At 46.8% G+C, this 142,594-nt stretch overlaps 4 protein-coding genes and 1 long non-coding RNA gene across 14 annotated transcripts in view; all 5 read right to left on the bottom strand.

Moving 5' to 3' along the window:
* Window positions 1-27,342: 27,342 nt before the first annotated feature.
* LOC100987970 (annexin A8) lies at window positions 27,343-43,277 on the bottom strand. Its single transcript, XM_063607196.1, has 12 exons — window positions 43,257-43,277; window positions 39,159-39,249; window positions 37,894-38,102; window positions 36,442-36,555; window positions 35,588-35,678; window positions 34,849-34,928; window positions 34,301-34,360; window positions 33,663-33,756; window positions 33,328-33,423; window positions 31,488-31,546; window positions 30,614-30,736; window positions 27,343-28,256 (listed from the first exon to the last, which is right to left on the bottom strand). Exons 1-12 carry the CDS (start codon window positions 43,275-43,277, stop codon window positions 28,197-28,199), a joined length of 1,098 nt encoding a protein of 365 aa, XP_063463266.1. The 3' UTR covers window positions 27,343-28,196.
* A 1,746-nt stretch (window positions 43,278-45,023) lies between these two features.
* LOC100989837 (protein FAM25A) lies at window positions 45,024-51,088 on the bottom strand. The gene is made up of 3 exons (XM_034931746.3): window positions 51,016-51,088; window positions 48,932-48,994; window positions 45,024-46,762 (listed from the first exon to the last, which is right to left on the bottom strand). Exons 1-3 carry the CDS (start codon window positions 51,086-51,088, stop codon window positions 46,629-46,631), a joined length of 270 nt encoding a protein of 89 aa, XP_034787637.1. The 3' UTR covers window positions 45,024-46,628.
* A 6,997-nt stretch (window positions 51,089-58,085) lies between these two features.
* LOC117974576 (arf-GAP with GTPase, ANK repeat and PH domain-containing protein 5) lies at window positions 58,086-113,274 on the bottom strand. 8 transcript variants are annotated; one of them, XR_008619920.2, is made up of 15 exons: window positions 112,935-113,072; window positions 111,350-111,558; window positions 110,263-110,452; window positions 108,908-108,990; window positions 105,065-105,253; window positions 101,811-101,950; window positions 82,769-82,956; window positions 82,331-82,399; window positions 79,967-80,035; window positions 77,288-77,322; window positions 69,588-69,688; window positions 66,959-66,994; window positions 63,614-63,665; window positions 63,050-63,183; window positions 62,838-62,972 (listed from the first exon to the last, which is right to left on the bottom strand). XR_008619920.2 is itself a non-coding variant. In XM_055092725.2 (15 exons), exons 4-14 carry the CDS (start codon window positions 108,941-108,943, stop codon window positions 63,133-63,135), a joined length of 966 nt encoding a protein of 321 aa, XP_054948700.2. In that variant the 5' UTR covers window positions 108,944-108,990; window positions 110,263-110,452; window positions 111,350-111,558; window positions 112,935-113,072; the 3' UTR covers window positions 62,859-62,972; window positions 63,095-63,132. The 8 variants fall into 8 exon arrangements, 7 of the variants coding, with proteins under 7 accessions (XP_063463739.1, XP_063463738.1, XP_063463741.1 ...); XM_055092725.2 differs by having other exon boundaries at window positions 62,859-62,972; window positions 63,095-63,183; XM_063607669.1 differs by lacking the exons at window positions 63,050-63,183; window positions 112,935-113,072 and adding an exon at window positions 113,080-113,274 and having other exon boundaries at window positions 58,086-62,972; window positions 111,350-111,553.
* On the bottom strand, window positions 84,382-100,787 carry LOC134731131 (uncharacterized). Of its 3 annotated transcripts, none has more exons than XR_010113246.1 (3): window positions 100,658-100,787; window positions 90,425-90,517; window positions 84,382-90,109 (listed from the first exon to the last, which is right to left on the bottom strand). It is a non-coding gene; the product is annotated as an uncharacterized LOC134731131 (long non-coding RNA). The 3 variants fall into 3 exon arrangements; XR_010113245.1 differs by lacking the exon at window positions 100,658-100,787 and adding an exon at window positions 98,646-100,647; XR_010113244.1 differs by lacking the exon at window positions 100,658-100,787 and having other exon boundaries at window positions 90,425-95,574.
* An 11,893-nt stretch (window positions 113,275-125,167) lies between the features above and the next one.
* The window catches only part of LOC100969124 (anthrax toxin receptor-like), a 748,177-nt gene continuing 730,750 nt past the window's right edge, over window positions 125,168-142,594 (bottom strand). Inside the window, 5 exon segments of the mRNA XM_057298862.1 lie at window positions 125,168-125,357; window positions 125,359-125,517; window positions 127,841-127,858; window positions 140,099-140,166; window positions 141,727-141,867. Coding sequence (XP_057154845.1) covers window positions 125,168-125,357; window positions 125,359-125,517; window positions 127,841-127,858; window positions 140,099-140,166; window positions 141,727-141,867 — 576 coding nt within the window.

The raw sequence follows: 142,594 nt of genomic DNA, 5'->3' as shown, positions 1-142,594 counted from the left end.
GGGTAGTTCAACAAGCAAGCTGCAACCTTAGAGAAAAGTAAAAATCACAAATCCATGAACAGTAGAATTTTTAATATATATGGATATATTCTAATATATATATTCTAATGTTGTGTGTGTGTGAAACTCCTACCTTAAAATCAGAGCTTCAATTCTAGCTCCAACAAATGTGGAACTGGATCACTAAAATAATGTCTGAATCTCAAACCAAAATTAGAGAGATTCGAAACCCAAGAGGAGCCATGGCAGAGATTCCTGTCAGTCCTGGCAAGTTGGGCGAATGAAAAGACATTCATCTTGGCACCAATGCCTTGGTCGATGACATAACAGGAGGGATCACTTGAGGCGCACTTTGAGTCCCTTCAAGGTGGCCAAATGTCAATCTAAAATAATCAAAGGGTCAAAATACAATTTAAAGAGAGTTTATTCAAGCAAAAGTGTAAGGATAGGCTGAACAGAAAGCACAGAGTCCAAAGAATGGAGGTCAGTATTCCAAAGTGTAGAAGTTTGGGATCATTCATATAGACAAATTTCAGGGACGTTTAACAGAATCTTAAAAAGGTATACTGCATATTTACAATGGTCTGATTAGTTGAGGTGGTCTTTCTTTCTGGGAAAGGTAGATTTAACATTCCACACTGAAGATGTAAATATCAAGGGATTTTGGTTACCGTCTGGTCTCAGAAACAGGACAATAAAGGAGGCAGGTAATTGATAACAAAGATCAGTGATTGGACAGAGGGATGTCTGATCTCTGGTCTCTCCTAGTCATTTATAGAACTAGAACAATGAGGAAGAGAGTTAAGCTATAATCTAAGAAGCAGAATTGCAAGCATGCTACATGACTCAGTTTCCAGGGCTTAGCGTCCCCTTTGGCATAATATATTTAGAAAGCCCTAAAATTTTATTTTATTTTTTTACAAAAACAAAAAGGACCAGTCATGAGCCACGTTCTTACCACCATGAAAACTCTGGAGAAATGCTGGTGGCACCTGAAGCCCTGGAAGCAAGCTCTTTGGGCAGAATGACGAAAAGAGCTCACCAAGTGGGCCTTGTAGCTGAGATGAGCTTACAAGAGCTGCAGAGAGCAGGGGCTGAGATGGAGATCTGAAAGCAGAAGCTCCAGGCACCCACATCCCCAGCCCCTAGAAGACCCGACCATGTCTCAGGCACCCTCCCTCACCCCTCTGCTTTGAGGGCTCTTCTCTACATCTACTAATTTTGCACGCCAAGGCTCAGCTGTCTTCTAAGCCTGAGCCTCAGCTCTGATCTTGCCTCTGATAAGCTGCCTTCCCTGAAGCTCTGAGGGAGGGAGCACCCTGGTCTCAAAGCCCCAGAGCACGAGCACTTGGCTGAGTCTCTTTCCCCAGCACTAAAGATAGACATTTTCTGTCTCTTTCTGTCTCTCTCCTCTTCTGACACAGGTTTGGGAGCTCTTTCACCTCACAAAACCATTGTCTTCCCTTCCCCAGGTCACACCAAGCTCAGAACTGAATTCAAAGCAAGAATAACCAGAATGTCTACAGGTTTGGCCCAGACTTCAGCCTGGAGGTACAACAACAGCCTCTCTCTACCTCTTCTCAGGGCTCAGGACGGCTCAAAAGCACATTCCACCTTCACCGCCACTCCTAACTACGAGCCAGCTGGGCCCAGAGCCCAGAACATACCACCAGGATGTACCAGGACAGTCTATGCCTTCCTGGAGTGGCTCAATCATGGGGAGCCTGAAGCCCCTTCTTCACACCCTAGAGACGGCACCCAGACTCCAACCTAGGCCCAAGGAGGGCCTTCCTTCCTGGTCAGTGATCTCCTCTGTTCCTTATTGGGCTGATCCAGGGAATGTGTCCAGTGCAGCCCTCACCACAGACCCTGGGGATCAGATCATCCCTCAGGCTCCTGGCTCAGTCTGGGCCAAGGATCTGACCACGGGAAGCACAGGAAGATGAGCTCCAGGCAAACCCAGGAGCCAGGGCCCGAGCAGGGAAGCTCTCCAGTGGTTTGGGAGTAACCATCACCAGGTCTTGAATGCTGGTCCAAAGAGGGGCAGGGCAGTGTGAAGAGCAGGAGCCAGGCCCAGTTCACATCCAGCTTTATGACTCTCCTGCTTTATAACCTGGAACAAGTAACTCAACCTCTCTGTGCTTCAGTTCCCTTCAGTAAACTGGGATAATAGTAGCATTTACTTGTATAGTTACTGGGAGGATTAAAATAGTGAAAATGTGGAAAGTTCTTAGTCTAGCAACTGGCCCACAGGAAGACTCAATACGTATTAGTCCTCGTTATGTTACAAGGAGGAGGACAATCTTAACAATTTGCTTACTCATGGTTCCAAGGTGATGACCAAGGAGGGTATCTTTACTCCCTGTTAGAACAAGTCAGGGTTGCCCACACAACCTTGTCAAACACACCCAGCAGCATTCCTGGCCTCAAGTGACCAGCAAAGGAAATGAATGGGTTCCATGTCCAGACACAGTCTGGGGGGCCCATGGGCACCATTTCGATGTGCCTTGTGCAGCCCTCCTCAGCAGATGCCTGACATGGCTCTCTGAAGAGCCATGATCCCAGAGGGCAATTGTCAAGGGCAAAAGCCATGGCCTTCAGCCCACTGGGAAGGTCTCTGTGCCCCAGCTCACCCAGCCCCTGCACTGGCACCATATCAATGGCACCTGGTTGCAGCTTGGTGAATAAGGTTGCACAAAGTATCCTGACTGCCCTGAAAAGCAATGTGGTCAGGAGGAAGCAATGCAGCTTAGACACTGCCTCCAGAAGGCATCAGGACCCTTCAGCTCACCTCAGCTCTGTCCCCAGAAACACACCCAGATAAGACTTCAGTCTCCTCCCGGGGGAGGAGTCCTGGCAGCCTTATGGGTTAGGAGATGGCCACTGTGGGCCACTGAGAGTTTGGAATCTGGAAATAAAATGGTATTTTTGGTGTAGGAGGAGGAGAAGCCAGGGATAGTTTTAGAGGAAAAGTACAAAAGTTGGAAGGACATGTGCTGGCTGAGTACAGGTCCTGAATTGAAACATGGGGTGGGAATGGGGCCTGGGCAGGAGCTGGTGGAATGGGAAAGGAGCCCTGCTTTAGGGGGGCACACAAGGGTAAGGCAGGTGAGAGGACCATGCTCTGCTCATTGGGGGAAGGTGCCTGAGACCAGGGAATAGAGAAGAGGAAGGCAAGAACAGGCCAGAAAGCAGCCCAGGACCCATGGTGGACATCCCTTGGCCACTTGGGGCTGCAGTCAGGCCCTTCTGGGCCCTGGTGGGGATGGGATGAGGGCCGTGTGTTGCAAGGCAGTGCAGGCTGCTGGCAGGTGACTTCCTCCCCCTGGATGCTGCGTTTTGGCTTCTCTGTGCCCCACACTCTGGAGAGACACAGGCCTGGCTTCCCCAGATGCCCACTGAGGCTGCATATGAGCCTGACACTCCCAGGAGGAAGCAAGAGATCTGACCACAGACAGAGCCAGGACCAAGGAGGGGGAGGGCAGCACCAGGCAGGAACTCTGGGATCTTCTTCCCCTCAACACTGGCCACTCAAGCACGCCCTTCATCCCTGTGCTGAAGCCCCCTGCTGCTTCCTGGTTGGGCATGGGGACTGGATCCTGCAGGCAGTGGGGAAGCATTTCTAAAGGGTGTGAACTGAGTAGAGTGACCTCTGGAGATGGGTAGCTGGTGTATCTGGAACCATCTATCTCCCCTTCCTCCACCCTTTTTGATACTGTCTTTCCCACAAACCTCTTTTATGTTATGTAAATGGTTTGCCCTGCAGCCTGTATTGGGTAGAAAACAAGGCCCTTGCCATCAGGTTTCATCATCACACTTATCCGGTACGTTAGTCACCTTAATGGTGTGGACAAGTTTGGAACCAGCACTGGGGGAAAAAAATTTCATATAATGCCATCCATTTAGACATATGCCCCCAGAGCAAGGTAGAGCATCCCCCATCAAATCTAGTACAGGATAGATTCATCTTATAAATGCACAGAGCTGCATGCACCAGCAGCCCTGTGGTCCTAACACCTCAGGACCCACCTCAGTCCTGGGGGACCTTCCAGATTTGGGACAACATCAGCTATACAAGTCCTGTTTTTTGACTTGGCTTCCCATTCCAGTCTTTTTTATAGACACTGTACTATATACTTTATTTTTTAACCAAATGATATAGTTTGGATATGTGTCCCCACACAAATCTCATGGTGAATTGGAATCTCCAGTATTGGAGGTGAGGCCTAGTAGGAGGTGATTGGATCATGGGGGTGGATTTCTCATGAATGGTTTAGTACCATCCTCTTGGCATTGTCCTCACAATTATGAGTGACTTCTCACAAGATCTGGCTGTTTAAAAGTGTATGTCACCTTGCTGTCTCTCTCTTGCTCCTGCTTGTGCCATATGACATGCCTCCTTCCCCTTCATCTTCTGCCATGAATGGAAGCTTCCTGAAGTCTCCACAGAAGCCAGGTAGACATCAGCACCATGCTTCCTCTAAAGCATACAGAACCATGAGTCAATTAACCTTCTTTTCTTTATAAATTACCCAGTCTCAGACATTCCTTTATGGCAATGCAAGAATGGCCTAATACACTGACAAATAGTACTGTTACATATTCATAGGATACACACAACAAAGAATGAAAGAGATTAACAAAGATCTACAGGATGTATAGGACACCATTAGGTGAACAAATATTAATATTATGAGAATTCCAGAAGAAAAGCAGAAGGGGAAAGATGAGGAAAATACATCTAGTGAAATATTATTAGAAGACTTCCAAAGTCTTAGGAGAGAGATACATCCAGGTCCAGGAAGTTCAAAGAACCCCAAACAGATTCGACTCAAACAGATCCTCTCCAAGGCACATTATTGTCAAAATGTCAATAGTAAAGACAAAGAAAGAATTCTAAAAGCAGCAAGAGAATAGTCAAGTCATATATAAGGAAATACCCAGTAGACTAACAGCAGATTTCTCAGCAGAAACCTTACAGGCCAGGAGAGATTGGGATGATAAATTCAAAGTACTGAAAGAAAACCACTAACAACCAAGAATATACCCAGCAAAATTACTCTTTAGGAATGAAGGAGAAATAAAATCTTTCACAGACAAGCAAAAACTAGGAAATTTATCACAACTACACCTGACTTCCAAGAAATGCTCAGGGAAGTCTTGTATCTGGAAATGAACAGATAATAACCACCATGATGAAAAAATGCAAAACTATAAAACTCACTGGTATAACTTATACACAAAGGAGAAAGAGAAAGGAAAATCATTAGATAAAACAACCCAATCACAAATATAAACAATAAGAAGGGAAATAAGGAACAAAGTCCTTTGGTCTTTTTGTTTCAGGGGCACAGGAAGTCAAGGAGCCCTGGCACTCTAATTGAGCTGGTTTGCTGCTTCCTATAGCAAAGGGACAAGGGGAGACTGAGTCAGGGTCAGGGGTATGGAGCTGTGGGGGCTGGGTTTTCCTGAACTCAGCCCTGCCTGTTGAAGGATAGAGTGCCCAATACAAGAGAGCCCACAGGGCTACGGTTAGGAAGGCCTGTCCTATTGCCTGTCCCTGACCTCAGCTGCACATCCCTGTGTTGCAGTTAAGCTTAGGGCTAGGAATGCTGGTCCACTGTTAGAGCCTGAGTTGCCTTTGCACATCCATGGGAAGCTTCCTCTCTCACCGTCAATGGTCCAGGTGGGGCCCTTGGTGAGGTCACTTAGGCCTGTGTTCCCTGAGACTGGGATGAGCTCAGAAGGCCTTGAAATCTCTAGTCAACATCACAATGAGGAATGAGCAGGACAGAGACCTTGCCTGGCCCCCTCCTCCATCCAGGAAGCCCTGCACAATGAACAGTGGCTCCTGGAGAGCTTGGAAGCTGATTTTTAACAGTCAACTCCACTCCATCTCAACCCTCTTTTTACTTTTTTTTTTCAAAAGGAAATATGTAGGGCTCTTTGTACATGTTGCCAGCAGGAGAAATGTTCATACTGAGAGGATTTGAAAGGGCACAGACCACTAGAGCACAGATAATATATTCAAGTTTCTTAAGTTCTTAGAACATTGCTGGGGTCATCTCACTGTCCAGGCTCAATATTTCTTCATTCCTTTGAAGGCAATTCAGAAGACGGAATATTTCAACTCTGGATGTAAGCACCTGCTGTCCCCATGGTGGTCATGTAGGGTGAATACAAGAGTCTCTGGGTGATTTAAACTCAGCACCTTCTTTCTCCTGGGCTGATAAATCTCAGCCTGGGGGCCACCATTTACATCGTGGGTATGAGCCAATGTGAGTAGGAGCGGGTGACTCAGAACAGGTGGCAGGCGTCACTCTGGAGCCTACTGGGGAAAGGTGTCCCAAGTGGCTCTCCCAGGGCCACCCCATCGTCTAACCTGCCACAAGTGAGTTGGGCCGACCCATGGCCACTGCAGAACTGATTGACCAGCAGATCGTATAAATCCCACCACACCAGAGGGGAGGGCTGAAGAGCTCCTCCGCTCCCCAAGAGTGGGCTGCTGGCTGGAGAAGCCTGTGGCCCTCAGAGCCTGACATTCTGCTGCCCCCAAAGCAGACAGACATTGTCCCCTGAGCCTGGGATCTGCTGCATCCTCACCCCATGGCCGGGAGTCCAAGCCACCTCCCATCTCTGTAGATAACAACAATTGCAGACAGCCCGGACCATGTGTTTGCGGTGGAGAATGGCTTCAAGGCCCTGAGAAGCACCATTGACACCATGAGTGGGCTGATGTGAGGGGCTGAGGTGCCTGGCTCCTATGGCCGGAGGCTCACTCTCCCTGCCCTGCTCCACCCCTCCTGTGTTCCAGCTCACATCAAAGGCCTGCACTGCAGTTAGGTCTGCGGAGCCCCCACTGTGTGTGCAGGAGGTAAGAGCTGAGGAGGCCCTGCTGAGGGCAGAAATGTCTGTGCCTATCTCTGGGGGTGAGGAAAAGGCTGCGGTTTGTGTGTGTTGCCTGTGTATGGGGTTATGTGTGTTTGTGGTGTGTGGGTGTGTGTGTACTACATGTGTGTGGTATGTGATGGGCATATGTGTGTGCATTTTCTGTGTGGTGTGGCACATGTGTAAGTAGTGTGTGTTTGTGGTGTGTAGTATGTGTGTGTTGTGAGGGTGTGCATGTGCTGCGTATGATGTGTGTGTGTGTGGTGTGTGTGGTATGTGACATGTATGTAGTATGGGTAGCTGTCTGTGTGTGTATAGGGGTGTGCAGTGTGTGAATTTGGTGTATTTGTTGTGTGGTGTGTGTGAGGGTTCAATGTGTATGTGTTTTGTGTCTAGTGTGTGTTTTTCTGTGGTGTGTGGTGCATTGTGTGTGCTATTTTTGTATAATGTGTTGTGTGTTTGTGGTCATGTGTGTGTTGGGGGTGTGTGATAGGTGGTATGTGTGTAGTATATATACATGGTTTGTAGTGTGTATGGTGGCTCTGTGCGTGTAGAGGGTCATGTGTGATGTGTGGGTGTTTTGTGTGTGGTATGTGTGTGGCATTGCATGTGTGTGTGTGTGTAGTGGGTGCGTGTGATAGGTAATGTGCATGTGGTATGTGTGCATAGTGTGTGGTGAGTGTGGTGCTTGTGTACATGTATAGGGCTATGTGTGATGTGTGTGTATTTGCTGTGTATGTGATATGTGGTATGTGTGGCAGTGTCACTGTGTATGTGTATCTTGTGGTGTGTTGTGTGTGGTGTGTGGTATGTTCTGTGTGTATCAAGTATGTGTGTCTATGGTGTGTGAGTATGTGTATGTGCTGGGTGTGTAGTGTGTGTGGGGGGTGTGTGTGTGTGCTGTGTATGGTGTTGGGTGCGTGCTGGGTGTGTGTGTTGTGTGGCAGAGTGGGGAATGTGTGCCCTTTGTGTGGTGCGTGTATGATGTGTGATGTGTGTGGTGTGTGTATGGGATGTGTGGTGTGTCTTTGGTATTTTTGGTGTATGTGTGTTTGCTATTTATGTGTGTGTGTGCTTTGGGTATGTGTGTGTGGTGTGATGTGTGTGGTATGGGGTGGGTTGAGTGTGTTTGTGGTGCAATCTGCATGGGTGGGTGGGAGTGGACATGTGGCCCACATGGGTGTGAATGTGAGTGTCTATTGCTGTGGGGGGAATATGCGGCGGTGGTGGTGTGAGTACCTGTGTACAATTCTTGTGTTGTTACCTCACAACAATAAGTTTAACCCTAAAGCAAGAAAAGACATGTGTGAGAAGCTCTCAGGGAAACACCAGCAAATGGCATGGAGCAGCAGCTAACCCAGACCACAGGCCAGGAGCAGCCAGGGCTCCTCTCAGGAAGGCCAGGCAGGTGCAGGAGCTGAAATATCTGTGTAATTTACCACATCAACAAAACAAGAAACAGGAACCAGGCGGTTATCTCAGGGGATGAAGAACAAGAAGTGGGGGCGTCAACATCCCACAGCATCCTGTGAGCAGAAGGAAACCTCCATAGCCCAACAAAGGCGTCCACACAAACACCCTCAGCTCACCTTGGCCCCACAGGATAAATCACAGCATCTGTCTCTGCTGTCTGGGACATGGTGAGGATGCCCTCTTACCATCCAGGGTCCTGGCATGAGTGGTGATAGCCCTGTGTGGTCCTCTGTGATGACCTCATCTGTCCTGACCTCTGCCTGTGTGTGCTGGGGCTCTGCTTGACCAGCATTTACACAGCTGCAGCTGCTGGAGAGGAAGGGAGCCCTGGGCATCCTCCCTCCATGGGGACAGCATGAGGCTGGGTGCCACTGGCCCCAGACCAGCAGCTGGGCTCTAGCCTCCCTGTTTCTCACTGCAGGGTGCCCTGGCAGTAGGCTGTGGGGACAGACACACCGTACATGTCTGAGCTCTGCTCCCCATGGGCACACTACCAGGAGCAAATTGTCCAATGTCAGCAAGCTCCAGCAGTGCCTCCCATGAACAGAAAGGACGCTGTTAGGCCTGTCTTGAGTCCCAGGGCACTGGGCTCTGCGGGGACTGGCACAGGGCTGGGAGCTGGTAGGTCCCAGAAACAGGAGCTGTGCTGACACTTCCATGATTGGTCCTGGGCTCTGTCCTCGACCCTGCCTCTCCCCGATGCAGAGCTGAGGATGGGGGTGGAGTAGAGAGTTCCCCTCCCCCTCGGGGTCTCTTTCTGTTGCTCCTGATTTAAAGCTGCTCAGTCGTGCAGCCAGTGTGACAGCTGCGCTCCTCTGATGATGTCCCCTGGACATGCACAGGCTGTGGCGTCTGAGCAGCCATGGCAACCCCAGGTGAGGATGTGAGTCGTCACTCCTCCCTGGAGGCAGCTGAGTCAAGGTGACAGGTGCCCTCTGCCCACCAGCTCGGCCCTCTGCCTCTGCTCACGTGGCCCGGCAGTCACAGCCCTGACCTGTCAGTTGGCCGACTTGTGCAAAGCTGCCCCACATGGAGGGTGACAGTCACAGCAGGGAAAGGCCAAGGCAGAAGCTTGAACCCCAAATGCAAAAGAATGAGCCCTCTCAGCAGGCTGCCACCAAGAAGCCAGGAGGGTTCTAGGGAGCCCAGGAAGGAGGCCAGGGACAGAGGCAGAATGTAACTTGGAACCACCCGTTCCATGAAGGTCCAGAGCAGCCCCTAGCCCTGCTCAGGGTAGTCGAGTTGGGCTGGCCAAGGTGTGCACCACCCAGGCTCAGATGTACCTTCCAGTGTCCAGCTGGCAGAGGCCCTTTAGAAACCTGAGCAGGGAGATGTTGAGAGTGCAGCCTGGGAGCATCACATTTGGAAGCAGCTGCTGTTGGCCTCAGTGGTGGGAGAGGACCCAATGCTTGCACTGAGGGGACCCAGGCCTGGGAGCTCAGCACAGGGCACCAAGCTGGCCTTTCCTGCTCTCTCTCTCACAGTCTCAGTGCCCCCACAAGTTTCTTCCTAAGGAAGCATCATGGCCATTGGATGGGTGACCTCAGAGGCCAAACAGGAGATACCATGAGGAGGAGCAGGCCAGGACGAGCCAGCTGAAGTCGGCAGTTGGAAGGCCTTGGAATGAAGGTGGGCCCTGCAGCTCCCCATGTGAGGAGGGTGAAGCCCCAGGCCCCAGCCAGGGGCCGACATGGAGGGACACCCACTATTCCTGCCATTCCCATTTTACAAAAAATCTAGAAATTTGCATTTTTAGAAAGAATGTTCAGGTTTGAGACAGGGTCTCACTCTGTTGCCCAGGCTGGCATGCAGTGGCATGATCATGGCTCACTGCAGCTAAATTTTAAAAATTTTCGTAGAGACAGGGTCTCATTATGTTGCCCAGGCTGGTTTTGAACTCCTGGGCTAAAGCGATCTCCCCACCTCAGCCTCCCAATGTTCTGGGATTATAGGCATGAGCCACTGTGCCTGTCAAAGTTGGGCTTTTAACTGTGGGCTCCCATTTTTGAAAATCCTTGAAAGCCTCAGAAAGCATGTCGGCAGGCCAGCTTCACCCACAGCCCGCCTTGAAGGTGTGACACTGCAGAAAGACAGGAAGCAGGGTTCAGAGGAAGCTTTCCTTGGGTGCATAGACCAGGGGCACCCCAGGCGTCAGCAGGGATTGGAATGCACAGGGCCAGGGCCAGGAGGCGGGGTGGAGGCCAATGCCCTTGGCAGCTGCAGACCTGTGGGAACCCCAGCTGGCTCCTGGGGCCAGCCCCACCTGCCCTGTGTCCCCTATGGTGTTTGTCTCAGGGCAGGAGCCACAGTGGTGGAAGGACACACTCCCTGAGCCTCAGAGTGGGTGACCGGTGGTCCTTGCTGGATCAGGAAGAGCAGGAGATGGGGAATCACCTGTAGGTCTCTGGAATCGCAGCTAAAATAGGGCTTCTGTGATGGATTGCCCTGAGCAGGGTCCTAAGTGGCTCGCCTGCCACACCCGTGTCCTGGCCCTGCCGCTGTGGGTATCCTGCCTGCCAAAGGCACACAGAAGGACAGGGAGGAGAGACCCCGAGTGTTCAGCAGCCCTGAAGAAGGCATCGAGGCCTGGGTGCTCAGCTGAGGCATGAGACATGGTATCTTCAGGCAGCCTTGTGGCTCCACTTACACCTGACATCAGGGAGGGCCTGGCTGAGTGCACAGCCTGTACCCCTGGGGCCTGAGAGAGCACCACAGAGTTCAGGGCGGGAACATCACGCTAAGCCCACCCTGTGCAGGGGCCAAGTGAGACCTTTCCTGGGCTCCTTGCTTCAGGCATGGTGGGGAGAGGGCCCTTGAGTACTCAAGGCCCAGCCGCCTCCTCTTGGACCCTCAGTGACACCAGGTGAAGATTTGGCCCAGTGGACACACAGACATTGGTTGAGACACAGCCGCTTCCTCACAGCAGCCTCTGGGAATTCAGTTTGGGGGAGGACCCCCCAGGAACAGGGAGGTTGGAGGGGAGGCAGCCACCCATTCTTCCTCACTCAGCCTTTGAAGGGCCCTGCCCCCACTGCCTCTCTGCATCTCCCACCACAGTCCTCCCCCATAGACTTGCTTTCTTCCCCCTCATGCCCACTTCAGTCTCTCTCTCCCAAACCCACAGCACAGGAGGCACACACCCAAGCCTCCCCATCTCCCACAGAGGGGAAGCCTCCTCCCTGCTCCCCGTCAAAGCTGCAAGAGGGGCCCAGGCCCCCCCCCGTCCTCAGTGTCCTCACCTCTCCTCTGTGCTTCGTTCCCTCTGGGCTCAGTTCCAGGCATCTGCATTGGAAGTGTCCTCACCTCCCCGCCTATCAGCTCTGCAGTGCCCTAGGGCTGTGCCACCTCCAGCACCATGGACACTTGTTCCTCCTGCCTCCCTCCAGCTTCCCAGCCTGGCCTGGAACTCAGGACTCCACCCAGTGGCTCCCCTGTCTGGGCCCACCAACTTCCCTGCGCTAAAGCCTCAGCACTCCCCGTGGCTTTGACCCTGTCTCCCTCCCCCACTGGCCAGGGCGGAGAGGGACACACAGAAAGCAGCTGCCAGCATAGGCAGGTGTTCACAGGATACACACACTTGCCCCACCAGCCCCTGCACCCAAGGAATCCTCACAGCCACCTCCCAGGGAAGGAGGCAGGGCAGAGGGAGGGCAGGGGAGGGAGAAGATCAGGGAGGCCGAGAACTTTCGGAGCACAAGGACCTGCAGTAGCAGTGCAGCCAGGGGCCGGAGCGTTCAGGGGAACAGTCATTGAGATCAGGATGGGCACTGAGTGGTGTCCTGACCAGCCTGCCATGTGTGCTGTCAGACTCCCAACCAAGGTCTCAGGGAGCCCCTCAGCTCCCTGGAGCTCCCTCTGGCCCAGCCCCTCAGGCCTCCCTTGGGGGCTCAAAGCAGCACTCCCCTGCCTAGTGTGAGTGTGAGCTGCAGGACGATGCTGTCCTCCATGCAGTAGGTGATGAAGGACAGCTGTGTTCTCGGGCTGGAGAGGAAGCATGTGGCCCTGAGAAGCCAGAGAAACAGCCAGGGCGGGTGACACCCGTTCCCCACCTCCCACCTCAACTCTTCTGCTTTGGGGCCCCTTGGTAGATATAGGGAGGTGAGATAAATGTAGTAAAGCACTCTGAGGCCTGTGGAGACGAGGGGCCCACAAAGGAGAGTCAGGATGGCAACTCGCTGCATCCCCACAATCCCAGCACCCCCAAAGACACTTGCACTCACCACACACACATGCACACACACACCACACACATGCACCACCACACACACACACACATCACACAGACACACATATGCACATCACACAGACACACATATGCACATATGCACACACACACCACATGCACACACAAGCACACACATGCACACACACCACATACACCCCGCACACACATATGCACACACATGTGCACTCACACACTCCATGCTGAGCATGCAGGAAGACAGACACGCAGCTCTCACAGCTGGTCTCCCTCTACTGGAAAATTCTTTGCCTCTTCACCCCATTCCCCTCTCCTCTCCCTCATCCCTCCTCCACCTCAGAAACCCAGCAAACAAGGCAGAGCAGAGGGAACACAATTCAGGCCAGACCCACAGCTTCCCCACACCATCTTCCCATCACCTGCATTTACTGAGGTCAGACCACAAAAGCCCTCTGGGGCCACCATGCAGCTAGAGGGTCCAGTGAGCTGCTGGGGTCCTGAGTAGTTTGAGGAGAGGCCCCTAGAGTCCCGTAAGCAGCAACTTCTGGTGCAAGGGCAGCCTGGGGCAGGCCGATGTGTGGGGCAGCCTGCCAGCACCTGCCACCCAGTGCTGGAGGCCGGGAGCACTGGAGAATGGAAGGACAGCAGGGCTCAGCCAGGACCCAGGGGCCCATCCAGTCCTGACCCTGTGCACAGGCTGGAATGCTCTGTGCCTTCCCTCCTAGCCTGTAAGCATGGTTAGGTCCTGGGGGTTTGGATGTGCTCAGCATCCTGCTTGGCACATGGCAAGTGCTGAATTCATGTTATTTCACATTCCCCATCCAGTCCTGACCCTGTGCACAGGCTGGAATGCTCTGTGCCTTCCCTCCTAGCCTGTAAGCATGGTTAGGTCCTGGGGGTTTGGATGTGCTCAGCATCCTGCTTGGCACATGGCAAGTGCTGAATTCATGTTATTTCACATTCTCCACCTGTGCCCAGAGACCTTCCCCATCCTTCCCAGGCTTGAGCTTTGCCCCCACTGGGGTCCCCAGCAGAACCCTAGGAGAGTGGGCAGGGGCATGTAGCAGGAGGCGGCTGAGAGGACCCTTTGGACCCTCACTCCCACTCTCTGAAAGAACAGGCTCAACAAGGCTGCCAGCCCTCAGCGAAGCCCATCCATTGTCCAACCAGATGCCAAAGGGGGAAATCACCACCCTCTGGGCTGTGCTAAAGATCAAGGGGGAAAGACCTATCCAGCGCATCTTGGAAGTCCCTAGGCTGGGCAGGGAGGATGGACTCCCCTTCCCTTCCAGCAAGCAGGGAGCTCCTCTCTTTGCTGGCTTTGCTTAGAAGTTGGTGGGCTGGGGTCTGCATTCCCTAAGCATCAGCATCCAGAGGGAATGAGAAAAATCAGAGGGAGTTCAATGGTTGCCTCCCCAACGGGGTGAGCTGAGGATGGTGGAGTGAGCTGAGGATGCTGGAGTGAGCTGAGGTTGGTGGAGTGGGCTGAGGATGCTGGAGTGAGCTGAGGATGGTGGAGTGGGCTGAGGATGCTGGAGTGAGCTGAGGATGGTGGAGTGGGCTGAGGATGGTGGAGTGAGCTGAGGATGGTGGAGTGAGCTGAGGATGCTGGAGTGGGCTGAGGATGGTGGAGTGAGCTGAGGATGCTGGGGTGAGCTGAGGATGCTGGAGTGACCTGTCCTGCTAGACACTCCTCATGTGCTCCTTGTGCACAATGTCCTGTTTCTGGTTTCTGTCTCGGTCAGCAGTGCTGCAGGGCAGATGCTGCTCAGGTCTGTCTTTGAAGTTATTCCACCTTTTGTCTTAAACTCTCTGTTGTGTTTCATTTCTCATTGATGAATTTTAGAACTTTGGTCCTTTTAAAACTGCATTTGTATTAATTAGCTGTTCTTGTCATATAATTTTATTCCTTTATCTTGTTTAAACATTTCACACTCCCTCATTTAAATATTCCTTTTAGATCACTCCATTCTCTTTACTTTCTGGGACTTGAATCTCCTTGTTTCTTGTATTTGCTGCCTCTCTTTGGGATACCTGGGAGTTTTTCCTCTGCGCTCCTCTTCAGTAGGAAATGACGTTCCATGAGAATCCTGGTTTCCCTGGATGAGGACGGTGTCTCCCGGGGAGAGTTTCCCGTTTGGCTTTGTTGGAGCCTGGCAGGTTCTCTCAGTTGCAGATGGGTATAATGTTAGCTCCTCAGCTCAGAGTTTCTGCACTAGCTCACCGCAGACTTGGGGCCCTGGTTTCCCACAGATGCCCAGGGCAGGGGGCCTTCCTCTGTGCTAGGTGCTGCTCCGTGGTATTTGTTCCATGACTCTGCAAGCATTGTTTTAAAAATCAGTTTGTAACATCGGCCTAGTAAACAAATGTAACATTTGTGTCTCCTGGAACAATGGACTGTCACCACCCCCTTCTCATCTTCATGCCAGTCCTCAGGGAGGCCCCTGCGCCACTGATGTCTGAGGCCACCAAGGCAGGAAGACCCTGGGGGGAGGGTAAATGGGAGATGCCTCTCAGCCCCTGTGCCTGCTGTCCCCTGGGCCCCAGGGTAGAGCTTCTGCAGACTTTGTTCCTTCCCATTTCTGAGACAGCCTGAGCTGGAGCCACCCTTCCCTTCATGGAGTCCCAGCTGTCAAACAAACACCTCCAGGGCCATCTGCTCTCTGAGCAAGAGTTTTCCTCCTGGGATGCCCCCACCCACCCACAGAAGCAGGGATATAGGGAAGAAAGGACCAGGATTTCTGGTTGCAATAATTGTATCCATGAGTTTGAGACTCCCAGATTACCTTTGGACTCATGAGCTGAACTGCTGGGCATTCTGGCCTGGATGTCCCTGGAGCCCAGAACCTCCACAGGGATCATGAGCAGGGGGTCACTGCCCCAGAACAATGAGGGCACCCACATGGTCTACCCTGGCTCCTCACTCATCAGAGGAAATGACGAGATTCCAAGGTCCCCTCCGGTATTGCAGGCTGGCCTGAGCCACAGGGTCCTGACCCAGCATGGCATCAAATGCCTGGAGCTCATCCTGCAGGAGCAGCCATAGAGGTGCCCCCGGGTGTGCTGGGCAGGGGGTACATATTGAATCTCATTCACTCTGGACAGCTGTGGTCTCTGCAGAGGCCAGGAGGCCTGTGGCCCCCAAACTACCCATAACGATGCTGTCCAGCTGGAACTGGGGCCTTTTGGCTTCAAAACATGTTGGAGTCTTTCCCCAGAGCCCCATTGTCTTTTAGAAATTACCACTTAGAGGGTAGTGCTGCTGATAAAGCTTGGCATGCACTGAATTGTGTCCTCCCCAAATTTATGTACTAAAGTCCTAACCCAGATTCCTCAGAATGCAGCTGTACTGTGTTTGGAGAGGATTTGTAAAGGTTAAATTAAACAAGGTCATTAGGGTGGGCCCTGATCCAGTACGACTGTTGTCCTTATAGAACAGTTTAAGAAACAGACATGCACAGAGGGAAAAGCATGGGAGGACACAGGAGGAAGGCGGCCATCAGCAAAACCTGGCTCCATGAGATTCAGAGGAAAACAACCCTCCCCACACCTTGACCTTGGACTTGCAGCCTGCAGAATTCTGAGGAAAAAAAAAATGTCTGTTTTTTTGTCACTCAGTGCGTGGGACTTTGTTCTGGCTGCCTAGTGGACAAATACAATGGCTTTGCTGTTAACAGCCCAGACCCATGCTTCCTGCACATAAGGCATGGGACTCCCTCTGCCCAGGCCCAGCCCTGGTCTCTGAGCTGGCATGAGCTCACCAGGTAGGCTGCAGGCAGCAGGCAGGAGTGGGATCTGATGGAAGGGGCGGTGCCAAGGCAGTGCCAAGGCAGTGCCAAAGCAAGCAAGGCAGAGGGATGCTTGCTTTCCCATGTGGCTCAGCTTCGTGGAAGCATCTGGAGCAGGAGTAAAGGAAGCAAGGTGACAGGGGCCACTCATGGGGAGACAGATGAACAGGCTCCTCCACTTGCTGGAGACAACTTTGGGGACACCTGCTCTGCCCACAGCCACACCCTCAAACTTCTCCATACCCCGTGCTGGGTCCAGCAGCAGCCCTGATTGTATGGTATGACCTTGGTGGTCAGATCAGGCATGGACAGCTTGACCCAGACTATGGGATCAGAATCTCTCCCCAGCAAAGTGGCCATGGGGTCATCTGAACAGAGGATGAGCAACCGCAGACTGCAGGGCTACTAGCAGCCAAGTACACAGAGAGGCAGAGGTGGGGAGAAGACAGCAGAGCTGAGGCCGCATGGCCCAGGGAGCAGGGAAACCTGAAGGAGACCCCAAGCAGGGGTCCTGTGGGCTTTCCAATGTCTGGTCCTGCTGAGGCCTGGCTGCCCCTGTGATCATGAGCCAGCAACCTATAGTCACTACAGTCCTGTCCTTCTGGTCTCCTCTTGGGTCCTGCCTCTGCACAGCCTGTAGCCAGGCTCAGGCTGGGATCTCCCATATGGACTCTAAGGCAGGCTTTCCTATACTTTCCATGGAAATTCTCCAGCTGATAGAGGAAGTGAACACTCCAAGCTGGGGCCACATTCTCAAGTGGTCTGTGAAATTTTTGCAAGGTTTGTGGTTCATCTCAAAGATTCATAATTTCAAAATGGAATTCTTGATAGTTAGAGAGATTTTTCACATACCCCTGAAGGGCTCCTCCTTCTCCAGGGTTGGGTCAAAGTCTTGTGTCCAGAAGCCCCCTGGTCAGCAGTCCACTTGGTTTCCCCAATCACCCACTGTCCAGCCTGCATGGGTCCTTCAGCCCGCGGCCATGGTGAGGCTGGGTCCCTGGGCCTGGCACCATCTAGACACCCCTTGGGGGTCCAGTGACGTGCAAGCTACATCTCTAACCCCCTGACCTCTGCCTTCTCTACCTCCCTGCCCACTCCCTCATTCAGAGACACTGAGCATCACCTCTCAGGAGTTTCCATGTTAACACAAGATGGAAGAGAATTTCACTTCAGGCCACTGTTCCCACTGTGTCTTAGTCCATTTGGTCTGCTCTAAAGAAACTACTGCAAACTGTATAATTTTTAAACAACAGGAATTTATTTTAAACAGTTCTGGAGGCTGGGAAGTCCATATCAAGGCAGATTGAGTTTCTGGTGAGAGTCAGCTCTCTGGTTCGTTGTTAGCCTCTTTTGGCCAATAATGTCTTCTGTGTCCTCCCATGGTGGAAGGGCTGAGGCAGCCCTCTGGGACCTCTTTTATAAAGGCACTAATTCCATCCATGAGGCTCCACCCTCGTGACCTAATCATCTCCCCATACCCGCACTTTCTCATACCATCCCTTGGGGGTTAAGATTTCAACATATGACTCTTTAGGGGACACTAACTTTCAGGTCATAGCATTTGGACTTTCACCATTGCCCCACCCCCCAGCCCTGTAATTCTTGGGCCTTCAGACTCAGACTGAGTCACACCATTGACATTCTTGTTTCTCTAGCTTGCAGATAGCAAACCGTGGGACTTCTCAGTCTCCATAACCACATGAGCCAATTCCTATAATAAATCTCCTCTTGCATATACCTGTATATAGCCTGTTGGTTCTATTTCTCTGGATAACCCTGGCTAATACACACTGCAAGCACCTGTGCAATACCAAGGGCCTGGCCATCTGCTTGAAATGTAAAATAGAAAACATACGTGCACACACACACACACACACACACACACACAGAAAGAGAGAGAGAGAGAGAGGCCCTGCCCAGAGCCTTTAGACTTCTAAATTTTCAAATAATCGTAGATTGACAAGAATTTGTGAAGGGGTCCCAATATCCTTCACCCAGTTTCTCCACTGTTTACATTTTACATTCTACAGAACAATATCAAAACAAGGAAATTGACATTAGCACAATGTGTGTTCTTCTATTACATTGTATCACATGTGTATATTCCCGTAACCACCAAGACACAAAACTATCCCATCATCCCAAGATCTCTCCTGCTACCTCTTTGTAGTCACACTTCTCCACCACCGCCTCTAACGCCTGCCAACCACTAATCTGTTTTCACTGTTTATAATTTTGCCCCTGGAAGAACGTTATACAAGTGAAATCGTACAGTATGTGACTTTTTGAGATTGGTTTTTTTCACTTAGCCTAATGCTCTTGAGATCCATCCATTTAGTTATTTGCATGAATAATTTGTTTCTTTTTATTGCTGAATATTGGCATAGATGTGTCACTTAATTTAAGCATTCACTTAGTGAGGGACATTTTGGTTCTTTTCTAGTTTCTGGCTATGATAGGAAGACACAGGAGAAAATCATCTGGACCTAGGAGTTGAGGATGAGTTCATAGGCATGGCACCCAAGTACGATTCATTAAAGAAAGAATTGATAAATTGGACTTCATCAACATTGAAAACTTTGCCTCTGCAAAATATTCTGTTAAGATGATGAAAGGACAAGCTATGGAGGGGAGAAAATATTTGCAAACTGCGTATCTGACAAAGGACTCACATTTACAATGCATAAAGAGCTCTCAAAACTCAACAGTAAAAAAAAAATCTAATAAGAAATTGGGCAATACACATGAAGAGACATTTCATGGCCGAGTCAAATCAGCATGTGGAAATATATTTAACATCATTAGCCTTTGGGGAAATGCAAATTGAGATCATGAGAAATCACTGCACACTTATTTGAGCAGTTGAAATAAAAATATAATGATAAAACCAAATGCTAGCAAGGATGCAGAGAAACCAAATTTCTCATCCCTTGCTTGTGGGAATATAACATGATACACACAGCCACTCCCAAAAATAGATTGACAGTTTCTCAAAAAACATGCACTTACCATATTACTCAACAATCACATTCCTGGGCTTTTATCAGAGAAATTATAATTTAAGTTTGCACAAAAACCTACACACAAATGCTCATAACTGCTCTATTCATCATGTTTTTATTGGCAGGTAATTTACATACAAAGAAATTCAAAAATCTTAAATTTCACAATTCACTGTGTTTTGTCAAATGCCTGCACTCCTGTCCCTCCCCCACTGTAAGATTTACAACACTCTAGCACCCCCAAAAAGTTATTTCATGCCCCCTTCAGCTAACCTCTACCATGCCACTCCATCCATAAACCCCAAAGCAACTATTAAAAAAAAAAAAAAAGGCAAAAACCGCAATTACTTTTGCACCAACCTAATACTAGTCTGATTTTTAAATCACAGATTCATTTTCATATAAATGGAATCATACAATGTTTATTCTTTCATACCTGACTTCTTTCATTCAGGAACACGATTCAGAGCTTCTGCTGTGCAGTAGGGGGCATCAATAGTTCATTTTCTTTTTATTGTCTGCTAACATTCCATTGTATGGATTCAACCTAGTCTGTTTATTCATTCTCCTGTGAATGAATATTTGGGTTATTTCTAGTTTTTGTCTTTTATGAATAAAGCTTCTATTTTCATCTTTTTATAAGTCTATTTGTTAGATATGAGTTTTCACCTCTTTATCCTTGGATAAAAACCTAAGGATGGACTCGCTGGATAATATAATAGGGTATTTGTTTAAATTTACAAGAAACAACCAAACAATTTTCAAAAGTGTTTGCGTTCTTTTCCTTACTCGCTAGAAATACATGAGGTGGGCTTGTTTGAAGTTTGTGGATGTGTATGCGCTTCTCATGTGTGTACTGGCATTTGTCTACGTTCCTTTGTGAATAGTTTACCCAAGCCTTTTGCTCATTTTAAAAAACTGAACTTCTTGTTGAGTTATAGGAATTCCTAAATACTCCAGAATCAGGAATCAAGTCACTTTTTTATGTTTTATGCATATTTTCTCCTAGTCTTTTACTTGTCTATTGACATGTTTCTTACTGATGAAGTTTTTTTTTCTCACGGCTTAAGTCCAAGGTGTGTCTTTTTCGTCCAGCCAGGTGGCCCCGGCAGGTCGCTCCTCAGGGACCCACATGGGCCAGGGCGGTGCAGCAGTGACCCACAGGGGCCAGTGCAGTTGAAGTGGCTTTGAAACCTGATTGGAGAAACAGACTGCTCAGCTGTGAGAACACACAGCGCTCCAGAAAACTGGTGTTCAACACAACGCGTCACTCCGGCTTCCACTGCTGCTGCGGAGAGTCAGGTTCTCCGGCAAGGCCCCGCGCGCCCGCCCCCGCGCGCCCGCCCCCGCGCGCCCGCCCCCGCGCGCCCGCCCCCGCGCGCCCGCCCCCGCGCGCCCGCCCCCGCGCGCCCGCCCCCGCGCGCCCGCTTCTCTGTCCAGGGAACGCCTTTCTGCGGGCGGAGGCGGCTACGAGGGGGCGCTGCGAAAGCGGATTTCCAAGCACGCCTGGCGCCACTAAGCGGCGCTGAGACGGCGCTGCCTCCTGACTGCCGGTTGGAGGCTACAGGGGCTCTGGTGCAAGGGCCGCTTTTAGGAGTTTGCTGGTCACGAGGGGGGACGCGACCTCGTCCAAGATCTGTCTGCAAGGGACCCTTCCCAGCCGATGTGAACACAGCCCGGGGAAAGGGGCCGTCTGGGGAGCAAAGGCAGCCCGGGAAGAGGAGTAGGGGCTGAAACCAAAGGCAGCCTGGGTACCCAGGTTTTCCCAGGGGACAAGTCCCCCGGTTAGCTGGGCACAGGGAGGCATGGAGGGCGGCAGCAACTGCGTTGGGATGGGGCGGCTGCCCCCAGGTTGGGGCGGTGACCCATGTTCCACCAGGCCAGGCGCAGGGCTGAGGTGGCTGACTCCTGTTTCACAAGTGAAGACCTGGTCACCCCAGCAGCAAGGCATTCCGGAGTGGGAGAATTCCTGAGTCCTGGGGAGGAAGCCGTGGTTACAGGGCTGTGGCCCTGAGCAGGAGCTGGCTGGCCCAGCAGGGTGGGCCGAGCACTTCAGTCAAGGCTGAGCGCCAGGCACCAGGGACTCAGGTCTGAGAGACCTGATGTACATCCTGCTCCAGAGCAGATCACAGAGATGCGCCCGCATGAATCCCCAGGCTAAGCCCAGAATTCCGTGGAAGATGCCCATGGGCCAGGAACACGGGTAGTCACCACGCTAGGGCATCACACAGGGCCCCCCTTGGCCAAATACCACGAGGGAACTTGGACACCTGCATGGGGCCATGGAAGTGCCTGCAACCTCACACTCAGGCCTAGGGCTTACCGAGGTATTGCAGATATTTGTGTTCTCAGAGTAGGAGCTTAGGAATCAGTATCTTCTCTTCACTACAGGGACAGAGATGCAGTGGCCTAGGACACATCACAAATATTTAAAACGATGTCCTTGGTCAAGGACAGAGGTAGCCAAGGCCAGCCTTCTCCCAGGAAACTAACCCAGGACCCCAAAGCACAGAGCTGTTAGGTGGGAGGGAATTGGTCTGTATGTCTCCCTATAGTGTTGCAACACTTCGGCGCTGGGCTCCCTGTCCCAGACTCACCTTCCATACTCAAGCCAGAGGCTTACGAAAGCCGGGTTAAGATCCTCCCCTGCCTGTCCCTGTAAAGCTTCCCCACTGTCTCTGGAAATCGTTTGAGTTTCTTAGCCCCACAGCATGAGCCCGCTCTGACTCAGGCCCTGACAAGCTCTTTCTCTTCTGTCTCTCCCTCCTCTGTTGATATGGACACACCATTCCTTTGGCATGTCTAGTACAGACCAGATCCCCTGCTGTTGTTAGCATTCCTCCCTCTCCCTGGAATGTTCTTCCTTGTCTGTCTACCTGATAAGCACTGAGTCATCCTGCAAAACTCTGCACAGCTTTCACCTTCCCTGAGGAGCCTCCCCTGGCCAGCCCCACCCCGTTGCAGGCAGAATGCTTGGCGGTGGTAACTATGTGGGTTGCTGACCACTCCCCCTTTATTCCTTGCCAAGGGAATGCTGATTTTGCCCAGGTTGTCAACCCTCAGGGAGGTGACCCTAAACATGTCAAGTCCAACACACTAGCTCTACCCCCTGAGAGCATGAGAACAACACGGGTGGGCATGTGCCCGGATCTGGCCTTGCCCTCATGGACTGCAGGTCAGGGGTGGGAAGCTCTTATAGAGCAGCCCCAGGAGCCTTAGGGGCCATCCTGCTGGCCATGCCATGGCAGTGTCAGAACCCCAAACAGCACCTGGGGTGAAGGAGCTACTGAAAGAGTGGAGAGACTCCACTGTCCTGTTAGATCTGTCTCAGAAGTATTTTTATTAGGATTGACTGGGTAAGCTTTCTTCCACAGGGAGCCTAAGGGGGCCCAGAGAGTCTTCTCAGAATTGGAGGCCATCAAGGATTGGCTCAGGCTCGCTGGCTAGTAGGCTCTCCTGTTCCCAAAGTCCATAATCTTGTTTGCTGTTATTCAAAAATATTCATTGAAAGCCTATCTACTAGGCCCTGAATGTTTAAAAACAAATAAAGTTCCTGCCTTCAAGGGGCTCACAGCTTTTCTGAGAGGACACGTAAACAGATAAAATGTCATTAGGGTGTAGTTCTGTGTAATAGAGAGTGTTCTTAGGTGCTGACAAGAGCATCTACTCTGTAGTTTAAGCAGAAAACAAATGTATGAAAGGCTATTGGACGGCTCACAGAATTCTGTGCGGCACGAACACTGTGTCTCAAATCATGCTGCAGGACAAACTTGGGGCTCAGTATGCTGGACCATGTTGTGCCTTCTCTCCCAGCCAGTGCTGCAATGGAAGAAAAGGAATTCAGCTCCTAGGAAATGCAAAACATTGATCTGAGGATAGAGAGGGAGTATATGTAGATATCATCTCTTGGAGGGAATTAAAAAGCAACGATGATAGAGCTATGGCAAGGCTACAGGTAGGGAATACCTATGGCAAAGAAAAACCAGAGCTAGACGATAAAGTAATAAAACCAGATTTTATTCAGGACTATTGCAATAAGCGAAAAGAGACCTCAGTATACAGTCAGGCTCATTCTAAAAACAGCATGAGAAGTTGAGACTTGGAGCCATGGAGCAGGTAGGAGTTGAAAGATGGAAAATTACCAAGAGGAAATGCCAGGGGTGAGGGTGATGCTGGCTAAACTGACCTAACAGGAGACTTGCTGAAGAAAGGCCAGGGTGACCAGACATCACCTGGGAAGGTGGAGGATGAGGACCCTGATCAGATATTGGGAGTGGTCAGATACGAACAAGGGGAGTTCTTGCTGAATTGACTTAGGGGGGGTTCTTGCTCAAATTGGATTTTACAAGAAAGTACACAGATGAGCCTAGAAGGTTCAGGAGCCTGACTCAAGTTTGCTCAAGCAAAGAAACTTTGTCACTATTCCCTTATTTTTCCCCTATGCTGAAATTAAACTAGGCAGACTCCAAATTATCTTTAAAAACAGGTGTGTTTTTAACAAATTCCAAAGAGCAATTGCAACAGCACCTGTGGAGTGTGTCGGCTTTACCAGAAGTGCCCAAAAGATTACTCCAGCAAAAATGATTAGCAGGTGCTGTGGGTGCTGCTGGTGTCCTGGCCAGGGCCCCTTTGCTTCCTTCCCCAGGTGCCATGGGGGTCACCTGGTGGGAGTCAGCACATGGGGCCGTGACCCCTTACACCCATGCTGCTCCAGCTCTGACCCCAGGCAGAGAGAGCTTCCCCTCTAATCTGAGGAGACCTCTTGCTTCCAGGCCTGTCCCACATTTCTCTGCTGGCAGGGAGGCAGCGGGGGTGATGTCCATTCTGCCCCATCAGGGGAGATGATCAACTTCATGACTCTGCTTAAGCAGATCCCCTTGCTGGGCACGTACTTGGACTTGACCAAATTTCCTTGGCCGCAGCTCTTCTCAAGGCTCCTGTTTCGCCACATGAGGCCTGTTTTGGGGTGGGCTGCAAAAGAACCCATCGAACCAGTGGTCAGGGGAGCTTGCAGGGCAGAGAGATCCTCTAAGTCCTTCCTTCCTTCCTTCCTTTCTTTCGTCTTTCTTTTTTCTTTTTTTTTTTTTTGACAGAGTCTTGCTCTGTCACCCAGGCTGGAGTGCAGTGGCACTATCTCTGCTCACTGCAATCTCTGTCTCCCAGGTTCACGCCATTCTCCTGCCTCAGCCTCCCGAGTAAGCTGGGACTACAGGGGCCCGCCACCATGCCCAGCTGATTTTTTTGTATTTTTTAGTAGAGACAGGGTTTCACCGTGTTAGCCAGGATGGCCTCGATCTCCTGACCTCGTGATCTGCCCGCCTCGTTCTCCCAAAGTGCTGGGATTACAGACTGAGCCACCACGCCTGGCCCCTCTAAGTCCTTTCTAAAGAGCTTTGGCAGAAAGCAGCTAGGCAATGGCTCAGAACTGAAAGCAAGTCTGCACACAGAGCAGGACTTGAACTGAAAGAAAAGGAATAAGAATTCTCACCCAGGGCTGGGATCCAAGAGACGCACACTGATACAACTACTAAAAGGTTGTTAAACTCCCGAAGGGCCCCTGCCTTGCTGTGTTATAGTCTGATTGTGTATTGTTGAAGCCCTTACCCCCAGTTTGCTGGTGTTTGGAGATGAGCCTTTGGAAGCTAATTAGGGTTAGATGAGGTTATGAGGGCGGGGCCCTCATGATGGTATAGTGATCTTATGAAAAGAGCAGGAGAGAGAGAGAGCTCTTCCCCCCGTGACCACGTGTAAGCACAGAGGAAAGGTCATGGGAGGACGTGTCAAAAAGGCAGCCGTCCGCAAGCCAGGAAGAGGCCCTCCCCAGGAACTGAATTGATCTTAGACTTCCCAGCCTCCAGAACTGTGCAAAATAAGTGTCTGTTATTTAAGCCACCTATTTATGGTATTTCGTATGTCAGTCTGAAAAGACTAAGACATGTTGGTGAATAGCTGCTGCACCCCCAACACCCAGGAGCCTCCCCTGGGGCCCCACAGACACCCCGCCATCCAGCACTAAGGGTTGAGGCCTGGCCCTGCAGGGGCCGCTACTCGAGCTCTGCTCCACCCCTGCAGACAGCAGCCATTCAGGTGAGTGGGTTGTGCCGCACCAGTTGTTAAATATTCTGAGCACCACTTGTGGTGGATTTAAAAACAGCCCCCAGATTCGTTGACACTCTTCTCATTGACAGATTGGGTCTGTGTCCCCTTTCCTTGAAGCTAGGGTGGCTTGTGGTGTCTTCAACTGATAGGGCACCGGGGAAGTGATGCCATGTGACTCCTGACGCTAACTCACAGAAGGCAATGTGGTGTCCTTCTTGTCCACTGGGAGATGGTGGAGCCCTACCACTTGCTACCCTGAGGCCACCATGCTGGAGAAGCTACGTGTAGGAGCGCAGGGGACAGTCCCAGTTGAGCCTGGCCTTCCAGCCATCTCACCAGGGGCCCAACATGTGAGTGAAGAGGCATCCAGATGGTTGCAACCCTCTGCCCTAGAGTCACTCAACCTTCAGGTCTTCCCAACTGAGACTGAGTCCCCTTACTTGTTGGGTCAGAGACAAGCACCTTGCTGTGCCCTCCAGAACTGCTGACCCACAGAATCTGTGAACATTATACATGAGGATTTTATGCTACTGGCTCTGGGGTGGTTCGAAAGGTGGCAGTTGTAACTGGGAGCCCACCCTGTATAGAAATGTGAGGAAACTGAGGCTTAGAGAGAGAGTAAGTGACTCAGTCACTGATATAGTTTGGATATCCCCTCCAAATTTCATGTTGAAATGTGATCCCCAGTGTTGGAGGTGGGGCCTGGTGGGAGGTGTTTAGGTCAGGGGGCGGATCCCTCATGGCCTGATGCTGTCCTCACCATCTTGAGCTCTGACAGGATCTGGCTGTTTAAAAGTGTGTGGCACCTCCCCCCACCTCTCTTGCTCCCACTCTCGCTACGTGATGTTGGCTCCCCCTTCACCTTCTGCCATGACTGTTAGGTCCCTCCAGAGGCCTTCCCAGAAGCTGAGCAGATGCCGGCACCATGCTTCCTATATAGCCTGCAGGACTGTGAGCCAATTAAACCCCCTTTTTAAATAAATTACCCAGACTCAGGTATTGCTTTATGGCATCGAATAGCCTAACACAGTCAAAGTCATGGAGCTGGTGCAGGGCAGAGACAGAATCTGCCTCCCATCCAAGTGAATTCAGAGCCCACGCTATTCCCATCTCCCTGATCAGGCTGGTTCCTGGGCACACGCTTACCCCTCAGGGCCACTTGAGGGGAAGTTTGCAAACTGGAGCATGTTCAGGGGTGATGGCCCCAAACAGGCTCCAGGAGGGACCCCTGAAGGGACTGGGGACACTGGGCTTTGACAGAAGTCATCGCAGAATTTGTGGGCCTTCTTCAGATATCCAAAATGTTGTTACTGGGAGGGAATAAGTGTTGTGGCCCTAGATGGCAGAGGTGTGGGCTTGATGCGGCTGATTTTGGTTCAGGTAAAGCAAGAACTTTGCTGGTCACATCCATTGGAAAAAGATTAGGCTGTCAAAGGACGCAGTGAGTCCCATCTTTGGAGGCAGCCAAGTGCACCCGGAGTACTCAACTGCACCCTGAGTACCGCCAGTACACCCTGAGTACCCAAGTGCACCCCAAGCACACCAAGGACCACCCCTGGGTGGATGCCAAGGGGGTAGTCAGGCCACAGGTTGGAACAGGACCAGCTGACTTTAAATCCCTCTCTAACCCTGAGATACGAGGATGTAGCCTACACATCAGAAGGTGAATAGAATCTACCCTCATTTGCAAGAGTTGTCCCCAGGGCAGCGGTGGGTGCAGCCCATCCAGTGTTCCCACTGGGAGATGCCCATGAGGTGCTCAGGTACAGCCCATCCAGTGTTCCCACTGGGAGATGCCCACGAGGCGCTCAGGCTTCATGGCTCCCCAAAGCTCTGTTTCTGACAAATTAAATTGGTCCTACACTGGTCCCTGCTAAACATCCAAAGATACTTTGAGTTGAATACAAATCTTTATTATTTTGAAAATCATAGCAAAGGCACTTCAGAATCTCCAGGTACCCAGTCTCAGTTGCCGTTCAGTGGGGACAAGAGTGGTGCTGAGGGCATGGTCACACCCTTCTGTGCTGCATGCAGAGGGGTGCAAGGCCAAGGCAGCTGACCTGGTCAGCCACCAGGGGAGCCCACGCCTCTTATAACACAGTGTCCTTGGGTCAGGAATTTGTAGTTTATTTTGTTATTAAGATGGCGAGAGAATTTTTCGTCCATTTAGAGCCTAACATTTTTAGATGAATGTTAATGGCATCTCGGTTGGGAAGGATTCGTGTTCGTTTCTCAGCTGCTGAAGGATGTGTGTTCTAAAACAAAAGGGCTCCCAGCCAGCTCTCCGGCTGCATGATAGAGAAGTGTTTCGTAAGACGCTTGTTAAAAACCCATATTCCCTGGCCCCTCTTGTGGAGACCCTGTTTCAGTAGATGGGAATGGGGCTGGGGTCTGTATAACCTGTGCCCAGGAGACTCTGTGACCAGCTTGGGAAGCTCCTGCAGGGAGGAAGGAACGACTCACAAGTCCCCAAGCCCTTCATGCTGAGGCATCTGTCTGGCTGGAGAAACACTAAGGTTGGCACTGTGCTCACACTGGGAAATGACCTGGAGGAAGTTGGGAAGAGGAGCCCAGGCCGGTTCCATCCTCTGGGTCAGAAACCCGGCTGGAAAGCACTGGAAATAGGGAAATAGAAGACTGAAAGGCTGGGACCCCCCTCACACCCAACCTGCGTCCACGGCCGAGGTTGAGTGAGGAGCCCTGGAGACTCTGGCTTCATGGTCTTTGCTCTTGTTCTTCTGTGCCTCAGGGGTCGCTGCCCACCAGGCTCAGCAGGGCGTTCTTGTAGTCGCCGCTGGTGTCTTCCTGTGGGCAGGAGGCGCATAAGCGTGAGAAGGGGTTTGTTTGTGCCTGGCTCGGCAGTGGCGGCTGTGTTATTATGACCAAGAGTTGTGCCCCTGGCCTGCACCTGGCCCGGCCCTCCAGGGTTCCTAGCCGCAGGGGTTGTGCCATCACCCCTCTTTCCTTATTTTTAATTTCAGGCTATTCCTTTACATTTCCTTTTGATTCTCTTACCAACTACATGCAGGATTGATGTGGAAAATGAATCAGAGACAGTTCCACTCCTAAACAAGGAAGGGGTCAGCTGTCCCAGGGTTCTTCTATTCAGGAGCCAGGGTGCCCAGCCATTCATTTACACAACACGATGCATCATTATTCAACACCTGCTGTGGCAGCTTGGGAATCAAGGCTGAGAGTGAGGCATCAGCACACACCTGGGGGCAGGGCCGGGGGTGGAGGGAGCCTGGACCATCGCACCCTGACGGTGTGGCCGAGGCAAGCCCCTTCACCTCTGTGGGACTCATCTATGAAATGAGATTGATGCTGTGCTGCTGTGCATCTTGCTGAGACGTGGTGAGGGTACAGCAGGAGGAAGGCGAGCTGGTCTGCCCTGCATCTGGCTCACATCAGGTCCACAGTGTTTGTCTCCTGATGAGACTGACCTTGTGGTCCGATGACTGAGGAGCCCTGTTTCTTAGATACTGGTAGGTCCTGATGGGACTGGCTAGTCCGGGGTCTGCATACAGAGCTGGGAAATGGGCCAGGTCAGATCACCCAGATTCTTCTTCATGCAGTTGAGGACAGCGGGGCCAAGAGAGGGGAGTGAATTCATTCACGACGGCATGGTGAGTAAGGGGTAGACTGGGGCTAGACCCACTTTCCACACTCTGGACCAGTTTAGGTCTCATGGTTATTGTCTACTTTTCACCATTTAGTAAAATTTGCCTGTTTTGAGCCTGAAATCTCATTACAGGTTTCAAACTACAATGAAATTTTTTTTAACTTTTTCCTTTCTAGACACGGTCTCACTCTGTCACCCAGGCTGGAGTGCAGTGATGCAGTCCTAGCTCACGGCAGCCTTGGACTCCTGGGCTCAAGCGATCCTCCTGTGTTGGCCTCCCAAAGCACTGGGATTACAGGTGTGGGCCACTACGCCTGGTGATTTTTATTATTCTGAAGACAATTTTTGTAATAGTTTTTAGAAAGAAAAGCATTAATTTTGTTTACTTTTTCAAATACATGACTTATACTTGGAGTGTTTATACATTTGCCTCTTAATTTCAATGCAGGAGTTTTTAACTCATATTAGTGTTGAAAACCATTTTTGCTTTAATGACATCTGTGGTCTACACTAAAAGGAAAATGTTTGGTCAATGTATTCATGATTCTAACTGAATTTTCTTAAGTAACAACATTAGATAAAATTTGAAGAGGGTGGCTTCATGTATCTGTAGAAATCTCTCTGATGTCGTAAGTTACCATGTGTGGTTAAAAGGGTTAATGACAATCAGCTCAGACTGTCTGCAGGTGACAGCACAGTCCAGGCTGCTGTGTGCCTTGCCCTCCTGTCTCCCGACAAGATTGGCTGGGGAGCCTCAAGTGAAACCAAGAATAATTCCAATCCTCTCTTGCCCCTGCCCACCTGTTTCAAGATGTTGCCATCTTGAAACATCTGGAAACAGAAATGTCTTTTCCACCTATTGTCAGCTATGTGTTTCTTGAAAAGGGCACTTAACAACGACATTTGCAGAAGAGCTAGAGACTTGACTTAGTAGCCAAAGAAAACTTGGGCATACATTTGTCCTAATGTGACTTCTGCTAATGAAATCATGAAGACCTCAATTTGCAGACACCCCCAGAAGAGCTGTTTCTCCCAATTATCGCAGCGTGATAATCAGTCTGTGTTTTGCAGGCTCCAGAACTTTTGCTAATTGGAATCTGGTTAGATAGTCTATTGGCGCTCATCTGACTTATCTCCTTAGAAGTTGGCCACCAGGACTACTTAAATCTGGATTTGAGCGGTGGGCCCGATTCCTACTGGACTAGTTCATCTCATTGACTATTCAGAGGTGGCTTCTTCTGCAAGGATTTGGTGTCTTTTCCAAGGAGCAACCATAACTTAAATGTGAAACCAACTTTCTGAGTGGGACACAGGGGAGCCTCTGTGCCCTGGTCTCTGCATCTCCCCTCTGCCCCCCCATTCCCCTTGGGATCCAGCCACACTGACCTCTGCTGTTCCCTGCACACACCACATGGTCATGAATGCAAGCACATGGTGCCCACTGGGAAGGGAGGGGCTCACGTAGTGTTGGCCACAGCCTCCAGGTTTCCCTGAATGTCTAGGTTTCAGGCTGGCCTCAGCATTGGGAATGCCCGCTTACCATGATCATGCTGCTGAGGGTCTTGCCGTACATCTTCTTGAAGTGACACTTGATAAGATTTAAGTCAATCTCGCTCCTTGAAACGATGTTTCTTATCAGGGTCCCATCACGCGTCCCTGCTCCCTGGGCAAGACAGCAGCCATCAACAATCCTGCCTCACCTTTCCTGTCCATCTCTGAGTGATGGATGGATCTGTGTGGTTGGGTTCTGGGGCTTATAGAGGGATGGAGATGTGGGAAGGAGCCTGTGCTTCAGCCAGGGAAGCATTAGGAGGGAAGCTTTGGTGGCTTAGGGTGTCCATTCCCTTAATTCCTTCTCACCCACTGACCAGAACTCTTCCTTTATGATGCCAAGTGCTCCAAACTGCAGTATGTTTGGTTTGCCACATCAGATTCTAGACACAAAATACTCACTGCTCCAGGAACAAGACTTCCTACTAGAGCAATGGCAGCAGTCAGCTCAGCCAGGAATTTCACAGGCAGGGCCTTCCTGCTCACCTTCATCCCTGACCAGTCTCATGTCAGCTGGGGCCACATGGCCAAGGGAATTGCATGCCCTCTCTCATTTCCTGGGCAGAAGTGGCCAGAGGGCTTGGGTTTCGGGTGTGGAACTAACTTCAGGGGATATCGGCAACCATCAATCAGAGAAAATGGGCAATGGTTTTAGTTTCAGGGAATTATTCACCTCTGGAGATGCAGCGTCCCTTTCCCAGACTCAATTTCACCTCCGAGAACTAAAACCTTTCTGATCCACAACAGGTTTGGGTAAGATGACTCCCCCATGTGGAGGATTGTGGTGGTGGCTTTGAGCTCCTTGGCTTTGCACTTGGTGCTATGTAGGGTGAGCGTCAGGAAGAAGAAGACAGGACAGTTACCTTCATGGCATAGTAGAGTCTCTCTGCAAAGTAGCTGTGGAGATTTTGGGTGCATTTCACTGGCAAACAAGAAAGCTGTGTTAATGCCTGGAGCTGGTAGGTGGCACTACCTACAACTTTATGTCTTGCCTTAGGTCTTAAGAGTCAGTGTTGTGCAAGGCTTGGCATATTTCTTTGTTCCCTGCCTTTCCCAATGTGAGAGGCTTTGTGTCAGGTGGCGTGGGACAGGGAAGGTAGCCCGGGGCACTGGGCACAGCTCCAAAGGCCCAAGCAGGCAGGCAAAAGGGTAAGATGTGAAATGCACCAGACTGTGGGGCTCATCTGAAGACACCAGCTCAAGCCCATCCAAGGGCAGCTCAGACTCAGGACAGGCCCTGGGCTCTCAACCCAGAGACACCTCCACCAAAAATCCAGCCTCTCAGCTCCACAGAAGCACCATGGGATGGTGGCTGCTGGCCTCAGAGTGCCCTCTCTCTCACACTTATCAGCAGGAACCCTGCATTTTGAATTCCCATGTGACAAGTGGAGTTTGGCCCCACAGGACTAAGGCACCTGGGGGCATCTGGTTCAGAGACTGGGCCCATGCTTGCTCCCATGGGTACTGCTCAGAGACTTGGCATCTGGGTGGGGAAGGTTGGTATTTTCACTTAGGGCTGCAGAAGGAGCATGGGCTTTGAGTGAGGTAGGCATGTGTTCACTTCCTGCCTTGATGGTGCAGTATGGCTTTATTACTCAACCTCCCTGACTCATCTGGGAAGTGAGACTGATGCGAGGCTTCAAGGTGAAGTGAATAGGAAGGCCCAGCATGACGGAGCACTGCATGGCTTCACTATTCCCTGCTGGCAGACTTCATTCTTGGTGGGTTCAGGCCAGATCCAGGGGTGGAAGCTGAGATTGGAGCAGGGGTGTGATTAGATGCCCTGACATAGACCGGATTGTATCACAGCATCCAAGGCCAGCTGGGGTGTCTCAGATGGCCCTGTCCACCCAGAGAGGCTAGGAAACAGCAGGGAGCCTGCTGGCTGCTGGGCTTTGCACGGAGGCAGCCTGGTGTGGAGGTGAGAGCTGCAGGCCAGGAGTCCGGACCTGGGCTCTGTGTGTAAGTGGGAGAAGAGATGTCCCTCTGCCCTAGGCCTCAGCTCTCTACTCTGCAGTGACTCTTCCCATTGTGATCTCAGCCCTGGAACCCATGAGAGCTCTGGAGTGGGTCCTCCTGAGTGGCCCTGACTTCCTGCTGTGGGGAAGATCCCCAGTGTTTCTCAGCATCAGACCATCCGTCACTCAGTTTGGACTCAAGCCACACATCACTGTTTCTTCAACTGGCAATGAAGGCAGGGGCCAGGCCCCTGGTTCATGTCCAGAAAGATGACTTTGTGCTGGCCAGGGCTTCACAACCACAGCCAGAGTGCTCCCTGCATGGCTGCCACGAGTACACACAGGGTTGGGGCTGGCATAATCACTGGCGTATGCATTTGTGTGCGCACACACACACACTGTCTGTCTCACACACACACACTCACATTCCACCCACAGTCATGCACACACACCCTCAGGCACACACACTCTCATGCACACACACACACTCATGCAGACACACCCACACAGCACTGGGCACCACGTGGGCAGCACAGAGAACAATCCTTGGCAGCACACACTGGGACTCTAGGGGTGGAGCAGTCCCTGGGTGAGGGAGACAGGCAGAGTGTGAGTCGGGGGGACATCCCGTGAAGGTGACACAGGGATTCTTTCTCTTGTGGTCACATCCCTAGGCCCTTTGTTGTTTGGTGCTGCCCCACGGTGAGCCCTGTGGCCTGAAAAACGTGCAAGTCTGAGCTCTTACCCACAGTGAGCATGGCCTCCTCCAGCGAGCCATGGGTCTCACTCTTGATGCTGTCCTCAATGCTCTTGTTGGCAATTTTCTCATACTCTTCAAACACTGTGGAGAGGGCTCTGCTCAGGGGATGGTCAGACCTCCTCGTGATGCCCCTCAGTGTCTCAGATCAGAGATTGCACTTCAATTTGCCGCCCTGACCTCCCACTGGTGGCTGGGGAAACAGTCCTGGGCTCCCTGGCTCTCTCCCTAACTCTAGACTTGACAAGGCAGAAGCACGAGGGAGAGGCTCATGGCCAGGACACCCCCTGTGGCCCCGGCCCCAGCCCCTCCCTCCCTGGTACCTCTCAGCAGGTGAGTGGCACTGCGCGTGCACAGGATGGTGATGAATTTCATCTCATCAGTCCCACGAATCTTCTCGCCTGCCGCATACAGATCCTAGCATTGGGAAACCCACAATAAGCCAGTGAGGGAGACCAGGGAGGTGAGGGACTGAGCCCCAGAGTCCCAGAGCTGTGGCCATGGCCCGGCCCTGTCCACTCTGCCAGGCCAGCATGCTCCCCTGCTTGGTCGTCTCTGACAGGGAGCTCCCCTTTCTCTAGCAGCTTTGGCTTAGAATATTTTCTCTATCCTGGGCCGCAAGCTGCTCTAGGAACTGCCTGGTCCCCAGACTTCCCTCTGCCAGCAGGCAGACCTACAGAGACCCGGACACCTGTGTCCAGCACTGGGGCCTAGTGCCCCCAGGTTCATGGGCTGTTCCTGCCAGGACAGAGCTTTAGTGCTCCCCCACCCCCAAGTCACACTCCTTCCTCCCGAGTCTCCCAACACCCTCATTCTCCTCCCCAGACACCACAGGACAAAGGCCTATAGGGAGCTGAGCTGGGTGGGTCCCAGCCCAGTGTCAGAGAAAGACCCGTGGGCAGAGGAGCCGGAGTCCAGATGGCGGGGGTGGGGCCACATGGCCGGCTGGGCGCAGCCTCACCTGTGCGTCTTGGAGGGCCAGTCCCGGGTCCACAAAGCTGCTCACATCATCCCTGCTGCCCTAGGAACAGAGGAGGTGGCTCTGTAAGGCAGGCCAGCTGACCAGAGCATTAAGGGCACAGGGGGGATCCTGGGCTTGGAGGGTAGGCATGGCTCTGCTGCTCTTTGGCTGTGGAAACTTCGACAAGCCAGTTAATCTCTTCAGCCCTTGGTTTCCTCATTTGTACAGTGGGGGTGGTAAGGACTGCCTCATAAGGCTTGGGGGATTCAGTGAGCTAAGGTAAGCAAAGTGCCTGGCATGAGGCCTGCACGAAGGACCTGCTCTCCTCCCACTTCCAGGATGCTCTCACATGGCTGAGTAAGGACAGGTGTGGGGGCTCTGCAGTTGGGACCCTCTAACCATGCTGAGACACACCCAATGAGCCCTGGCTGCTGGGCTATCCCATGCCCCTACCCTGACTCTTGTGGTGCTATTCAAGGGCTGCTCCCTGGGGTGGAGCTGTTGGGACTCCCAAACCAAGGCACTCCCAAGAGCCTAGGCTGTGACACCTGCAGGAGGCACACCAGGATCCTCTCCAGGTAGCCACTTGTGTCTGCTTGGATGTCCTCCTCCAGGCTGGACCCATAGTCTGCAGGGAAACAGGACCATGAGGCACAAGCAGAGGCCCACAGCCTACCCGGGGCCTGCTTTCCTCCTTCCAGCCCTGTTCCCCATACTTCTCCTTATTAAAGCCTTCTAGGAAAGAAAGTCCTTGGCACAGGGCATGGATGCAATGCCCGGGTGTCCAAGTGGCTGTCGCCTGGGTGGTGGTTCACAACTAGAAGCAACATGCATACCCAACCAAGCTCAAAGCACGAGATGGACCAGGTCAGAGAGCCAGGCTAGGGGCTGCCAACCAAGCTCCATTTCATCTCAAGGCTTGGCAAAGCCAAAGCCTCCAGGAAAACTCCCCACTAGGTACATGATGTGGAGGACTGACTGGCCTCTGCTAGCCTGGGGTCCACACTCCCTACTACCACAGTCCTCAAGGGCAGAGATTTTAGTTGGTCACAGGCCTCTCTCCCCTGTAAGAGGAGCTGGTGAGCTTACAGATCAAGTCTGAGTCATGTTCAGTGTCACCATCAGGCACAGATCTTGGCATACGGTAGGTGCTCAGCACCTGTGGGTAAAAAAGTCCCCAAAGGGTCCTTTCTAGTGTGGCCCAGGTTAATTCTTGATCCTTGTTCCCTGCCAGGCTGCCAAAGCTTGTGGCCACTCCTGAGCCCCTCCATCTGTGCCACCCCTTACCTTCCTCATACGCCTTCATTATCTCCCGCAGCTGGTTCTTGGTCCGAGAGGCCAGGATCTCAATGATGACACCCTCCTTGGTTCCTAAGCCCTGTGGACAGAAACCTCTGCCTGCTGGAGTGCTGGGCCATGACCTTCTGCTCTGTCCACACCTTCTTTTCTCAAGATGCCTGAGCCTCAGGAAGGACCTCACTGCCCTGCCCCACTTGAAGTGGGAGGATGTGATGAGAAAATCACATGCTTGTCTTCAGTGATGAACATTGAGGGCAAGTGCTGTGACGGGGAAGCCCTGTCTCAGCTCTCCCTCCTTAGCTGGGTGGTCTCAGACAGGCTGCTCCATGTCCTGGAGCCGAAGCATCCCGATCCATAAACAGGAATAAGAAGCCTCCCCTGCGCCAAAGGTAGATTAGGGAGCGTGGGTGTAAAATGCCTGGCAGTGCCCATGCAGCAAGTGTCTTTCCAAACAAAATGACTATAGTTACTGGGTCCCCATCCTTATTAATCTGCAAAAGCAAAGAGTAGTGAGAGGTAAAGGGAAACCCAAGGGGCTGTGCCTGGGACTGTAGAGGTGGGTTTCCAATACCACTGTACACCTGAGCTCGTGAGGTTCTGAGAAGTACTGATTTTGGCTTCATCACGGCCACTCAACGTGTCAATCAGGCACCAGTGACTCCAGGTGTTGGGTGCAGTCTGAGCAGCAGGCTGCCTGCTCACTGGGCCCAGCTATGGCCCATATGGCCATTCCAAACAGTGGCTCAAGGGGAGCTCTGGGCTGTAGGTTCCCGGTCCCCGCATTGCCCCTACCCAGTCATGTGAGCACCCCTGCCACTCCCCTGCCCTGTCTGCCTGGTTACCTTCATGGCGTCATGCAGCTCCTTGGCTTCGTATCTGTATGGCGGGTACATAAGGGCCACAATGAGCCTCTCAAACTTGCCACTGAGCTCCGACTTCAAGGTCTCAGTGAGGTCCTAATGCGGGAACAGGGAAAGGTGATATTTGTCATAAGCCAGGCCCACCTGAGTGCAGGCAGCGGAGTGGTGGCTGGGTCCAGGGGCTTGGGCTGGATTCTGCGTGGGCCTTGCCACGTGCTGGCTGGGTTTCTTGGGCCAGCTCCTTAGCTTCTCTTAGCATCAGTATCTTTACCGGTTACACGGAGAGAAACGTGCTCCTGCTTCATCCCGTTGCTTAGGGGGTGGTGTGTGACTCAATTCAGCATTCAGTGCAGTGCTGGGCACATCATAAGCTCTCAGTAAAATGAAATTGGTATTGCTAGCTAGACTGCAAGCTCTGAGTATGGCATCACCATAAAATACCTGTCACTTGGCACTCAATGAATGAATGCATGCCTGAATTAAAGACTTCGTCTCACATGTGCCTCCTTCTAAGGTCACATGTTGCTACGAGGAGCCACCAGGCTACATCAGCTGATCTACAGAGCAGCAGAGAGATCAAGGGCTTTGTCAGACCTGAATTTTAATCCCCACCTTGTTGATTACAGGCTCTGGGACCTTGGGCAACTTAAAACCTCTCTGGGTGCCAGTTTCCCCAAATGTTTGAATACAAAGAATGTATCACTGTGAGGACTAAGAGAGGGAAACTGTAAAAATGCATACTGGGTTCTCCAAGAGAATATTTGAGCTGATCTTCCTTCGTTACATCTCCAAACTAATGATATGAGTCACTAGAGGCTTGAGGCAACCATGGCTGTGCACATATTTAATCCTGTGTTTACTGTGTACCCCCAAATGTCAGGCTTTGTCCCAGGGGTGGAGTGCAGGTGGGAGGAGAAACAAAGGGCCTGGCATGCTTACTCCAGGCTCTTAGAATTCCCAGGTGGCAGAAGGGATGAGGTGTGGGTGCAAGCAGCTCGACTGAGGAAAGCGTGCCCACGCCCCAGAACAGAGCAAAGCCAGGCCTGCATGCCTGGGGCATGGAAAAGAGAAGGTGGTCTGGGCTCAGAGGGCAGGGCGAGATAGCCTGGGGGCAGGGAGACAGACCTCCAGTGGGGCCTGTTGGGTGCATGAGAAGGAATGCTGTGAGAGAGGAGGCAGGAAAGGAAGCAGGGAAGGCCAGCCCCTGGCCGGGGCTCTGACACCTAAAAGTAGATCTGCCAGATAAAACACAGGGCAGCCAGTTACATTTGAATTTCAATAAAGAACAATTGTTTTCCTGCAAACAGGTTCCATGTGCCCATGCTGCCAGTGGGCTGGCTGTAGGGGAAAGTCGTCCAGAATGGAGCTGCCTCCCAGGCTGTACCCCCAACCCCAAGGCTCACCTATCCCCACCCCCACCAGCCTTCCCCTTGCCTTGCCGAACTGAGCCTTGAAGGACTTGGCGATCTGCTGCCGCTGCGTGTTGCTTCTCTTGGTGAGCACATCGATGATAGCCTGCTCGTTGGTCCCTGCAGGGATACAGCACAAGTGACCCTGCTGCCCCCAGGGTGACACACTGGTGAGGGCGGAGGAGGGGAAGGTGAAGGCAGCTGCTTGGTGGCTGAGCAGTTGGGACCCGACACCTGGATAGTTCCAAACCCCCGGACCATTTTCGTGGTGTAAACAAGACCCTTAGGAAATCTGCCTCCCCATTTCCCACCCCACACCCCCACAATATTGGGGCGTGCCCAAGGCCAGCCTCATAAGATGGAATCTGAGGTCTGGGTGGCTCTGGACATCAGCCCGGGCCTTTGGAGCTTGGCCGAGTGAGATCTCTGGCCCTGCCCTCCTTTGTGTTGGTCGCAGTAGGGGAAGGTCAAGACTAAGAGTCCAACCCCTGAATCCGAGGCCTGGCCCAGCAACTGCGTGGCATTGGGCAGCCAGCCTCATTTCCCTGGTCCTCCGTTTTCTCATTTGGGAAGTGGAGATAACTTTCTGCTTCACAGAAAGCAGAGGGCATGAGAACGTTTTCTGGGCTTGTCAGGAGCGGCAGTTCTCATTAATGCCCCTGATCCTCAGGCAGAGCCGGCTAACGGGTCAGTCCCACCTGGGGTGAGGTCAGGGTACATGCTCTGCTCTCAGGTCAGGAGGGCTTTCTGGGCAAGCTGTTTAAATCTGGCCTCAGGCCAGCCCTTGCCCACTCACGGTAGTGCTGAGGGCAGCACTGGGCAAGTGCAGGAGATGGGAAGGGAGCCGGCTCCATGGCCATTGACATGGGGCAAGGGGGCCTTGAATCAGCCCCACAAACTCCCAACACCTCACAGCCCCAGCAGCTCTGTGCCTGGCATCATAAAGCACCACCCCCTTCACACTTCATGTGACACATGAGGCCAAGAATTCTTGGGGCCATTTTACAAGTGAGAAAGCTGAGACTGATGGGAAGTCACTCACAGAGACACACAGCTCACCTCCCCACCCCCATTACCCAGGGAAGAGCAGCACCCTCCTGTCCAGTCTTGCAGGGTGGGTGCTGACCTCACTGCAGAAACAGAGGACTGTGTGATTCTCTGGGTAGTGGAGTCAGTTTCAGAGTATCATGGGACACCCCAGCTCCCCAGATGTCCCCTGGCACCCGCTTTCCAGGGCTGTGAGGGGAGGGGTCTTGAGCAGAGGTGGCAAGGCTGCCAACACCCACTCACCGATCCCCTTCATGGCTTTGTAGAGGGTCTCTGCATCAGGGTCTGGGTTGAAGTGGGAGCTGCTCTTCACTGTGACACCCTCCTGTTCAATCTGCAAGAGAACCAGGCCTGCTCAAAGCAGGCAGGGACAGGGAGGGCAGAGCAGGCTCCCAGCCCATCTTGTAGCCTGCCCTGACAGGGTGAGCCCCTTCCCTGGGCACGGAGATCTGCCCAGCCCTTGCAGGCCAGTGCTCCACCCTTCAGCCCCTTGGCCAACAGGGTGGAGTAGCCAGAGCCAGAGCTTGTGGGGAGAAGCCACAAAACCTTTCCTGTCCCTGTCTGTGCCATCTGACTGCAGACAGCAGCCCCAGCCACACCCAGCTCCTTCCAGCATCACCCACCAGCAGCAGGAAGGGACAAACTCACCCAAAGTTAGGAGGGGAAAGAACACTTAAGCAAAGGCTTCCTGGAGCTGCATGCACCACCTTCAGAGTGTGCAGATGAGGTTGGAAGGCTGAGCATGGTTCTGCCTTTCTGAGGAATTGTTTGAGCTCAGTCTGCCCTCTTCCTGGGGAGTTGGGACTTACAGGAACTTAGAGGGCAGGGGCCCAGCTGAGCATATTGATAGTTCAGGGTGTTTGCAAGTCCACAGGCCCATGGGGCTCAGAGCGTCAGGTTTAGAAAAACCCGCACGATGCTCTGCAGATTGTGAAATAAACCAGATAACCAAGTGCCTGAGCCCTTGATTTCCAAGCCTCCAGTTCAGGGCTTGCTTGAGGGCTCTTTAAACTTGTGCCCTGCAGAATTTCTCAGATGATTAACACGGACATAAGTATCTTTTGGGTGGAGGAATGGTAGAGAATGGAGGGATATTGGAGATAGGTATTGAATTAGAGGGAGACTCAGAGATCCTCCAGGATGAAAAAGAGTTTAGTCCCATCCAGTCTTGTCTTCCATTTACCTGTTCACTTATTCCTTCCATCACCTCCATCATCTGCCCATCTACTTTCCCACCTACGCACTTACCCATTTGACTACCACATCCATCCATCCATCCACCCACCCATCCATCTATGCACCCGCCCATCCATCCATCCATCCATCCATCCATCCATCCATCCAAGCCCTGGGTTAGATTGTGAAAATACAGAGATTCCCATGGATGGTATATCTGTAAGTATCTTTCCTTTGAGTAAGAGGTAAGGCATCTTTCTGAACTCTTTGCTTTAATTTCAAATGTCTGGTGACAGATCTTTGTGAGTCATTTCTTAGCACCATGTTTCACAGCAGAAATTGTTAGAAATAATTCCTATGGAAATTCCATCCAGAGAGAGCCAGTGTGGTCCCAGATATTGCTCATCGGTGTCCACACACACGATATCCCTTGCTTGTGGAATAATGCTCTGCTATTACTCCTGTTAGCACTTCAAGCCCCTTGTGTGTGCCAGACCTGGGCCAGGTGCTTTAGAAGCAATGCTTATGTCATGGCTTCCTCAACAGTTGTGCTAGGTGAGTACTGATGCCTCACTTTACAGAAAGGGAGCTGGACTCCCTTACACAGCTAGTAAGCGATGCTGTTGGGACTCCCCAGCCTGACTCAGAAGCTGAGCTCTATCTACCTCCCCTGCCCTACTGATGACTCCACCTTTCCCAGGCAATGAGTGTTCCTGGAACGTTCCACTGAAGGAAGCTTCACCCGCAGGAACGCAGGTCGTCTGGGAATGTGGGAGGCATCTCGTCTCTCAGTGCCTGCCGGCTTCTCTCTGCCCCAGCACTCGGGGGCTGTGGTGCACCAGTGAGTGGCCAGGCTGTGTAACCGCATCCCTGAGGAGCATGCAGTCCCGCAGGGGTGCGGTAGGTCTCAGGTGCAGCATTTGTAAGCAGCTCCCGGGCTGGTTCTGATTTTGCTGCATTGAGAAGCCTCTGTCTCACTTCCCACTCTAAGGTTTTAGAAAATAAGTGTTCTGGGAATCGGAGCCCTGGCTATCAGTGTGGAGTCCTGGAGCTCCAGACCTCCTGCTGAGAAGAAGGGTCAGCCTCAGGTTCCTGCAGGGTCTTGCCCAGGGCCGTGCTAGTCCAGACAGGCACATTTTCACTGAAAAGGTGACTCAGACCAGCATGTGACTACATCTATTAATATAACTTGTTCTGTGACAGGCACAGGGGAGCTGCCACGCCTTGGCCTTCCCCTGCTATGTGGCTGCCCAGAGGCCTGGGAGATGGGTTTGTCTCTATGAGAGACACAGAGGAAAAGGCAACACCAAAAAGAGAGGTGCAGATGGGCCCTGCCTACAGACAGATCTCTCTCCAGTGGCTCCCTCATCTCCTCCCATCCCGTTCCTGGCCCAGCTTTGTGCCTAGAGGACACTGGGTCCTCGCTAGGAGCTCAGCTGTTGCAGGTGGGGTCTACCTGTGAACTTGCTACCCCGAGCCAGCTCTCACATGGGGTATGGACGACCAGGGTATGGTTTTGGCCCTGGAGTCAGGCTGTTCAGATTCTCACCTAGACTCTGACACTAGTGAGTTCGGGCACCTGCCTAGCCTACTTGTGCCTCAGTTTCCTCATCTGTGGATAAGGATACTGGTGTCTACTTCATAGACTCCTTGTGAGGTTCAAGGGAGATATTGAATGTGAGGTGCTTAGAGAAGGATCCGGCCACACAGTAGGGACTTAGTGAGTGTCACAGTGATCCTGTCAATTTGGCAGGTCCCTACATGGACAGCCCTTTGTCCTGCTGCACTGGGTGCAAGGCCCAGTGCCAGACTGCCTTGGCCAGCAACTGACTTTGGAAACCACCCAGCACTGGGCTCTCCCTGCCATGTCCACCTCCTCAAAGGCAGGTTCCCAGCAGTCTGGTTGAAGCTGCAGGCCTCCATGGCCCCTTGTCCTGGAAGAAGGCTGCTTCCCTGGGGGCCAGGACAGCTGCCCCACCTCACCCTGGCTTCCTCTTTGTCCCACCTGTCCAGAACCTAGCATGTCTGACCCTGAGGACACTTGCTTGGGTTGCGACATCTATGATCCAGAGACTCCCTGAAGCTGGACAAGCCTGGGTATCCCACAAAAGCTCACAGAGAACCTGGGGCTGGGCAGAGAGACCCAACTGCTCTCTGACTGGAGCCTGCTGGCCATTGGACCCTAGCAAGTCACTCAGTGTCTCTGAGCCTTCATTTTGTCATCTGCAAAACAGAAAGTGCAGCCCTGACATCCTGAGGCTGCCTGGGAGGAAAGGAAAAGGGTGTGCAGAGCCGGCAGCCGGGAGAAGTCACCTCTGTCCCCTTCTGGATATTCAACTCCTTAGCACAGCGATGGCCTCAGGCTCAACCACAGACGGAAAGCTCCCGAGAACCCATCAGTTCTGCTGGGGATGGGCTGCCCTGAGCCCCGGGTTCCTCCAGGCTCTAGCAGGCCAGGTCCTCCTGCTTCCCCTCTTCCCTCTCCAGTCTTGACAAATGAACATCATTGATCCCTGAGGTGAAGGCATTGATGGGTCCCCAACAGCAGGTTCAGGTTACTCTCATGCTCAAAGCCCTTCAGTGCCTTCCCACTTCTCTTAAGGTAAAGCCTAACTCCTCAGCCTGCCAGGCAAGGCCTTTCAGGACCTGGCCCTGCCTGCTTCCCCAGGTCCATCTCCTCTGGTACCAGGACCCTTGAGCTGTGCTGAGCAGCTTCCCTCAAAGCCAAGCTCCCCACCCTCTGACCCTCTGCACACAGTTCCCTCTGCCAGGAGCAGTATGCCTGATTCTCCCCAAATGCACACGTGTGTGCACCCCATACACATTTACACACAAGGCTCAACCATGATACCCCCTCCTTTGAGTGGCCCCACCCCTGCAAGGGTCCCTCCCCTGGACTCTTCTCAAACCTCAGCTTCCCCCTTGCATTTCTAGATTTCTTCATCAGCCTGTCTCCCGGCCCAGGTCCCATCCCTGCCGTGGGCACTCTAGGCCTGGGACTGTTTCTTCTCGGCCCCTTCCCACCCTCCATGCTTGGCCCAGGAGGCAGCCAAATGTAGACTGAGCCACTCCCAGCCAAGGGCGACTTTACATTTCTCAGGACTCCCTGGTGACCAGCACCCAACACCATGCAGGAACCCAAATCTCCTGCCAGCTCCCACTTACCCAGGCTTTCCACCAGGCCATCTCTTTCACTTCGGGGGCACCTTTCCCACGGAGATGAAGAGACACAGGTTGGCCTCTGCTGGGACTCCACACGTCTGGCTCCTGCAGCTGAGGAGTGAGCAGGCCGCTCACTTGGGTGTGGGGGTGCAAGCCCGCCCAGGGCAGCGCCACACCTGCCTGCCGCCCCCTCGCCCCCGGGCTCTGCCTGGCTTTGGGTGTCTCCTGTGGCTCCCAGGCCCCACCCAGACACTGCCCAGGCCTGCTCTGGGGAATTACACAACTCACTGTCAGATATTTGGGCTGTGGCTGTTACGCATACTGGAAATTCTTAGCTCCAGCCTGCGAAAGCCCCACTCAGTAAACACAGCTCCATGTTGATTAGGCTGGTCTCAAACTCCCGACCTCAGGTGATCTGCCCACCTTGGCCTACCAAAGTGCTGGGATTACAGGTGTGAGCCACCGCACCCAGCCCATTTTCATCATTCCTAATAGCCATGGAGTATGCCATTTAATCAACTGCATATGCAATATTATTTTTTTTTTCTGGGGGCAAGGGGCTCATATTCACCACAGATGGGAGGCCAGTTGGTGAGAAGGTGGCAGGCGGCATAGCCACCTTATACAGCATGCCATACTGGTCCACTGTCAGACCGGTGATGGCCACAGCTCCATCACCCCCCATGCTGACTCTGGCTCCTGCCTGGCTCTGCCCAGCCACCATAACCCCTCGGGACCATTCAGAGGCATCACTGGAGGGTGTGTGGTTAGTGGAGTAGCTGGTCATGGGGAGGTCTCGTTTCTTTGGTGGAAGGCATTCCTGGTTCCTCTCATGAACAGGTTTCATATTACTTTGTGGTGTTCCTGGAGCCTGGAAGGAGTTGGCTTGCTCCCTGGGGCATCAGGAGGGGCTTCTCTGTAGCTTCTCTGAACCCCTCTCTGCTTCTGGCTGGGGCACCTACATCTGAGCTTCCAGTGGTGCTTCTGAGCAGCTGTAGTAAGCGTCCTCCCGGCTGGCTCGGGAGCCAGCCCATTTCACCACGCTTCCCGGGATCCACCCGCTCATCCTGGAGCCGCTGCAAACCTGGCCGCCGCCATCCCCAGCCCCGGAGCCGCCCCATACCCCTGTATATGCAATATTTGTTAACCATTCCCTTTTGGTGCCCATCTAGGTACAGGTATCATTTTTGGAGCTAAAGTATCTATAATACACTGGAAGTAACAGATGTCACCTCCATATTGTACGCCAAACCTAATAAGCAGAGCAAAACTTTTCATCCAAGCGATTTGGTTAACATTTTAGGATGTTTCTAATCTCTCAGTAATACAAATATGCTACATAGATCTATGTGTTTATCCTTTGGGCACCTGTGTGTGCCTGTGCATACCTGGAGAATAAAGTCCTGTGAGAGGAACCGCCATCCAAAGAGGGTGTTTCAGTCTGTACTGCCACCAACAATGTGCTTGTGCTTCTGAGCTTGCGTTTGGGTCACGAGAATTTGAAAGTCATCAGGAACCAAACCAGGATATAAGGTTCAGCTGTAGCTGGAAAGTGGCAAGCGTTCCAAAGCTAAGACATTGGCTATACCTGGGCTGTTCACAAACTGTGAGTCCAATTCTGGATGAGATCCAGAAGTATGGTGAGCAACTCACTTATTTTTTAAGCAAAACACCTTTCTTCTCATTTCTGCTAAGAACAAATAGCTTCCAGCAAGAGAAATAGGGGATGCAATATTTTTACAAATTACTTCTCTTTTTTTTAATTAAAAAAAGTTAAGTTAAATGCTATTTAAAGATATGTTTAACCTCTATGATACTGACTTGCTCATGAGAAGAAAGAGAGAGGGCCAGGCATCTTGCCCACTACTACCCACTATCAACACTTAGGCCTGACATCAGTCTCTAAATAAATATTCTGGGCCAGGTGTGGTGGCTCACGCCTGTAATCCCAGCACTTTGGGAGGCCAAGACAGGTGGATCATGAGGTCAGGAGATCGAGACCATCCTGGCTAACATGGTGAAACCCCGTCTCTACTAAAAATACAAAAAATTAGCCAGGAGTGGTGGCAGGCACCTGTAGTCCCAGCTACTGGGGAGGCTGAGGCAGGAGAATTGTTTGAACCCAGGAGGCAGAGGTTACAGTGAGCCAAGAACATGCCACTGCACTCCTGCCTGGGCAACAGAGTGAAACTCCATCTTTAAAAAAAAAAAAAAAAAAAAAAAATCAACAGCAGCTTCTAGGATGATGAGCAGTGACTCAGTCTCTCCTTGACCAGATTCTGTAACCGTCCAGCAGAAATGCTTATCTGATCTCTGCGAGAACAGGAAGCAGCTCAGTGGGGGCCTTCCTTGCTAAATTCTTCATCAAGCTGGTCTGTTATCTGCCCTGAGTCCTGCAAGAACATCTCAAGAAAAATCCCAAAAACATGCAAGACAAATGAGGGCCCTCCCTTAGCATGTCTTGAAGCACTGAGGCACCTGAAAGTTGTATATAGTTTCTGGGGAAACAGTTTTTTAGGAAATGTAGCACAGACACTAACTATTCTTCCAGAAGAGCCCCTTCCTGACATGAAAGATCTTACTTAGCATGACAGAGAAGCATCTGATTCATCATGAGGACCTATCCAACCAGCAGCAGGGGCCCCAGTGCCAGTGTCCACCTCAGCAGAGGAGACACGGGGGACATGCAAAGTGTTTCTGTTGAAAAATACTTCACCTAGGGTGACTATAGTTAGCAGCAATGTATTGTATATTTCAAAGTAGCTAGAAGGCTAGGTACAGTATCCCATGCCTATAATCCCAGCATTTTGGGAGGCCCAGGCAGGCAGATTACCTGAGGTCAGGAGTTCGAGACCAGCCTGGCTAACATGGTGAAACCCCATCTCTACTAAAAATAAAAACAATAAAAAATAATAATAATAAAAATTAGCCGGACGTGGTGGCCTGCGCTTGTAGTCCAAGCTACTTGGGAGGCTGAGGCAGGAGAATTGCTTGAACCTGGGAGGCAGAGGTTGCAGTGAGCCGAGATCACACCATTGCCCTCCAGCCTGGGCGACAGAGCAAGACTCTGTCTCAAACAAAAACAAAAACAAAAACAAAAAAACAAAGTAGCTAGAAGAAGGGACTCGAAATGTACCCAACACATAGTAATACCAAATATTCAAGGTGATAGACACCCGAAACACCCTGATTGATCACTATTCTGTGCATGTAATAAATACTTAAATGTACTCCATAAATATGTAAAATATGTTATATCAACAAGAAAATACTTTGCCTAGTGTTTCCATCCAAATGGGAATAAATCCAGCGCTCAATGTACACATGTCATGGCTTTTTATTGAGACTGGGGAAGGGCCATGGTAGCAGGTGCACTCACTGTCCAAGTTTGTCCAGACTTTCTGCTGCATGGGTGATGGCATTTGTGACTGTGTTGGTCACTGTCTCGGTGATTTCCTTCATCTTTTTGTCCCCTGACTCTTGGGCTTTCTTTATGGCTTCAGCAATGGCTGTTGGAAAGAAAGAGGAAGAATGTCCTAGTGATCCACCCACTGAACTTGCGTCCCCTTGAGTGGCCTGTGGGATGTGGCCATCTTAATGGATTAGTCTCTGGAGTGGCCCGATGGGACCAAGGGCAGCAGGATTACTGCAGAATGAATTTGAATTTGGTTTTAATTTCCCCAACAACTTGCATTTCTTCAACTGTGAGTGAGACTGAGCATCTACTCATGGGTACATTGCCTGCTTATCCTTTTTCTGGAAAATGCCTGCTTATGTCTTTTGACCATTTTTATATTGGGTTGTTATATTGGATTATCATTTTTATGAAAAATATTTTTCATCAGTGTGTAATTTTTCTTTTGGCTTGGTTTATAGTGTTTTTTTTTTGGCTATAGAAAATTTCAGTTTTGGATTGTCAAATTTACTTAATATTTCCTTTATGGCACTGATTTTTTTGTCATAGTTCTAAAGATTCTCCCCTCTCCAAGATTAGGCCAAAGTCTCTGATGTTATTACTATGTCTAAATGTTTATGATGTCTTCCCCCTCAAAACTCATATGCTGAAATCCTCAGTCTTAATGTAATGATATTAAGGGGTGGGGCCTTTGGGAGGTTGAAATTAGCATCCACATAAAAGAGACCACAGAGAGCTAGCTCCTTCCACCATGTGAGGACAGAGCTGGGCCCATCCATGAACCAGAAAGACTCCCTCACCAGATGCCAAATCTGCCAGTGCCTTCCTTGATCTTGGACTTCCCATCCTCCAGGAGTGTGAGAAATAAATTTCTGTTGTTTCTAAGTCACCCAGTTTATGGTTTGTTTTTGTTTTTGAGACAGAGTCTTGCTCTGTCACCCAGGCTGGAGTGCAGTGGTGCAATCTCAGCTCACTACAACCTCTGCCTCCCAGGTTCAAGGGAGTCTCCTGCCTCAGACTCCTGAGTAGCTGGGATTACAGGCATGTGCCACCATGCCCAGCTGGTCTTTGTATTTTTAGTAGCAATGGGGTTTCACCATATTGGTCAGGCTGGTCTCGAACTCCTGACCTCAGGTGGCCCACCCGCCTTGGCCTCCCGAAGGGCTAGGATTACAGGCGTGAGCCACTGCACCTGGCCTATGGTATTTTATAATAGCAGCCTGAGCTAAGATGGTTATCTCCTATTAAGTTAATAAATTCATTTATGTAAATTTAAGTCCTTCATCTACCTGGAATCTATTTTGTTGAAAAGGAATGAGATATACACATGCTTTGTACATAGTTCTACTCATAGCTCACACACATCAATTTAACATTTAACATAGAATTTTACATGTTAAATTTTTTTTTTTTTTTTTTTTTTTGAGACAGAGTATCACATTGTCGCCCAGGCTGGAGTGCAGTGGCGCGTTCTCAGCTCATTGCAAGCTCCACCTTCCGGGTTCACGCCATTCTCCTGCCTCAGCCTCCCAAGCAGCTAGGACTACAGGCGCCCGCCACCGTGCCCAGCTAATTTTTTGTATTTTTAGTAGAGATGGGGTTTCACCGTGGTCTGGATCTCCTGACCTCATGATCCGCCCACCTCAGCCTCCCAAAGTGCTGGGATTACAGGCGTGAGCCACCACCCCCAGCAATTTTTTTTTCTTTTTTTTTGAGACTGAGTCTCGCTCTGTAGCCCAGGCTGGAGTGCAGTGGCATGATCTAGGCTCACTGCAAGCTCTGCCTCCCAGGTACGCACCATTCTCCTGCCTCAGCCTCCCAAGTAGCTGGGACTATAGGCACCCACCACCATGCCCGGCTAATTTTTATGTATTTTTAGTAGAGACGGGGTTTCACCGTGTTAGCCAGGATGGTCTCGATCTCCTGACCTCGTGATCCGCCCTCCTCAGCCTCCCAAAGTGCTGGGATTACAGGCATGAGCCACCACGCCCTGCCATGTTAAATGTTTTGTCCCAGTGTGCTGTCACATAGTCTTGTGTGACTTTGTCTTCTTATTCCACAGAGAGAACCATCTAGACAGTGTCCTAACGCAGTACAGTCTGTGGCCTCTGATGAGCATAGATAACTGCCCCAGCCAAGAGGCTCTGAAAGGCTGCAACATTAGGGGCAGAGTTTGACCTGGTTAGTCAAAGAACAGGTTGGCCCAGCACCTAGCTTCCCTTCCTCCCTCCCTCCTTCCCTGCCCGACCTCAGCCGGCTGTACCTTTCTCTCCAGTCTCCTTGGCATGTCCCACCACCTCCTTCACCACTTCCTCCACGGCATGAACTGAACAGAGGAGACAAGTCCAGGGTGAGGGCTCAGAGCACGCCAGCTGCCCCCGAGTCCAGGGTGAGTGTTCAGAGCAGAGCCGCTGCCCTCCCAGTCCAGGGTGAGGGCTCAGAGCAGGCCCACTGCCCTCCCAGTCCAGGGTGAGGGCTCAGAGCAGGCCCACTGCCCTCCCAGTCCAGGGTGAGGGCTCAGAGCAGGCCCACTGCCCTCCCAGTCCAGGGTGAGGGCTCAGTGCTGGCTTATCCTCACAACAGACCTATACATCCCTGGGCATCCTAGATGGGGCTCTGGGATGCCACCCCCAGCCAGGACAGACTGGCTCATGAGAAGGACCTTCCCCCACAGCTGGCTTCATTTGGAGACGCCAGGGCCTTGGCTGCCGGGAGACGAGCTCAGTGAGCCCCATGAGGGCATGGGTCCCTGAAGCCCCTTGGCCCTGCCTGGCCTGGAATGGCAATGAGCAGGCAGTCTTGCCAGTTGAGACATGAAGCCCAGGCTGGGCCTGTGTGCCAGGTCACACCCCTCTCAGGATGTGCTAGCGCCTGCCTCAGGTTGGTTTCCAAAGCCTCATCCAGTAAGACCAGGTCTCTCAAAGCAATTCCTCCAACAAAACGGAATTCTCTGCCTACTTCAGAGTTTTTTAAAGTGTGGGTGGTAGCGTGCTAGAACTGAAGGATTTCAGAGTCAGAAGAAATGGTTCTAACTCTACCTTCCACCTCTTGGTTCCCTCATCTTTAGAATGGGAATCTGTTGGGATGATGAGACCCAACACCAGGTCACGGGGGCAGCAAGTCCAGTGGAGTCAAAGGAATGAGAGACAGTTCGAGAGAGAAAATGGGAGCAGGGTGCTATTGCGAGTGTGGAGGCTGTGAAGGCCCCAAGTTCTGGGAGCCCACGCTATTTATTGGTGATCTAACAAAGAAACAGGTGGTGAGGATGTGGAGGTTGAAAGGTAACGGTGTATCAAGTGAATGAGAAACATATGGCTACTTGAGATAATGGGAGTGCTAGAGGCAAGGAGCCAGCAAATCTAGCAAGCCCTGCCTCAGCTTCTCTCCCAACACTCAGCTTTTCTCCCAACAGGAATCATAAAAAACTCAGAGGCTAGTGAAAGGTTAAAGCAGGTGGTCCACACCAGCTGCAGAGTCAAAAACAAAATACGCGTCTGCTGCCATTTAGAAAGAGGACACAAACTCAGGCAAGACTTTTTCACACGATGACCCATGAGTGGGGCCTGGCTGGGCCTCCCCACACATACCTGCTGACCTCTGAATACAACATACACTTCGAGACCAGATGCAGTGGTTCACACCTGTAATCCCAGCACTTTGGGAGGCCAAGAGGAATGGATCACTTGAGGTCAGGAGTCTGAGACCAGCCTGGCCAAAATGGCGAAACCCCGTCTCTGCTAAAAATACAAAAATTAGTCGGGCATGGTGGTGGGTGCCTGTAATCCCAGCTACTCAGGAGGCTGAGGCATGAGAATCACTTTGAACCCAGGAGGCAAAGGTTACAGTGAGCCGAGATCGCACCACTACACTCCAGCCTGGGTGCCAGAGCAAGACTCCATTTCAAATACAAATACAAATAAAAATAAACATGCTTTAGGGGACTTGGATGAAATTGAAAATGCCCTTTTTGACTTTGAACAGACTTGGTGACTTGTTAAGAAATCTTTGAAGCTTTAAATTTATGGTAAAAATAAAAATCCATCTTCCTTTTCCTGCATAGGTTATTCAGAATAGGCTGTTTTGACAAGAAAGGCTCCCCAGATTTCCAGAGGGAAGGGTCCAAGCTGCCAGTGTTCACCCAGCACTAGGACTCATGCCCTGCCCCCAGGAGACCTCCAGGTCTGCACCCCTCAACTCCGTGCTGACTTGGTAGAGCAGGAGACCAGGGTTCCTGAGGGGCCAAGGCCTCCCCGCAGGTCCTCGCCTGCCTACTTAGATCCGCCTCCCACAGACTCAGTCTTCCCCAGATCCCCCCAGCCCAGGTAGAAAGGAGCCCCGGGTCCTCACTGGCTCCCTCGGTGGCCTTCTCGGTGCGGTGGGCCAGGCCCTCGGCAGCCAGCTTCCCCAGGCCTCCCAGCATCGTGTGGTAGCAGACAGTGGCGAACTAGGATGCTGAGGACTGGCCCAACATGCTTTTACAGTTGCCTCTGGTGCCTGTCTAGGCTCTGGGGCAATAAGCCCTCGCCCCAGCCCAGTAGGAGGCTGGACAGGTGAGTCAGCGAGGGCGGCAGCAGGAAGGGGCTGGGTGGAGCCACCCTGGCACTGGGGTGGCAGCATCCCCTGACAGCATGAGGCTTCTGTAACCCTGTCCTAGAGACCCCATGAAGGATAGGGGCAGGGAGCAGGGCTGGACAGGAGAGATCTGGACATGCCTCTTCCTTGAGGCAGAGGGCCTGAGTGCCAGCCCCCCTGAGACCAAAGCTTCCCAAGCCTGGGTACTGATATGTACCTGGAGACAAGGCCTAGGATTCCAAGCCTGCTGCTCAAGGTCCCCAGTGTGGCCTAGTAAGAGGTTTGGGGGTTCTATGGGCCTGGAGACCTGGGCAGTCCTTTGGGTCACGAACACAAGTGGAGTGAGGGTGACTGCCCTCCCCATTCCTGGAGACCCTGGCTCTGCAGAGCAGTTTGCGGCCTCCATGGGACAGGGTGGGGCGTTCACAGTGGTGCCTTGCCCGAGGCAGAAGGGGGCACAGCACTGGGCAGAAGCGTAGTCACCTGGCGTCACTCAGCTGATGCTCACTCACCCAAGAGGCTCTGTGAGGTCAGCGGTGCCCTCCTATCCCCTGGCAGTCCTGGAGGAGTAGACAGAGGCCTCCACCACCACTCAGGGAGGTGCTTCTGGCCTTAGCTAGAATCCCCTAGAAAGCAGCTTCCCTGGCTCCTGGTGCATCGCATGAGGAGTGGCAGGGCTGCTCCCTAGTTACTCATGATGAACAGACATGCCTCAAGCCACCTGCCACATGCTGCTTCCCTTAGTCACCAGCCCAACCTGAGCCTCCTTTTCCTCATCTGTAAAATGGGCATAGCGTGCCTTCTTGGCTGTGTCCCTAATCATCCCTGAGACAAAGCATGCAAGCTCCTGGTAAACACCTATTCCCTCCACTCATCACTGAGGTGCCCTTTGGCAGTGAGCTCTGACCAACCGGTAGGGTGTGCCAAGGAGTGACTGGGACGTGAGGCTGCCTTGGAGCCAGAGGGCTGGGGAATGTGACTTCCACTGGCCAGGAGCCAAGGAGAGGTCTTCCCATGCTCCTACTTCTGGAGTGCAGGCCTGTGGCAGGGGTCTGAGGCTCTCTCCCCAATGCAGGCTCCTGGAGCTGCTCTGCTGGGTGTGTTGGGGCCTGATTAGTTTACTGGACTATGGGCCCTCCCAGCCTGGGACTCGGGAGCTGAGACCCTCTTGCATTCCTGCATGGTGTTTGCGGGCTCCAGGGCTACAGCCAGTCCCCCTAGGGTGGACAGTGGGTATCGTGGGCAGCAGGACCTCTGGGTCTCAAGACTATGGCCCCACACATGCCATTGCTATCTTCTTTGGGCAGGGGTGAATTGGGGCTTAAACAATTTAGAGGGGCCCTCTTTATGAAAAAGAATACAATAATATGATTCTTGCACATTTTTCATTTATATACGTATGAACATCTGGACCCAGAAGGGGCTGTGAAAGTCGGGGGCCTGGAGCTCAGGCGGGTCCAGATGACCCTGTCTTCCTTTTGTAACAGCCAGAGCCCAGAATGTTTTGCCCAGGGCATTGGGCTGGCACTGCAGAGGCCTGGGGGATGGGGGGACACCTGGGACATGGCTGGTGGGAATTGTTCTAGGAAACCTCAGGGATTCTCCCTGGACCTGTCAAAGCCCCTTCCCTGTTTCTTCTGAGGCTGTGTGTCCCCCACTCGCACAAGGGTCCTTTCTATGCCTGTTCCCCTGATAAATGTCATCTGCCTGCTCTAGAATGGCTTCCAGACCCCACAGACCCCCTCCTCATGAGCTCCCACCCTAGGGTACTCTCCACCAGTCCCCGCTTTCAGGAGCTCACCAGACCCAGACAGCCTGTTGTCAGAGCTCAGCCACACAGGAGGACCCTGGCCCACTGCCCAGCCCAGAGCCAGGCCCACCACAGCCTCTGGGGACAACTGCCCTTCCCCCCACCCCCTCCACATGGTCCCCTGCCCATGAGACCCTGCCCTGCTAATTTAATGCACTGCCTTGGTGTGAGCACTGTGATTCTAATGACAACACACCATGGCCTTCTGGGCGAGGCTGGGTCCAGACACAGATCCCAAATGCCTGCTGGGGAGAAGGCAAGAGGCCCGGGAGGCCCAGGACAAGACATGGGTCCCAGGCCCTGGTGCCCTCCCTCTTGGCCTTCCAGCTGCTGCTGCTGTGACCAGATTCCCGTTCACCCAGCCCAGTCCATGGGCCCCAGCAAGCCATCTGTGCCACACAGAGGGCAGACCCCTAAGAGTGGGACCCCTTTCTAGCCAAAGAACATGAGATAGCCCCAAATCCTCCTCAACATGATGGATCCTGGTCTGAGGGGCTGGGCTCAGGTGACTCCTGCAGGGAACTTCACCTGCCTGGATGAGGTCAAGTGTGAATCAGGTGGGGCCTGCCCTCCACCACCCCATCATGGAAGAGGTCCAGCCCACAGTGGGCCCAAGAGGGCCGCCCTTGGACCTAGGGACCCAAGTCAGCATATCCTGAGTCAGAAGGTCAAGTCCAGCCTCCCCTCAGGCAGGGAGAATCTGGCTTTGACAGGAGCAGATAAATTCTCAAGGTGGAATTTGACCAACATACTAGTTTGGCAAGGGACTAGCTGGCTGAATCATTGAGTCAAGGACAGCCAACGTTTCCAATAGCAATTTGCCAACTTAGCAATTACCAATTCTGAAAAACAATTTGTTTATTTGAAACACTTAAATACTTAGGCTGTCTCATGTCTGAAGCACGATGATGCCTTGCGTGATTTAAAGGACAGACGTCACAAATGCCAAGAGTTTTGTGGCGGTCCATCCTGCCAGTGTCTTCTCCCACTTTTGTTCTGTGGATTTGAGCTCACAGTTTGTGCTGTGCCCACCGCCTGCCCACCCTAACGAGACTCCTGGAGACTTGGCTGGCCAGTCACCAGAGGAAGAGGGGCCCAGCAGCACGCCAGCATTCACCCACCTGTGGGTATCAGTCAGGCTCCTGGTGGAAGCCAGAGGACATATTCGAATGGGTACTTGAGGAAAGGGGCTGTTCACAGAAGTGTGGACCGAGTTAAGAAACCAGTAAGAGATGAGGAATGTCCTGGACCAGCAAGAGTGGGAGCTGTTATCTCCCTGGGTCTAGAGGGACAGGAAAGGTGTCCACAGATCCCAAAGAGAGCTGTGGCTGTAGGGGAGGATCATCAGGAGCTGCAGCCATCAGTAGAAAGATGTGGCCACTGCCAAACCAGCAAGGAAGAATCTGAGCGAATAACCACCTCTCCTCTCTCTCTCTCCCACCTCCTATGACATCCTCCACTGTGTGAATTCCACTAGGGCCAGACAGTGAGGCACCCTGGTGATGCAGTCCAAGAGGGAGTGGGCAGAGAGGAGCCAGTGGGTATGGAGGGGAAACAGAGAAACAGAGAATTCCAGCTCACTCTGTGGGATTTCTGGGTCTGATAGAAACATGGCATTATTATTATTATTATTATTATTATTATTATTATTATTATTATTATTTTGAGATGGAGTTTCGCTCTTGTTACCCAGGCTGAAGTGCAGTAGCATGATCTCGGCTCACTGCAACTTCTGCCTCCCAGGTTCAAGAGATCCTCCTGCCTCAGCCTCCCGAGTAGCTGGGATTACCGGCACATGCCACCATGCCTTGCTGATTTTTGTATTTTTGGTACAGATGAGGTTTCACCATGTTGAACAGGCTGGTCTTGAACTCCTGACCTCAGGTGATCCACCTGCCTCGGCCTCCCAAAGGGCTGGGATTACAGGCATGAGCCACTGTGCCCAGCCTGCAGCAGCTTAATTTTACAGTGTCCCTTTTCTCCTTCTGGAAACTATATAGAGCAACAACAAGACTGAGGAGGAAGAGGAGGAGGAGGAGGAGGAGGAAGAAAAAGCCCATCATCAATACACACATCAAACTCAACTTCAGAGAAATTAGGAAGCTGGGAAGCCATGTAAACCCAAAAGCAGGAGACACCAGCAGAACCAATGCAGGAAGCCAGGGAAGTGCAGAAGAACAGGGCATGGGGGGCAACCCAGGGGGGAATCTTCACTGTTGCCAGCAACACACATTCCCAGCAGGAGAGGACCCTCAGAGTGAGAACGCAGAGCTGGAGAAGTGAAGAAGGAGCAGGTGGTGCCCGGGGAAGTCCAGGGGTGTGGGATCTGAGAGCACCCCTTCCCAAGAGAGGCGGGAACACTTGGGAAGGCAGGGCTGAGTCCCTGGAGGCTGTATCTGGGAAAGGAGGCTGGCAGTAGAATCTTCCTGAAGCCGAGTGGGTTCTGAGAGGCAGAGGGGCAGTGGTACAGAGGTGAGGCTGACGCTTCTGTGCAGGAAGGGCAGGCTCCTGAGGAAGGGAGCCCCGAATGCTCTCCACTAGATTCCCAGGGAGCCCCACTCCCTCCACAGGGACCTCGCGCTGACATCTGGGAAATGCCATTCATACTGGAACGTCCGACACACTGCCATGAATGTGAGGGTTTTGTGACTGATGGGGTAGGTTTCTCTCTTCCAACTTAATAGTATAATTTCCATTTATTCCTCCCCCAGCCTCCCTGAACATTCACCTCTTAGATAGCCACAGTACGGTGATCAGAACCAGGAAATCCACATTCTCATATTTAACTATATTAAAATTATTTCACAAAATAACCAATTTTATTAATTTAATTAAATACATTTAACTAATGTTTAAATATATTTAAATAATTTAACTAATTTAAAATGAACATATTCGCTAAACAAAAGACCTTATTGGAGTTTCACCACTTTTTCCACCAATGTCCTTTTTCTGTTCCCAAATTCCACCCAGGATCACGCTGCATTTAGTTATTTCTTAGTCTCTCGCCGTTTTGTAGGACGGCAATAACAGTTCCTCAATCTTTCCTTATCTTTCATAACCGTGACATCTTGAACCAGTACTGATCAGTATTTGTGAAATGTTCCTCGATTTGGGATTGTCTGATGTATTTCCATGATTGGACTGAAGTTACGAACTTTTGGCAATTACAGCACAAAAATGATGTGGAATCCTTCCCAGTGCATTCCATGAGTTATGGCATTGATAGTGCTTCTTACTGATGATGTTGAACTTGTTCATTTGATTCAGGTTTCTGCTGGGTTTCTCCATTGTAAAGTTACTATCTTTCCCCCTCATAGGGGGGAAGATCTTAGGAGAAATACATGGAGACTATGAAAATTTTGTATTTTCTCAAACTTTAAAATTTTTTTTCAGGCCAGGCGCAGTGGCTCACGCCTGTAATCCTAGCACTTTGGGAAGCCGAGGTGGGTGGATCACCTGAGGTCAGGAGTTCAAAACCAGCTTGATCAACATGGAGAAACCCCATACCTACTACAAATACAAAATTAGCCAGGCATGGTGGTGCATGCCTGTAATCCCAGCTACTCAGGAGGCTGAGGAAAGAGAATCGCTTGAACCCGGGAGGAGAGGCTGCAGTGAGCTGAGATCGTGCCATTGCACTCCAGCCTGGATAACAAGAGCAAAAGTCCATCACACACAAACACACACACACACACACACAAAAAAAAGGCCAGGCGCAATGGCTCACACCTGTAATCCCAGCACTTTGGGAGGCCAAGGTGGGTGGATCACGTGAGGTCAGGAGTTGGAGACCAGCCTGACCAACATGGAGAAACCCCATCTATACTAAAATAAAATACAAAATTAGCTGGGCATGGTGGTGCATGCCTGTAATCCCAGCTACTCAGGAGGCTGAGGCAGTAGAATTGCTTGAACATGGGAGGTGGAGGTTGCCGTGAGCCGACATCCTGCCATTGCACTCCAGCCTGGCCAACAAAAGCAAACCTCCATCTCAAAAAAGAAAAAAAAAAAAAAACACCTATTTTGACAGCCGGGCATGGTGGCTCACACCTGTAATCCCAGCACTTTGGGAGGCCAAGGCAGGCGGATCACCTGAAGTCAGGAGTTCAAGACCAGCCTGGCGAACATGGTGAAACCCCGTCTCTACTAAACATACAAAAATTAGTTGGGCATGGTGGCATGTGCCTGTAAGTTCCAGCTACTTGGGAGGCTGAGGCAGGAGAATCGCTTGAACCCAGAAGGCAGAGGTTGCAGTGAGCCGAGACGGCGCCATTGCACTCCAGCCTGGGCAATAGAGTGAGGGATCTCAAAAAATTATAATAAAAAATAATAATTCTATTTTGAATTGTGGTAAAATATACATAAAATTTACTACCTTAACCACTTCTAAGTGGCAGTTGGAACAGGGGTCAAGGAGAGCCCTTGGGTTGGGTAATGTAGAGTATATTCACATTGCCATGCAACCAATCTCCGGAACTTTCTCATCTGACAAAACCAAAACTCTATATCCACTAAGCAACTTCCCATTTTCTCCCTTCCCCATGTCCCTGGCAACCCCCGTTCTACTTTCTGTTTCTATTAGTTTGCTTACTCAGTCTGGACGCTTCACATAAGTGAAGGAACACTGTATTTGTCTTTTTCTAACTGGCTTATTTCACTTAGCATAATGTCCTCAATGTTCATCCATGTTGTAGCATGTGTTAGAATTTCCTTCTTTTTAAGGCTGAAGAATATTTTATTGTATGTATATACCACATTTTATCAATTCATCTGCCTATGGACAATTAGGCTGCATCCATCTTTTGACAAGTGTGAATACCACTGCTATAAATATCAGTGTACAAATATTTCTATGAGACTTTGCTTTCAATTATTTTGGCTATATACCCAGACGTGATATTGCCGGATCATTTGGTAATTCTATTTTTAATTTTTTGAGAAACTGCCTGTCCTGTGCTGAGCAGGTCTATATAAACCTACTCGCAAAGGCCAGGGAACCTGAGATACCAAAGAAAGAGGCTGACAAATCCAGTTTCTCAGAAAGAAACATTTAATAGGCGTTTATGAACAGAAGCCAAGTCAGGGATGGCACCAAGATAAGATGGTGGATCCCTGCACCATTACCCCCACCTCCCCGACCCAGGGCTTATATAGAATAGGGAAAGGGTAATGCGGGCTTCAGCAGGGATGTGTATGGCCAGACACGGTGGCTCACACCTGTAATCCCAGCTCTTTGGGAGGCCAAGGTAGGCAGATCACCTGAGGTCAGGAGTTCCAGACCAGCCTGGCCAACATGGTAAATCCTCGTCTCTACTAAAAATACAAAAATTAGCCAGGCGTGGTGGCAGGCGCCTGTAATCCCAGTTACTCGGGAAGCTGAGGCAGGAGAATCGCTTGAACCCAGGAGGTGAAGTTTGCAGTGAGCTGAGATTGTGCCACTGCATGCGGTCCAATCTGGGAGACAGAGTGAGACTCAGTCTCAAAAAATAAAAAATATATTTTTTAAAAAGATAAAATAGAAATCATAGATGAATTCTTGGAACTGGAATTAATCAGAACATGGCAGATTAGCATCCAAGATGGAATTGCTTTATTCTCATTCAAGGTTTCCCTCATTTTTCACTCTCCCCATGCTGGTCACCTTGCTGTTTGTTCCTCAAACACATATGAAATGCGTTTCTGTCTTGGCAGTCATCCTGCTACCTGTAATGTCAGCACTGCTTTCCGTTGTCCCTTCAGTCAGGTCACTGTTCAAGTAGCTCTCTAGACAGGCTCTTCCTTATCATTCTACTTAAAATAGCCCCCAATCACTCTGTGTCCCTTTAGCCTGCTTCCTCTTCCTGCTATTTCATACTACCTGAAAAAATACTTGAACTTCCTAGAACATAAGCTCATAAAAGCAAGAACTGTGCTCCACCTCTCCTCTCCTCTACCCCAGCACTCAGAAGAGCAACAGAGTCAGCATCCAGTGAGTGTTCATGAATCAAGTCACTGCTTGGCAGAATTCAGCACTGGGACCACAGCCTCGCCTATCTTCAACTCTTTCTCTTTCTGCTTTTCCTCCTCCCACTCTAGTAGCCACTCTTCTGGGGGCTTGTCCCTTAAATGATTAGTCCTTACTGACCTATTTTCTGTCTACTTTATCTCTTTTTGAGAGAGGGTCTCACTCTGTTGCCCAGGCTGGAGTGCAGTGGCATGAATATGGGTCACTGCAGCCTCCACCACCTGGGCTCAAGTGATCTTCCTGCCTCAGCCTGCCATGCCATGTAACTTGGGCCACAGGCATGTGCCACCATGTCCAGCTAATTTCTTGATTGTTTTTTTTTTGGTAGAAATGCGTCTCACTTTATTGCCCAGTCTGGTCTTGAACTCCTACACTCGAGCAGTCCTCTCAACTTGGCCTCCCAAAGTGCTGGGATTACAGGCATGAGATACTGTACCTGGTCTTATTTTTTCTTTTCTTAAGATACAGGGTCTCACCATCTGGCCCAGGCTGGACTCAAACTGCTGAGCTCAAGTAATTCCCCCACCTCAGCCTCCGAAGTAGCTAGGACTAAAGGCATGAAACCACCATGCTTGGCTTGTCCAATTTCATTCTACACACTTTCTCGGTATTTCAACAGCTGCTGTTGCTCTTCATTCTGTAGCTCTACATCAGATTCATGCTCTAGTCCTGTATATCCAAATGATGACTAGAGGCTGCCGGCTCTGCTCTTTCAAAGGCACAATGAGCGTAGCCCGTCTACAAAACTCTCCCTTTTCCAATCCAGCTTTCCCTCCTGCATCACCTATCTCTCTACATCTGGAACCATCGGCAGCTGCCTTCATAAGGCACCTCGGTCTGGCATTCGGAAAACCACCCTGTCTTGCCAGAGCCTCTTGGTCTTGGGTAGCAAAAGCTGTATGCAATCTAAATCAAGCTTTCAATCATGAGAAATCACATTCCTTCTTTTCCCTTTGTAATATACTCGTGTTTTTTTTTCCTTTCTCAATAAGCAAATTGTACCACCATCTTATTCTGAGATGCTCCTTTTTAAAAGCTGTAGATCACATTAATGGAAGTGTTTACTGCTGGGAATATTTTCCATGTGCAATGATCTGTAACCCTCTTTTTCTTTTTTTTTGAGACCGAGTCTCGCTCTGTTGCCCAGGCCGGAGTGCAGTGGCACAATCTCTGCTCACTGCAAGCTTTGCCTCCTGAGTTCATGCCATTCTCCTGCCTCAGCCTCCCAAGTAGCTGGGACTACAGGTGCCCGCCACCACGCCCAGCTAATTTTTTTTTTTTTGAGATGGAGTCTCGCTTGGTCGCCCAGGCTGGAGTGCAGTGGTGCAATCTCAGCTCATTGCAAGCTCCGCCTCCTGGGTTCATGCCATTCTCCTGCCTCAGCCTCCCGAGTAGCTGGGACTACAGGTGCCCGCCACCACACCTGGCTAATTTTTTTTTTTTGTATTTTTAGCAGAGATGGGGTTTCACCATGTTAGCCAGGATGGTCTTGATCTCCTGACCTCATGATCCGCCTGCCTCGGCCTCCCAAAGTGCTGGGATTACAGGTGTGAGCCACCACGCCCGGCCATGCCCAGCTAATGTTTTGTATTTTTTAGTAGAGATGGGGTTTCATGATGTTAGCCAGGATGGTCTCGATCTCCTGACCTGGTGATCAGTCCGCCTAGGCCTCCCAAAGTGCTAGGATTACAGGTGTGAGCCACTGCGCCCAGCCGAACTGTAACTCTCTTATCTCAACTAGCTGACATTATTACTTCACATCCAGTTCAATTTATAAATTAAGAGAGGTGCCATGGGCCGGGCACGGTGGCTCACACCTGTAATCCCAACACTTTGGGAGGCCGAGGCAGGTGGATCACGAGGTCAGGAGTTCGAGACCATCCTGGCTAACATGGTGAAACCACGTCTCTACTAAAAATACAAAAAATTAGCCAGGTGTGGTGGCAGGCACCTGTAGTCCCAGCTACCTGAGAGGCTGAGACAGGAGAATGGTGTGAATCCGGGAGGCAGAGCTTGCAGTGAGCAGATATCACGCCACTGCACTCCAGCTGGGGCAACAGAGCAAAACATCATCCAAAAAAAAAAATAAAAATAAAAATGAAAAAGAGGTGCCACGTGTACAAAAATCAATGCATATTTATGAACTTTTTTTCAAATATATTTTCACACATTTTATCTAAATACATAATACAGAAGCCTGTGTGACTTGGGCAATGTGGCCAGGAGGGCCTGAGACTAACACATCCACCTTGGCAAAAGGACATAAAATATGTCTTATGGTCAGAAAAATCAACATTTTGTGTATTTACTTAGTTTACGAAAAGTACTGAAAATGCTATTACTAGCTGAATTTGTGATTTCCTTTTGAAATTCTGAGTTATCCTTATTTTTCCCATTTTGTTTTTGCACCAAGGAGACTGCAGTCAAATAAAACAGATACTACACGCACTCGTCGGGGCAGCCGTACTGCAGAAGCACGTTGATGCACTCCTGGCTGGAGGCCTGCCGGGCGTAGGTCAGCGCTGTGTTCCCGTGGGCATCTCGGGCCATGACGTCCACCCCGTACCAGATCAGGAGCTGTGCCAGGACCACATTCCCCTTGCGGCAGGCCAGATGGAGCGCCGTGCAGCCGTCTCCCTCCCCACAGGTCTCGTTCACCTCCTCACGGGAGCCATGTGCCAGCAGCAGGATGGCTGTCTGCAGGTCCTCATCAGCGGTGGCCCGCAGCAGGTGCTGGCCCAGGGACAGATCAGTGCAGGGTAGTGGGGCCAGAAAGAGCTTCTCCTCATATTTGGAACGGATCCACTGTTCCTTCTCCTCCCTCGTGGACTTTACTGAGGGTTTTGTCCGCCCCTGGCTGCTCCCTTCCCAGATGCTGTTGGCTAGGTCATTGCCAATAAATGACATAACCTTCCTGAGCTCAACTGGCCAGTCATCCAGCTCCAGAGATCGCAAACGGGAAAGGCAGGTGCCAAGACTGCGGTGGATTCCTGAGCATTCAATACACATGAGGACTCCCAAGTTCAAACTGGCCCACTTAGGATTCTGGGTCTCACAGTCCACACAGTGGGAGTTCCCACGCATGTTTTGGATCGACTGCAGGGCCATGGCCTCACTCTGGCTGGTCAGCTGGGACTTGCTTTTACTGCTCTCGCATGACTGCAGGCTGGCCAGGATCTGGCTCTGGATGGCTTGGACCCATGCATCCCGCTCCTCATACGTCGTGGCTTCAAAGTGCCACGTTTGGCCAGTGACAGACACAATCATAAAGTTGTTGGTGCTTTTCTTCTTTAGGTGTTTCTTTTTATTGGCATGAGGAGAGGGGGGCGGGTTGAGCTTGGGGCTGGTGGTGCTGGAGATACTGAGGCTGAAGCATATGGAGTCACCCAGCCCGGTGTCCATGTCCTTGGATAGGCCATTGCTTTTAGAGCTGGAGATGGGTGCGCAGGCCGATGTGGCTAGGGATGGCCACTTTCCTGGGACTTTGATGGTAGATGTCTGAAGGTCAATCTCTTTTTTATGAATATTCTTCATATAATCACCTAAGCTTGAATAATAGGTGAGCACGCCATTGGAACACAGGGTGACATATTTCTTTTTCCATGTCTTCAGCCATTTCCCACTTCGCTTTAAGAGCATGCCCTGTTTCATGGGGATGGCTCTGCCGCTCCCGATGGCATCAGCATGATTCTCCGGGGCTTTCCTCTCTTTGTCTGGGTCACTCCCTTTCTCAGATGTAAACAGGTTGGACCAGCGCATGGACCGCTTGCAAACGGGCGTGGGTGTGTTGGCAGTGGGAGGAACACTGAACTGAAGGTCCTCCTGGCTGGTGCTGGGAGTCGATGGAATGGAGGAGGAATAGTTATTTAAACTCCCACCTCCATTTCTTTTCTTCGTAATGTGCACGGTGGAAACCTGTGTGGAACAGAAGGAGGAATGGCTTCAAAAATTGGGTAGTGGCTTGCAGGGTCCTATAGACAGCTCACAATTACCTTTTAAAAAGATACATTTTCTGGGCCAGGCATGGTGGCTCACACCTGTAATCCCAGCACTTTGGGAGGCCAAGGTGGGTGGATCACGAGGTCAGGAGTTCAAGACCATCCTGGACAACATGGTGAAACCCTGTCTTTACAAAAAAAAAGAAAAAAGAAAAAAAAATTAGCTGGGCATGGTGGCACACGCCTGTAATTCCAGTTACTCAGGAGGCTGAGGCAGGAGAATTGCTTGAACAGGGACCTGGGAGGCAGAGCCTGCAGTGAGCCAAGATCACGTGATTGCACTCCAGCCTGGGCTACAGAAAGAGAGTCCATCAAAAAAAAAAAAAAAAAAAAAAAGATATATTTTCTGCTGTTTGGATAGTATATTTACTCATACTAGCTCACTAACTAAACAGAGCTGCAGATCAGTTCTTACTCCAGCACATTCTTTTTATAACACTTAAGATGACTAAATGCAACATGAAATGGGGAAGATTTAAAAAAAGATGGCTTTGACTTCGGCATGAAACAGATACAAGTGTACGATGACAATACAACCTCAATAAAAGTGCCACTTACCGCAAATGAGTGTAACTGTTCATCAAGTGTCCTCAAAGATCTATCTGCATCTCTATAAAATAAGAAAGCACATTACTTCAAAAACTGTTAATATCTTGGTATAATATTTGTTTAGTAAAATACTGCCTCCTGTGTGCTTTGGTGTTTACTTTACCAAAGCAGTTTTTACGAATTGTTCTCCTGGATCCTGACTTGCAGAGGGTTTCCTGACTTCTTCTTTCTCAGCACATCATGGCCTGTACCGTGAAGCCTTTTATATGATAACCAGTCAGAAATGCCCATGAGTGTTGGCTCTCCCTAACAGGCCATGGCAATAAACCAAACATATTTTCACTCTTCTAACCACACATTGAAACACAAGAACGTTCTACAAAGCAGTAGTAGTAAACTTTAATAAATGTAAATGTGATTCAGATTTCCCAGCTTCCTTTCTCTTTAGTTCTCTGTAGTATACTCTCATGATGTATTTATGTATTTTCTGTTGTCTGAATGACAAACTCATCTGCCTTTTTAAGAGGCCAGTCTTTGAGGAACTTTAAACTTTGTAAAACTAATGCATTGTGCCTGTGTATAAACCAGTGGTTCTCCAAATGTGCTCTGTGGACCTCTCGGGATCCCGAAGACCCCTTCCAGAAGGCCTAAGAGGTCGTAACTGTTCTTTTTTTTTTTTTTGAGACCACGTTTTACTCTTGTTGCCCAGGCTGGAGTGCAATGGTGCGATCTCGGCTCATGGCAACCTTCGCCTCCCAGGTTCAAGTGATTCTCCTACCCCAGCCTCCTAACTAGCAGGGATTACAGGCACCTGCCACCACTCCTGGCTAAGTTTTGTATTTTTAGTAGAGATGTGGTTTCACCATGTTGGCCAGGCTGGTCTTGAACTCCTAACCTCAGGCGATCCACTTGCCTCGGCCTCCCAAAGTGCTGGGATTACAGGCCTGAGCCACTGTGCCTGGCCAACACTGTTCTGAATCATACTAATTAAACCTGAGAAAGCTGATGAAAAATTTAAAAAATTTGTGAAAGTAATACAAAGTCATTGCCTGCTTTTTCGTTGACACTTGCCATGATTGTATAAAAGCAAAAGTAGGTACAATGGCTGGTTTCTCAGCATAAATCAAGGCAGTGGTACCAATTACATTAGTAGTCATTCTATTCTTCACTGTCCCCTACAGGTAAAAAACACAGCCTGAATTTCATAAGAACGTCTTTGATGAAGCAGTAAAAATTAATGTTGTTAAATCTTGACATGTCTCTAATATTCTGAATAAGTGGAAAGTTAACGAGAAGTGCTTTTTTTTGTTTTTAAAGAATCCGTGATTTAACTGTGAACTGAAAAATCACTTTTTTCACAGAACATCATTTTTATTTAAAAGTACAACTGGGCCAGTGCAGTAGCTCACGCTTGTAAAATCCCAGCACTTTGAGAGGCCAAAGCAGGCAGATGGCCTGAGCTCCTTCAGGAGTTCGGGACTAGCCTAGGCAACATAACGAAACCCTGTCTCTATCAAACATTTAAGAAAATTAGCCTGGCATGGTGCCACACATCTGTGGTCCCAGCTACACAGGAGCCTGAGGTGAGAGGATTGCTTGAGCTGAGATCATGCCAATGCACTCCAGCCAAGTGACAGAGTGAAACTCGGTCTAAAAAACCAGTTCAACTATCATTCTCAAAAATAAATGAAGTGAGAGGTTGTCACTTCAAGGGAAATACCTATTTGTTCCCAATGATAAAATTTAAGCTTTCCTGTGGACTTTGAAAAACTTGTTCCTTCTACTGTAGGCTTGGCAGCTTTTCAATACTTAAAGGCGTGTTAAAGTAAGATTGGTGGTTAAACTAAAAGTGATTTTTGACACAATAAAACATAAACCAATATATTCCAAGTAACTAATGCATGATATTATAACTGCAAGTATGGAGCAAAAGATCCATTTACTGTGCAAGAAAGATCAATGAGTACTGATGGAATAAATGTATTAATATGTAAAATGCCACCGTAACTAATTTAAGAAACCACCACTTGTGAAGTTTTGATTTAGTGTTTTAACAAATACCCACAACTGTCTGAAAACTTTAAAAATACACCTTCTACCAACTACATATTTGCATGAGGTTAGGTCATCTTATTGCTTCTTTTTTTCTTTTTTTGAGACAGAGTCTCTCTCTGTCACCCAGGCTGGGGTGCAATGGCGAGATCTCGGCTCACTGCAACCTCCACCTCCCAGGCTCAAGCGATTCTCCTGCCTCAGCCTCCCAAGTAACTGGGACTACAGGCATGCACTACCATGCTCAGCCATTTTTTGTACTTTCAGTAGAGGCGGGTTTTACCATGTTGGTCGGGCTGGTCTCAAACTCCTGACCTCAAGTGATCCACCCACCTCGGCCTCCCAAAATGCTGGGATTACACGTGTGAACCACTGCGCTCCACCAGCTTATTGCTTTTTTTGTTTGTTTGTTTAGACAGAGTCTTGCTCTGTCACCCAGGCTGCAGTGCAATGGCACGATCTCAGCTCTCTGCAACCTCCGCCTGCCAAGTTCAAGTGGTTCTCCTGCCTCAGCCTCCAGAATAGGTGGGACTACAGGTGCGTGCCACCACGCCCAGCTAAGTTTTTGTATTTTTAGTAGAGACGGGGTTTCGCCATGTTAGCCAGGATGGTCTCGATCTCCTGACCTTGTGATCCGCCCGCCTCAGCCTCCCAAAGTGCTGGCATTACAGGCGTAAGCCACCGTGCCCAGCCTCTTATTGCTTCTTTAAAGCAAATTGCAAAGAAAGCTCTAGAGAATCCATTTCTCTCCTATTAAGCTCAACATGAAAGACTTTAAATAATATAAACACATGACACACTTTTTACTCAACTTTTTGTTGTAGAAAAGTTTTTTTTCAATGAAAAATTTCTGTTAACAATACTGTTCTCAAGGAATATTTTCTGTTGTTATAACCTGGGTCATGGGTTACTACTGACATCTAGTTGGTAGAGGCCATGAATACTACTAAACTCTCTGCAATGCACAAGACAGTCCTCACAACAAAGCATTATCTAGCCCATAATATCAACAGTGGTAAGGCTGTGAAATCTAAACTAAAAATAGATTTTGAAAAAATTTCAATTGTGTAATTCTACCACACTAAATATCAATATAATCAATATAAACACATACTCTTTGAGATTCTCAATCATTTAAGAATTATGAGAGTCTTAAGGAACAAAGAATATACAAATAATTTGCTTCGATATTTTAGTAGGCACAATACAGCTTCTGATGTCTGGAGCTGTGACCTAACACTGAGCTTGATATCTTACAAAGTCATTAGCTAGAATAACAAGACAGGTTTCTAAAAAGCTCACCTTTGTGTGATATGATGAGGTATCTCCAAGGTCACACTGTGGAAGGAAAAAAAATTCATAACAATAGATGTTATCATTTGTTAGGGCTGAAGACATTTTTTAAAAGGGGGGCAGAGGAAACTCTCCTAGCGGCCCTGAAATTCAAATCTTCTAGTTCAGAACAGTACCATAAGGGCACTTTGTTTTCATTTCTTTGTTTTTTACAAAAATATGAGAACCAAAATGCAAGGAAATATGCCGTTAGAAGACGCGTTTCTGTTGGTGATTACAATATATAAATAATAACAGATTTCCCTGTTATATGCTTTTCTACCCACGAAACCTTTCGTCCCATGCGGTTTAATTTATGTATTTATTTATTTTTTGACCCAGAGTCTGTCTCTCTTGCTCAGACTGGACTGCAGTGGTGCCATCTTGACTCCTCACAACCTCCACTACCCAGGTTCAAGCGATTCTCATGCCTCAGCCTCCCAAGAAGCTGGGACTACAAGTTTGCACCACTATGCCCAGATAATTTTTTTTTTTTTTCTGGTGGGGGGTGGATGGAGTTTCGCTCTTGTTGCCCAGGCTGGAGTGCAATGGTGTGATCTCGGCTCACCACAACCTCTGCCTCCCGGGTTCAAGAGATTCTCCTGCCTCAGCCTCCCAAGTGGCTGGGATTACAGGCATGTACCACCACGCCCAGCTAATTTTGTAGAGTGAAGCTCAAAACAACTGAGGGAAGGCAAATCTCAATTCTACTAATAGGTCTACACAATATGAGCACTTTTTAAAAAGCCTGTAACATTAGCAGGTAAGATGGATATGTCTATAGTGCTTCAAGTAGTTTTCATCTCTGAAATAATTTTAAAATCACAGAATTTAAAGTTACATGCTGGAAAGGACCAATGACCTTATGTGACATTTAATTCAACACTCATTTTACAGATCAGGGAAACAGACCTTAAAACTGACTTGCCCAAGGTCCCACCAAATAGGAGCAGTTTCTCGTCCTAAACTCAAACTAAGCAGTGGCTCTCAAACTTTGCTGCACATTAAAATCGCCTGAGAAGCTTTAATATCTGCCTCATCTTCAACATGAGACATTTTAATTTAATTAGTATTGGGTATGGCTTTGGGCATCAAGGTTCTTGGTAAACGTTTCCCAGGTGATTTCAATCAGCAGCAAAGTTTGGAATGATTGAGCTGGGGTGAAAATCAGAATCTTCTGGGATGCTTTTCTTCACAGAAAGATGCCTCACATCCATCCCGATTTTCCTAAAAGGCTTCTCAGTGCCTAGAGACAGAGGGAAAGTGGAGATGGGAAGATACATGTGTTTGCAGACTTGTATTTTGAAAAAAACCTTGCATAAGTGATCTCAGCGAGTTCCACCTATCCCACTGACAACAGTGCACTACTGATTCATGATAAAACATTTTTCAAAATATCTTCTTGAAGACAATTTGCCCTATTAATTTGTTCAATAACTTTATTTCACCAATAGTGAATACACCAAATGATTATTTCTCAAACTTGCTGGTGGCAAATTAAAACTTACTATACTCTCAAAAGTAGACTTCTAAAAAGTAGAATAATGAGGAAAAAAGCACAAAATTAGTTTCAGCAAAATTAATCTTCAAAGCTGCTTTTGAATTATATGCTAACATATCAAAATCTTTGGAACTCAGAAGAAGCCAGGGACTCTAGTCAAAGTAATTTTTGTGTATGTGTGCTCAAAGATTTAAGAGACTTGGCTGACTACAGACATTTAGTGATTACTCAATAGGTCCCAAAGCTCAGGACTTGAGACAGAGTTTGAGTCCAGTTTTTGTTCGAAACACAATTTCCTCTCAACTATTGTTAAAAGGGAGGGAGGAAAGTGACATTATTATGAGTGTAAACTTGCCACTTTTAATTGAAGTAAAAGTTATTGACAATTGAATTAGCTAAAAAGGCTAGTGCATTTGAAACAAAATTGTTTATAAGCTAAGTTATGTTTACAGAATGAAAAGTTAAATTAAAGATAAAGACATTAATATTCTAAATTAGCACTTTCCAAACTGTGTTCTAAAAATCAAGACTAATAACCCAAGGAGATGAGAATAATGTACACTGGACAGCCCCTGTGGAGCTGGTGGTGGTGTTGGTTGTTGTTCCTCTTAAAATAAACTTCATCTCAGGGTGCTCTCAAAGCGCATCTTTGTGGCCCACGAGGTGCTCATGCACAATGGGAGAAATTCAAATGCAGATACACTGTGGTGCCAGAAGAAGAAAAGCTGTTCCTTCTTCCAAGGATAATGTGCAAAGTAGTGCACACTGATTTGGGCCTATGATGCATTGAAAAACTAAATTTCCACAAAAAACATTCAATAAAGGGAACCTATCCTTCTCACTGTGTTCAACATTGTCTAAAGGCATAAAGGCATCAAAAAGATACACTGTTTCTAGGATCGCTTCTTTGCTAACTGATTTTTCCTTCCACCACGACGTCTAAGATTAAAAGAGAAACTGATACTTAATATTTAGAATCTGGATATCAATATATGGTTGACTCCAATTTCTTAAGCTGATTGCTGAAGAGGACAACCAAATGGCTGAAATAATTTTAGAATAAAGGAATCTGTCCCTCGGCAGCATAGTTGTACTCACGATATTATTGTCATTGTAAGATAATGCTGGCTGGCTGTGCTGTCATCAAGGAATATTGTCGAACACGAGCTGTATTGTTGACTGAAACGCTCAGTAGATACCTGAAGGGGAAGGGAAGTGTAAGTCAAACTTATCAAAGTGTATTTTTTTCTCAGTTAAAATGTCAAATGACAAAGCACTAAGATATGTCTTACACTCCATGAACTGCCTGAGTGTAGTATCATGTGCACTCTATAGAAAACTCATTGGAGGCTCTCAACTTCCAGAGATGATGTTTAAGATATGGGTTATAAAATGCTGCCCTTAATATGGTACCTGTCATCAAACCTAACAAGGATTTTATGAATTACCATTAAAAATAATGGGAAAAGTCGGCTTCGCCGGGCGCGGTGGCTCACACCTGTAATCCTAGCACTTTGGGAGGTGGAGGCGGGCGGATCACGAGGTCAGGGGATCGAGACCATCCTGGCTAACATGGTGAAACCCCGTCTCTACTAAAAATACAAAAAATTAGCCGGGCATGGTAGCAGGCCCCTGTAGTCCCAGCTACTCGGGAGGCTGAAACAGGAGAATGGGGTGAACCCAGGAGGCGGAGCTTGCAGTGAGCCGAGTTCGCGCCACTGCACTCCAGGCCCGGAGACAAAGTGAGACTCCGTCTCAAAAAAAAAAAAAAAAAAAAAGAAAAGTTTAAAATAAGATTTCATTTTTTTTTCTACAGCAATAAAAAGCAGCCGAGAATTTCTATTAATTAATTAATTTATTTATTTATTTTTGAGACAGAGTCTCGCTCTGTCGCCCAGGCTGGAGTGCAGTGGCGCGATCTCGCCTCACTGCAAGCTCCGCCTCCCGGGTTCACGCCATTCTCCTGACTCAGCCTCCTGAGTAGCTGGGACTACAGGCGCCCGCCACCATGCCCGGCTAACTTTTTGTATTTTTAGTAGAGACGGGGTTTCACCGTGTTAGCCAGGATGGTCTCGATCTCCTCACCTCGCGATCTGCCTGCCTCAGCCTCCCAAAGTACTGGGATTACAGGCGTCAGCCACGGCGCCCAGCCCTTCTATTATTTATTTACTACGATAAAATGTAGTGTATTAAATAATCCTGCTACAAGAGCATTTTATTGCAGTGAATACAAGACTAATGCATTTACTAAATTACTAATCCTAAATGTATTATTTCAGGTGATATTGTTACAAAAGAAGTGTTTCAGATTCAGAGGCTCTGTGTGCCAGGGCTGCTAGGCCACCAACAAGTGAGGAAGCCATAGGTTTCTCTAGTCCTATTTTCTTATGTGGAGGATAAAAAGAGTATCACTTAAATATTCTCTCACACCCTGAAAACAAATGACAACTTAAAAAATCTAACTTTCACTTCATGTTTAAATAAGACTGCCAAGACATGACTCAAATGAGACTCTCAGAGAATACTTTGCATTCACTTCAAAACTTGATCAATTTCATTCTATAAATCATCTGAGCTGCACCTAGCCATTTTCCTGCTCTACCCCTGCTCTCTGCCTAGAATACTGCTTTTCTCTTTCCTTGCTTCAGCAAGCTCGACTCCATCTACCCTCTTGGATCTCTTTGTCGGCAGCCACACCAAAAAATGTATTTTGATACACTAATTAGTTGAATTCACCACTGCTTACAAGATGCTAATTCCTGCAGAGTATTCCCCTCATGAGAAAGTTTGCCTCTCCATAAGAGTAAGGGAGGGCCCTTACTCTTCCTACCTCCACCTGCTGAGCATAGAATTTTGAGTAAATCCAAAACTTCGACAAGTGTTTGACAATTCAGTTATCATTTGGAAGGTAAGTCTTACTACATTTAATTACAGCAAAAACACTACTAACAGTTTACTGTTTATAGGTATTATTTAAGGTAGTCACAAAATAGAAACAAATAATCTAACGTCAGTCAGCATAAATGAGAGTATGAAATTTTACAATATTTAACAAGAAATGGAAGGGGTTACTTAGTAGTTTTAAGGTTTAATGACAAAAACTAGAAAATAATCGTACCTAGTAATTTAGTAAGTCAAAATCAAAGCCTTACCATCAAAGGAGCAGTACCCATTGGATGCAGATGCCCACGCACTGACTTCTTCTGCTGTACCTGCTGCCTCTCATTTTAACCCATTAAAAATACTAAAGTTGTTTTCCTTGTAGACATCTTTCACCTCCTTGGTTAGGTCTATTCCTAAGTATTTTATTTTAGTTTAGTTTATTTTTGCAGCTATCAGAAAAGGGGTTGAGTTCTTGGTTTGATTCTAAGCTTGGTCGCTTCTGGGGTATAACAGAGCTACCGATTTGTGTACATTAATTTTGTCTCCTGAAACTTTGCTGAATTCATTTATCGGTTCTAGGAGCTTTTTGGAGAAGTCTTTAGGGTTTCCTAGGTATATGATCATATCATCATCAAACAGCAACAGTTTGACTTCCTCTTTACTGATCTGCATGCCTTTTATTGTCTTCTCTTGTGTGATTGCTCTGGCTAGGCCTTCCAGTAGTATGTTGAATACAAGTGAGGATGCTGCATTTTGTCAAATGCTTTTTCTGCATCTGTTAAGATGATCATGTGATTTTTTGTTTTTAATTCTGTTTATGTGGTGTATCACATTTATTGACTTGTGTATGTTAATCCATCCCTGCATCCCTGGTATGAAACCCATTTGATCATGGTGGATTATCTTTTTTTTATTTTTTGAGATGGAGTCTCGCTCTCTTGCCCAGGCTGGAGCATGCAATGCAGTGATCTTGGCTCACTGCAACCTCTGCCTCCGAGGTTCAAGCGATTCTCCTGCCTCAGCCACCTGAGTAGATGGGATTACAGGTGAGCGCCACCACGCCCGGCTAACTTTTGTATTTTTAGTAGAGATGGGGTTTCACCATGTTGGCCAGGCTGGTCTCGAACTCCTGACCTCATGATCCATCCGCCTCAGCCTCCCAAAGTGCTGGGATTACAGGTGTGAGCCACCATGCCTGGCCCGATTATCTTTTTGATATGCCGTTGGGAACTACAAAACATTGCTGAATGAAGTCATGGACACAGACAAATGGAAAGACACCCCATGCTCATGAATGGGTAGAATGAATATTGTGAAAATGACCATACTGCCAAAAGCAATCTACAAATTCAATGCAACTCCCATCAAAATACCACCATCCTTCTTCACAGAACTAGAAAAAACAATCCTGAAATTTATATGGACCAAACAAGAACTGGCACAGCCAAAACAAAACTAAGCAAAAACAACAAATCTGGAGGCATGACATTACCTGATTTCAAACTATACTATAAGGCCATAGTTGCCAAAATAGCACGGTACTGATATAAAAATAGGTACATACACCAATGGAACAGAATAGAGAACCCAGAAATAAACTCAAATACCTATAGCCAACTGATTTTCAACAAAGCCACCTAAAACATAAAGTGAAGAAAGTAAACCCTATTCAACAAATGGTGCTGGGATAATTGGCAAGCCACATGCGGGAGAATGAAACTGGATCCTCAACTCTCACCTTACACAAAAATCAACTCAAGATGGATCAAGGACATAAATCTATGACCTGAAACCATAAAAGTTCTAGAAGATAACATTGGAAAAACCCGTCTAGACACTGGCTTAGGCAAAGACTTCATGACCAAGAACACAAAAGCAAATGCAACAGAAACAAATAGGTGAGGCTTAACTAAAGAGCTTCTGCACAGGAAAAGGAACAATCAGCAGAGTATACAGACAACCACAGAGTGGGAGGAAATCTTCACAGTCTATACATCTGACAAAGGGCTATTATCCAGAATCTATGAGGAACTCAAACAAATTACAATTACAAAAATAGGGAACCAGCCCAAATGCCCATCAATCAATGAGTGGATAAAGAAACTGTGATATACATACATACACACACATATATATATATATATTTATGAGGAATACCACCTCAGCCATAATAAGGAATAAATTCATGGCATTCCCAGCAACCTGGATGGAAGTAAGACTATTATTCTAAGTGCAATAACTCAGCATGGAAAACCAAATATCATGTTCTCTTTCCTACGTGTGAGCTAAGCTATGAGGATGCAAAGCCATAAGAATGATACAATGGACTTTGGGGACTTGGGGGAAAGGCTGGGAGGAGGGTGAGGGATAAAAGACTACAAATTGGGTTCAGCGGATACTGCTCAGGTGATGGGTGCACCTAAATCTCACAAATCATCACTAGAGAACTTAGTCATGTCACCAAATGCCACCTGTTCCCCGAGAAACCTATGGAAATAATAAATAAATAAATAAAGTACAGCATTTTTCTCAGCAAACATAAAATAAAACAAAGACTAAAGTTCATATTTTTCACTCTCCTTTTGGGCAAGACAAATTTTAGTTATGTTTTTGAAGAATTAGTAACTTTTTTCCTTTTTCCAAGACAGGGTCTCCCTTGGTTACCCAGGCTGGAGTGCAGTGGTGCAATTATAGTTAACTGCAGCCTCAAACTCCTGAGCTCAGGCGATCCTCTGCCTCAGCCTCCTGAGTAGGTAATACGAAAGGCGCATGCCACCAGGCCTGGCTAATTTGTTATTTAACCTTTTTGTAGACATGAGGTCTTGCTATGTTGACCAGGCTAAAAATGAACAAATCATTTTTTTTTTTTTTTTTTTTTTTGAGATGGAGTCTCGCTCTGTCGCCCAGGCTTGAGTGCAGTGGCTAATTTTTTGTATTTTTAGTAGAGACGGGGTTTCACCGTGTTAGCCAGGATGGTCTCGATCTCCTGACCTCGTGATCCACCCGCCTCGGCCTCCCAAAGTGCTGGGATTACAGGCGTGAGCCACCGCGCCCGGCCAAAATGAACAAATCTTAATTAACTTAAATATTTCAAACACCTTGGGCATTCAGGAAAACAGCTCCATTTATGTTGTGAAGCAATGGGAAGCATATGGCAGTGGATAAACTTTGAATGAAAATATTAAACAAGGCCTTAGGAGAAAAGTGTAATATGCTTATTATAGATACATTAATTTAAAAAATTTTCTGGCTTAATATCATTATACTCAAATTAGACTTTGATTTAAACACAGGTCCTAAATTTGGATTAAATATAATAGATTGACCACAAATTTATTTCGTCTCCCTCCGGAAGCCTCATTAGTCATAAAATAAAGGTTACACCCATGACCAGCACAGAAGGTTGACAGAGATAATTTTTAATAAATGCTGAGACATAAAAAGTAGACAAAGGAGTGGTAAATAACACAGAAACACAACTTTGGTGCCTACAGAAAGTGACTGGAACAGAAGCAAGCCAGTTTGTCTTGCAGAACTAAAGGCAGGTTGTGAACTTACAGGCAAATGGCACTTTGGAAAGTAGGGTAAAATGTAAAAAAAAAAGCCAGCAAGGTCAGTTGCAAATCTCTAACTAGAGCCCCAAGTCCACCTGTCCTTCCATCTGACAAGAAACTTAGATGTGTGTTCTCTGGATATATCAAACCTGAGAATTTCTGGCTCAGAGATACCATGGCTTAAACCTGAGATATAAAGAAAACTGTACACCAAAAATGGAACTCCAACTTTCTTCGCTAACTCTGCTTTTCCTTTCCAGGCCTGCTTTTACTTTCCAGGCAGAAAATTGGGAGATCCTTCTCAGAAGAAACTGAAATGTCTTCAATAAAGATCCCCAGATAATACACTGAGGTCTCCCAAATGAAAAGCTAGTCAGGCTTCTAAGGCCTCACACTGAGTGCTATCAGTTAACAGAAATCCTGCTTCCAAATAAAGCAGGCCAGGGACCACCACACATTGGAGGGAAGCCTCCAAGAAAAGAGATCAAAACAATAGAAAAAAGGAATTGATAGGACCAGTCAAAATCAGGAGCAAAACTTTAAAAAAAAATCTTAAAACACTCTCAAAAAATATAAAATTCAATAGAAATAGTAGAGGATAAAGTCACAGAATATCCCAGAACTAGAATAAAAAGACAAACTGAAAAAAATAGAAGGGGAAAAATTAAAAATCAATGCAGGTGTACTGGTCTAAGCAGCCTAGCATCTGAATAACAAGACTATCAGTAAAAAAGTAACAGAGAAAATAAAAAAAAATTCTCAAGAAGAGATAGTCTGCAGGTTTAGTAGCCTCAATAAAATGAAAAGATCCCCAACAAGCTGTTATAAAATTTCAGAACCTTAGAGAGAGAGATTCTAAAAAGCTTCCGCAGATAACTAAAACCTGGTTGTAAATAACATATCACACACTGGCAATAGATTCAAGAACAACACTGTAATAAGAGCACAACTGCAAAATGTCTTCAGAACCATAAAATTTAGATTCAACCTAGAGGTGTACTCTCTATCAAAGAGGAGGGATTTTAACATCTCCACCCAGGAAAATGTGTTCAAGTACAACTAGAGACGATAACAGGACAGAAGGAAACACAGAATCTAGGACTCAGGCGATCCCACACAAGACAGCAATTACGTGAGATCCCAAAAGACTTTAAGGAGTTAGCCCAGAAAAGCAGACATCGAGCATATCTAGGGAAACCCGCGCTATATTGAACTAGGATGACAAAAGGCCAAAGAAAGTTGCCCCCCACACACACATAAAAAGGAACAGATGTGTTTTCGCAGATGGAAAATATCTTTGAAAGGCATGTGATAAATGCTACAATACTTGGGGGAAAAACAGCTGTTAGAAAATAGGCAAATGAATATAGTCAGAAAATTAGCTTCATGCTAAAAAATAATGGATGTGAAAGCAAACAGAGCACCCAGAGGCTACTTAACGATATTTGGATAGATAAACTAACACAGGCTAGGAAAAAAGAAGATCCAGGAGAATTGCAGAAGTGCTCAGATTTCAGAACTGTTTCAGAGACAGGATGAAGGACATGGAATGCAGAGGCACAGTGAAAACACCATATGACTTAGCAGTGAATAATATTTGCAGAGTCATAATCATGTAAATATTACTGATTTAATTAAAAATTGTGCTACAATTGGAAGAAACACAGGGAGAAACATAAGACCATGGTGTAGCGGGGAAGGTACGCTTTTACCTGCTGTGATAGAAAGTCAATAGACAGTGCTGGCAATTAACTTAACTATTCTATTTTTGTTCTTTCATTAAAAATAAGATTAAATATTTAAGGCACTTTTTTTTTTTTTTTTTTTTTGAGACAGAGTTTCGCTCTGTCGCCCAGGCTGGAGTGCAATGGCGCGATCTTGGCTCACTGCAACCTCCGCCTCCTGGGTTCAAGTGATTCTTCTGCCTCAGCCTCCTGAGTAGCTGAGATTACAGGCATGCACCACCACGCCTGGCTACTTTTGTATTTTTAGTAGATACAGAATTTCACCATGTTGGTCAGGGTTGTCTCAAACTCCTGACCTCAGATGATCAGCCTGCCTCGGCCTCCTAAAGTGCTGTGATTACAGACGTTAGCCACCATGCCCAGCCTTAAGGCAGATCTTTTGAACCAGACTATTGAAATTTAACTTAAATGTCAGAAATCTTTAAAAGGTGGACACGCTAAGCTAAACACTTTTCTGGATAAATTTAGTACTCAGGAAAATAGAAGAGATTTAGAAAATCCACAAAAAGAGGTCCATGCTACCATCACCAGGTCCACATTGTAATTTAAAGAAATCAAGAGAGACATCCTTTTATGTCAAACTATCAATTTCTTAACTATTTGAGTGTTTACTTACATGGTTTGTACAGTTGCTTCTTCTTATTTCTACAACTAAGAATAAAAAAAAAAAAAAACTGGTCACTTCTGATACGAATACCATAAAATAAAAGTAGTTGTTAACATCTTACTGATTACTCCTATGTAAAATGAGACAAAATTCCATTAAAAAATAATTTTCAATTTATAACTTAAATTATCTGGCATGATTAATTTCATAAGTCAAATCTAAAAACTTAGTTTTTCATTTAGTTTACTTTTTGTTTCTATTACATACAAATGAAAGAATCCTCATGTACAAAAGAAAAGGGTAAAAAAATTAGGCCAGATGAAAAATTTAGCTAATAAAAAGTTTAACTGTTGCATATATGAGCCATGATCCATTAGTATTCTCTCATTCTGCATTTACACATAGCTTACTTTAATTATCAGACTCTAAGAGCTAACAGCTCTAAGAACTACTTCCTGACCAGACACCTATCTCTAGATGCAACAGAATCCCTGTAAGCATCTTGAACCACACTTAGTGGTTATCTACTAATATGTCACTAAAAACAAATCAAAATTAAAAAACGGTCTTTACACAACTGGAAAGTAACGTATCTTAATTTTTTTTTTTTTTTTTTTTTTGAGATGGAGTCTCACTCTGTCACCTAGGCTCGAGTGCAGTGGCGGGATCTCAGCTCACTGCAACCTCTGCCTCCCAGGTTCAACCAATTCTTCAGCCTTAGCCTCCTGACTAGCTGGGACTACAGGCATGTGCCACCATGCCTAGCTAATGGTTTTTTGTATTTTTAGTAGAGACAGAGTTACACTGTGTTAGCCAGGATGGTCTTGATCTCCTAACCTCGTGATCCACCCACCTCAGCCTCCCAAAGAGCTGGGATTACAGGTGTAAGCCACAGAGCCTGGCCTAAATTTTGATGTTAAAATGAGTATACAAATCTAATTGGACATGGTGTCTGCAGCACAAAAAATCATTTTTTTTCCTCTAAAAAGAGGCCAGAATAAGAAAAGCCCCAAGAGGGACTTGGGCCATGCTTTGTTTCCTACACTGCCTCTGCCTTTGATGCTGGAAGGGCCTTGTAGGCAAAAGTTCCTACCACTGAAGAGTGAGGGACATGGAATAGCTTTTCTTTTACTGCTTGCATGCTCTCTAGGTGTAAGAAGCCCATGGCTCTGGAAGGAACTGGGAAATACAATTCTGATATGTTTTGGATATGTTGCCCCTCCAAGTCTCATGTTAACATGTGACCCTTAATGTTGGAGATAGGGCCTAGTGGGAGGTGTTTGGGTAATGGCAGTGGATTCCTTATGAATGGCTTGGTCCCATCCCCATGGTAATAAGCAAATTCTCATTATGGTAATTTAAAAGACTGTGGTACTGGCCAGGTGCGGTGGCTGAAGCCTGTAATCCCAGCACTTTGGGAGGCTGAAGCGGGTAGATCACTTGAGGTCAGGAGTTTCAGACCAGCCTGGCTAACATGGTGAAACCCTGTCTCTACCAAAAATACAGAAATTAGCCAGGTGTTATGGTGCCCACCTATAGTCCCAACTACTCGGGAGGCTGAGGCAGGAGAATTGCTTGAACCTGGGAGATGGAGGTTGTAGTGAGCCAAGATTGTGCCATTGCACTCCAGCCTGGGCAACAGAGTGAGACTCCATTTCAAAAAAAAAAAAAAAAGAGTGTGGTACCTTCCCCCTTCCCCTCTCTCTTTCACCGTGTGGAACCACCTGCTTCCCCTTTGCCTTTTATCATGATTGTAAGTTTGCTGAGGCCCTCACCAGAAGCAGATGTTAAAGCCATGTTTGTACAGCCTGAAAATCTTTGAGCCAATTAAACCTCTTTTTTGTTATAAATTACGCAGCCTTAGGTATCTCTTTATAGTAATGTAAAAAATGAAGACAAATTCTAACCAGAAATAACTGACTCAAGATGGGCAAAGCCTACTCAAACTATAAAAACAAAGGTTACAAACTCCCGTGTTTTACTGTGCTGCGTTACTTCGCATATTATTTTAGAACCCTCACTTGTATTCTTGCTGTTTAAGTCAACTGGAAAACTTGGCTGTGTATGGCTTGTTGGCAAATAAGTGAGGATTTAACATAACATTAAGGGAAATAAGCAGGAGTAGGACATCTTTAAATTTACATTACATCAAATGAAAAAGTTAATAACCTAAAACTTTTGAGTAGCATGAACTTGGATGTGGTAAATGAATGTGGTCAGAGGACTGTGTAAGAGGAGGCCCAAATCACAGATTCAATCCCTGATGATAAACAACTATGTTTTTTAATTTGTTTAAATGAAAACCAAGCTGAAGCCTAAGTTCTATCATTCATCTTTAAAATGTACTTTTTAGAGCAAGGGAAAAGGGATTACAAATAAAGATAAATCCATTAATTATAAATAAAGATAAATCCAAGAATTATAAAGAGAAATCCATGACTCCTCCATCACATGACAAATTAATTGTGTTGATAAAAAGATGGCAAAATGTATAAACAAAAAGGTTACACGTTTTCACTAACATCATAACAACTAAAGGAAAGTATATCACATATTAAAATAAGACAAGTGAACATGTGAAAAGGTGAAAAATTTAAACCAATATGAGTTTTTCTAAATACTTTCTATAACCTGATCAAACATGAGCTTTTATTGTTTCTCTTGGCGGAAAAAACAATGTCGTCTCACCATCTGTTTGAGAGTTCCTCTGGAATATTGTGCTTGCCTCTGGATTGGCAGAAGGGTTAAACTCTAAAGCTATATGCATAGAGGAAGAAAAGAAAAAAAGATGTAATCATTGATAAAAATTTATCAACTCGTTTATTCGACTGCTGCATTTAGGCTATTTCACTATCTCTACTTTGATTCTTATCCATTGAAATGAATGTACAGACATAAGATAGAGTCAGGCAAGATTGCATATGCTTGTAGTCCCAGCTACTCAGGAGGCTGAGATGGGAAAATCACTTGAACCCAGGTCAGGAAGTTGAGGCCAGCATGAGTAACACAATGACACCCTCCTTTATTTAAAAAAAAAAAAAAAAAAAGAAGAGGTAAATTTTGGCTTTGAGTTGTGTAAAATCAACTTTGCATAAAATAAATCAAGATGGCAGTAAGTTTTAAAAGACAGTCTATTTTATAGGCAAAATATAAGATGTATTCTAGAGTTTTTAAAATTTTTAAAAAGTAAATTCATCATATCTGTCACTTCCATTTCATTCTGAGGACACAGAACCTTAGTTCTCTTGAGTAGCTGTCTTCCATAGTCATGTGATATCTCTAAGTTTTCATTTCTTCATTAGCAATACATAGGGAGAACATACACAGGCCTTATTTGTATTGGAAAGGGCCAAGTGAGACATACATAAACTGTGCTGTAATCCTAAAGAATGACAATAAAGAGCCATTTTTGGGCTCTCATCCAACACTACCCATCTACTAACTGGTGTGTAACATCCATCAGGCTTTCCTAACATCACCAAGCAGAGTATAAGTTTACACAAGTACTTACATGCTTTGTGTGTAAAGGTACAATCAATTAATTCACATAATGCATTTGTTTATTCTAAAGCAATCCTTAAATATCTTGAAATGTGAAGATAGTACTTCCAAGTTACAAAGTCACACTCATAATGAGTCTTAATTATCCTACCTCTTTAAAAATTAAGAGCCCAACCAAAGTTTAAATAGAAGAGCTATAAGACATTTCCTCTACAGTAATGAAATCTCTGGCATTTAAATGAAACCAATAAGCCAACTGGATTTAATATGTTTATGATGCAATGTTTTCTATTTTGAAAATTTCAGTTTTTATTCAAGAACCATATTATTACCCAGAATTACTTTTACTTAGATTCATCTCTTTGCAAAATTTTAGAGGCAAAACAACTAATTGTTTTCTCTTTTCTACCGGCTCCCATCCCCTGCCTCTGCCAACAGTGTAGAGACTAAAAAACTCCAACTTTCTTTCCTTTTTTTTTTTGTGAGACGGAGTCTCGCTCTGTCACCCAGGCTGGAGTGCATTGGCGTGATCTCTGCTCACTGCAACCTCCACCTCCCAGGTCCAAGCAATTCTCCTGCCTCAGCCTTGTGAGTAGCTGGAACTACAGTCAGGCGCCACTACGCCCAGCTAATTTTTGTATTTTCTTTTTTAGTAGAGACAGCGTTTCACCATGTTGGCCAGGCTGGTCTCAAACTCCTGACCTCAGGTGATCCGCCTGCCATGGCCTCCCAAAGTGCTGGGATTACAGGCGTGAGCCACCAAGCCCAGCCAAAACTGTAACTTTCTTATCTTTGCACAAGATGCTATTGTCAGGAGGGGAAGGGACAAAGGGGGAGCCATGGCAGCAAACACTCTTACAGGGAAGGTCTGACATTTTAACCTGCAATCTTTATATTACACATTAAAAGTCTACATTGACGTTTCATGTCTTTTGAAAGTTTTGACCATGAACCAATCCCCACCTATCTTTTAGAACAAGGAGGTAAATAAAGTCTGTTAAGTCACCAGAATAAATCTGGAGACACATTTTCTGTTAAAGTAAGAATTTTAAAGTAATCAGAGCCTCATAGGTAAACTCCTTTGAGAAACCCCAAACACACACACACAACCATTTTTCTGCAGCCCCGGCTGTGACATTTCACACCTTTCACAATTATTTTAAGCACTCTCCTTTTTTCTTTTTCCTTCTGTGTTCAAATTACAGTTAGAAGAAACTAAGCAGCTTCTATCAAGGTGACTTAAAGCAGCCCATTAAGAATACCATATAGCCTCTCCCGTGGCAACCTCCATTCTGATTTTAAATAAGAAATCCCCAAATATTTGAATAGGAACTGTCCTGAGATTTGGCTACTTTAACAAAGGAAACAATTAGGCACTTACCTGGTTCCTTCACTTAGGTACCATCTGGATAGGTACAAAGAAAAAATAAGATGGGTACTGAAAAGTTGGGATATTTGAGTTTTTATTGAGAAAAGGAAGAGAATAGCTCAAAGAAGCCTAAACAAAGTCCCACAGGATAATAAACAGAGCTACAGACACTGTTGTCTCACCATCTGTTTGAGAGTTCCTCTGGAATATTGTGCTTGACTCTGGATTGGCAGAAGGGTTAAACTCCAAAGCTATATGTATAGAGGGAGAAAAGAAAAAAGATATAATCATTTATAAAAATTTATCAACTCATTTATTCAACTGCTGCTTATTCGACAAGAGCCATAAATAAATGGTCCCATGCCAGCCTGGGAGAATGAGATGAGAGAGCAAGAACTGGGCGATTGGGAGGGGAGGCGAAAAGAAACTGACTGGACTCGGTGGGGAAAGACTAAGGGGTGGGAATTCAAGGCAGAGCCAGCTTTTGTTCCTGGCCAGCCCCCGGGAAAGCTGGCTACAAGCAGAAAGGAGCTCGAAGTGGGGGATGCCTCAAAGGGAACCTTGGGGACAGCAGCAGCCAGAGGCAAACCGAGGGTAGATGGCACCTATCACCTCCTTACCTTCAGGCATCTCCCGGTCACGAACGTGGTGCATGTGGAGGTCCTCACCAACTTCAACAGTCACCTCAGCAGGCTGTACAGCAGCAGCCATGGGCGCTCCTGCCATCCTGTCACCAGTTCCTGCCTCATAGATCTCAGATTCAGAGGGACACACCGACCCCTGCTGCTGGTCAAACTCGAGGCTGATGCTAGGGTGCACACGACAGGTCAGTATGTTCCCCATGGGGCGCCTCTACTGTCTGCCACCACCTGTGCCTCTGCTCACAGCTTTGGCCACGCACTCCCGCTGTCCTAGGCCGAGGCTATGCTGCACTTGCAGAGATGGTCTTCCCGCTCCTCGCCTGCCCACCTCACAGCGCGGCCCCGGGCACCAGCCCTGGCCCCGGCCCCAGCCCCGGCCCCGGCTAGGGCTGCGGGCCAAGGCCCGCACCCTGCTGCCTCCCCTGAGTTGACTTGTCTGGGAGGGTGAAGACCAGCCGGCTTATTTAATAGGTTGTGAACCCAACAAGCGCTGAGAGACACAACAACTGCCTGAAGAGAGAACAGACAGAGCTCCTCCACCTTCTGTAGTCACCTACAGACTGAAGCCCACTGGTCCCAGGTGGGAGCCCAGGCATGTGGCACACAATGCCCCACCCCACACTTCACAGTGCCCTCCCCAACAGCTCACAGTGCCCCACCCTGCCTGCCACCCCTCCCCAACAGCTCAGAATGCCCCTGCCTTGGCTGCCCCACCCTGTGGCTTATGATGCTGCTGCTCTCCTGGCCCCTCGTGCAGTGCCAGTGGGACTAAGGTTTTCATTCATCACCAGCTTCCTGAGATTTTAGTCCTAAGAAAAGCACAGGGTAGTTCATTACTTGAAGCCATCTTCCTCTATGAGTTCTATACAAAGCCTCAGTAGAGTGGGTCCCATTAGCAACCAAGTTGAACAACTTTTATTTGCTGACTGAATATAGATACACCTGAATTGTTGACTGCTTTTGTAACTAAACACTCCTCTCCTGTCTTCCAACGAGTGGTCATTTTTGTCCGCAACTTGACCACAGCAATCCCTGGGGCCCTAGCTCTACTCTCAATAAAGAGTTATGGCTGTGTGTTTTGAATGACACCTTAGGACCCATCCTGCCTCCACCTCCTTCTCCATAAAATAGAAACCTAACTTGTCCCTCCAAGCTCTGAAATGCTGAAACTTAACAACTCCCTTTTCTCCCCACTATTTCTTCCTTCCATGGCAGGGACTTTCAGGTTTTCTTTCTTTTACTAACAAGGCACTAAGCATGATTTTCTCATACAAAATCGAGAGCCATAAAGTGGCTTACCGCAGTCCTATTTCAATAAAGATGAATACTCGACATCTGGCAAGTAGTGTGTGCCTGACAGTGTCCCCACTGTGCTATGCTCATTTAACCCTCAGAAACAATCTCATGTTACAGATTTTACAGAAGTTGTTGAGACGGAGAAGGTAAGTAACCTCCCCAAGGTCACATGACTGCTAAGGGTGGGGCCATAGTTTGATCCCAGGTAGTCTGAATTCCCCAATTGCTTAAGCATGAGTATCAGAAAGTATAGCAGTCTGTTTTCACACTGATATAAAGAAATACCTGAGGTTGGGTAATTTTTAAAGGAAAGAGGTTTAATTGACTCAGTTTCACATGGCTGGGGAGGCCTCAGGAAACTTACAATCATGGCAGAGGGGAAAGTCCTTCAGGAAACTTACAATCATGGTAGAAGGGCAGGTCCAAGTTACATGGTGGCCGCAAAGAGAGTGGGAACATGTGAAGGAGCAACTGTCAAACATGTATAAAACCATCAGATCTCAGCTGGGCACGGTGGCTCACACTTGTAACCCGAGTACTTTGGGAGGCCAAGGCAGGTGGATCAACTGAGGTCAGGAGTTTGAGACCAGCCTAGCTAATGTAGTGAAATCCTGTCTCTACTAAAAATACAAAAATTAGCTGGGTGTGGTGGTGCATGCCTGTAATCCCAGCTACTCAGGAGGCTGAGGCAGGAGAATCACTGGAACTCAAAAGGCAGAGACTGCAGTGAGCCAAGATCGTGCCATGGCACTCCTGCCTGGACAACAGAGCAAGACTCCATCCCAAAAAACAAAACAAAACAAAACCCTATAAGATCTCATGAGGACTTACTGAATATCACAAGAACAGCATGAGGATAACTGCCCCCGTGATCCAATCACCTCCCCCTAGGCCCCTCCCTCGACACATCAGGATTATGGGGATTATAATTCATGATGAGATTTGGGTGGGGACATGGCAAAACCATATCAGAAAGTAAAGGCAGAAGTCAAGCTTGGATGGGAAATGACATTGTAGATGATGATGATGATGATGATTATTATTATTATTATTATTATTATTTTGAGACGAAGTTTTGCTCTTGTTGCCCAGTGAAATTGTTTCTCTAATTTCATTTTCAGATTGTGTCTTGTAGATGTATAGAAATACAATTGATAAATGATTCTGGCTATTAACCTTTTATGCTTCAACCTTGCTGAACACTATTTTTTTTTTTTTTTTTTTTTGAGACGGAGTTTCGTTCTTGTTGCCCAGGCTGGAGTGCAATGGTGTGATCTTGGCTCACGGCAACCTCCGCCTCCCGAGGTCAAGCGATTCTCCTGCCTCAGCCTCCCAAGTAGCTGGGATTGCAGGCATGCGTCACCATGCCCTGCTAATTTTGTATTTTTCTTAGAGACGGGGTTTCTCCATGTTGGTCAGGCCCGCCTCAGCCTCCCAAAGTGCTAGGACTACAGGCATGAGCCATCATGCCCAGCCAGATTCGTATATTTTTAAAAGAATTTTTTTACTTTTTATTTTTTTTTTTTGAGACAGAGCCTCACTCTATTGCCCAGGCAGTGGCACAATCATTGCTCACTGCAACCTCCACCTCCTGGGTCCAAGTGATTCTCATTCAAGTGCCTAAGCCTCCCAAGTAGCTGGGATTACAGGATCCCGCCCCCATGCTCAGCTAATGTTTGTATTTTTAGTAGAGATGGGGCTTCACCATGTTGTTCAGGTTGATCTCGAACTCCTGACCTCAGGTGATCCACCTGCCTTGGCCTCCCAAAGTGCTGGGATTGCGGGCATGAGCCACCACTCCCGAACAGAACAACATTTTTTTGATGTGGATTTTAAAATGCCTCCCCTTCTTTCAACATTGATTAAGTCCCTTCTACATGCCAGGCACTGTATGTGTGAAATAGTCCCAACTCTCAATGAGTGTAGGCAGATACACAAACAAAGGCTTAAGGAGGTCAGTTTTCTCAGACCATACTGCTGGACAGTATATGAACCTGGGATACAAACCCACCTCTATTTGACCTCAAATTTGATGCTGGGGTGGTTTTAATTTTATTCTGGGAATTTCAGTCATTCAACCATAAAAAGGTGAAAAGTCTCTGTCAGATGTGCGTGTAGTGGTCTGTATAATAAAGACTGAAGGAAGCAACCCAACCAATTAAGAGACTTTCTCTAAAGGCAGAGTAATGCTAAGGGCAGTGGCAGTGACAAAAGTGGAGGAAAAACTCTGTGATCATTTGGGAGACAGAATAGGAAGTGCTTGGTCATGAGATGTGAAAGAAGAGGGGAAGTAGAAGGAAAACAGAGCTGCTCAGGCTCTGCTGGGGAAGACTGGGTGTGTAGCAGTGCCTTCCTCCTGGCCGAGAATGTAGGAAGAGAAATAGGTAAGGAAGAAAAGATAGTTTTTTACTCTCAGTGTCACATTAAAATGGAACTCTCTGCTCAAAAGTTGAATATAAATCTCTGTAGGCTAAGTCCATTTGTGACATCCCAACATATGTTTTCAAAAATAACATACACACTAAATCAAGCCATTAAGCGTAACTGGGGAAATTTCCTAAAATTTACATGCTAAAAAATCACCATTTTTCATTTATTACTTTCATGGAGCAACTTTGAATCTATGGTTACAGCAAGTGAGGCACCTTGTATAAAATAAAGCTAATATGTGAAAAAAAACCATTTAAAATTCTATTGTTCTCAGAGAATGGAGAAAGCAATTGAAGCCATGGGTGTGGAGGTGACTGCCTTGAGAAGTTGTGTATAGTAAGGAGAACTGGGAAGAAAGAAGACCTGGAGAATAGGGTGATTTACACGGCATTAAGTGAAGCTTGCAAAAGTGAGCACTGGGAGTCAAGAGACATGTATGAATCAGGAATGGCTGCTCCTGTGAGTTGTTAGAAAGGAGATGATGCCTTCTTTTCACATCTATAACACTAGCACCTAGCACAGTGCCTGTTCAATAGGTACTCGACATGTATTATCCCAATGCAGAGTCAAATTTTGCCAGGAAGGCAGAAAAGCTACAAATTAGCTATGGCAACTTAGTGATTGGGCTTGTGTATGTGTGTGAGCGAGCTGGATGTCAGGCAGTGGGTAAAGTAGTGAACTGGAGGTGAGAAAACAATGACACAAACTCAGGGCTTCTCTTCCCAAGTATTTGGCTGAGAAGAGAGATGTAGTATTAAAGGGAGATATGTGGTAAAGGAAGCCTTTTATTTCAAGATTCAACAAAAGCGTGAGTATACTTCTATGTTAAAGGGAAAGAGCCAACAGAGAAAACACATTTTTGAGGTTAGAAGAGAAGGAAGAACTAATGCAGAAGGGCCCCAAAAGGCACAGGTGCGTGCAATCTGGATCAGGGACAGATTAGCTTTGGATTCCTACAAAAGCAAGAAGGGAGAAAGGACCATGTGACACTAGAGATATTTCTGGTAAAGGAAAGGTTTAGGAAAATATCTTTTGATGACCTTTATTTTAACAGAATTTTTTTTTTTTTTTTTGAGATGGAGTCTTGCTCTGTCACCCAGGCTGCAGTGCAGTGGCACGATCTCGGCTCACTGCAACCTCTGCCTCCTGGGTTCATGCCATTCTCCTGCCTCAGCCTCCTGATTAGCTGGGACTACAGGCACCCGTTACCATGTCCAGCTAATTTTTTGTATTTTTAGTAAAGATGGGGTTTCAACGTGTTAGCCAGGATGGTCTCCATCTCTTGACTTCGTGACCCGCCCGCCTCGGCCTCCCAAAGTCTGGGATTACAGGCGTGAGCCACTGCACCCGGCTAGACTTAAAAAAAAAAAAAAAATACTGTGGGAAAAAGGATATTATGTATAGAAAAGTCTACACTTCTTGATACAACTAACTAAAAAAAGCCTGATACACTAAACAAAACCCAAATAATGTCTTCCCTAAAAGTGGGTAACTTGAAAAGCAATTCGAACAAAAATCAAGGAGTTCAATTATAAATAAGTACATCAACAAAGTGAAAGATGGGTTTAATTTTTCCCACAAAAAGTTAAAAGAAATAACAGCAGTTTTAGAGGAAGAGGAAAAAATAATAAGAAAATTATATGCAGTTGCAAAATGTGTGACTATTTACAAACTCTAACATATAACTACAAAACGGACCAGAAGAATCATTATCATAGGAAGCAAAGGGTCATTTCAAAAATCAGAGGAGGGATGATTAATATTTAATTTAATTCTGTGGAAAAAATTTAAGTAACCTTTGAGGACAAAAATAGTGATATGTTGAAATGCGGGAAACCACAGTGGAAGGAAAAAGAATTCAAGAAAGCTCAGTTTCAGTAACCAGTATCTAGTAAAATCTTCAGGACCTAGAGGCTACAATCTGCATTAATAGTGTCTGAAGACCTAGAAATGTCATTAAATACCATTTTGGATAATTGTTGTAGACTTGAGATGATGTCTATTTAAAGTTACAAGATAGTGCCTGTATTTCTGTATTCATTACAGAAAACAATTGGATATGGAAAAGAAACTAACATGCTATGCCACAATCTCTAAGGAAAGATTAGGGAAGTTTCAGCTTAAAGCAAGAATAATCACAATAAAGTTTTACAACCCTTTGCAAGCATATATGAAAAACTTACAAAAAGTTTGTAATGATCTTTTCTTAAGCTAAGAGAACAGAAAAAATGAGAAAAATTAAATTATAAAATGAAACTTTGGTTTAGAGGTAAGAAACATTTGATGACAGTCAAGAGATCAGGGTTGTACAGTGTATTATGTGAATGTTGTGACTCATTGGTTTCATCTTGGATATCATAACTTGACATTTTGTAAAAGTGATTTTTCATGGGAGTTTTTTCAGGTGCCCTATAAAGTCCTGTCCCATGAGAAGTGAATAAGTGTCTTCCATATTCTTGAGATATCTTAATGAATAGCATCTTCTACAGTCTTCCATTGTTTAGTCCTTGGAGAGACACTCATTAGTGACTGTTAAGGTACCTGAGTTATTAGGTGCCTGTAGACTATGCCCAGTGATATGTGCATTAGGCACATGCTCCCTAGCTGCGTTGACACTGACTGAAGCTGTGAGGTTTCACAATGACATGTCAGCCAAATACATATGCTCAGATTTACCATTTATCAAGAGGTCTTCACACTATCAATTGTGCAATTATCATTCTACACACAGGCAGCGATAAAGGGAGTAAAAAAACACAGCCATGGATCGGGAGACCAAGGTACCTCCAGAGGAGTCCAGTGGGTCCAGAAGCCCTTTGGATGTTGGTCAGAGGCTCCTCTTGGGCAGAGATCACAGCAGCAGCCAACAGGTCTGGTGAAATCCTTAAGAGTTCTCATGGACAAAGTTTGTGAAGGCATCTTAGACAAGATCTTGTCTTTGCTGGTTTTATGATCCTCTGCAGATGGGTCTATTCTCATCATCTCAGCCACTTTTCACTTCCTATCAGTTCATTTCAGGTCTCTCATGATCCCAGGCAGCAGTAGTTGTTATCACGTGAGTTCATTCATATATGTTTATCTCTTTGGGGATGGGGGGACAACTTCACTGTGGACTTAATTCTACTGGAGATGAGTGACCCCATTTTAAGACAACAGGATCACAAATTATTATCACATATCAGCAGGGCAGACAATAGCTACGACCTGGGGCTGAAAGCAGGTAACTCCATTTATTCTGCAAACATTGTCTTGATTATGGTGCCAGTTGCTGTGAGGGATTTCCTTTCCACCACCTGTTTTTCACAAGGTTTGAGTCAGAACTACTAACATTCTACTGATTTCTGGGTGAAGGGACTGACTGCACCATCCTAGCATGTCAGAGCACTCACCCCAATACTTCCACTTTAAGAGTTTTCCACCTTGTCCAGAACTACAGTCCATTAATCCCCTCATTTTCTCTCTTAAGAGAATAAACAGGCCAGGCGCGGTGGCTCACGCCTGTAATCCCAGCACTTTGGGAGGCTGAGGCGGGTGGATCATCTGAGGTCAGGAGTTCGAGACCAGCTTCGCCTACATAGTGAAACCTCGTCTCCACTAAAAAAAAAATCACAAATATTAGCCGGGCGTGGTGGCAGGCGCCTGTAATCCCAGCTACTCGGGAGGCTGAGGCAGGAGAATCCCTTGAACCTGGGAGGCAGAGGTTGCAGTGAGCCAAGACTGTGCCACAGCACTCCAGCCTGGGCAACAGAGTGAGACTCCCTCTCAAAAAAAAAAAAAAAGAGAGAGAGAATAAACAACCCATGTCAAGTACACACCCACATCCCTCTTATCCCAAATACCAAACACACAAAAATCCAATCTGTCTCCTTCTACCTAAGCAATTTTAGATAGTCACTTTCTCATAATTACCTTAAGCTCCCTGACTTGCTGCTCGTCCTTTCTCTGGCAAAATCTCATCCTTGGATGAGCCCGACTTTGTGTTTGCTCAATGACACCACTCACCTGAACCAGAAAAAATATCAAAAAGTGGTCAGAGATATCATCATAAATTCAAATTACTTACACAAAAAATTGGCCCTAAATGTTTCCAGAAATCAATAAAAGTTTTGTTTCTCCAATGACATCATTTCTTCAGAAACCCAACGTGTATAACCTATTTTTTCTATGTTCTTCTAACATGTATTCAACTTCTCTCATCTGATATCTTGCCAAATCATTCAAAGAGAAAATATATCCCATTAGGCAAGAGCCGACCATATTCCCATCACCTGAGAAAATCATATGCACAGGATGCGCCCACCTCACCTTTCTCTGCCTCATCATGTCAGAAAAAGTACCCCTCCTTTTGTCACAAGGCAAATCTGAGATAAAAGGTTTAGATGGCCTGTAATTCCAGCACTTGGGGAGACCAATGCAGGCAGATTATTTGAGTCTAAGAGTTCAAAAGAAGCCTAAGCAACTTAGGGAAACTGCATCTCTCAAACAAATACAAACCATTAGCCTAGCATGGTGGTGTGGTGGCACATGCCTGTAGTCCCAGCTACTCAGGGTGGGGAGCACTGAGGTGGGAGGATTACCTAAGCTGGAAGGTTGTGGCTGCAGTGAGCCGTGATCACGTCACTGCACTCCAGCCAGGGTAACAGATATTTTTAAAAGGATCTTCTCTGTTAAAAATAATCAAATAAACAGGTGGCCATGAGGCTGAGGTGGCTGCAGTGCACTCAATTCCTCCTTAAATAAACCAAAACTTGACTCAGTGTAAATAATAAAAGGAAACTTAAGCTTAACCAATCAGAAACCACCAACTAACATCTAACTGGAGACCTTCCACTGTAATGTTCCAAATGAGGCCACTGCTCCACTTTACCCAATCAAGTATTTTCTTTTTCTTCCACATTCACCATATAAAATTCTTCCCCCACCCTCCCTAAGCCTCTCTGTTGGAACTCTGAGCTGCTTGCAGTCTGGAGCTGCCTAGTTTATACATTTCTGAATGCTCATATATATTTTCTAATGTTTCAAAGTGGCTCTGGTGTAGGAGGTTGTTGGTGGAGTGACCCGAGAGTATACAGGAATTGAGGGCATATGAGATCTCTGGACTCTGCACTCCATTTTGCTGTACACTCAAAACTACTCTAAAATAATAATATATCTTTAAAAATCTATAACTATCATGTAGCTCTTTTCAAGTCTCCAACTGGTTGGAGCCAGTTCAATTAAAGCTCAGAAAAAAAACTGGTTAATAAGCTAGTTCTGACCCAACTGGCAAGAAGCGGCAGGAAAGACCCAGGCCAGGGGAGCATATTGCACATGCATGCACCAGGAAACTGGAGGAAGCTTGGAGGCCCTTTAGCCTGGTCCTGAGCCCGCTGAAACTGCAGTTACAGGCACAGATGCCTGGGGCACCAATCTGAATCTGCCAACATCCAAGGCCACATGAACACAAATGCGCAGTCTCCTCTGCGATCGGTAGCTAAGGATGTTAGGCCATGATTGGACTAGGATGGGAGATGAACTGAGAACTATCGATTCTGTAGGTTGTTGTTGTCTCTTCCCACCCCCAAGCAACAAGTGATGAACACACACACACACACACACACACACACACACACACACACATCCCGTAGTGACTAACAGGATCTCCCTCCAGGGGATTTGCAGAAAGGGGAGCAGAAAACATCCCAGGGGCCTTTCACAGCTACTTCCTTGAGCCCCCTTTCAGACTGCTGTCTAGACCTGTCGCAGCCCAAACATCACCACCCTGATATGCAGAAGCTGGCATCCTTACCTGAAATTCAACACCAAGAAAAGATCTCTTCTACTCAACACTGATAGAAATACCTCTAAGCAACGTCCTCATTGGCAGGGGTGGAGTGGGGGAGTTTCTTAAAAAGTGAGGCCTCTGCCTACCACCTAGAGAACCTAGAAATTTCCATCTGTGCCACAAAGTCCAAATCACTGGCCACTGCCCCAGTGTATGGCAGATTAGAACATCTCTCCATTAGATCTGGGTTTCTATTCCATTGAGTGAAATGGCTTTTCTATTACAGGAACAGAATAAGGGATCAAAAGGGTCTTACAACTGAACTCCAGTGTACAGTCTGCACAGACACTAGGCTTGTGCAAATATGACACAGCGAGGCCCCAGGACCCTTAAGCCAGCTGAATGTACTGAGTTTCAGGAAACAGTGAGATACATTCAGCAAAACAGTGCGCTTCATGCTGAAAGAAGTCACTCCAAGTAAACGCACATCACACACACACACACACACACACACACACACACATACACACACCCGCAGACACCCTAGTGGCCAATAGGTCCTCTCACCAAAAACCTGTGATCAGGAGAGCAGAAAGCCTCCCAGGGGTCCATCACTGCCCTTTCTGGAGCCCCTTATCAGATGGCCAGCCCCAGGACAGCACTGTCTGATCCTGGTCCAGTCCAAACCGCCATCACCCTGTGATGTGGGAGCTGGCCACTTCACCAGAACCTCTATGTCAGAAAAATTTCTCTTCCTTTTAAAATGATGAGGGGGAACCTTCAGACAGTGTCTGATTAGGGTGGGTGGAGAGAGGGGTTTCCTAGAAAGTCAGGCAGGGCAGGGCTGAAGCCCTCTGGGTTAACTGAGTGCTTTTGATATGAAGGCAGGTAAGACTGGACAGGTGGGGGTGTTAGTGAGGGGATGGTGTAGGGTGTGCTGAAGAACTCCACTTGGGCTCTGCGCACCAGGGAAAATGACCATAAAACATCCCATCTTCACTGCTCAGAGAAGGCTAGATCTGCTGTGAGCTAGAAAGCCATGTGGGGGCAGCTGATGAGTCATCAAATGGGAGAAATCTGAGAGCCATGTGTTCCACAGGCCTCTGGTCCTTGTTCAGGCAGCAGGGCACTGTGACATGTGGCTCCTTGGCCCCTTCCAGCCACCACCTTGATTGCATGCTGCAGGGAAAGAGACTGAAGACCAAGAATGGGGTCTTGCTCACCATGGGATGATGGCTCAGTACAGAGCTGAGCTATGTATGGCCCAAGAGGCAGAAGGTGGGGATGACCCAGGCTGAGCTGGGGGATCCAACTGAACATGCACTTGCTAAGAAGCTGTGGGCTATGATGCCTTGGGACCCCAGTCTGGGTCTAGAATTGTAGCAAAACAGGCTACTGGTAAAAGTTCTTGGGAAGCCAACTCACTTTTGCTGTCATCCATGGGCAAACAAACCAAGCCCCACCACTTCCCACTCCCTCTGAAAGCCTCCTGCCCCTCTGATCGACCATACCACAATGGTATCACTCTGTAAGGCACAGGTAGACAAGGCATCCAGCCATGAACACTCCAGGGCGTAACACATGTCCAGAATACACTGGTTCTTGTTGAGACTCCACTCTTCCAACTCAGACAGAAGCTCCCCAATCTCCTCAGCCACTCCCAACAACTGGAGGTCTGAAAACTTTCATGCATGCCGCTATGGTCTAAACCACTCGTGGCGGTTTTCATTTTCATTTTCCTGATAATCAGTGATGCTGAGCACCTTTCCATAAGCCTTTTCACCAACTGGATGCCTTCTATGGCTAAATGTCTATTCAAATCCATTGCCCATTTAAAAATCTGCTTTTTTGTGGGCTTCTTGATGTTTTTCTCTTTTTTTTTCCTATTTCTTTATACAAGTTCCTTAGGTATTTTGGATATTTTTTTAAATGATTTTCAATTCCACTGCCCAGTTATAAATTTTTTTTTTTTTTTTTTGAGACGGAGTTTTGCTGTTATTGCCCAGGCTAGAGTGCAATGGTGCGATCTTGGCTCACAGCAACCTCCACCTCCCAGAGTCAAGCAATTCTCCTGCCTCAGCCTCCTGAGCAGCTGGGATTACAGGCATGTGCCACCACGCCCAGCTAATTTTTGTATTTTTAGTAGAGATGGGGTTTTTCCATGTTGGTCAGGCTGGTCTCAAACTCCCGGTCTCAGGTGATCCATCCACCTCGGCCTCCCAAAGTGCTGGGATTACAGGCGTGAGCCACTGTGCCAGGCCAATTATCCCTTTTTGTGGTTTTTTTGGGGGTTGGGGGAAGAACAGAGTCTCGATCTGTCACCTAGGCTGGAGTGCACTGGTATGATCTCGGCTCACTGCAGCCTCCGCCTCCCAGGTTCCAGCGATTCTCTGGACTCAGTCTCCCGGGTAGCTAAGATCATGGGCGCGCAACACATGCCCAGCTAATTTTTGTATTTTTAGTAGAGACAGGGTTTCACCATGTTGGCCAGGCTGTTCTCAAACTCCTGACCTCAGGTGATCCGCCCACTTCGGTCTCCCAAAGTGTTGGGATTACAGGCGGGAGCCACCACTCCCGGCCCCATTTTGGGTTTTAACATCAGTCGACACTCGTATTTTAAAATAATAACAATGAATGGCGGTACCTTAGAACAAAGGAATTATAGATCTTTCTCTTGTCCTAGTGCAGACATTTTGTCTATAAAATGTTATTCACAGATGAATTCATGAGAACATTACTGTGAATTTTAAATCCATATACAAGTGTATGCTCATTCATGAATATTTCAATAAAATAAAACTAATAGCAAAAAAGAATTCCAGAGTTGAAGCAGTTTCAGGAAAAAGGAGTTGGCAGTATGAAGTAAAATAGCAAAAAAAAAATTTTTTTTTAAATGGGTATATTTGTGTCTACAACTTTTTTTTAATTATAGCATTAGACAATGTGTATACATATACGTATATAAAGCAATGGAAGTGGCATTGTTTTCATACTAGTCTAGAATATTAAAATATATGTAATATGTGATCGGCAAAATAATGGCCCCCCAAAGATGTCCACAGATTCCTAGAACCTTACATGAAAACGGTACCTCATGCATGTGATTCAGGTAAAGACCTTGACATGAGGAGACTACCCTGGTGCTATGGAATGAACGTTGTGTTCCGTCAATGTTCATGTGTTAAAATCCTAACCCTCAAGGTGATGGTATTAGGAGGTTAAGCCTTACGGGAGACTCTGCCCTCATGACTGGGATTAGCACCTTATTAAAGGCACAAGGGAGCTTGTTTGTTCCTCTCACCATGTGAAGACACAGCAAGAAGGAAGCCTCTATGAGAAAGCAGGCCTTCACCAGACACCAAGACTGCCGGCACCTTGATCTTGCACTTCTCAGCCTCCAGTACTGTGAGAAACAAAGTTCTGTTATTTATAAGCTACCTGGTCTAATGCATTTCCTTGTAGCAGCCTGTATGGATTAGGACAGTGGGCTCATGTGGATGATGACGGTGTCTCCATTCAGGACTAAGTAAGCACATGAGTCCTTAACAGTGGAAGAGAAGGGGGAAGGAAAGAGCCACAGAGACATGTGGCCACAGAAGAAGGGTCCATGGGATGCAAGGTTGCTAATGGTGAGAGTGGAGAAGAGCCCAAAGCCAAAAAATGCAGGCAGACTCCAGAATGTGGAAAAGGTGAGAAAAAAGATCCCCTAGAGCCTCTAGAGATGAAGGTAGCCTTTCCACCACCTAGATTTTAGCCCAGTGAGATCCACATCACACTCTGACATACAGGAGTGTAATAAATTTGTTTTATGCCCTGACATACTGGTAGTTTGTTGTAGCAGCAATGGACTAGTAATATATAAATATATACATACACACACACACACACACACACAAACACTACCCCCCCCCCACCACACACACAACATAACTATCTATATATATCCTGCCCTTCAAAATTGAATCAGATAAACTGCACATTAGCATTAACTTAGCTGGGTGTGGTGGCACATGCCTGTAGTCCCAGCTACACAGGACGCTGAGAGGGAGGATCACTTGAGCCCAGGAGTTTAAGATCAGCCTGGGCAAACACACTGAGGCCACATTTCAAAAACAAACAAACAAAAAACACAACAAATCTTTGATTAAGCTCATTTCCCAAATTTGAAGAGGAAACAATTATTAGATAAAGAGGAGAAAAGAGAAAGGTAGAGCTGCTGACTTCTGTGGTGGAAGCACAGGCACAGGCCCAAACATACTCCTGTCCTCCTGGCTTTCCTGTCCCTTCTCATAAGGGACACAGGAACCTCTCAAACTGAACCATGGATCACAGAACCATACTCAGAACGCAATACAGTTTTGTCTACGATTTTTTATATATCTGTGTCCCTGTCTCTGCCTCCCATTCCCAACTTCCTTACTCTAGTTAGAAAAAAATGGCTATTATCAAATATGAGTACATCCTTATATACTAATGCCAACTGATCACCAGCTGGTTTTCTTCTTTTACAAAGTCATAAATATTTAGGCTTTAACACATCTTCCAAGCAATAGAATGTTATTTTCCAGTTCATTAACACAAATTCTATATCTAAAATGAAGACTTCACAAGTTGATTTAAATCACATATTAACGAAAATCGACTGGCCATGGTTCAAACTGACATTTTAATTAAATGTGATGATAGGTTGAGTAACCTAGCAGTACTCTAAAATGACTTTTGGTTATGGCTTTTTCCATATTATGTTTAGGCTGAGGCATCCCTAAATGATTCAATTGTAATTCCCCTTCTTAAACATGAGATTTATCTTTACAAAATAATTTATTTTCTTAAAATTACAAGTTAATTCTATAGTTCATGCATACATAATCTCAGTAGATATCAGCTGTATGTGTACACACATACATATAGGTATTTGTATATACACACATTACATAATTTTAAAAAAACTTATTAGCAGGGGACAACCACAAAGACAAAGAGGCTTTGTGTAATGTGATGGAAACACAACTGCAGGACAAACAACAGGCTGCTGTGAGGGCTGTATTTACCCTTTCTGATGTAAGACTTGGAAAAACATGGATACTGGATATCTAATCCCCATAACAGAAAATTTAGGGTGCAGACAACTTCCCACAATTTTTACAGACAATGTCAATAGAAAGGCATTCAATGCAGGGAATACACAGTGTGACAGTATAGAAAAATAAGCAGGTTGATGGTTTAGATTTATGAGACAAGAGAAAGAAATAATAGATGATGTCATAATTCTCCTTTTATGGAGTTATGAAAATTCTTCATTTTATATAAGGTCAGGTGCTTTCAAATGTCAATGAGAAAAATATTTAAAGGAAGAATCAAATCTAAGACGTAGAGAGATCTTTATAAATGTGAACTTCAGGCCAGGCACGGTGGCTCATACCTGTAATCCCAGCATTTTGGGAGGCCTAGGTGGGCCGATCACGAGGTCAGGGGATCAAGAGCATCCTGGCCCACATGGTAAAACCCCGTATCTACTAAAATACAAAAAATTAGCCAGGAGTGGTGACGTGTGCCTGTAGTCCCAGCTACTCAGGAGGCTGAGGCAGGAGAATCACTTGAACCCGGGAGGCAGAGGTTGCAGTGAGCCAAGATAGCGCTACTGCACTCCAGTCTGGTGACAGAGCAAGACTCCATCTCAAAAAAAAAAAAAAACAACTTTTTTTCATGCTGAGAAGATATAATCATCAACACATTCTTGAGCACAACTATGCACACAGGCACTTCCCCATTCACAAGCCATGCTGTGTGCACACACTGATGCCCCTAGATTCCTTTTTTGAAGAGATGGTCTCTTGGTGTGTCACCCAGGCTGGAGAGCAGTGTTAGGATCATAGCTCACTGCAGCCTCAAACTCCTGGGTTCAAGTGATCCTCCTACCTCAGGCTCCTGAGTAGCCTGAACTATAGGAATGAGCCACCATGCCCAGCCAATGTTTTCATTTTTTTGTAGAAATGAAATCTTGCTATGTTGCCCAGGCGGGTCTTGAACTCTTGGCCTCAAGGAATCCTCCTGCCTTGCCCTCCCAACATGCTGAGATTACAGGTGTGAACCATTGTGCCCAGCCACCGGATTCTTTATTAAGAAGAAAACTTGTTTGCTGACATGTAGGCAATGAATTGATGAATAGTAGTTCATAAATTACTAATTTACAAGTCAATATAAATGAGTTGAGTAAACACAAAATAACAGCATAAATTAATAAACAGTTTACGACCTCAAGTTTCTTTTTTTCCTTTAAAACATAGCTCTGACAGAGACTACTACTTGTCCATTCCATGGAAAAGTCAGAGGTGGTTAAAATGTCAGAGGTACACTTATTAACACCTTGCTGCCTTTTGTGTAGCTTCCTCTCAGTACTTCACCAGTTGGGATTGACACACCTCTCCAGCTGGGTTCAGGAGCCAGACAGGAGCACACAGAACAGGGAATCCAAAGCCATCTCTGACACCAAAAGCAATGAAAATAAAAATAACCAAACATATTATCAAGAAATGAACAAGAGATCGATATCAAGTACAGCAAAAAGAGAAGAAATCACTTAATCTGCCAGGCTTTCATTCTGACAGAATAATTTACAACACGCATGTCTCTATCTGACATGTGTGAATAGAAAAAGAGGTGACAATAGAGTAGAGGATTCGTCTTCCAATTGTCTCTGATCTATCCAACCTTTGTTACACATCAGAGAGTTCTCCAATTTATAAATAAACAACAGAGATATGTGGCAACCAGGACACAGAGACATACTGAGAGTACTGCTCAGCTCTCTGCCTAGGCCTGATTCTGATGATCCCTGACAATGAGCACTGTGAAATTTACAGCAAATCAGTACACATACACACAAACACACAAAAGAGATACTTCATGGGCAAAAAGCATCAAAGATATAAAATAAAATGCCTGAAAGACCATAAAACAACTTCTGATGAAATGCTGTCTTCATTTTGCAGCAGTAAAATATTCACCACCAAATCTACAATTAGCTTAAAAATTACAATAAGTACAGTACTTTTGGATCCCATCTCCAATTCACACCTTATCAACATGTAATAATCACACTGCATCTACAACAAAGCTGGATGGACTTTATATGCTGAATACAATAATCACACTGCATCTACAACAAAGCTGGATGGACTTTATATGCTGAATACAACTTGTACACTAAGAAGGAAATTTTTTGAAATAATGAGAATACAAAATTTGTATGCCATGCTCTATTTCACAAGTTAAAAGAAAATACAATCATTTCTATTTTTAAAATGCATTGAAATAAAATACAGAAAAGAGTATTATAATACCAGTTAACATTAAGAGAATATATCTCTAAACCAAAGATCATGGATCTTCTAGAAAGACAAAATCAGCTGGTATATATTTGGATAAGAAAAAAAAATTAAGAGATCAAGAAAGGAGAGAAGACGTTCGCACAGAATCATCTCCAAAAATGGCTTTCTGACGCATTCGACCAGTTTTCAAGTCTATTTGTTTTTCCTCCTTTGGCATCAACAGCCTATATCACCAAGGATATGCAAAATAATTAAATTTGTACATTAATCAGCTAATCTAGAAGTGGCAATATAGTCAATGAAAATACAAAGAAACAGAAAATGTCAATGAATTGCTTAAGATGTTTAAGATGACATAGCGTAGGGAAAAAATGATCTGATAAACACTGGAAGAGTTAATAAGGAAACTCAGGCATGGTTTCCTAACACCACACTTCAAAAGAACTTATAGAGAGAATAAAGGAATAACGCTTAAAAAAAAAAACTAATTTTAGAAAAAAATTGCTCAAAAGGGAAGTTAGGGTTTTATAGATCTTCTGGAAAGCTGATTAATTTCTAAGCTAAAAACGCATGATCCTTAAGAGAAATGGCTGAGTCCAGGCCCAAGGCAGGAAGAGGACAAAATGAGCCTGGATCCTCTGGTTCTGTCAGAAAGTAAGAAATGCTCAAAGACTAACAGAGACAGTTGAAGGGACACAGGAGACAGGCTGAAGGCTCCCGCAGCCGAACCTGGGACAGCATAGGCATCAGAAAGAACAATGACAGTGATGGAAAATAACCCATGGAATAAAATGCAAGTGCATTAGTCAGCCGTGATGCTGAAACAAAGGGGAGAAGAGAAAGCTTTTTGTTAAAAATGCCAGGTAACAAACTTAGAAGGAATGACAGAGGAATAACATCCATTTTGAGTCACCAGTGCCATAACTGATAGAGAAGATTATCAGGGGGCTAAAATCACTGGATGAAAGAAAACTATATGAAGCTTTTTAACGTAGCACAATAGATAAAAGTATGAAAACATAAATTAGAAAAAACTAAAAATCATACCATAAGGGATGGATAAGTTAGAATACAGGAATAACAGGCCAGGCATAGTGGCTCACATATGTAATCCCAGGATTTTGGGAGGCCAAGTCGGGAGGATTGCTTGAGCCCAGGAGTTCGAGACCAGCCTAGGCAACATAGTGAGAACTCGTCCCTAGAACAGAACAAAAAAAATTAGCCGGGAGTGGTGGTGCACTCCTGTAGTCCTAGCTACTTGCGGGGCTGAAGCAGGAGGATCACTTGAGCCTGGGAATTCAAGGCTGCAGTGAGCCAAGATCACGCCACTGCACTCCAGCCTGGGAGACAAAGTGAGACCTTATCTCAAAACAAAAACAAAAACAAAAACAAAGAAACCACAATAACAAAAAAACACTGGTAACAATAAAATCATGATTACTTAAAGACTGTATAGAAAAAAAATCCTCAGAATATAGAAATAAAATTATGTATTTTACCTGTAGCTATATTAGAAGAGAATATTCTTGTAGACAAGGATGACTAGAAGGATATGCAAAAATGAAAACAGCTAATAACACTCATTACGTCAGGCACTGTGGTAGGTAGTTTATGCACATTGTAACAAATTATATACTACATTATCTCAAGATTTTCAGATAAATTTTACTGGGAGTCATAAATCAATACAACAAAATCAATGTTTTGCAAACATCCACTAAGCATAAAGGTATACAAATTCCCAACCCAGACTGAAAAATAATTCACATAAGCCACACATCAGTGGAAACCTACCCATGGGAGATAATACAACATAATCTAAATAAAACTTTCAGAGACAAGGCATGTGGCTTCTGGACAGCCACAAACTCCCTGACTCTGCTCTAGTGTTTTGGCCATCAAAAGAAAGCCAAGTGGCCTCAGGTCTCTGAAAAACCAAAAAAGCAACCTATGGAAGATGGCATGGTATTTGAGGAATATTTGAAGTCTGTTGAAAAATGCATCCTGTATTTTTTTTCAAGATAAGACTCCCTTGTAATGTCAGGTAAGTGAAGAGCCCTCAGAGACACATGCACACACAAAGAAAAACAAAACGACATAGAATGAATCCCACCAAAATGTGTTATGATGGCAGAATTATGGGTGATATGATCTTCTGTAATATATCTTTTTATTAAAAATAGAAAAAAAGTAGACTTACCCTTGATTATCTATAGCCTCTGACCCAAGTGGTTTGGAATTGGAAAGCAGCATCACTCGACTTGAAGCCATCTTGGCATCAATGGTGGAGTAGGTGGAGATGAGACTCTGGACCAGCTCATGGGTGAGCCCCACCTTGTCCTATCAAGGCCACAAAGAAAGGGCATGTGAGGAAAGCACAAAGATCCTGGAGAGACACTGGTTTCACTCAGTTTCTCAAAATTATCTTAGACACATTTCCTGAGAACCTTTCTTAATGCCACAAACACCAGAGAAGAAAATCCTTATAACAAAGCTTGAAATGGATCCCCATCTCCATTAAACTTGTCCAAAGCTCAGTGAGTATATAACCTGATAACCTAAACACCTAACTAGAAAAACCTCAGTTCCAGTGCTACAACAGTGCTAGCTTTTCTAACATCTTTAAATAACCCTGCTTTTAACCCAATAAAATTCAACTACAGAACTAAGAAATAAATATTGGAAATCCACTTTAAAATAATGAGGAGACCACTGTGATTGAGAAAAAGAAAAAGACAAACGAGAGCTAGAAAGCACACTGATTTTGTAGAAACAGAAATAAGCCGTGCAGGTGCCACACTGGCAGCAGTGCCCGTGCTGGGGCCACAGATCAAGGAGGCATGGAGGACAGGACTCTTCTGCTTGGTACAATGAAAAAATGGTATTCTTTTTATTCTACATATTGACAATATGCATTTGGGCCTTTATTATAAGTATAAGAGAAAAATCTTCAATAAATAAAAGCTGAGTACGTTACTTTTTTTGATTAAAAAATAGATTAGGAAAGAATAATGAGAGTTCAGAACAAAGACTCCTGCCTCACTGATGCCTGAAAACCGTGGCTGCCACCAAGGTCAACACAGACAGTGTCTTTGTCATACAGCACACCCTCAACTCCAGAAACAGGCACATAAACCAGCTGCTCCTTCTTATTTAAACAGCACTTCTTTTGTTATTCAGGAAGAACACAAGGGTCTGGGAGGAAACTGATGTCACTCATGGCAAAATGTCCTACCCCTGGAAGACGGGACCCAAAAAGCCAGCTTCAACTGACAAGAAGTCAATAAGTATCTACTGTTGACTGGGGGGTTAAAAATGATCCACAGTCCAAGGGCTTAACCCATGACCCTAAAGAAGGGCATTGTGCCACACTGGAACAGTGGCCCTCTAGCTACAAGAGGTCAGAGAAGAGGGATTTCATAACACCTTTGCAGGCCTACACATAGCTGGCTTACTTTTAAAACCTCCAGCAAGGCCATCTTCCCTTGTTTGGTCATTTTTCATTTTTCCTGAGAAATGAAGCCATCCCAAGAATCCTATGTGCAATTCTCGTATGTTCTACAACAAGAGAATACCTGGCATGTGAATTTGGCTTTTATTTTTCAAGTGTGCTCCTCTTAAATAACCATAAAGTGACACCTGCCAGTCACATTTGATGTTTGTTTGGATATCCTCCGGGTTTGTCAAATCTTCCATCCTAGAAAAATAAACTCAATCATACAGCAGAAATGAATGCCAAAGTTCCTATACCTCCTTTCATGTGTCAATGACTCATCACACTCTTGTCCACTAAGCACATCACTTAGGAACTAGAAAATGCAGAAATAAGGAAGCACCGTTCACCATCCAGCAGAGGAAAAGGGGCAGGCACACAACTGTGTCTCTAGGCTGAAAGTGACATTCATTCCATAAGACACCAGATGGGAGATGACGTCCACCTGGGGTCAGGGAAGAGTGAAGAACACATTCAGAAAATCCGTTTCTGGAAGAGGGTGAGCCTGTGCTCTGGGATTTGTACTGTGGCTTGGATTCTGGCAGGTGGAAAAAGGGTATTCCAGGCTGAGAAAATCACAGCACAAAGAAGAGCACAAAGGAAGGAAACTGAAGGCACGCACGAAGGACTCCAGCACCCGGGCACGAAGGCGGCATCACTGAAAACTGAGGCTGAACGTAGGATGGGGCCACATCCTGTAGCCTTAAATGCTTCCAAGTCCTCCCATTTTCCTAAACATCTCATAATTAATTTACTCCCAAAGGCACAGCATCTTTGAGCAATGATATAAGTAGACATTTTCCATCAACTACACTTCTACCCCCACTATTCAAATAGGCACAAAATAAATCCTATCACTGTTCTTTTTCCAGCCTTTTTAGCTTTGAAATATATGGCCCAGGAAGAAAAAGTTTACAATCACTTTTTAACTGTCTGCCAGGATATAAGGGTGAAAAGTTTGCCATGAGAGGCCTAAACTTCATAACTGTAATAAAACGGCCCAGATTGTGGATTTCTTGGTTTTGATATTCTCCATGCACCATTCCAGAAAGGTAGAATAGTTTGGCAACCTAAACATTAAAGGAAAATTAAAAATTAAATTTCAATTAAATTCTCGTCAATACTGCAACAAAATACAAGCTCTAAACAAGAAGCAATCCTAAGAAGGGAGACTTCCAGCAAAGCCACTGTCCTGAGGCTTCCAGAGCCTTGCTGGATTCTTCCAGGACTTATTAGAACCACACAGAGGCAGACTGCTCTGCAACCAACCCGGGGCATCCGTCTAAGTATGGTGAGGAGAGGGAGGTGAGGCCTCTGAGCACAGAAACGGTTCTGTGGCTGATGGACCACAGCAGTATGGAAAGGAAGGGGCAGTGCCTGGTCCCGTAACTGGGAGAAACTTCTGATGTACTCTATTAAGTCCCGACTCCAAAACACCGAGACATTGGCTGGTGCAGCAGGTACGGAGACAAATGAGATACACCAAGAGGCCCAGAATAACCACTCTCTTGAGGGAAACCTTCCAGAGACTGGGAACACATACACAAAGGGAATTCAGGAGGCAATTCCTAGAGAGACGTTTAGTAATGTCTCTTCAGTCTTTTTGTTTGTTTGTTTGTTTGTTTGAGATGGAGTCTCACTCTGTCACCCAGGCTGGAGTGCAGTGGTGCACTCTCAGCTCACTCCACCCTCTGCCTCCCAGCTTTGAGCAATTCTCACATCTCAGCCTCCCTAGTAGCTGGGATTACAGGTGCATGCCACCACACCCGACTAATTTTTGCCTTTTGAGTAGACAGGGTTTGGCCATATTGCCCTGAGCTCGAAACTCCTGGCCTCAAGTGATCCACCTGACTCTGCCTCCCAAAGTGCTGGGATTACAGGTGTGAGCCACCGTGCCTGGCCTCTTTAGTCTGTTTTAAAGGATTATACTGTTAGTGTCTAACAATTATTTCTCTTCCTACCTGGTAAACTTCTGTCCAGAACCTGTGTTTTAATCGCTTCTTTGTCTTCTTCAGTTGCTTGTTATGCTTGAAGGAGTCGAGGTGGGTGAGAACTCCCAGAATTTTAGGAAAGCCATGTGCTTGACAGATGTTTAGAAACTCAAACATTTCCATTTCAAACCCAAAGCTGGCATCTATAAGCATCAGTACCTACAAGCACAACACATTATTTCTCGAAGAAACTACCAAAACAGACCACCTACACTAGGGGTTGGCAACTGGCCCACGGGCCAAATCCAGCCCATCACCTGTGTTTGTAACTAAAGTTTTATTGGAACATAGCCACATTAATTCATTTACATATTGTCTATGGCCGCCTGTGCACTACAACTGCAGAGCTAAGTAGCTGCAGAAGATATGATCCACAAAGCCGAAAATATTCACTATCTGGCCCTCAACAGAAAAGTCCCACTCCAGACTAAATCAAATGACTACACAGGCATCACCCAGACAGAGAAACCACCACCCTCTGACTTGCTCTAAAAGGCAACCATAAGACAAGGCCACTAGGATATAAACATCCATTTTAAGAATTCTAATGCATGAGAAGTAACTCAGAAAAGGCTGGGTCTAACCTGGCCCTTACCTAAGAAATCCTAATTTAAAGAAATGAAGTTTTCTGTAATGTATTTTTAAGCCAAATAACAGGTCTCTGACATCCAAAGAATGGGAAGAAAGTGATAATCAATGAAATATATTAAATAGGTACAGAAAACCAACCTCTTCTTTCAATCTCCTCACAGAAAAAAAAAAAAATCTGTTTTTTTTGCTGGGAAGTATGCAATGGAAACCTCTATCTTGTATGTTAATTTGTATAACTCAATTGCTCAGAAATATTTGAAATAGCTACCAGTTTAGAATTAAGTAAAAAAACAGAAAGATTATGATGAATGGTAGTCTATAAGAAAATATAAGCAGATAAGACCAATTTTTTTTTCTTTTTTGAGACAGAGTCTCGCTCTGTTGCCCAGGCTGGAGTGCAGTGGCTCGATCTCGGCTCAGTGCAAGCTCCACCCCCCGGATTCATGCCATTCTTCTGCCTCAGCCTCCTGAGTAGCTGGGACTACAGGCGCCCACCACCATGCCCGGCTAGTTTTTTTGTATTTTTTTAGTAGAGACGGGGTTTCACAGTGTTCACCAGGATGATCTCAATCTCCTGACCCCGTGATCTGCCTGCCTTGGCCTCCGAAGTGCTGGGATTACAGGCGTGAGCCACCGCACCTGGCCAAGACCAATTTTTAAAATTTAAGACACTTCAAAGATACAAAATAATTTCAGAACTGATTCCTGGAAACTTGTAATTTTAATATTAAAGATAGTTCTGTTTCTATCTTTCCATGGATAACTAAAAATAACACAAAATGGAAACAGAAATGCCCATCTTTGATTAAACTAGGAAACATTCAAAACCCAAAACCACAGAATATATGAAGTTGGGCTTGTAGGAAAGCACAGCTGCCACTGCAGACCAAGGCCGCAAGCAGAGCTCTCCAGCAACACTGGACCAGCTCAAAGAACAGGTGGAATATCCTCACACCACATCTGATGCCAGAGTGCCAAGGGACAAGCAGCTGGTTGTAGGGTCAGGAATAAAAGGGAGCAAACAGTCCCTCAGCTGCCAATCTTTGCCATCTAAGCCAGTGTTACTCCCCTAATCCACACACACACGTACACACCCAAATCCACGTATTGTGTGTGCCTCTGCTGTACTCAGGAGGCTTTGACAACCCAGAGCAGAGCAATCAACATAAGCTAGACTAAATAAATTATGGTGCATCCACAGAATGGAATGTTATATTAAAAAGAAGGAGGCAGAGCTACAGTACTTACTGATCATATACCTTCAAGATATATTACATGAAAAAAGCAAAGCATAGAACAGTGTACAAAATAAGCTACCGTTTGTGTTTTTAAAGGGTGGCATGTGTGTTTATATGTATCTGGAAGGATACTGCTCTGCAGGGACCTGAGAGACCAGAGGTTACAGCAAGGAAAGAGAAAATGCGCATTGTGTGTACCGTGCATTACAGTTAGAGTGCTTTACCAAATGTGTGTGCTCCTTTGAAAATCTTAAGATTTACATAGGCATCTCTCTCAATGATGGTTAAGAGGCTGGGAAGGGGAGCAGGGACAGAGGGACAAAGAGGGAAAGGTTAACAGGTACAAAAACACAGTTAGATAGAATAAATTCTAGTGTCCAACAGCACAATAGGGTGACTATAATTTATTATATAATTCAGAATAACTAAAAGAATGAAATTAAAATGTTCCTAACACAAATAAATGATAAATGTTTGAAGTGACGGATCTCTGAATTACCCTGATTTGATCATCACACATTGTATGCTTCTATCAAAATACTACATGTACCCCATAAATATGTACAACTATTATGTATCCATAATAACTAAAAATAAAAAAATGTAAATGCGTCTCTTAATATGTATGTGTTTAAAATTAGAAACTTGCTACATTTTAAATAAAAGAGAAACAAATGACTTCTATGAACTATTCAATCATTTCAAGTATACAAGTTTAGTAATCTTTACACAACTTTACATTAATTACACTTATTTTTACTAATAGTAGCATTACATGTTCAAAATTTGAATGTTATTTAGTTTTCTGACATTACAATGGCACACCTTTAAAATCTGTATTACTTTTTCCTTTATATTTTAGGAGTCTTCCTAGGCCAAAGTATAAAATCTGTAGCTCTAGCAAAAACTAAATAAAAATGAAAAAAACAAGGTATCTGTCACCCCACACTTCCTAATCAATATGGCTTATTTTTTTGCTAATTTTTTTTTTTTGAGACAGAATTTCACTCTTGTTGCCCAGGCTAGAGTGCAATGGCGCGATCTCGCCTCACCGCAACCTCCATCTCCTGGGTTGAAGCGATTCTCCTGCCTCAGCCTCCTAAGTAACTGGGATTACAGGCATGCACCACCTCACCCGTCTAATTTTGTATTTTTAGTAGAGACGGGGTTTCTGCATGTTGGTCAGGCTGGTCTCGAACTCCCGACCTCAGGTGATTCGCCCACTTCGGTCTCCCAAAGTGCTGGGATTACAGGCATGAGCCACTGTGTCTGGCCTTTTTTTTTTTTTTTTTTTTTTGCTAATGTAAAAGATCATAGAATATCAGAAATAGTGAACATTATCATTTCCGTAAATGTAAGAGCATGTACATTTTCCACACGCTGAGTACTATCTAAATTTTCTATTGATAAACTCTGACCACTTCTTCAGGCAATTCATGTACTTACTTTAGCATTATCATTAAGGATGAAGGTTCTAGAACCATCAGGAACAAGGGTCCCATCTTCACACAAGTTACTTAACTGCTGGGAGGCTCTATTTCATCTTATGTAAACTATAGATAATACCTACTCACCTCAAGGGTGTATCAAGGGTTTATGTAAGCTAAATTTGTAGAAAGCAGTTAGCACAGTGCCAGGAAGGATCCAAGAAGAAATGGTACTTACTATGATATATTTGTACATATATATGTATGCATGTTAATGAGCTCTTATTAGCTGTGTTCATTAAAGGTTTTCTCCATCCTGTGATTTGCTTTTAGATTTTGGAACACATTTTATTGTGCACATTCCATTTGTATTATTAATATGACAACATTTATTCCTATTATTATTATCATCAATTCAATCACATCTACTATATCTCTGATGATGACGATGATTCCTTTAATAATCACAAAACTCTCTTCCCTTCATCACGGGGTAAATAACCTATCACAATGCTGTAAGTCTCCATCAGCACCCCAGGCTGCCCCTGCTGACTTACCAGATCATCTGCTACTTTAGCCAGATCAATCATCATGTTAATGTCACACCCACATTCAATAATGGTGAGTCTGCACTTTTTACCTATAAGTGAAAAGATGAAAATTTTACTTTAAAAAGACCCTGAAAAAACTCTAACCATCAACTCTTAATTTTCATTTTTTAATTGCATCCAGTAAAACACCACATACGTTTACAGGAGTGTACCAGAAGTTCATTTTTATAGGCAAAAACTGGTAAAATAAATTCCATCCTGTTTTTCTTCCTGTGTTCTAAATTTAGATCATATCAAAAGCCTACCCAGATGAATAAAAGTGCTCAAAACAGGGAAAATTCTGACTAGACAGGCTCCACGATAACCATGATCTTGCTGTTCAGCTGCAGGCCAATGTCTTCACCTCTATCAAAATTTCCTGTATTCCCACTATCGCTAAAAACATCCTCAAACATAATGCAACAGAATATTTACAATGATAATTATTTCTAAATTAAGGTAATAAGAAAATGATCAAGAAAATATTGGCTGGGCACAGTGGCTCATGCCTGTAGTCCCAGCACCTTGGGAGACCAGGGCAGGTGGATCCCTTGAGCCCAGGAGTTTTGAGACTAGCCTGGACCACATGGGGAAATCCCATCTCTACAAAAACATAAAAATTTAAAAAAAGGAAAAAAAGAAAAATTAGCCAGGCATGGTGGCATACACTACTCAGGAGGCTAAGGTAGGAGGATTGCTTGAGCCTGGGAGGTTGAGGCTGCAGTGAGCTGTAATCACACCACTGCATTCCAGCCTGTGCCACAGAGCAAGACTCTGTCTCAAAAAAAGGAAAATAAAATATGGATACGCCAAAGATAAAGAAAAGCCTCAATCCAACTATATTACTGCAATAATAAGAGATTTCAGAGTGTACATTGCCATTCTACCACTGGACGTTTGTTTCATCTTCCCTCAAACTTGGAAAGGTCACCATCTCCCAAAGCAGACAAATTCTCATAGGAAAAAGAGAAAATGCGCACTTCCACCAGCATGTGGCTTCATAAGGGCAAGCATGTGCACCTGGCACATAGGAGGTACGTGCTGTCTGTTAAATGGTGTGTTCGCAGTGACCAGGCCTGTCAGGCCCTTCCAAGGAACATGCTTGGCAAAGCCATAGAGCAGTCAGGATAAGGTATGTATCACATCCTTATCTCTGGGAACTTATCCTTTTATGAAGTTATAGCTAACTTAGTAAAAGTAAGAGAGAGGTAACATCATATGACAATATTTAACATGTTCCACTCAAGAAAACAACAAACACATGCATGTCCCTCAGATGACAACAGCCACGCCAAGTCTGTGTCTGTGGCGGCATCTCCTACCTGACACGATCGTCACAGGGCCTCTGATCTCGGTGAACTTCTGCCAGGTGAAGTTCCGAATGAGGCATTATATCAAAGTGCTCTTTCCAACTTTGGAGGCCCCGTCACCACTACCACTATTGGTGGCGGCTCTAGTGGAGTTCCATCAACCACTGGAATATGATGCTTTTGTGTCTTCAAATCCAGAGTCCTATTTATTTAAAAAAGAAAAAAAAAAGTAAACTCACTTTTAAAATAGAGTAAAAGGTATCAACCTTATAAGTAGACTTTTTTTTAGTATAATTACAGATATGAGTACTTTAGTATATTTTATAGAGAGTACAACAGACAATATAAAAATATAAGTAACTTGTCAATTATTAACTTCTGACCCCTATCCAAATCAATTGCTGTTCAATAAAGATGTAACAAGATGACTTCAATAGTATAGAGTTGAAAATTAAACACTCCTTAAATCTGACTGTTTTATGAGTGATTTTTATAGTTTTTTAAAAACCAAAAGGTAAATACTGAGGCAGTGCATCATAACAGATAAGAGCAGAGGCTCTGGAGTTAAATTTGGCTCTCCGACTTACTGGTTGTATGATTGGAGGTAACTTGTTATCTTGACCTCAGTTTTCTTGTCCATAAAATGAGGGCAAGAATGATTCCTACTCTGGTAAGGCTGCTGGAAGGATTTAGTTGAATAACGTTTAAAGTACACTGCTAAGAATATCATAAGGACTCACTAAATAAAGCTATGTTAGTATTACATATTGTAATTTTTGTATTTTATATTACAACTTTGTAAAACATATCCAGAGGGAAAAAGCACACTTATCACCATAGAAACAGTTTAAAGTTTAGGAAGAGTCAAATTCTATAAATTCTTGTATCTTGGGCAAGAAACGCCAACCAGTGTGCAGATGCTGGAGGCAAGGCAGCTTCTATGGCAAGTCTTCTCACGTTTTAGTAAAAGCCACACAGCATGCATCTCCATGTCCTTTGGAGCTGGACTAGACTTGTGAATCCAAATGTCACCTGTAAGAGGCTCCTAACTATTTAAAAAGATTCAATGGAAGAACCATCAGACTGTAGCTAAACACACCTGTGAAAGGATCGAGACATCCACACAGCAGACTGAACTGCAAAAGCACTGGCATTTCTCTTCTGGGCATTTTCTTCGTCTCCTAGCTGGAGATCCTGCAGATGCCACTTCTTTTTCTTTGCAGCTTTGGGTCCACTGTTTTTCTTTCTGTGTTTCTTCTGGTCCTTAGTCTCCATAGTGGCTATTTACCAATAACAAGTAACTCTAACCTACAAGGAAGAAGGTTGGGGTAAGGAGGTGGGAGAAGCATTTTACAATCCAGGCAATACCCAGGGAAAAACATTAAATTTCATTTATTTCTTTATGAAGAGATGATGTATTTGTTCACTGAACAAGGGTAGAAACTGCTTAACCATCCCCAATTTCATTTCTCTCTGTTATGCTATAAATTAGATGAGTTACCTCTGCTAAGGTTACATTCTATGGTTAAGTTACTTTTTATTCATCTCAAGTGTCAACATCACCAGTACCTATTTCTGCAAGGATGGAAATATTCTATATCTGTACTTTTCAGCCATTTAGCCATTAGCCACATGTGGTTACTTAAAATGTACTTCAGAGAAACTGAAAAAATGAATTCTTAATTAATTTCATTCTAACTCTAAATAGTCACATGTGGCTACCATACTGGACAGCTCAGACCTAGACATCGACTGGACTAACGAAGTGGTTTCCTAACTTAAACTAAAACTTAAATTTCAATAAAAAATTTAAAACGTTTTTATGAACTTCCAATAGGATCGCAGTATTACTTTTAGTACCTGTTGACTCTAAAACTTCTAAATTACAGCTCATCTACATACATTTGAAAAATAGCAATATCTGTATGTGTGAGATATGACTGGTTTTAGATGATGCCTGGAGACCCCATGGACTTACAGAGACCCTTCCAGTGATTTCTGAGGTACCTGGGAATCTGTGGCCAATAAATTGGTAGTCACTGAATCTGTGAGTTTTTTTGGAATATCGGGCTGCATAAAATCTGACAGCTTGATTGAGAAAAAGCGGGGCAGGGTGCCATTTCATTCAGTTAAGGTCCTGTATTCATTCCGTTTAATAAACGTTTGTGTCTGTCTATGATGTGCTAGCCACTGTGCCAGAAAATGGATATAGCTATGGTCTGATCGGCAGAGGAAATCCAAACTAGTATCTTCCGTGCCATGCAATAAGGGCTACATTGCAAGGCTGCACAGGGTGCTACTGGAGCACAGAAGTGAGTCAGAGGCTTCCCACAGACACACACACGAGCGGAAACAGAAAGTCTTTATATATCACCATATGTCAAGGAACACTGGCCGGGAGTTAGGAGAGCTGGGCACTAGGAACGCTTTGAAACTGAATAGCTGTGTGATTTCAGAGGTTCTATTGCTTCTCTACTATATTTTACTGCCGAACTTGTACTGTTTCTCTCCCTTTTCTTCTTGGTGGGAAAAGCACAATTTGGGGTCAACAGATTCGGCTCAGGTCTAAGTCGCCTGCCGGGACCACGTCGCCAGGAAACGACGTCTCCCCGACACCTTCCCTCCCAGTCCGGGCTCTCTGCAGGGATTCATCCCGTCACTCTCCCAACGACCCCCGGGCACACCTCAGGCAGATGCGAAATATGCCGCTCCTCGGGAGCAAAGATGACCCGGAGGACCGGGGGAGGACCTTCCCACGCGCACGACTCGCGATCTTCCCAGTGCCCCAGAGCCACGGACCCAACCGCCGCCTACCCCAGCCCGCGGCACCGAACCTGTTCACAACTGCGACTCCTTAGGTCCGCTTGGACACCGCCGGAAACGGAAATTCACCCTCGCGCCGACTCGCCGGAGGGAAACAAAAAGGCAGAAAAAAAGGGACCGCCGCCTGGACGACTTTCAGGGGACAGCTGGAAGAAAGACTCGTCAACAGCCGAGTGCTGGCGCCGGCGCCGTCTGCGCAGTGCGTTCCACCGGGTCCGCGTCCCTCCCGATTCAGCCCCACCCCGCCCTCGGAATCCGCTGCCTCAGCTCCTGCTGTGGCACTCCCCAGCAGCTTGCACCTCGCTCGCGGAGTCCTTGCTGAAGGCCAGGGCAGCTGTGCGGCCTGGCGCGGGTTACTTGATGCCGTGCAAAAGCCAGGAGACACATTTGGTTCTGGCCGCCCCGGAGTCACCGTGCCCGGGGCGAATGGACTATGGCTGGATTGGGAGTCCACTTCCTCCTCTGTAAAGATGCCAGACGAGGGAGATCTCGCGTTCTGGGGGTGCCCTATAGCCCTCTTTTAGCCAGAAGCGGTGGATCACGCCTGTAATCCCAGCCCTTTGGGAGGCCGAGGCAGGAGGATTGCTTGAGCCCATGAGTTCCAGACCAATCTGGGCAACATAGAGAGGCTACGTCTCTCAAAAAATAAATAAATAAATAAATAAATAAAAATAAAGCCAGCGTCGTGGCGGGGCGCCTGTGGTCCCAGCTACTCTGGAGGCTGAGGCGGGACGATCGCTTGAGCCTGGGAGGCAGAGGTTGTAGTGAGCTGAGATCGAGCCACTGCACTCCAGCCTGGGCGACAGAGCAAGACACTGACTCAAAGAAAAATAAATAAAATAAGGCCCTCTTTTTCCGGGACCAACAGACTCTGAGGGCAGGGACAAACTGACCCAGCCTAAACTGCCTCGCCTTCCCTGCTCCCGGGAAAGGGGCTTTCCCTGAGGGAAGGTAGCATCTTGCCATTTTCTTCCTGCACAGCTTTGCCTTCCCAGGGATCCGCCCATTGCCACCTGAGGAAATGCCTTGGAGCCCATCTAATCCCCAGCCCAGCTACTTGGGACGCCTACAGAGACTACATTGTCAGAGGATGCATCTTCCTCTAGTCTTGGAGGGTTTCTTTTCAATATGATCCCACCGGTGCATGCAAGGCCCAATTCTACATCAAAAAACTAGGCCCACTCCTGTCACCGAGACCCCCAGGCTTCAGGTCCTGTCACAGGGACCTTGTTATCACCCCCAGCAGCCTCCAGGTATTCACTCTGCATAGGCTATATACTGGGTGCTGGACTAGGGAGGCTACCTACGTGGCGCATGCTTCCCTTATCCCTGAAGAGCTTAGGATGTTGTAACTTCTTCACACTAGGCCTCTTACTTCTTGGAGATGTCAGTATCCGGGTAAATAATCCTTCTAACATCCTTTTGGTCTCATGAAGCCCATTCTTGTCCTCTGCCCTACCTCAGCTTCCCCCTCCCTCCATGATCAGACCTTAGACCTTGTCAGGTCCAAGGACTGCAACCCTCACAGTATCCCACTCTGACCACCACCTCCTATCTAGAGCAATGGACAGACTTTGTAGGTGAAAGCTGTCTTTGCTACTGGTTCTCCTATGCTCCCTCGCCTGGCTCCTGCAGGCGGTTGACTTCTCCAGGGACACAGTGGCCAGTGCCCAGCAGGTCCCACTCCTCTCACCAGCTCCAGGCAGTTTTATTATAGAGTAACTCTTCTGAGACACCGCTCCTTTCCCCAGCACCTAAGGAAGTATTTCTAGTAAGTTCCAGTGGTATAGCATCGGTGACTCTCCTGACAAGCAGAGGGCCATGGCTGGGTTCCTCTGATGAGGTGCAGGGGCAGGGCACTAAGAGGGGAGGACTCTCCTGAGTTCTCTACCTCAGCCCTAGACTAGTAGCTGCTCCTCCTATACTTCCTACTAGTCTGTGCCTGGTTACTCCACTTCCCTGTTGCAATTAACAATTCCCTATGTACACTTTTCCTGTTCAAATGACTGTGTGGCTTCTCTTTCCTAATCAGACTCTGACCAATATGCTATCATTTGCCAACAACTCCCAAAGTTTTATCAGTGACTCAGACCTCTAACCTGAACTCCAGCTGCCTCCATGAGATATCCATTTGGATGTTTAATGGACATTTCCAAAGTGATATGCCCTACAGAACTCAGAATCTTCCCTCTCAAACCAACTGCTCAGCAGTCTTATGATCTTAGTTGATGGCAATTCAGAAGTGAATTGCAGTACACCCGGTTTGTATCTGCAGAGAGAACTGGAGAACTGCTTAGTGTGGAAAACCCATACATTTGGTTTCAGAAGTGTGTGAGTAGAAACAGTTTTCCTTTTATGTTTGTTGGATGGATAATGATGAACCTAGCAGGACACAGAAAGCTAGGCAGCAGTGGAACTGAGAATGAAGTTATAGTTAATAGCAGAGAATGAAAAAGAAAAGACAGATAAACATTTTGAAGAAAGGACAGTAACGTATTCCCAACAGGTAGGATTTATAGGATGGAGAGAAGAGGCAAAGATAACTACAAAATTTCTAGCCTGAGAGACTGGTAGAAAAAAAATGGTGGTATCAGGGACAGACAGGGGTTATTAAGAAAAAGGATTGGATTTTTAAAATAAAGAAGATCTGGTGTAAAATTATCCTCATGAAAACTGGAAAACTAGGCATGTACTTCTCTCCATCATGCCCTTGCACAGTGCAGTCCTTCTGCCTGTCCATGCCTCGCCTCCCCCTCCCTAGGATTCCTCTTCCTCTCTTAAGACCCATCTCAAATATCACCTAGACTTGTAAGTAATTTACATGAAACTGGATACCTGAGGTTTCAAGCCTTTATCCCTTTGAAACTTTTTAATAACAAGTTACTGTTATCTCTTACTAAGTCCAACTTTATATTCGCCATTTTAACTAGCATCATTTCCATTTCCAAGAGGTATTTGGTGTGAAAGTGCAACTAAGTTTACTGTTAATCAAGATCAGAATAAAAGAATCTACCAAAAAAATTAACAAGATCCCCCTTTTAATGCATAATCTTTCATCCATCAGGCTGTAAGTTAAATACCTAACATAAAAGAAAGCTGTATGTTTTATGGATATGTACATATATAACTGCAGGGAATATGATTTGGAAGGATACACACTTAGAGAAGACTGGGGTCACAAGTGGTAGTCAAGGGAGTCTTCAGCTTTCTTTTTGTATTTCAATTTTGACAGAAATACATACATATGTATTATAATTTTAAATTTTTAATGAAAAAAAGTATTTTTCCTTTTTTTTCTTGATCTGTCACTACATTATATTTTTCCAATATCAGCTAAACCTTTGCTTCCCAGAAAGCTTAGTTGTCTTTTCAAAATTTATTCAGGTTAAAATAAAAGATTTAGACAATGAATTAAAAATCTAAGATGGTATTTGCCTACTTTATACAGAACAGTACATTGATGCTGCTAAAGCAATTAAAGTATAATTTTTATTTTCTTTCTTTTTTTTTTTTTTTTTTTGAGATGGAGTCTCACTCTGTCACCCAGGCTGAAGTGCAGTGGTGCAATCTCAGCTCATTGCAACCTCTGTCTCCTGGGTTCAAGCAATTCTCCTGCCTCCGCCTCCCCAGTAGCTGGGATTACAGGCGTGCACCACCGCACCCAGCTAATTTTTTTGTATGTTTAGTAGAGACAGGGTTTCACCATGTTGGCCAGGCTGGTCTCGAACTCCTGACCTCAAATGATCTGCCCGCCTCAGCCTCCCAAACTGCTGGGATTACAGGCATGAGCCACCACACCCAGCCTAAAGTGTGTACTTTTTCTTAGCTCCTATATGCAGTGCTCCTTCCCCATGCTGAATGTCTGAATTTTTATCTGAGACATAGTATTTCAGATGGTCATTACTTACGGGTGGTCATTAAGAGTTCCTCCCTGCTTCTAACCTTCCTCTCCTCATTTTAAATTAAGTTACGCTACATTATTGTGGATTAGAAAGTACATTAATATTAAGTGAAAAAATATGATCTGATGAGTAAGTGGCAAGAGTGTTAACGTATGAATATTAAGAGTTGTTCTGAGGCCTTTTTGCTTTTCTGGGGTTTCTGTGCTTGTGGTAGAACTCTTGGTTATTTTATAAATAGTTGCTGAAAAGTGAGAGAGTACAACTGGAAATCAGATTTCTGATGAATAAATCAAACCCTATTAAGAGAACCAGGTTCAAGTAATTTTAAAACCATTTGAATTTTCATAAATGTTTTGTTAATGATTAATTATAAAAAAAAAAAACAGTGACTCTAGCTGGAGGCTTTTGTGTGTTTGCTTTTGAGTCAGCTAGGAAAAGGAAGAAAAATTCAAGCTTAGTCAATTGTGGTTTTCACTGAATCTTTTTTAAAGTAATGAGCTGGTTTGTTTTCTTCATCACTATAGCAACTTAAGCTAGTTTCTGCTTTTGATTTTTATTTCTCCTAGAGAAACTTAGCATGCACTGCTCATTAGACTTGAGCATACTAAGGAATATCTGTGGTAATTAAGTTAAAAATCAGATCAGTGCTTTGTGCTGTATATAGTTGCAGATGTCTGCATTTCACTAATATTCTTTGGAAACATCTGGATACCAGTTAACATAAAATAACTGTTTAGTTGGTTTCTGTTCAGAATAGAAGGAATGATTTAAAAGTTCCCACTGTACTACATACGTCATTCTGTCCCTAGCCCTTCCTCCAGCTTTACTGAGATTGATAAATAATAAATATCATGGGTGGTGTGTCTTTAGTTTCCTCTGGTGAGCTGGATGCACAGATTACTTTGTCAGCAGGGTGGCCTTGATTTTTAGGCCATGTTTCTAATGGCATCAGCTCTGTGGCCGACACCTGTGTACCAAGCCCATTCACTATCTAGCTTAGCTGCTCTTTGTTAAAAGTATTTACCTTCATTCCTACTAGCACAGTTGACCAAAGACCCAGTTGATCCCAAACACTAGTAATGCATCAATGGAGTCTAACAGAGTTTTAAGATGTGTGTGTGTGTGTGTGTGTGTGTGTGTGTGTGTGTGTGTGTAGAGATGGGATCTCACCATTGTTGTCCAGGCTGGTCTTGCACACCTGAGCTCAAGTTCTCCTGCCTCAGCCTCCCAATGTGCTAGGACTACAGGCATGAGCCACCATGCCTAACCCTCTAAGACTTTGGGATACAAAAATACAATTTACTTTCCTCCATTTCTGGAATAAAACATCTCTTCCTTCCTCCCCCTAGTTTCTGTTCTGTGCCCCTGTTTGATCTCTGTTGGTCCTGTTCACCTTCAGCCTTCTCTGCTGAAGGAGGAAAGGCTTGGTTTTATAAAAAGTGACAATATTCAGACCACATAAGACCCTCTCTGTGCCATCCCAGGGGTGAGCAGTGCCCTGGCTTCTTGTGAGCTTCCATGTGGGGCTACTCGTTACCTCACCTGCTCTGGCTCATTCCAGCTCTACAGGGGTGCTTAACGTGACATCCATTGGACTCTCAGAAACGTGTGTTCTTATAGTTCTGGTCTAAAATAAGGAATAAAAATTGCCCACCGTGTTCCCTTTTGTACACTTTGGTTTTGGGCAGCTCTGATGTGAGACTTATTTTCTGAAATTATGCTGCCCCTCCCCCGAGGAGGGGGCAATGGAACAGTGGCAGCCAAGGAGCAGAAGTAGTTAGTTGGCACCTCTCAGGCATCAAAAGAGTGAGTAAATACTAACACTTCAAACAGATCCTCTAGGAGAGCACGCTGAAATTCACCAGAGACATGATGGGAATCAGACAGCAGAGGAGAGGGAAGCCTGCCGAGCTGGGACCCCCATGGAGCGGAAAGGGGCTCCCTAACACAGGGAAGAGGTGAGCAAGTGAGAGAACCCTGAAATTTCACAACTCCACCATGGACCTTCGCAATCCTAGTCACAGGGAGCCCTCTCATTGCCCCCGGGCCTCCAGATGAACACAGGGAGCCTGCTGGAGACCGTGCAGAGGCACTGCTCAATCCTACATGGATCCCACAGGCTTTTGATCCCTGATCTGCCTGGTGCAGCCACTGCTGCCTGCCATGGAGGGGAACTGGGCACTTTCGTGTGCCCCAAAGACAGATACTGCAGCTGTGGTAAGGAGGAGTGGGTAGACAGGGCTTCCCTCTGCTGCTCCTCTCTGCCAAACGGGACTTGCCTGCTTTGGTGACAGGCTGCCAGTGCCACCGCCCACCCCTGACTGAGCATGACAGCCACAGCTCACTGTTCCCCTAAGAACCCAACCCCCAGAGGCTGCCCATTAGCCCGTTCCACCACAGGCTTGCCTCTGCTGCCCCAGGCCAGGAAGGGAGCAGGAAGGTCAGGCACCTTCCTGAGCTCCTAACAGCAAAATCCAGCTTTGGGAGAGAAGTACAAGTGGACCAGGAGCCCAACAACTATCATTGCTCATTGCCCCAGCTGAAGGTTCCTGCCCTCCTGGGTGAACGGTGCACAGCACAGCCACCCTGCTATGCCTGAACATTGCAGCTGTGGCCTGGAGCCCTTCGGAAAGCCCAGCCCCCACAGTCCTGTGATCCGTTCTCAGGCTCCAGGGGATCAGCCCACCCCTCCCTATCACAGCCAGCACCTGAACTCTGGGCTGACTGGATCCTGGTCCAGCCACATCAGGACTCCTACATGCCATCTAGTGGGTCACTGAGAGGTGTGGGAGTTGGGGAATTACCTAGCCCAGTCCAACATCGCTGGCATCTGACTACCCTCTGGACCTGAGTTTGGGCCCACCCAAGCAGCCAACACTAGCCATGACTCCCACCCACATGGCTGACAGGCAGAGCCATTCTCCCTCTCTCCGTGGGGCGGCGGCATTACCACATTGGAGAACAGGCGAGCCATACAACTGCCTGCATTGGGCTGAGTGAAGAATTTCCACCCTGAAGCCACTCCTGTGGAGAGGCACAGGACAGGCATTTTCCACGTCTCTCAGCCACACTGTGGCCTGCAGATAGACCATAGTGTGCATCTGAACTGAGACACCAGCCCCAGAACAGGGGTGTGATAGGGAAGCAGATTGCATTCCTGCCTATCTAGACGTGGAGCCAGTGCAGCCCCCTCATCCCACCACAGAGACCTCTGTGCATTTCATCAGGAGCTCCCCCAGCCACCCCTATCATGGCTGGTGCCTACGCTTATCATTTGGGGTATTTGTGGGAAAGCCAGGGTTCCAGCTCTGCCCAGCTGCAACCTCTCTTCCACCCTCCCAACCTACTCTGAGCAGGAAGCTCAGGGAACCTGGCATTCTGCTGTCCAGTCCATCACCTGAAACAATAGAGAGCACCTCAGTGAGCAAAGGTCAAATATACACCCACGCGCTTATGCCACAGCCAGTAGTTAGTGAGCATCTCTCAGGCATCAAAATAGTGAGTAAATACTAACACTTCAAATAGATCCTTTAAGAGAGCATGCTGAAATTCACCAGAGACATGACAGGAATCACAGACAGCAGAGGAGAGTAAAGCCTGCAGAGCTGGGACCCCCATGGAGCGAAAAGAGGTTCCCTAACACAGAAGTGCCACCTACTGGCCTGCAGGTTGAACTGCACAGCCCAATAAAAAACAGAAGTGCACAGGGCTGCAGGAGAAAGGCCATAACCCCTACAGTGACACCCTCAAGGCAGGGGGAGGGAGAGATAACAGAGAAAATATCCCACATAAATGAAAATAAATTTGAACATAAGAAGTGTCAGCTCCTCCAGATGAGAAGGAACCAGTGTAAAAATTCTAGCACCATGAAAGATCTGAATGTTGTGACAACATCAAATAATCACACTAGCTCTCTAGCAATGAGCCCCAACGAAAATGAAAACCCCAAAATTACAGATAAAGAATTAAATGTATGGATTGCAGGGAAGGTAAATGAGAGCCAAGAGAAAGTTGAAAACTAACACAAAGAAACCATGAAAGCAAACCAGGAAATGAAGGAAGAGATAAATACCTTTAAAACAACAACAGAACTTCCGGAAATAAAAAATACACTTAAAGAATTTCAAAATACAGTTAAAAGCTTTAATGATCCAAGCAGAAGAAAAAATTTTCAGATCTTGAAGACTGGTATTTTGTTAACATAGTCAGACAAAAATATAGAAAAATGAATTTTAAAAAAGAACAAAGAAAGATGGGATTTTCACCAAACCTATAACTTATAGACATTCCTGAGAGAGAATAAGAAAAAGTAAGCAAAGCTGGAAAACATATCTGGGGGAATAATTCAGGAAAATTTCCTTAATCTTTCTAGAGAGGTAGACTTCAAAATATAAGAAACTCAGAATACACCTATAATTTACAGAATGGGAGAACATATTTGCAAATTATGCTTCCAACAAAGGACTAATATCCAGAATATATAAGGAAGTCAAACAACTAAACAGAAAAAACCAAAGAACTTCATTTAAAACTGAGCAAAGGATATGAACACTCATTTCTCAAAAGAAGAAATATAAGCAGCAAACACATGAAAAAATTCTCAACATCACCAATTATTAGAGAAAGGCAAATTAACACCACACTGAAATATCATCTTATACCAGTCAGAATGGCTATTTTTAAAAAGTTAAAAAACAACAGATGTTGGTGTGGATGTAGAGAAAATGAAACATTCATACACTGATGGTGGGAATGTAAATTAATTAAATATCTATGGAAATCAGCTTGGAGATTTTTCAAAGAACTAAAAATAGAACTACCATGTTACTCAGTAATCCAACTACTGGGTATCTATCCAAAGGAAAAGAAATCATTATATAAAAAAAGACATCTGTACTCGTACATTTAACTCAGCACTATTCACAATAGCAAAGTCATGGAACCAATCTAAGTATCCATCATTGGTTGACTAGATAAATAAAATGTGGTATATATACACTATGGAATATTATGCAGCCATAAAAAAGGAAATTATGTTCTTTGCAGCAACATGATGGAGGTGGAGGCCATTATCCGAAGCGAACTAACTCAGAAACAAAAAATCAAATACTGCATGTTCTCGCTTATAAGTAGGAACTAAACAATACGTATACATCGACATAAGGATGGAAATAAGATGGGAAATAAGAGGGTGGGAGGGGGATGAGGGCTGAAAGACTGCCTATTGGAAACAATTTTCAGTATCTGGGTGATGGCTACGCTAGAAGCCCAATCTCCACCAGTACACAATATATCCTTGAAACAAACATGCACATGTGCCCCCGAATCTAAAATTTAAAAAGGCAGCCCACCTGCAACTCAGTCCACCTGCATGACCAAGGGTTGTGCCCCCTTTTCTCCCTTCACTAGGGTGAGGAGCTTCTGACTGATGCCAAACCGGGGAGATCAACTCAGCTGGAGTGGAGGAGGCAGGGCTGGAGCGGCCCACAGAAGGGTGGCTGGCAAAGTTCCCTCTGCCTGCTCCTACTGTCACTGTTCAACACAGAAAGCCTGGGAGGGTCCCTGTGGGTGGCCAGGGTGGAGGGGTTCTCCCCTCTGATGTCCTCTAAGCTCGCCTTCTTAATCTATGACTTCCTCCCTTGAGGGATGAGGAAGGATGACAGGCCCTAACTTGAGTTCACATTGGCTAAACTCCAAAGGCTCTCAATCCCCATTAACAAACATATGTTGATTTCACCAGGATCACATACAGCTCTTCATGAAATTGCACATGCATTTCTCCTTATGGGGTCTCAGAGCCACAGAGATGGAAAGCAGCATCTTCATGTTTACACATCGGTTAACACAGGAGCACAGACCAGCTGCAGAGAAGTGGGCTTGAACCTCCCAGGGCAGAAACATAGTTGTCATTAATTAGAGACAACCCAATCTGAGGAAGAGATAAAATCTCTCTACACTTTTAGGTTATTTTAATTCCCTTTCTTTTTCCTATCTATCTATATATCTTTTTATTTATTTATTTATTTATTTATTTTGAGATAGGTTCTCACTCTGTTGCCCAGTCTGGCGTGCAGAGGCTAGCTGCAACCTCCACCTACTGGGCTCAATCAATCCTCCCACCTCAGCCTCCTGAGTAGCTGGGACCAGAGGCAGGCCATCATGCCTGGCTAATTTTCATATTTTGGGTAGAGACGGGGTTTTGCTATGTTGTCCAAGTTGGTCTTGAACTCCTGGACTCAAGCAATCTGCCTGCCTTGGCCTCCCAAAGGCCTTCCATAAGCCACCATGCCTGACTTCCCTTTCTGCCTAATGAAAGCTTCCCCACACTTTTCCTGGTGTCATGAGTATAATGAACATTTTGTCCCTGAGTCTTGAGAGACACACAGTTCCAGGCACCTTGCAAAGTTGCGTTGGCTGCTCTGGCACATTTGTATGTGGCTGTAGGCATTAGGCAGCTGGGCCAGGCAGTCTAGAGCCAGAGGGTGCACTGTCTGGCTGTCCATCCATTCCCACACCTGCACAGACATGTGACCCACCTCTCTGGACCCTGCCTATGGGGCCGCACACAGGCCATGCACCTGCTGGCCAGGCACCAGGCACCCTTGTCATAAATATCTCCACCTGTCCAGCAATGAGGTGGGAACACTCAATTCTTTGTGAAAATCTCTGTATTTACAATACCAGAAGTGTGTGTATTTTGTGAAACAAAAACTCTCTAAAAAACAAAGCAAGACAAAAAATTGATGAAGCCAGGCCTCCCATTCCAGGAAGAATGTTGAGAAGTGAAGTGTGGAGGGGTGGCATGTTCTCTTTAGCACCGACGGTTGCTCAGGGAATGAGCCTCAAAATGGAGAAAAACCAAATGACTGAGTCCCATCCACCCCCAGGGCTCCAGTGCTCTCTTCCATTTCCTCAACATTGACCTGGCTTATTTATCTGGACGCCTTGTGCAGGGCGTTGTGTGCCTGGAAAAGCCTCTCATAACCAGCTTGGGAGATAGATGTGCAGACACAGAGGGGAGAGGCTGGGGAAGGGTGGGAGAGGCCTGTTTCCCAACATCGCAGCTGGCAGGACCCAGATGCGGAGTCCAGGCTGCGGCAGGACAGGCGGGTGCAAGATGGAGAAGGGGGACAAGAAAGAGTAACTCCTCGGGATGACGGCATTGAAGGTCAAAGTCATGCAACCTAGAGAAAGCCCCCAAAGCCCTACACATATAGGCAAGCCATTGTGTTGAAGCCTAAAAAAAAAAACAAAACATGGAGCGGGGACATTGCCATCCAAATTAGTCAATACTGTTTAAAACCTAAACCTGGTATATTTTTAACTTGTACTTACCTTTCAAAAATTCTATGGAAAAGCATAAATATTGCATTCTAGTAGATGGGGGAGGTGGAGAGCAGTTGATTTACTCTCAAGATAGATTAGGTATGACGGGACAACCTCAGCCACAGCCCCCCAGGGGGTCCCCTCCTCATGCGCTCAGGGGCCCCATGTGAGGTGCCCTTGGCCTGTGTGGGTGGCACCTCGGGCTGTCCTGTAGCCACTGTCTGCACACACTGGATGGTAGGATCCTGCCTGTTGACACTCATCTCTGTTGGGGCTGTGCTTCCTTCTTTGGGGACAAATGACTAAGAGGGGAAGTTTTTCTTCTCTAATGAAATGAGGAAAATTTGCTGAAGTTTGCTTGGGGGGACAGTGTGGGGTATCTAGAAAGAGAATTCGCATTTTCAGAAACACTCATTGCCTTCTGGGATACATTCAGAATTTGAGTAGCCAAAAAAATGGAAAGCAGGGACAAGGGTGTGAGGAGTACAGGAAATAAAATACACAAGTATTTTTCATTGCAAAAAAAGCTAGGGAGGGAGATACGGCATTGAATTCATATTTCAAAGACTTTGGGGGCTTTTTTTTAGAGAGGAATTTGGCCTAAGACCTCATGGTCCCACCCTTTGGTGACAGATGAATTTGGGGCTGTTAGGAGTGGAATGAATCCATGTCTGGCATCCCCATGGCACCAGGGTGCTGTGTTCTGGCAGGTGCAGTATAAATCCAGCTCATTCAGAGGACAAGCTCCCTGGTGACAAACTCTTTGGTTGATCAGCAAGAATTCAACTCCTTTGACCATAAACAAAGACTCAATGTATATGTCCAGTTCAGCAACAAAGGCCTGTCAATCTTGGGTGTGTGGTGCCTTAGAAGTTGGGTTCTAGGGGAGGCAGTGACAAAGGGGGTTCTGCAGTGTGCCCGAGAAGAGCAGGGAGCAGTGGCAACATCCTGGAGGGAGGCCTCGGGCACCTAGTGGGGAGGAGGTGGCACCTGGGGGAGCAGGTGACGGGGAGGCACTCTCAGCTGGGTTGAAGGCAGCTCTTTGCGTTGCAGAATCTGTGCTTGGGAAAAGTACTCCCGGCTGTGTCTCAGGCACATCCTTGGGCTGCAGGGAGCCTGTGGTAGGGAAAGGCACTCCTGGCTGTGTGGAAAGCAGATCCTTGGGCAGCAGGGACCCTGTGTGCATTGGGACTGTGCAAGGGCTAAGCTGAGGTACCTTCTCCATAGGGAAGAGAAGAGAGAGAAGGTCACTGTGATGGCATTGGAATTGGGCTCAGAAGGCTGCGGTTGCCTGGCTCAAGGGGTGGGGCCAGGACCCATCGAGACCCACAGTGTGGGCCTTGCTGTGCTCCTCCTCTCTCCCCTGGGTGCTGCCTCCAGCCTAGACTCCTCCTTCCAGACCTAGCTCAAGTGTCGAATGTCTCCCCTGCCTCTCCAGGCAGCCCTGGGTCTCTGACTCTGGCCTCCCTCACTTGGGGTTGAACTTGTCTTCTTCTCCCTGGTAGCCAGGAGGAGCCCCCAGTTACCTCTGTGCCCCAGCATGGCCTGGAAGGCTCTAGTGAGCATATGGAAGGGATAAGCACTCACCACAGCCCTCAAGGCTGGCTCCAGGGACCCTTGGGTGGGTGATGAGCTGAGAAGGCAGCAGCTCCACGGTTCCCTTGGTTTGGGAAGAGGATGATCCAGACCCGTAGGAACAGCTAATTCTGTCTTGCAAAAGCAGTTGCTTTGCTTTCATCCTGGGCACACACCGGTGTAGCCAATCCACCACCAACACAGCTGCAAGCCACACAGAGATTGTCTTTGTGTTCATCTGCGATGCCTTCCTCTCTGCTGGCTTCTTATGCTCATGATCGGGGCAACCCTGTCTGAAGACTTGATAGGGCCTTTCAAAAAGGCCCTCAGGGTCACTCTAAGTAAGGTCAAAGGGACTGGGGTTCATTCCTGCCTCTAACCACAGGCAAGTCAATCAGCCTCTTGGGAATGGCTTTTCCATCTGTCAAATGGGTCCAGCAATACTAAACACGGATTGGTCACCCCAAGTCCATTCTTCCTGTCTTCCTTACTAACGAAGCCTGCTTTTGTTAAGAGAGGAAACGTACTCAGCTGTAAAATGACCTTTTCCTGGTCTCCCTTGCTGAGCAGCATAGCCATGTGAATGCACTCTGGCAGTGGAGTATAAATAGGAATTGTTGGGCATTGCTTTAAAGAAGGCTGCTTTCCCTTTTTCCTTCTTCTTTCTGCCTGGAGTATGAGTGTGATGGCTGGAGCTCCAGAAGCCATCTTGTAAGCATGAAAGCAAGTTGAAAGCCTGGCCTTTTCAAGGAGAATTGTTAGGTTTCCCCAAGGCTGTTCTCTTGGGGGCTTAGCAGGCAGTGAATTAGATAACAGTCTTTCTCAGAGCCCCTCAGCTTTCCATTTCTTAATTTGCCTAAGCTGTCCTCTGTTTCTGGAATGCTCTTCCTAACCTTGTCTGCCCAGTGAACTGCTGCTCACCTTTTCAGACTCAGCTCCAGAGTGGCCTCCTCCAGGAAGCCCCTTATCCTTGCTCCCAGCTAAAGTACCACCCTTCTTGGTCTTTCTGGTCATCTCCTGGCTGAAGGCTGAGCCCGTTATGGGAAATGCCATGTCCTTGTAGATGTGCCTGTCCCTGCTCTGCAAGCATGAGGACTGTAACTGCATTCCCTTCAGCACCTGTGGCTGGAGGGCTGCAGCAGGCTCCCAGAATGCCAGTGGGCATATGCCACTTTGCCTCGACCTCCCCATCTGTGATGTGGCGCTGATGATGCCCACAGACCACAGCAGAGGCAGCAGCCCATCAATGCTTGTGGTTTCCCTGGCATGGGGCCTGTTCAGCTCCTTCTCTACTCAAGGCCACCCTTCCCAGGCTGCCTGGAATCCCAGGGGTCTCCTGCCAGGCCAGTCTCAGCCTGATGGTCCCAAGGAAACCCTCTATTCCTCACAGGTGTTCCCCAGAGCATGCAGACTTTGAGCTTGCTTGAACCTGTCATTCATGCATAAAGCCTCCCCTTGGGCATGTGAGTGGCAAATGCCTCAAATGCTGGATTCCCTTATGGAGACGGTCTCTCTTTTACTGAGAGGGACCCTTCTCCCCTCTAGGCCCCGTCCTGGGATCTTCCCTCTTCTGCCCCTGCCCTGCTAGTCCCCATCCAGGATGATGCTCACTTTCCCCTTGTGCCCCCTCAGACCCTGTCCTGAGCCACCTGTGTCTACAGCTGCCTGTCCACCCTCCTCCATGCCCAATTGGGCTCCTGCCACCTTTTCAGGGATTCAGGCTTCCTTCTTAGTACAACCCAAGTGTGTCAGCCTGCTCTCCCTGGCTCCACCCATTTAGTCCTCCCAGGACCATCTTCCCTCCCAGCTCACACCCTCCAGAGAAGCTCTACACTGCTGGCAGAATCCAGTCCCTCCACCCAGCCTGCACGTCAGACCGTCCCTGCCAGGCTCCTGGGGTCTCCACACCCTGCCTTCAGGCAATCAGAGCCCAGCTACAAGAAGAACTGGCCATGCCCTGGCACCTTCCCTCGCTCCTCTGCCTTGAGGGCTCTGTTCCTCTGCCTTAAGGGCTCTGCTCCTCACCTCTCCATGTTGCACATCCAAGCCCAGCCATCGTGTGCCTCAGCCTCAGCTCTGATGCTGCCTCTGACAAGCTGACTTCCCTGAAGGGGAGCACCCTGGTCCCAAAGCCCCAGAGCACTAGAGCTGAGCCTCTTTCTCTTTCTCCAGACAGCCTCTCTCTCTCCTTGCAGCACAGAGTTGGGGACTCCTTCACATCATGAAACCCTCAACTTCCCTGCCCCAGGTCACACACCAAGTTCAAGGCTGAGCACAGGGCAAAAGCAAACCAGAGAGTCCATGGGCTTGGCCCAGACCTCAGCCTGGAGGCACAGGGACAATTTCTCTCCACTTCTCCTTTGAGCCCAAGAAGTCTCAGCACCATATTCCATCCGCCACTGCCCCCTGACCACAGGCCAACTGGACCCAGAACACAGGACACTTCATCAGGATGTCTGGGCCACAGTCCCGGCCTCACAGAGGTGGCTCTGTCAGGGGGGCTCAAAGCCCCACCTCACTCTTCCTGGCACCATCCAGACTATAAGGCCCAGACAAGATCTCATCTGCTGTTCAGTGCTCTCTTCTGTCCACCCAGGCCTCAGCTTCAACCCTCTTGCCTCTGAGCAATCCCTGTGTGCAGTGAAGCCATTGTGTTCAAGCCTTCTGGCATGGTTAGGAGGCATAGTGGGAACCAGAAAGGATAATGCCACTCCCAGAAGGAGATAGGCCCTCCTCCTGGCACTGCCAACCCAGCCTGAGGGATCTGTGCTGACATTGTGAGGGGCTGCCTGTGCTAGTTTTTGTGGGAGGGGAGGTGCCAGCTATGGGGTTCCAGGGTGCCGGGGGCCTGCTGACTGCCGACCACTCATTTCTCCCTGCCGTATATCAATTTTTACACCAGTGCTGAAGTCCTCCCAGGGACATTCCAACTTCAGACCCTGTATTGTCTTCCTTCCTTCTCCTAATGTTTGTCTTTCTTTATTTCCAGAGCTCCTCTTTCTTTTTCTAAGCTAGGCGCTTTACACACCTATTCTTCTTTACTTCTCAGAGTAAAGCCCTGCAGAAACACTGAGACACAAATAATGGGTGATCAATGCTTTTCCTGGGTTGGGGGCTAAGATGGTCATCTTTCCAGGTGTGAGGAGAGAGGGTGAGGCAAGGTGGGGACACAGCGGGCCACCTCCTCTCCACAACAGGATGAGAGATAAAGGGTAGGTTCCCCTCTCAGTATTCTCCCTGTCAAGCACTAAGAGGAGTCTGGCATGCATTTGCACAGGAGGTTCTTAGATGTGCTGGTGCTCTCCTAGTGTCCCGGACAGCTGATGAGCCAGAACTGTCCACATCCATCCTGATGCTGGAGTGGGCAACTGCCACCAGGTGCAGACCACTGGCAGACAGGCCTGGATTGGATCTGGCTATACAGGCTCACCTTGCCATTCCCTTAGCCTTGCCATAGCATAGCCTAGCATTCTTTATGTCTCCATTTCATTTTATCCTTATTTTTGAGACAAGAAAGATGAAAGTTGGAGAAGCTAAACCACTCTGAGCCATGTTCTTCTATGATTACCCTTGGAAATGCCAAAGGGGTTTCTCACTTCTCCACAGTTATGCCCAAAACAGATTCCTGTTCATACATGTCATATCTGAAATGTTTCCTTGTGAAGCAGAAAAACAACCAAAAGTATATTCAAAGGACCGTGTCTCACTAGAAATACTCATTCATTCATTCAACAGAGAGCCCTGTATCTGTGAACCCAGATGCAAGACAAAAACTACTTGTGGAAAACATACTCCTGTCAACACTGACCTGCAGGGCTGGTGCGTGCCTGTCTTCCACACCCTGCATCCGTGTGACACTGACTATCATCATGAACAGATTGACAAGGACAATATTTGATTTCCTACCTTTGGTTCACCAACTCCAAGCTGCCCCAAAATATTCACACTGGCTGTATCTTCTGCTTGAAAGGAATCCCCCAGATTTTTACTCCACTGACTTCTTATCATTTTTTCTCAGTTTAACTGTCACTCCCTCCCTCTTCCTCTCCTTTTCTCCCTAAAGAGTCTTCTCTGGCCAACCAGGCATTTGTTGACACATTAATGACTTTCAATCCTTTGGACAGTATCTGTCACCATCTGACTCTCCCTAAGAAAATGTAAACCTGCCATGAAAGTGAGACATTCTTCGTCTGGTTCATTTTGTCATCCCAGCACCTGATGTGGAATACATTTTTGCTGAATTAATAAATATGAATAAATCTGTGAATATTTTCCTTTGAACATTTTTCCTTGTGACAAAGCTGGTCTTGAAATTAAAGAAAAAATAAAAAAATTTCCACTGCTTTTATGCTTATCTAGACCTCTAGAATAAGGATTCATGGATAATGAAATCAAACTTGTATTTATTCTAGTTATTATTAGTAATTATATATGTGTATATATATAATCTCATATATATTTAAATTATTTTGTATATATTTTAGTGTATTATGAAATCAGGCTTTTATTTGAGCTTTTCCCCAATAGCTTGCCAAAGTTTACAAAAACATTTGTGTTAAATCAAACTAAATTTGACCTAAGAAAACCTCTGTAATTGCATACTTGAGTTCTCACACATGAACTGCAACCTAACAAACTGAAACCCTAAATGAGAAGTCTGCTTCTGTAACAATAGCTGAGTCTTAGCCAATCACAGAAGCCATGCTTCAACCACTCATAAGGAGCCAATTGTTCAAACCATGTTCAAATAAGGCAAATGCCAAGGTGTAACTAATCCAGATGTTTGTACTTCACTTTCATTTTCTGTATGTCATTTCTTTTTCTGACCATACATCATATCTGACCATATGGTACCCACAGACCCTCTCTGAATCTGTTCTGATTCTGATGTTGTCTGAGACACATTTTTTTCTTGATCAGTTAAACTCTGTTACATTTAATTTGTTTAAATTTTTCTTTTGACAGATTTGGTGTCAGAAGATAAGTAAAACTGCAAAAGGCTGGAGAGGCTTCAAGATGGCTGACTAGAGGCATCAAGAACTCACCTCCTCCACAAAGAAAAATAAAAATAGCAAGTAATCACACTTCAAGAAGAACATCTAAGAGTGAACGCTGGAATTCAATAGATAAATGATGGGAAATAACTGAGGCATGAAAATGGAAGAAAGTGAGGCAGCAAGCTTGGCTGGGATTGGCTGGGAACCCAGAGTGGCTCCCTAGTGCAAGAAAAAGGTTAGTGAGAGATCCACAGCGGTTGACATTCTGACCATGGATTTTATAACCATAGCCAAAGGAAAACCCCTCAACCCTCATAGGCCCTGAGACTAGCATAGGAAGGTGCCTAGAGACCATGTAACAGCACTGCTTCAGAGGGAGCTCATGTGAGTCCCAGTCCCCAGGTCTTAGGCAGCTGTAGGTCTCTGCCATTTGGAGAGCCCAGCCACCACCAGACTGCATCCTGCACTGGAAACCAACAGCCCCTGCATTTCCACATCCCTAGAGTCCCACTGACATCTCCCTGTGTTCACCTGTAGGGCTTCAGTAGTGCAATGCCAGTTGGACCCAGCAGAGCCTCCCTAGCACTCTAGCACACAGTGTCCTGCATCTTGGGGAATGGACAGTGCAGCATAATAGGGAGGCTGCCTCCCCAGTGTGCTGAGAGGCTGCCCTCAGAGAAAAGGGAGCCAAAGTGTGGGTTTCTTAGAGCTTGAAAACTGTCTACCTGGGGCAGTTATCATGGACAGCAACCCTGTTCCCACCCCAGCAGTAAGGCTGCCATGCACATGCCTTGAGGGCAGGGTCTGCTACTGCTCACTGCATCTGTTGTTGCTGTCACTGGGGCCAAAGCACATGCCACTTGACAGTGACTTTGCCCTTTTCAGCAGCAGAGCCACTGCATACTTGCATCCCCTTTACTACTGGTTTTCCCTGTTGCTGCTGCTACCACTGCTGCTGCCACCCCTCAACAGCTAGGGGCTGAATCTCACACTTCCCAGATCCTGAGAACTCCTGCCTATGGCTGGAGCCACTGTAAGCAACCTGCCTATGGCCCAGCCATTTGCACATACCCTGAGGACAGTTTCCCCTGGCCCACTGCTGCCACTGCCACAGCCACTTGAGTACTCTGCCAATGGGCCTGGGGACCCCTCCATTTTGCCAACCATAGCCGTCACCTGAGTGTTCCATTGAGGGGCCTGAGGATACACCCACCCACCCTGACACTGCTTACCTCAGTGCCCAAGCACACTGCCTGGGGGCCTAGGGATTACCCCGACTCTGTTCACCATTGCTGGCCTCTATGTACTCCTCCTAGGGGCCTGATGATGGACCCACTCAGTCTACCACTACCACCACAGCCAGCATCCATTTGCATGTACCACTTTGGGTTTAGGGAACTGGCCTACCCAGCCATCACTAACACTGATGTGTGTTGCTTCAGAGCCTTAGAGTTGCTGTGTTGTTGCTATTGTCAACACTCACTCTACACATGCTGCCAAGGGAAGGACCTGCCCACTGGCCAGGCCTACCACTATGACTGCCAGCACCCAAGCCAGCCACATGGAGGCCTAAGAACTGGCCCATTTGTACCTGCTGACACTAGTGCCTGTGTACACTGCCTGGGGTCACAAGGAGAGGTACACTTACCCTGCCACTGCCACCATCAGGGTTTGAGGGCACACCCACCTAACATCCCCAACCCCAGCAAAACATCATCATAGCCTCCACTAACAACCACAGCCTAAGCCACTAGGGAAATCACACACCACTGATACTGCTTAGAGGTGAAGAAATCAGAGAGAGACTACATTACTTCATACACTTAGAAGCAAAGCTAAAGTGTCCTACCCAATAAAAACCATGGATATATCTTCAGGAAAAAGCCAATCCAAAATGTATGAAGAAGCAACTGTTACAAAAGATGTGCAGATATCAATGTAAAATGCAAGAAACATGACTAAACAAGGAAATATGACACTTCCAAAAGATTACAATAATTCTTTAGCAACAGACTTCACTGGAAAAAAAATTTATGAAATGTGGGAAAAATAATTTTTAAAAATGATATTATAAAAGCTCAGTAAGATACAAGAGGACATAAACAATACAAAAAGTTAGAAATCAACTGAGGATATGAATGAAAAACTCACCAGAGAAACAGATATAATAGAAAAAAGAATCAAACAGAAATTCTGAAAGTGAAGAATTCAATGAACAAAATAAAAATTTATTCAAGAGCTTCCACAGTAGAGTGGAGCAAAAAGAAGAAAGCATCTCAGAACTTGAAGGCAGACCTTTTGAAATAACCCAGCCAGAGCCCCCGTCCCCATGCCCTACTCACACAAAAGAATAAAAAACAATGAACTAAACCTACATAACATATGGGACACTATAAAGCAACCAAAAACAGAAATTTGGGGTGTTCCAAATGGTGAAGAGACCCAAAGTATAGAAAACCTGATTAACAAAATAATAGCTGAAAACTTCCCAAATTTAGTAAGAGATTTAACATTCAGATACAAGAAGTTTAGAAATTCACAGGTAATTAAAACCTCAAAAGGTCTTTTTCACAGCACATTATAGTAAACTGTCAAAAGTCAAACAGAGAATTCTAAAAAGAGTAAGAGAAAGGAAAAAGCTCTGGTCACATATATAGGAAGCCCGATCAGACGAACAGTTAATTTCTCAGCAGTAACCTTATAGGCCAGGAGAGAATGGGATAATACAGGAGAGAATGGGATAATATATTTCCCCCCTAAAAAGGGGGCAAAAAACCTGTCAGCCAATAATACTATACCTAACAACATTATTCTTTATTTTTAAAAAATGTGAAATAAAGTTTTTTCCACACAAGCAAAACCTGAGGGAATTCATCATCACTAGACCAGCCTTAGAAGAAATACTTAAGGGAGTCCTATGCCTGGAAGTGAATGAATGATAGCTACCATCATGAAAACATACAAAAGTCTAAAACTTGCTGGTAGAGTAAACACAGAAATAAGAAAAAGAACTCAAATGTTACCACTATAGAAAACCAGCACACCATAATGATAAACTACAAGAGAGAAAGAAAGGAAAAATATACAAAACAATCAGAAAACATTTAACAAAATGACAGAAATAAGTCTTCATATATCAATAATAACCTTGAATGTAAATGGATTAAATTTTCCACTTAAAAGATAAAATCTGGCTGAATGAATTTTGAAAATGCCCCAACTATATGCTGCATACAAGAAACTCACTTCACATGTAAACACATGTAGACTAAAAGGAAAGGAATGAAAAAAGATATATCACACAAATAGAAACCAAAAGTGAGTAGAAGTAGCTATACTTATATCATATAAAACAGACTTTAAGACAAAAGCATTAAAAAGTGACAAAGAAGGTCATATTATATAATGATAAAGGAATCAATTCAGCAAGAAAATACAACAATTCTAAAGATATATGCACCCAACACCAGAGTCCCCATATACATAATGCAAATATTATTAAATCTAATAGACTTCAATACAGTAATTGTTGGGGACTTCAACAGTTCACTCTCACCATTAGACATGTCATCTACAAAGAAAACCAACAAGGAAAAAATAAATTTAACCTACAGCTTAGAACAAATGGACCTAGGAGACATCTACAGAATATTTCATCCAACAACTGCAGAATACATGTTCTTCTAATGAGCAAATAGAACATTATCCAAGACAGACCATATGTCAGGTCACAAAACAAATCTCAACAAATTTTTAAAATATCAAAATCATACCAAATATCTTCTCAGACCATCATGGAATAAAGCTAGAAATGAATAACAAGAGGAACTTGGAAAATGTACAAGTACATGGAAATTAATCAATGTGATTCTGAACAACCATTGTGTCAATGAGGAAATTAAAAAGGAAATCAAAACATTTGTTGAAGCAAATGAAAATGGAAACACAACATACCCAAACATATGGTATACAGCAAAGGCAATGCCTAAGAGAGAAGTTTGTAGCAATAAAGACCTACATCAAAGAAGTAGAAACATTTCAAGTAAGCAATCTAATGACGTACCTCAAGGAATTAGAAAAGCAAGAGCAAACCAAACCCAAAATTAGTGTAAGGAAAGAAACAATGAAGATCAGATCAGAGTAAAACTAAATGAAATTGGCTAAAAATACAAAGAATCAATGAAAAGCAAAGTTGGTTTTTTGGAAAGATAAAATGGATAAACTGCTAGATAGGCTACCCAAGAAAAAAAGAGATAAGACCCAAATAAACAAAATCAGAAATGAAAAAGGAGACATAGTAACTAATACTACAGAAATACAAAACACATTAAAAACTATTGTGAACAACTATTTGCCAAAAAACTGGAAAACCTATAGAAAATGGATAAATTCCTGGACACTTACAACCTACCAAGATTGAAACAAGAAGAATCAGAAAACGCAAACAGACCAATAATGAGTACAAGATTGAATCAGTAATGTGAAAATTTACCAACAAAGAAAAGCCCAGGACTGTATGGCTTCACTGCCAAATTTTACCAAACTTATGAAGAAGAACTAATGCAAATTCTCCTCAAGTTATTCTAAAAAATAGAAGAGGTCTCATTCTATGAGGCCAGCATTATTCTGATACCAAAACCAAACAAGAACGCACCAAAAAAGGAAAACTACAAGCCAATAACCCTGATGAACATAGACACAAAATATCCTCAACAAAATACTAGCAAATTGAGTGAAACAGCACATCAAAAAGATAATCCCGCCATGATCAAGTGGGATTTACTCTGGGGATGCAAGGATGATTTAACGTACACAAATCAATAAACATGATATATCACATCAACAGAATGAAGGACAAAAACCATATGATCATCTCAACAGATGCAGAAAAAGCATTTGATAAAATAAAAAAAATGCTTTTTGACAAAAACTCTTGACAAATTAGGCATAGAAGGAATATACCTCAACATAGTAACGGCCTCATATGACAAACTCACAGCTAACATCATATGAAATGGGGAAAAGCTGAAAGCTTTCCCTCTAAGAAGTGGAACAAGGCAGGGATGCCCACTTTCACCACTCCTATTCAAAATAGTACTGGATATCTTAGCCAGAGCAACCAGGCAAGTGAAAGAAATAAAAGGCATCCAAACTGGAAGAGAGGAAGTCAAATTTTCCCTCTTGGAAAATGACATGATTTTATACTTAGAAAAACCTAAAGACCCCACCAAAAAACTTCTAGATCTGACAAACAAATTCAGTAAAGTTGCAGGATACAAAATCAACATAGAGTCTGGGTGCAGTGGCTCACATATGTAATCCCAGCATTTTGGTGGAAGGATTACTTGAGCCCAGGATTTCGAGACCAGCCTGGACAACATAGTTAGATGCTCATCTCTATTGTAATTTTAAAAAACTGTTAAATCAACATACAAAACTCAGTAGCACCAATAATAACAGAGCTGGAAAAGAAATCAAGAAGGCAATCCCATTAACAATAACTACAAAAGAAATACCTAGAAATAAATTTATCCAAGGAGGTGAAAGATCTCAACAAGGAAAACTATAAAATACTGATGAAAGAAATTGAAGAGGACACAAACAAATGGAAAGACATCCCATTTACACAAACTGGATGAGTTAATATTGCTAAAGTGATTGTACTACCCAAAGCCATCTGCAGATTCGATGCAATTACTAAAACAAATACCAATGTCATTTTTCACACACCAACTCCACACAGACAGTGACCTCAGCCGGGAATGGATTTTTTTCTGATCAGCATCATCATTTCTCACTCAGTGTTCAGATGACGTTGAATGAAATGACGTTATTCAAGGACCTGCTGTGTGACATTTTGCACTGTAGAGAGATGCACTTGCAGGTGTTTCCATAGATCACTCTGACAGCAGGACATGGGGTGGAACGTGACTCAGACATGAGCCTCCCCTCAGGTCAGTTCATAGCCCGGCTCTACCACTCAACAACCCTGCCACGTTGAGCCTATCACTAAACATCAGAGCCTCGGTGCCCACAGCTGCGAAATGCAGACAGTAGTGACTACCTTGCAGGACAGAGAGGTGGCCATGCACACAGTAAGGACCTGGAGCCAGGTTGTTGGATGCTGGTCCTATTGCTTCCTGGCTGTGTGACCCTGGGTGGGTTACCTAACTTTGTAGGGCCTCTAGCTTCCTCCCCACAATAGAGTTATGGCATATATTAGTTTGTAGAATGTAGTTGCAAAAGTGTCTGGCCCACCTTAAGATCTATATGAATGGCAGCTATGAGCCTTCCTGGGTGTTGTGAGAATGAAATGAGATCCAGTTTCTAAAGGGCCTCCTGCTGTGGTGTGCACACGAATTAAACTCACTGGAAAGGCTGTTATATCATTGTGGGCACTATATTTGGTGACAGAGAGTAAGGTTTCACACTATTAGCCTGACTTTCCTGATGGATCGAGTAATATTGTTTCCCATTAACATAATGAGCATCCACAGGATAAGGTGAAGGAGAATCCTCAGCATGGATGGGAGGTAGAGTCTGGCTCAAGAGCCTCTGAGTCTTGCTGCTTCATTTTGTATGAGTGTGTAGTGGGGATGGCCTGGAAGAGGACACTATCAAAAAATTTATTCAGGGAACTGAAGGTGATGGAGCAGGGAGACACACTCAATTTAAAACAAAAAAAATTGAAATTAAACAAGACTGACTGCTTTTGCCACAAAAATGCTGAGGTGTTTGGTAAACTGAGCCTTGGAGAATTTCCTGCATTATTATGTGCTGAAATGCAAAATGTTTGGATTTGCTGAAACAATAAACTAAACAAGGTTTTAAAAGTCAGCAGCTCCTCTGAATTCGACAGCACACTCCAGTCGAACAGGCTCATCAACTTCCCGAGCTTATCACACCCCCAGGTCAGCCCACAATGCCAAGTCAGGAAGAGGAGTTTGGAAATAGCCTCCCCACAAGGCCGGGCATGGATGGAGAAAGAGGCATGCACTGGTTCTGTCAGGATCCCCCAACCTGCTGAGGGCCTGAGTGAATCCCTGTCTGAGGGGAGATCCTGGAAGAGGGGTGTGCAGCACACAGGTGGCCTCTTCACTCTGCAGTGAAGAGACAGACAGCCTATGCCTGTCCTGGCAGGACGTCTCACTGATGCCTCCACAGCCGTGCGGTTGCAGTTGGGCTGCCTGGCTGGGGCTGAGCCACCCATCCAAGCCTGGTCTCCAGCGGGTTCTCACTGAGATGCACTCTCTCTCCTCCAGCCTCAGGGCTGCTTCTCACTCAGGGACCCCCTGGCTCAGGCAGGAAGGTCACATTCCCAGTGTCTCCAAGCAGAAAGCTGCTGAGCTCACCAGCAGCCTGGCTGGTGTCTGGCTCTGTACACTCATGACTAGGCTTACAGGCTGACCCTGTGGCTCTGAAATGGGCTGAAGGTCTCAGGGGGACGCGTCCTCTTTAGTGCATGATTCATGTTAGACCCTGGGGCCAGCACACCGAAGGCTTAAAGAGGAGAACAGGAACTCCTGTCAGCCTGTCTGAATTCTTGGGTACCCGACAGAAATCCTACAAGACACTCAGTCAGGTGTTCACGACTACAGTTGGGAAGGACAAGGTCAAATTAGGTTGTGGCAGAGGAGCTAGAAGGGAGCCCAGGTCTACAAGCCACAGCTATGGGCCTCCCTGGGTTAGGGACAGATCGGGGGTTGATTTCTGATAGCCCTGGAGACAGCCACTTGTGGCCTTGGGCAACTTTCTGGGCCACTCTGGGCCTCTATTTTGCCATTAGTAAAAAATACAGATTGTCTCTCCTGCTGGAAAATTTCAGGGTGAACTTCACACAATGACAGCGGAAAGGGCCTGGCAGAGCCCTGGGCAGTGGTAATTGCCTTCCTTAATGCAATTACTCTGCCACCCTCCCCCAAACTTTAGCTGCTTTTGGGAATGGGACAATTTCAGAGACTTGCTCCATCCCCTATCTCACCACACTGGGCAGTAAGGCCATTTCTGGCTCTTTCCCATGCCACCCTCCCATCTCTTGCCTTCCCTCTGCTTGAGGTGCCCATTTTCACACCCCACAGTCGAGCTCTGTCCCTTCTGCCTGAGCCTCTCGCTGTTCAGTGCATAAGGCTGGACTAGTACTGTGTGACTGGAACTGGGCTATGGCAACGTGGAGAGGCCTTATGGGACCTCAGATGGAAAGTGGGCTTCTGTGCAAGCGTGGCTGGGATTGAGAGCCCTGTGCAGAGGCACAGAGCCAGGAGCCCAGCGGCTGGAGGAGCCCTGCATGCCTCTGACACCAGCAATGCCCTGCCAGGTGTCAGCACGCCTCCCAGGGGCTCCCGGCCCGTTTCTTATCAGCAGCGTCCAGAGGCTTGCAGCCTGCAAGGCCTTCTCAGTGCGCAGCCACCTGGCCACTGAGAGCGTATGCTGACCTGATGCAGGAGGTCTGGCCAGTGCAGGTCCCTCTATAAACCCTGGGGATGAGATCATCTTCCAGGTGTAAAAGGCTGGACTGTGGGAGGCACAGGCAGATGAGCCCCAGGCCCAGCCAGTAGCAGGGCTCTCCAGGGACCCAGGGCCTAAGCAGAGAAGCCCCTTGGTGCTGATCCGAAAAGAGAGCAGTGCAGAGTAAGGGCAGGAGCCAGGCCCAGGGCACATCCAGCCCTATCACTCGCGGGCTTTAGGAGCAAGGACGTGCCACTTAATATCTCAGCGCTTCAGGCCCCTTCAGTAAACTGGATAATAATAGCACGTAGGTACAGTTACTGGGAGGATGAAAACAGTGAAAGCATGGCCTAGGCTAGCAACTGGCCCACAGAGGACTCTGTATATTACTGAGGCCTCGTTAATAATTATTAGTCCTCATTCATAATAAGTTACAAAGAGAAAATCTTAACAATTTCGTCCTCCCCATGGTCCCAAGGCAATGATACAGGAAGGAATCCTTATTCCCTGTTAGAACCAATGTTGCCCCGACAATGCTGCCAGCCATCCCAACCAGCACTTCTGACCCCAGGGGACCAGCAAAGGAAGTGCATGGTCCCAAGTCCAGAAACGGGCTGGGAGGCCCTTGGGCACCGTTTCTGTGTGTCTTGTGCCGTCCTCTTTGGCAGACGCCTGACATGGCTCTCTGAGCCACAATCCCAGAGGACAGCAGTCAGGGAAAAAGCAGTGGTCTTCTGTCCATCAAGTGTGTCCGTGTGCCCCAGCTCACCTGGCCCGTGCTGACACCACATCCATGGCACCTGGCAGCAGCTTGGGTGAGAGAGGTCACGGAAGATATCCAGATTGCCCTGAAAAGCAACGTGGCCATGATGAAGCCATGCAGCCTGGATGCCTTCTCAGGACCCCCCAGCCCCCCATGGTTCTGTCCCAAGGAACACACCCAGACAAAGCTCCCATTTCCCCCTGGGGGAGGGGCCTGGCAGGGTTGCATGTTGGAGACATGGTCACTGTGGCCACAGAAAGTTTTGGAATCTGGACAAAAAAGTATTTTGGTTGTAGGAAGAAGAAAAGCCAGGGGCAGATTCATACGAAAAGTCCAAAGGCGGGAGGAGCCTGTGGTTCTGAGCAGAGGTCCTGAAGGGGAGTATGAGTTAGGCCTGGGGGCCCAGCATGGGGGCCTGGGCAGGGAGAAGGAGCCTTGCTGCTGGGGCACACAAGGGGAAGGCAGGTGAGAGGACCATGCCCTGCTCAGGGAGTAGGTACCTGACACCAGGGAAGAGAGAAGAGGAAGGCAGAGAAAAACAGGCCAGAAAGCAGCCCAGGACCCACGGCGGGCAGCCCCTTGGCCACTCGGCGCTGCAGTCACGCCTTTCTGGGTTCCGGTGGGGATGGGATGAGGGCCGTGTGTTGCAAGGCAGTGCAGGCCACTGGCAGGTGACTTCCTCCCCCTGGAGACATGTGCCCCACACTCTGAGGAGAGACAGGCCTGGCTTCCCCAGATGCCCACTGAGGCTGCAGAGGAGCCTGACCCTCCCAGGAGGAAGCAAGAGATCCGACCACAGACAGAGCCAGGACCAAGGGGGAGAGGGGCAGAGCCAGGCAGGAACTCTGCGGTCCTTCTCCCTCAACATCAGCCACCCAGGCGCCCTCTCTACCCCTGTGCAGGGCCCCCTGCTGCTGCCTGGCTGGGTTTCCCTCAGCAAGATGGGCCCTGGACCCGCCCATGAAGGAGGTTTCCTCAGGGAGAGTGGCTGTTGTGTTGGCTCCGGGGCTCAAGCTCCTGCACAGGTGTCTTGTGAGGGCGCTTTCAGGCCTCCACCTCCTCCCCTCCCTGCAGCACCTGTCAGCCCATCTCAGCAGGCGACAAGCCCACTCAGTGACAGTTTTTCCTCACTGCCTGAAGATCCTGCTGCCTGGGCTGGCAGGTGCCCCTGGCATCCTTGCAGTGTTCGTGGTGGTGAGAACGTGTGTCAGAACTGGTCATTTCTATTTTTTTTTTTCTGATCTGCATGACCTTTTGTGACTCAGGTTGCCTGACCCATGCACCTGCAGGCAGGTGGTCTAAAGCCCGGGGCCATTGCCAGAGCTGAGGCACCCCTGTGGAAACCAGGGACTGGTCAGACATCAAAAGCTGCCACTGTACAGAAACATGGATCCTTCTAGAGAGGGAGTTCAATGTGTGGGGACAGACCTGGTGGTGCAGGGGACAGGAGCCCTCATATATGCCTGCCACTGGGGCACGAGGGTGAGGTGGGCATCTGGTTGCTCTTGGCATCACGTGTCTAAAGTCCAGCCCCTGTAGAGCCGGCCTTCCTCCAGGGCCCAGGTCTCCGCAGTGGGACCCATCTTCCCCCTCCTCCCACAGTCCCAGCCTGGGGGTCGCAGCCCCTCTCCACTGTGCTTCTCACCTCTATCCTTCTCATCCCGCCCACTCCTTGACACCTACAGCAACAAACAATCACAGTGGGGCAGGTGTTTACAGGAGCCGGGGGCAGAGGCAGTGGAGGCAGAGGTTGTGGTGGTGGAGATGATGGTATCTCCTGCTCTAGCTCCTAAAAAACAATGGTCTGCTGACTTTTCAGACAACTCTTAAGAGCAAGGGTATGGTGTCATTGCCTCAGCCAGCACCGGGCACAGTGCCGGCCACTCCCAGATGTGTGTCTGGGGAATGAAAGGACCAGTGAGAAGCCCACACCACAGAAGACCATCCTTCATGTGAGAAAAACGCAAACTCCTCCTGGTTTGCAGACATGGCTCTTACCCTAAATGCTAACAACTTCATCCCGGTTGCCTTGGTTCTCCCAAGGCCAGCCTTGTTGGAGGAGGCCTGCCCTGGGGGCTGTGCAATGGTCCCAGCATTTGCAGGTGACTGTCCGCATCCACCTGGTTGCAGATGCAGCCTCCCTGGGCCCACTCTGCAGCACCGCAGAGGCCACCCTTGGCCAGGGAGGCCTGTTCCCACCCCATCCCAGGCTCAGGGCCTCCTGCCTCAGCTACTCACCACTGCCTATGGCCCCTGGTGTGGGTCCCCAGCCCAGGTGAGCCACAGCCTGCTCCCCGACTCCTGGCCCCTGTGTTCACTGGGCTGGTGTCCCTCCCAGCTGGGTGCTCGCCAGGCCTCCTTCACCCCTCAGCCCTGCAGTCCCTAGAAGCTAACCCCAGCCAGACCCTCGTCCCTGCCAGGAAACAGGGATCCAGAGAGGCCAAATGGAGCCACACCCGCATCCGGAGCCTGGGGATGGGGCTAAGCTCTGTCCTCTCCTCCCTCTGCTCTGT

The sequence above is a fragment of the Pan paniscus genome, chromosome 8 (genome assembly GCF_029289425.2).
Source record: "Pan paniscus chromosome 8, NHGRI_mPanPan1-v2.0_pri, whole genome shotgun sequence".
In the NCBI taxonomy this organism is placed as follows: Eukaryota; Metazoa; Chordata; class Mammalia; order Primates; family Hominidae; genus Pan; species Pan paniscus.
Note: the sequence above shows the minus strand (reverse complement) of the source record. Positions and strands in the feature narration are given on the sequence as shown.

What these genes read in the sequence shown, in the direction of transcription:
- LOC100987970 (XM_063607196.1), bottom strand. Translation starts at nt 43,277, where the DNA reads ATGGCCTGGTGGAAAGCCTGG. An exon ending in TCAAGGCTCAGTTCGGCAAG is followed by an intron (nt 36,556 to 37,893) that starts GCAAGGGGAAGG and finishes TTCCCGCATTAG; the next exon opens with GACCTCACTGAGACCTTGAA. An exon ending in TCCTGGTGTGCCTCCTGCAG is followed by an intron (nt 34,361 to 34,848) that starts GTGTCACAGCCT and finishes CTCTGTTCCTAG; the next exon opens with GGCAGCAGGGATGATGTGAG.
- LOC100989837 (XM_034931746.3), bottom strand. Translation starts at nt 51,088, where the DNA reads ATGCTGGGAGGCCTGGGGAAGCTGGCTGCCGAGGGCCTGGCCCACCGC. An exon ending in GAAGGCCACCGAGGGAGCCA is followed by an intron (nt 48,995 to 51,015) that starts GTGAGGACCCGG and finishes TCCTCTGTTCAG; the next exon opens with TTCATGCCGTGGAGGAAGTG. An exon ending in CAAGGAGACTGGAGAGAAAG is followed by an intron (nt 46,763 to 48,931) that starts GTACAGCCGGCT and finishes TCTTTCCAACAG; the next exon opens with CCATTGCTGAAGCCATAAAG.
- LOC117974576 (XM_063607669.1), bottom strand. Translation starts at nt 108,943, where the DNA reads ATGATGATTGATCTGGCTAAAGTAGCAGATGATCTG. An exon ending in TGACCGGGAGATGCCTGAAG is followed by an intron (nt 82,400 to 82,768) that starts GTAAGGAGGTGA and finishes CTATACATATAG; the next exon opens with CTTTGGAGTTTAACCCTTCT. An exon ending in CTTACAATGACAATAATATC is followed by an intron (nt 66,995 to 69,587) that starts GTGAGTACAACT and finishes TTCCTTCCACAG; the next exon opens with TGTGACCTTGGAGATACCTC.